Source organism: Trichomycterus rosablanca, chromosome 11 (assembly GCF_030014385.1).
Source record: "Trichomycterus rosablanca isolate fTriRos1 chromosome 11, fTriRos1.hap1, whole genome shotgun sequence".
NCBI lineage: Eukaryota > Metazoa > Chordata > Actinopteri > Siluriformes > Trichomycteridae > Trichomycterus > Trichomycterus rosablanca.
This window is the reverse complement of record NC_085998.1, coordinates 31,981,070-32,125,248: the sequence shown is the minus strand read 5'-3', so window position 1 is coordinate 32,125,248 and position 144,179 is coordinate 31,981,070. Positions and strand designations below refer to the sequence as shown.

Genomic DNA, 144,179 nt, shown 5'->3' with positions numbered 1-144,179 from the left:
GTTCATACAGGGTGGGAAGAGTAATTAGGGAGGAGTAATTGCATTGATCAGGGTGTGGCTCTCCGTACACAAAGCTGATCCACATATGAACTCACCTTGTGCAGGTGAAAAGATGCAGTCGGCTAATGCACACGTGTTGGAGGGGGTGTGTGTCAGTCTCGCTCTCCTCACGAAGTGGAGATCAGAAGCATAATGCAATCGGGTAATTGGATATGACTAGATTGGAAGAAAAATTGGGAAAAATGCACAGGGCTGGTATAGGGCTGCAAATGGCCTGTGGGCTGTAGTTTGGACATTCCTGCTATACGGTAAGGAATAGTAGACATCAAAAAATCAAAAAGAGAGAAAATAAAAGTAAAGAAAAGACTGTAAAAGAAAGGAGGAGCATTAGAGGTCAACTCAACCAGCTACTCGATTCCCCGGCACAATGCAACCAAAAAATTGAAAGGAGAGAAACAGAAGCAGTAGAAGCTAGCTCAAGACATTGCCATGGCAACCATAAAGAACTTGAATAAGATGATGTTGGGCCAATTTATTATTAATAAAAAAAAAATTAAAAAAAAAACCTCAGCTAAAACCGTTTACCCCTGAGAACTCCACTCAAGTAGGTAATAATTCAGAAAGAATCATAAACAATATGCATGTAAATCGTTTCGATTTTCCACTGATGATGCTCTTTATGCTTCCCCAATATGATTTCTATTTATGGTTCTCGATGCTAAAAGGGTATTCGTCTCGCTCTCATGACCGTTAGCGTGACCTTTAAAGCTCACCTCTGTTACCTGCTGTTCTTCTCCGGTAATTATTCTCCCTAATTACAGCATGTCTGCCACCAAGCTCGCTCCTCCTGCGCTCTCTCGCTCGGCGGTGTGGGGACGACAGAGAAAGCCAGACAGTCTCAGATAGAAAGTGAGACAGGCTAGGACAAATTAGGGTGGAGTGAAAAACAATGCTGCTTTGTTGACATTTAAAAGCAACCTGCACCCAAAGGTAAAAAAAAGCAACCCCCCCCCCGTCGCCTGCATCTAAAACAGTACTTCTAAATCACAAAATAATCTAAGATCGATTAAACACAGCTTTCTGCTCCTTATTTAAAGGGTGGAAAGGAAAAAGTGCTAAACCAAACAGCAAGGGGTTTCACTGAGTGCTGTCACTAAGCAACAATACCCAAATTGAACATATAGAGGCAAAGACATCATCTAAACACTAAGGGTCTGTCCAAAACCCTAGTGAGCTCTCTACACAGACAGCATTTTACATCATCTTAAGTGCGCTCTGGAGAAGAAGGCTGTCCCAATTCTTATATACCTTAAAATGCTGCCTAATGAGGTGCCTTATGTCGAAGCGATAATCTGACTGAATGACGAGGGAGCATCCGATGCTGTATTAGCGGTGAAGGCAATCCCAGCATTCTGTGTACCACAACTTTTCTCACAAACAATTATAAATATGGTGGACTATGTTATAAATAACATTATGTATGGACTGCTCATTTTATGTATGGAACACAGCATTGTATGTATGGAACACAGTCTTTTATGTATGGAACACAGTATTTTATGTATAGAACACAACATTCTATATATAGAACACAACATTCTATGTATGAAACACAACAACCTATGTATAAAGCACAGCATTTATGTATAGAACACAGCATTCAATGTATAGAACACAGCATTCTATGTATACAACACAGCATTGTATGTATACAACACAGCATTCTATGTATACAACACAGCATTTTATGTATACAACACAGCATTCTATGCATAGAACACAACATTAAATGTATAGAACACAGCATTCTATGTATAGAACACAGCATTATAGGTATAGAACACAGCACTTTACACAGCTGGAACACAGCTAAATTTCATACATAAACAAACTCTCAACATCTTTCCCCAAACTCCTCTATGTTCTCCGCTTTAAGATATTACAGCCAAACACCCAGAGGGTTATTGTAAACATAAAAAAAAAACACTGTTAGGTTAAAATAGCATAAACATATACATCTAATGATTCTCAATAATGTGAATCTCACAATCCCACTGCTAAACAGCCTGCATAACCATTCAAGTTAAAATCCTTTTCAAATTTTAATCAACTCATTCATAATTAATGCAAATTTTGATCTCACACATGGTTCTGCAGAAGTGCTGCGGGATTCTGAACTTTACCTTAGTGTTTTATACTTTAACAAACGAGGGGACAGAAACACAACATGAAGAACCAGCTGGAGATCTGTTCTCTATGATTTATCCAAACAAGCCCATTAGATTTTATATTCATATTTTATATTCAAATTGAAAATATTTGAAACTCAACGCTCTTGTCGAGAAATTTGTACACTTAAACTCAACGTTTCCCTTAAACTCAATGTGTTCAGTTTCTTTAAAAAAAAAATTGAAATAAAAAATAACCAGCCGTTTTGTTCAGCTCTCGACTTGAGCGGTGTGGTAAAACGCCATAAAAGTGTTAATATAAGACGAATCTGCATTTGTGTGGAATATCCGTCAAATCCACTCTGAAAGCTCCACATGTATCTGTGTTTAGCTGGATTTTTCTCCTGTTTCACTTTTAAACTTGTGTTACAGCTAGGGGTTCTAAAAAAATGGTAAGAATCAGCTTTTTTTCGAGAGTCTAATCGTTAAAATGCAGTGCAAAAAGCTAATGTGCCATTTTTCATGTGAATGTGCCTTTACTGAATGGAATACGGCATTTCAAAATCAAGAATCTCCACGATTAAGAAGCATAAGGAAACAATTAAAAAATAAAGGTAAAGTGCAGGTTTTATTGTATTTTTTATTGATTATTAACTGTTTTTTAATTGTATTTCATTGTCCATAAAAAATAACCACTTAACCACCAAAATTAGTAATGTAATCTGTGAAACTGGGTGATATTATTTTCACTGAGCTGGTTTACAATTATAGATTTAATTCAGGCCTACAGTTCAGTGACGGTATATTCTGTAATAAGAATCATCATCCGTGCACATGAAGTTTTAATCACATTAGCAATGTAGATTAATTTGTGGGTTTGCTCTGTTTTGATTTCAAGTGTTTATCACATGGCATTCATTAGCCTTTTTGAATATTTTCTTCCTTGTTAGTCAGGCTTGAGGAAACTGAAATGAAACTGGAATGAGAAGCACAAATACACTGATCAGCCATAACATTAAAACCACCTCCTTGTTTCTACACTCACTGTCCATTTTATCAGCTCCACTTACCATATAGGAGCACTTTGTAGTTCTACAATTACTGACTGTAGTCCATCTGTTTCTCTTGTGGTGGTGGTGTGTTAGTGTGTGTTGTGCTGGTATGAGTGGATAAGACACAGCAGTGGACATGGAATTAAAAAACTCCAGCAGCGCTGCTGTGTCTGATCCACTCACAGCACAACACACACTAACACACCACCACCATGTCAGTGTTGCTGACTTCTACCCCGACCGAGGAGAGCCGTGACTAACACACGCCCCCTCCGACTCTAGAGCCGACTGCATCTTTTCACCTGCACAAGATGAGTTCATATGGGGCTCAGTCTCACACATGGAGAGTCACACACTAATCTCCATTATCCCCAGACTCTGTGCAGCCGCCATCGATCAGCCAGCAGAGGTCTTAACTGCAACATACCCTACGAACGAGCCAATCACTGTTCGTGTAGATGCCCAGCCTGCCGAAAGCAGAGCAGAGATTTAAACTCACAAGACCAATTTAGTGTAAAACAAAGTTGGAAACAAAAGTACAAGCTTAATGATTTACACAGTGAGAACTTGGCAAGGCAGAAATTGAACAGATCTCGCTTATGCATATGCAAATTTATAAAAATCATGCAATAAGTAGGAAAACTATGCAAAAAACTGGGTAGAGATATCGAGAGTCTGGCTCATTACATTTTCCATTAATTTACTAGTGTTGGAGTAATTTTGAGGCAGCTGGTTTTGTGCTTAACTTCATCCACTTACCAAAACCAGGTGTTAACCACAGCTGTGTTGTTAAAGCAGTTGGCAAGTCCTGGTTTTCATGTTAAATAGATGTAATTTTTTTTCCTTTTAGATGGTTCTTCCACAATTTCTGTACAGAATTGATAATAACAATAATAGAATCTTACTTATAAGCAGCTTTCAGAGTTCCCAAGGACAGTACAGATGCACTACAACTATTAAATACAGTACAACTAGAATAGTTGTAGTAAAAGAATAGTAATAAAAGACGTAATAAAAGATAGATGCAGAATTCTGTACAAACACATATATAAGAGGACATATAGAAAAAAAGCAGCTTTAGCAAAAGGATTATTTATGTCAGACACAAAATTAGCACAGGCAGACACAAAACTGCTGTACCAGGCTGCACACGTTTGCCTACTCACAGTACATCTAGTTCTTGGTGTTTTTGAGACACTGTTTTGCAGACCTTCATTAATGAGAGTTAAATTTCAAGTCTTTTTGCTGTCAGCAGTACTAGTCTTGGCTTTTTGACTCTGATTAATGCATGTGAAGTATGGAGATTGAACTGTTTTATTTTTTATCTTCATTCTATTTTGACCCTAGCCGTGGAATTTAATTATGAATTTAAAACAGAATTTACTCTATAATAAACCTTACAGTAAGTATACATTTGCAAACTGCATCTTCATGTTGCATACATATATCTGGATAAAATATAGGATATTCCACTAGCACACCAGCGCTGGGATTCTGAACTCTCTGAGTTCTACCGGTCGGCTGGGTGCCCCCTAGCAGGCACAATTGGAAGTGCCTGCAGCAGATAAAATTAGCCACTAAAGTCTGCTGGGTAGGAAACGACCGGATTAATAAGTGGGTGGGGGGTAGTAGCCTGAGGCGCCTGTACAGAAGTGGAGGAACGCGGAGATTCACCGAATTAGGGGCGAATAAAAAGGGGTCGCGGACTCTGCACGCGTCAGAGGGAGCGTGTGTCAGGCGACTATACCCTCCTCGGATGTAATCAGGGTCTTGAGCAGGGGAAGACTATTTTGCTAAGCTAAATTGGGAGAAAAAGAAAAAAGAGAAAATGCATAAATAAAATAGACAAAAAATACAAATCCAATTTCCAATTCTCTTTACCCTTTATTTAACTACCAAACGAAACAGAGAAATGTCTGTTAATGTTTTAGTTGACCAACCTGATTATATTTTCTAAATATAACCAGATTTGGAATTTGATGCCTAAAACAAACTCAAAAAAGTTGACAAAGTGGCAAAATATGAGTAAAAGGTTTGAAGAATCACAGTTTTTTCAATTTTACAGAATTTCCTTTTCTGGAAATAGGGTTTGTATATTAACCAATTGATACATTTACATCATGTAGCAGAAAGTGACTTACAACTACATTATATGATGCAAGCAATTCAATGTTAAGGATCTCAATCAGAGGTTTAGGGGCCCAATTGTGGTCACTTACCAATGGTGGGGCTTGAACCAAGGACCTTAACTCTAACCACTGAGCTACCACTCCCCTTTATAAACATTGCTAGCCTATATGGAAAAAGCAGTCATACCTTTGCAATATACAAAACATCTTACCTTATCAGGTTTACAGAAAATGTTCTGCACTTTTAATTTTACATTCAAAACGAATGTATTCTACACTGAACTGAATCTAATCCAAGACTGTGAGGACTGTTCAGCATTTATTACCAACACACACTGTATTTATACATCAGGTAAATGACTATTTCTCTCTGAAATGTCTCTGCTGCTCTTACTTTCTATCTGTTCTGTATTTTACCAAATATCAGCCAGTATTCATGAGCTGTTTGATGATTCCTCTCAGCTGAGACATTTCACTACAGAGTTGGATATTGTGGAAATTCACATTTGGTTAGTGCTCACCGGTGCATAATGGGAAAATGGGAGCAACAAAATGAAATGAAGGGATAGCAGGTACTTGTGAAAATCTGGTTTAGACCTCAAAGGGGTGCTGTATATGGATGATTTGCAGATCTATCTACTGAAATTATGTGTAATATTCGGTTTAATATTGCCTATGATGGAACAGTATTACAATGTGAGACACAAGGTAGCCTAGTTGTTATTAGTTTACTCGGTTGTTCAACTTTAAAAGCCACATTTTCCAGGTAAAGCTGCAGAGGATCCAGGGCATTTTCTAGGAACACCACACACAGGGCAGCGAACTATAATTATGGGGTCATTATAGCATCAGAAAAACAAGGACCAAGCCAGAAGCCCTCTAGTCTCAAGAGTAGCACAGCATTGTGACAAGTCCTATGTAATGATTTTAATGCTGTTACTATAAGAATGCGTTCATATATTAAATACATATTAGTTCTGTGAGCTACGAAATGTAGTGTGAGGCTAATTTTAGCAATGTTATATGTTCTGTTTATCTAGCTAATATGCTAATAATAATGGAGCTGGAGAACACAAACGTCCTCTAGTTGCTTTACAAGTTAGAGCTCCCCCTAGTGGTCAACGGTAATCCACAGTGAAATAAAAAAATAAATGCTGCATTTACTGGATATACTGTAAGTATTCATTTTCAAACTTCAGATTGTTATATTGTGGTATGAACATCCCCAAAATAAAGTAATTTAAGGGTGAAATTGTATAAATAACAGAATTTATATGTATCAAGAAGTAAGATTGGTACCGTCTTATAACTGCTTCCACATGCTGAGAAAAATCAATTCACTTACAATAAGATTCCTGTAAAAAAGCTAATTTTACCCAAACAGGAAAGCAGACCAACATAATTACATATTTTACAAGCATCACATCAGCTACAAACAGCAACTCCTCACCGAGCACAGAGCAACTTTTGACATTTTTAATCCTGGGATGAGAGTATGAATATCAGCTGTACTATCGATCAGCCGGGTGTCCAAACACAGGCTCAATTAGCTGTGTCTGTGACAGAGGGAAAAGGTCGAGAACTCAGGGCCACAGTACATTTGCGGCATCTGCTGGAGAGCTTAGCGTGTCTCTCCAAACACGATGAAGCTCACTTTCAGATTATGTTGTGGGCAGGTGAAAAGAAGTGGTCGGCGACAGCACACGTCAATCCTAGTGGTAGTGTCAACCCTGTTTGGCCGGCACTGAGTGTCATACAGCGTCCAACAGGAGGAAAATAAAGACTATATTGGCAGCATATAGGGGAAAATTTGTCTGATAACATAAGCAGTGATTGTGATATGCACAAGGTGGTTTTACAATAACAGCTCCTCTGGCTGTGATTACTTAGGATATTAGGGGTAAATCAATGATCAGGATCAGTGAGAGTTCAGTGTTAATCGTTGTGTTCATATAGAGGGAGATGATGGTTCAGCTGGCACAGCTGCTCCACAGTATTTACTGGCAGTTTAATTCTTTCAGGCAGTCAACCTGGTATTTCCATGTCAATGCACATTTATAGTAGATTAAAATAAGACAGCTAATTACCATCAGTGCAAATAGGGTTTTTGTGTGTTGGGATTCTGGGTCTGTGTGTGTAATTGTCTGATGTATTATGCTTTTTAAACCAGAGGCTGCTCACTTATTTAAAAAAGAAGAAGGAAAAGAAGATTTAACAAAGCTGAGGTTAACAGTCAGTACAGGTTATGCTTTTTTAAATAGAAAACCTGATCTATTATTAATGTGAGCTTGAATTTTATAAATGCACTAACCTTGCAAACATACCTCCTCTCTTTACATTATAATGAATAGGATTCACTTTCAGACTTTTCATTTCTACATGTTTAATGTATTTACATTTACACTCTTGGCATTTAGCAGACGCTTTTATCCAAAGCGACTTACATTACTGGCACAGTATATTGCATTTGAGGGTTAAGAGCCTTGCTCAGGGGCCCAACAGTGGCAACCGGGCAGTGGTGGGACTTGAACCAGCAACCTTTCGATTACTAAGCGAGAACTTTAACCACTAGGCTACAACTGCCTATTCAGAAAGTCAACTGGAATATATTCTACATTTACAAATCTGACAACCAAATTTCATCTGCCCTTCGATGGACTGGCATCCTGTTTAAGGTGTTACTGTGTGCCTGCCTTGTACCCATTGAGAGCTGGGATTAGCTCCAGCACCCCCTGCAACCCTGATTAGGATAAGTGGCTTAGAAAGTGAATGAGTGAGAGAGAACTAGACATATTTTAATGATAATAATAATAATAATAATAACATTGAACTTAAAGAGCAAGTTTATTCTGACTGATCATAACCAGCTGATTAATAACAGTGCTGTTGTTCTGTTTCAGGCTGTTCTGTACTGTTGTGATTTATTTATTGCTGACCACAATGGAAGTCCACAATGGAAGTGGACTAACGGCACCAGCATGGATTAGGCAGTGCTACATATCGGCATCAACAATATACAATCAATGGCATCAGTTTAAGCGTGGTGTTGAGGGTTTACACAGCACATCTGAAAACTTGAACTTAAACTTGATATTTGAATTTTTATTACAAATGGCATTATAATAGAGTGACCTCTATGTAATTGTTTCAGAGTGACCTCTATGTAATTGTTTCAGCTATAACAACAGCCAGTTGTATGTCTGTGAGAAATTTGTGCCCATTTAGTCAAAAGAACATTTGACTGGGCACTGATGCTGGTCAAGAAAGTCTCAATTGATGTTCCAGATCATTTCAAAGCTGTTCGTTGAGGCTGAGACCAGGGCTCTGTGTAAACCACTGGAGTCTCACTAAACCAGGCTTTTTCTAGGCGGGGGGAATAAAGCAATAGGCCACGAGAAACCGTGCGTTACTGTGCACGACGTGAAGCGGAGTAAAACTTCTTTCCCGTGCTAAAATCATAGCAGTAACGCACGGTCTCGAGTGGCTTATTGCTTTTATAAAACGGCGGTCAACATAAAATACAATAAATACAACAATGTTTAATTCATAAATGTATTTATTGTGTATAAGCTTACAATAAAGCATTCTTCCGCGACGCAAGGTAGTTCGATTAACAGTGTTGCTAGGCAACATGTGGGCGAACATAACATTAACTTTTTCTTTTCAGTGGCGTATTAATATGGAATGATGTGAGGTGGTCATATGTGTGCGTTTATCAGGGATTTTACAACGGCTTCGAACGCGGCTCAGCCAATCAGATTTTAGGACCGGAACTATCCGTTTTATAACAGTCATTTTGGAACAGTAACGAACATTCCATAAATGTCACTTAACAACCATGGATGACCTAAAGTAACTGAGGTATATATACCGCCCTGCTATTCGCTATTCTTTTTGTAGGTCACTTGATGTCATCCTGTGGTTGTTGAGTGACATTCAATTAGGCTGTCATTCCGATCAGCAGAGAGTCATTTTCTCTGCCCTTTGCCAGTCTGTAACCTTTTCACCACTGTCTGCTGTTTAACCTAATTCTTACTAATCGCTGTCTTTAAAAGGATGGAAACTACCTGACCTTCACCTCTGCCAATAAAGCCAAAATGAACCCTTATTTATATATATTTAGATATATTTATTTATATTTATATATTACTATTATTATTTATATTTGTATATCTTCTTATTTTCATTACTTAAAACATTTCCACTCTTTTGGCAAGGTTAATAGTTTCTTTTGAGGTACTACCAGTACTGTTTTTGCCATTGCTATGGTCCTTTTGCAAGAGAATAGTGATATCCATCATTTTCCTTGATTCATTTAATCTTTACCTCATTAAATAGAATTAGGTCTGCCTGTTTTATATTGCACAAAAGATCTTATTTATAAAGTCAACAAAACATGGAATTTGATCAAAGTTTTGTACTTTAAGATGTATTCAAGATTTACCTACAAGTAATGTGGAACTAATGTGGACCTTTTTTTGCCAGATATAACATATACTGAATAAGGTAATGTTTATGGAATTAATCTAACAGTGACACATAAACTTTGATTCAGATGTGGATGGCAGTGATGAATTCAGACTAAATGTCCTAAGATTTAAAAGAACTAAGAATGGGAGATTTCCATTGAAATGATCCACAGTTCTGGTTCAGTAGGTAATTTAGTCATGACTACATTTTGGCTATACCTTACTTGTAATTTGGTTATTCAATCTGTTTTTGCAGTTTTTATATAACCAGGTCATTCATGTTTTATACAGGGATTTTATTTAGTCTGCCTGTGAGCCACTGTTTGCAAGTAATGCCAACTCTACCCCCATAAACAATAACTACCCAACCTGAGATTATGCCTACAGAAAGACTACAAACATTTCTGCTGACGTTAAAAAGTAAATCAAGTTTGCATGGGTAATATTGTATAACATCTAAGCTGGGAACAGTTAGTGCTTCTGCCATTATGGATCAACTGTGTCTCAACTTGAACCACGACCTGGTTGGAATGAGACATGTTTACAGAATCTTACTATCTTCACTTACAAATTATTTTCACACTGTGTGTTACCAAGCCTTTGAACACGCACTGGTCAAAATGTAATTGGCTCTGTGATTGTGAATAAGGGAAAAAATATACACAATGAGTACACAATTAAACACAATTATTTAAGGAATGTAATTAAAGTGTATGCATAGGACTAAAAATGTGTTGACTATTCATCTGATAGTTGTGATATAGACATTTCTCCAATAGGCATTTAGTCAACCTACATTTTCCTGCTCACAAATAAAAACATGGCAGCACTTTCTAAATCAGTGTCTTCTAGTTTCTTGTTTGCAGGGGGAAAGACAATCTGTTGACAATGTATCGACTAAAGCCAAGACTACCCAGTGAACCTTTTCCACTGCTACTATTGACCAGAGGGAAACAACACAAACTGGAAGAGTGAATGATCTGTGAGTGTCAAACTGTGCAATATTTATTTACTTATATATTATTATTAGGATTTTAACGTCATGTTTTACACTTTGGTTACATTCATGACACAAATTGTAGGTGCTCGCTACACAAGATTCATCAGTTCACAAGTTCAATGTCAAACTCACTCACTTCACTCACTTTCTTAACCGCTTATCCAATTATGGTCTTGGAGGGTGGAGGGGGGGGGGGGTGCTGGAGCCTATCCCAGCTTTTCAATGGGCGCAAGGCACACAGTAACACCCTGGACGGGGCGCCAGTCCATCGCAGGGCACACACACACACACATTCACATATAGGGCAATTCAGTGTCTGCAATTCAGGGGATCGAACCCAGGACCTTCTTGCTATGAGGCGACAGTGCTACCCACCGAGCCAATGTCAAACACAGTCATGGACAATTTTGCATCTCCAATTCACCTTACTTGCATGTGTTTGGACTGTGGGAGGAAACCCGGAGCTCCCAGAAGAAACCAACACAGACACGGGGAGAACATGCAAACTCTGCATAGAAAGGATCCGGACCGCCCCACCTGGGAATCGAACCCAGGACCCTTTTGCTGTGAGTTGACAATGCCGCCCCAAACTGTGTAATAAAACTTATATCAGTTTATGTGATAACTACTTTTAAAAAATACAAAATCTTGATGTGATGTGATGTGATGTGCAGGAGCTTTTTTGTATATAGTAGAAATACACCACATCACATTTTAATGTACTTGACAAAACACAGGCAACAAAATACAAGATTGAATGAATATAATGTCAACCAGAAGTAAAATATTTAAAGCATTAAAGAACAGTACATTTTTCCAAAACAAAGTCTTAGATATGCAGATGATCTAAAATATGTATACAAGGTGTAAAATTAAGAAATGTATTATGAACATGAGCTGTAAACTCAATTGTTCACCATAATGCTTTGATTGAATGAATGTGAGGATGTGTTTATTGATGTCAGTGTAAATTACAGGTGTAAGAGGGTCTAACTACAGTTCTTTGAAAAATAAAATACGCATTTTAAAGCACTGTTAAGTGTAAAATATTAAAGATAATAAAGTGCAATAAAAGCAACAGCAGTGGTTCTTACCGGTCCAACCGATCTCAGGAGGAATCCAGACTGCTCTGTGGAATTTCTCCACTCCTGCTACATTGTCTCTGTATTTCATCAGATCCACAGCATCGTATCAACGTGTTTCAGTTAAACCTCAATCAATCCCGCAGAGACATTTTCACCGCTTCTTACCTCCCTAAACACAGACGCCCGGAACATGTGCAGTGGTTATTCGAGGCTAAATGCGGTCGAACAGCATGTGGTTACAGAGATGACAATGCGATCGTGGAAGGAAGGGTGAGCTGCTCTTCTGAGCTGCTCCTGCTTCTGACTGAGACAATACTGAGAAACGCTACAGCACCCACTATCAGTCAGCTTCTGTTAGTGAACGCTGCACTAATTTATTCAACCAAATCCACACATATTCGCCAGAGACGTGCATGTCGTGAATATTAGGATTTAAATCCTTTCTGGAAGTTTCTTTACTGGAACTAACTGATTGTAACACACACTTTTTGGTCAAAAAGTTGATTGTGTGTGTGTGTGTGTGTGTGTTTTGCTGTAAACTGCAGCGTCAAAATTCTACATACAGCAATGTACAGTATTAATTTTGTGTTGTAAAAAGTTCCACAGTGTTGTATAATTTTGTGACATGGCCTTTTAATTCACTGTTAGTGATTATGATTGACTAAAGCTGGTGATTTGTCTGTACCCATATTACTAGTCTGACTGCCACCAGAATTAGAATCCACATGCATTAGAATAGAAATAAGAAGCTCTGGAAGTGCTTGACCTTTTCCATGCCCTTGTAATTCACACAAGAGCTGTTTTTCCTAAATACAAGGGCTGTTCATCTAAGAGCAAGAGCGTTATGTTTCCTTACGTCTCGCCGACACCACAGCATGAAGTGCAGAAAACATTTTTTTAATTTATTTTAATTATAACAACACTGTCAACTGTCAAGCATGGTGGGGGTAGTATTATGCTCTAGGGTAGTTTTGCTACAAGTCAAACTAATGAGATGCAAAATGTAATGTAATTAAGAGTTAAGTAAAAAGTAAGATCATTATAAACATCTTTAGCACAACCTCAAACCATCAACTAGGAGGGTAAATCTTTGCAACAGTTCTTTTTCAGCAGGATATGAAGTCTTAAACCCTACTGAGAATATCTGAACTGAACCTGAGTTTGACTGTAAAACTCTTCCTTCTTTCCTTTCTTTTAGAAATTTAAGCTACTGCACATTATTATTTACATTTGGTTTATTGATGATTAGGGTGGAACAGTGGCTAAGTGAGTAGCACTGTCACCTCACAGCAAGAAGGTCCTGGGTGTGTGTGTGTGTGTGTGTGTGTTAGTGTGTGTGTGTGTGTGTGTGTGTGTGTGTGTGTTACTGTGTGCCTTGCGCCGATTGAAAAGCTGGGATAGGCTACACCACCACCCCCTCCGCGACCCTGATTGGATAAGCAGTTCAGAAAGTGAGTGAGTGATGATTAAGTAACTTGATTGAAGAACTAGGGTGGCAATTACAATACTTTTCATACAGGGCTGGTTGGAATTGTATCATGTTTTATTTAATAAATAAAAGAATCATCAAAAATGCAGTTTTACTTATTTATTCAGGTTATGTTTGTATATATTTTGTTTAAAGATCTGAAAGAACTATTAAGTGTGACAAAATGCTAAATAGAAATAATCATAAAGGGGCAAAAACATTTTCATGTATTGGTACTAACATAATGGCATTAGAGTTTAAATTAAATAATACAGTCTTTGCCTATTGTAATAACAGTTTATAATACAAAATAACAGATGTAAAGTCATAAAGGTCAGTATAATCCACAGCATTGTACAAACCCATTCCTGAAAAAGTTGATACATTTTGTAAAATCCAATAAAAACAAGAATCTGTGATTGGTTATTTCTCTTGAATCTTTATTTCAATGACAAAAGTGACAAAGAAAAGATTTACATGACCGTTTTAATTGTATTTTGTAAATATGAACAGTTTTAGAATTTGATATCTGCAACACTGAAAAAGCAGGCATCAAATTTAATAAACTGTTTAGCTTTTCAAAATGCAATTGAGTTGGTTAGTCAAAAAGTCTTGGTTAGCCAAAATACTTGTTTTATTGTATTTTACCACAAATGGAGTTTGTAAACATAAACATTGTGTTCTCTGGCATGGTCACCATAAACTTGCTCCCCTGTATATTTAGAGACCTCATAGCATTTTAAATTGCTAGAGAATAAACCATGGCAGAAATAAATTTTTTAAAAATCCTTTTTGATAGAACAAACTAATCCTGCTATGAATTTAAGGTAATAAATATGAAGGTTCCTGAATCTACAGAGGTCTTGGTTAAAATAAATAAGCTCGAAAATCCAATGACAGAAGGAAATCAATATTTACTGGGATTATGGTTTATGCTTGGACGGTTGATGTACTGCCTGCAAATATTTCCACTGCACTGTGGTAGATGTGAGTGTTGACTTAGATTTAACACCCACTTGTTATAATGTGAAATAGGTCTCAATGTTTAAGTGTGTGGTCAGCAAGCTTATTGATTTCTCTTTTTGTAGTAGAAGTAGTAAATTTAGTGCAGGATGCATTTGAACTTTGAATGCTTTATCAAAAAACAATAAAAAAATGCTGGGCCAAATAACAGAAAAAGAAAATTTTGACAGCTAAAAAAACATAGCAGGTAGTGTGTGTGCTGTAACTAAGTACTACATGTAGTGTGTGTGCTGTAACTATGTACTGCATGTAGTGTGTGTGCTGTAACTAAGTACTACATGTAGTGTGTGTGCTGTAACTAAGTACTACATGTAGTGTGTGTGCTGTAACTAAGTACTACATGTAGTGTGTGTGCTGTAACTATGTACTACATGTAGTGTGTGTGCTGTAACTATGTACTGCATGTAGTGTGTGTGCTGTAACTATGTATTACATGTAGTGTGTGTGCTGTAACTATGTACTGCATGTAGTGTGTGTGCTGTAACTATGTACTGCATGTAGTGTGTGTGCTGTCACTATGTACTGCATGTAGTGTGTGTGCTGTCACTATGTACTGCATGTAGTGTGTGTGCTGTAACTATGTATTACATGTAGTGTGTGTGCTGTAACTATGTACTGCATGTAGTGTGTGTGCTGTAACTATGTATTACATGTAGTGTGTGTGCTGTAACTATGTATTACATGTAGTGTGTGTGCTGTAACTAAGTACTACATGTAGTGTGTGTGCTGTAACTAAGTACTACATGTAGTGTGTGTGCTGTAACTATGTACTGCATGTAGTGTGTGTGCTGTAACTATGTACTGCATGTAGTGTGTGTGCTGTAACTATGTACTGCATGTAGTGTGTGTGCTGTAACTATGTACTGCATGTAGTGTGTGTGCTGTAACTATGTATTACATGTAGTGTGTGTGCTGTAACTATGTACTACATGTAGTGTGTGTGCTGTAACTATGTATTGCATGTAGTGTGTGTGCTGTAACTATGTACTGCATGTAGTGTGTGTGCTGTAACTAAGTACTACATGTAGTGTGTGTGCTGTAACTAAGTACTACATGTAGTGTGTGTGCTGTAACTATGTACTGCATGTAGTGTGTGTGCTGTAACTATGTATTACATGTAGTGTGTGTGCTGTAACTATGTACTGCATGTAGTGTGTGTGCTGTAACTATGTACTGCATGTAGTGTGTGTGCTGTCACTATGTACTGCATGTAGTGTGTGTGCTGTCACTATGTACTGCATGTAGTGTGTGTGCTGTAACTATGTATTACATGTAGTGTGTGTGCTGTAACTATGTACTGCATGTAGTGTGTGTGCTGTAACTATGTATTACATGTAGTGTGTGTGCTGTAACTATGTATTACATGTAGTGTGTGTGCTGTAACTATGTACTACATGTAGTGTGTGTGCTGTAACTATGTACTGCATGTAGTGTGTGTGCTGTAACTATGTATTACATGTAGTGTGTGTGCTGTAACTAAGTACTACATGTAGTGTGTGTGCTGTAACTATGTATTACATGTAGTGTGTGTGCTTTAACTATGTATTACATGTAGTGTGTGTGCTGTAACTATGTACTACATGTAGTGTGTGTGCTGTAACTATGTACTGCATGTAGTGTGTGTGCTGTAACTATGTATTACATGTAGTGTGTGTGCTGTAACTATGTACTGCATGTAGTGTGTGTGCTGTAACTATGTATTACATGTAGTGTGTGTGCTGTAACTATGTATTACATGTAGTGTGTGTGCTGTAACTATGTACTACATGTAGTGTGTGTGCTGTAACTTTGTATTACATGTAGTGTGTGTGCTGAAACTATGTATTACATGTAGTGTGTGTGCTGTAACTATGTATTACATGTAGTGTGTGTGCTGTAACTATGTACTACATGTAGTGTGGGTGCCATAACTATGTATTACATGTAGTGTGTGTGCTTTAACTATGTACTACATGTAGTGTGTGTGCCGTAACTTTGTATTACATGTAGTGTGTGTGCTAAAACTATGTATTACATGTAGTGTATGTGCTGTAACTTTGTTTTACATGTAGTTTGTGTGCTGTAACTTTGTATTACATATAGTGTGAGTGCCGTAACTACATAGTACATGTAGTGTGGGTGCCGTAACTGTGTATTACATGTAGTGGGTGCCGTAACTACATATTACATGTAGTGTGAGTGCCGTAACTACATAGTACATGTAGTGTGGGGGCCGTAGCTGTGTATTACATGTAGTGGGTGCCGTAACTACGTATTACATGTAGTGTAGGTGCCGTAACTATATTACATGTAGTGTGTGCTGTAACTTTGAATTACATATAGTGTGGGTGCCGTGACTGTATTACATGTAGTGTGTGTGCCATAACTACATAGTACATGTAGGGTTGGTATTGTAATTACGTATTACATGTAGTGTGTGTGCCATAACTACTTATTACATGTAGTAGGAATGCCATAAGTGATTATGTAAATAAATTAATGTGTGGAGTGCTCTGCAACAGACTAGTGCCCTGTCCAGGGTGTACTCCTGCCTTGCACCCAGTGTTTTCAGATGGTGCTGGACCCACCATGACCCTGATGAGGATGAAAATGTATTTATAATTAATATATAAGAATAAATGCTATTTGTTGTACAATGCTGTTTGTGAGTACAGCTGTATTATTATGTGTTTATTAACTTTTGCTGAGGTGGTGCTTTTGTTGCTGATAATGTGGTCATATGCTTTCAGTTATAATGCAAATGTAATGGATTCATTAGTCTAACTCTCTAAAGTCTACCATATGCTGTAATTAGTGTAATTAGTTCTGGTTTTGCCCAATTACGCTTATGGCATTGTATAATAAGAGCATGTGTATCATTGTTAAATTTTCTCACTGTGTCAGCATTAAAAAATATAACTCATCAGTATTTCAAATGTATTTACATATTTTTAATGTTAGAAGTAGCAACATGTTCCTGCACAGATGCCAAGCAACTTGCCATCTTCCAGATTTAAAACAAGGTTACAGATGTTGTACAAAAATTCTACAAACTGTACTTTATACATACTAAACACAATTACCCTATGAACCCTATTGTTATATTATGCAGTACTGAGATCATTTTCGTGCTGTTTTGCACCACAGCCTAATGTGCCTGAATTTAGCAGCTCTGACCTGCCTCCAAACATAAGGGCCGAATTACAAACTTGTGTCCTTTGGAGTGAAAGTCAATAAAGTGGAAGGCAAAGTGAATGAGAGTCACTGCATTCATTGATCGAGACACTACACCCCAGAGACATGAACTCTCAGTATTTATTTTCTAATGCTTTCAGTCAGAGGCTGTTTTCGTGCTTAGGTGTATATGTGCTTTTTGTGTATGTGATAAGAAGAGGATGTAGTTTTGGACATGGACTCGGAGTGATGAGGCTTGTCGTGGAAAAATAAGGTCAGATAATTAAAAAAAAATTGTGGGTTCTTACAGCACTTGAAGAACAAAGAACAAAACTGTGAGCCTCCCAACAACAGTTGTACAACATTGTACAACAGCTTAACGACAGACATGTTGACATGTTGCTTACCTCTGTATTCTAGACTCCCAGCCACACCTCAAGCCACAACATGACTAAGGATTTAATGCACAAGCAGCATAATACTAATATTCAGGTTATATTAAGCATATAATCTAATTTTTCCATAACAGGATGAACTAGCAAAGGTGGTAGAAGGATGTGCACACCTGACGCATCAGCTAACAGGATTCTCAACAGGAGCCAAATCTGATACCGCTGCTGCCATTCAGGTGTCATCTCTAGTACTGGCACTTTCACTGTCATCATCTATCACTTAACAGCATCATTTCACAATATCACACCAGCAATAAAAAAAATAGCCTGATGCTTTGCAGTATTGCTTGTATGGATATGGTAGGATCGTGTGTAAGATGCTGGAGAATGCACATCCAAAAGAAATCAATGAATTGAAACCCCTGCATGATTCAAATGTAATAGATCTACTTCAGCTTTATTTATTGAAATGCAAAATGTGCTCCTGACGACAGCATGGGATAGCTGTGTAATCAATCATTAAACAAAATTAATTTTGCTGTAAATGTCAGAAATCATTCAAATCAAAATCTGGGTTGAAATAGGAATACAGTGGTACCTTGAAACTCAACGTCAGCTGGTTCTGGGAGTGGCACTGAGTTTAAAAGACTTTGAGTTTTAAGGTATTTTTACCATAAGGATGTATGTGAAACCTGTTAATGTGTTCCATGGTCCCCTGGACTTGCAATATTTTAGGCCAATGTAAAATGATGTTGTTTTTGACACTTATACACTGAAAATAACACAAATATAATATAAAAACACTGAAATACAATTAGAAACAGTTAAAAATCTATATAAAAATACAATAAAACCTGCACTTTACCTTTACTTCTGTATTGTTTCCTTATGCTGCCTTAATTAGTGGAGAGAACTTATGAGCAGTAATAATTAAGAGAGGTTTCATGTTTTTATGTTGTTATTTTTTTTTTTTTTACAATATGTCTCTCGGGAAAGCTAATTCTCACAATTTCTCAGAACCTTGAGCTATAACACAACTTTAAAAGTGAAACAGGAGAAAAATCCAGATAAACGCAGATACATGTGGATGCTTTTAGAGTGAATCTGGTGGTTATTCCACACAAATACAAATTCATCTCATATTTGCAATGTGATTATGTTTTATCTTACCGCTCAAGCCAAGCGCTGAACAAAACGGCAGTCGCACACACGTTGAGTTTAAGGGTACAAATTTCTTGACGAAGGGTGTTGAGTTTCAAAGATTTTGAGTTCAGGGGATGTTGAGTTACATAATATCACTGTATTATTAAGCCCTTAATCATCCCACATAATATGTGACTAATACAATAGTTATTATCTAATAAGGAGAAACATAAACTGTAAGACAAAACACTGGAAAAGCAGTTTGTATTAAGTATTCAGCATTACAGGTTGTTCCAGTGTGTTTTTAAAGTATTATATCAGTGCAAGAAAGTCGTTTATTGCACGACAATTTTATCATATAACTAAACTCCTAAAATGACAAATTCTCAGCCTTTATAATCATGATGATCATGTGTCATCAGCCATAACATTAAAAACCACCTCCTTGTTTCTACACACACTGTCCATTTTATCAGCTTCACTTACCATATAGAAGCACTTTGTAGTTCTACAATTACTGACTGTAGTCCATCTGTTTCTCATACCTTTTTAGCCTGCTTTCACCCTGTTCTTCAATGGTCAGGATTCCCACAGGACCACTACAGAGCAGGTATTATTTAGGTGGTGGATCATTCTCGGCATTGCAGTGACACTGACATGGTGGTGGTGTGTTAGTGTGTGTTGTGCTGGTATGAGTAGATAAGACACAGCAATGCTACTGGAGTTTTTAAACACCTCACTGTCACTGCTGGACTGAGAATAGTCCACCAACCAAAAATATCCAGCCAACAGTGCTCCGTGGGCAGCGTCCTGTGACCACTGATGAAGGTCTAGAAGATGAGCAACTCAAACAGCAGCAATAGATGAGCGATCGTCTCTGACTTTACATCTACAAGGTGGACCAACTAGGTAGGAGTGTCCAACAGAGTGGACAGTGAGTGGACTCAGTATTTAAAAACTCCAGCAGCGCTGCTGTGTCTGATCTACTCATACCAGCACAACACACACTAACACACCACCACTATGTCAGTGTCACTGCAGTGCTGATAATGATCCACCACCTAAATAATACCTGCTCTGTTGTGGTCCTGTGGGGGTCCTGACCATTGAATAACATGGTGAAAGCAGGCTAAAAGGTATGTAGAGAAACAGATGGACAACAGTCAGTAATTGTAGAACTACAAGGTGTTTCTATATGGTAAGTGGAGCTGATAAAATGGACAGTGTGTGTAGAAACCAGGGGGTGGTATTAATGTTATGGCTGATCGGTGTATATACATTTTTGCATTTATATTTTACAACGCATGGCTTAACACTTAGATGGTGCCGCACATAATGCCATTCACACAGGACTGTCATAGCGGAGCAACAGTACAGCGCATTCTGGATTAGTCCGGGTCAAGTTCATTATGTTCTACATCATATCATGAGTGGATGTGAAAGGGCACAGACATCAACTTGTCAAAGCACAATGCAATTACTGAAAGCAGCTGTCCTTAAAAAGGCCAGCTGTGAGTTGTGATTATTTTTAACGTGCAACTGCATAGTGTGGGTGACTGTGGGAGAAGAGTACATTCTGTTTTTAAGTGTAGGGGTGAGGGCTTTTATATGGGTTAGATGTCCAAATCTGCCCTTTACACTACATTTAATTTCTCACTAACTGATTGTTCTTCAGAACAAAATGAGAAAAAAAACACAGTGTGAGATTCCTGCAGAAAATTATCTTAACCTGCGTGGTGATCCATAAAGGTCAGACGGACTCCTGTAGACTGACACAGCGCTCATTAAATCAGGCAGAATCTTAGTGCTGTGCAGCGCTCACATACCCCGCTGTTCAATCACTGCCTACTACACATTTTCCAAATGCTACATTCATTGTATTACCTATGTTTTTCTATACAGTGGTACCTTGTAACTCAACGTCCCCTAAACTCAAAATCTTTAAAACTCAACACCCTTTGTCGAGAAATTTGTACCCTTAAACTCAACGTTTCCCTTAAACTCAACGTGTGTGCGACTGCTGTTTTGTTCAGCACTTGGCTTGAGGGGTGTGGTAAAACGTCATGCGAACATGAGACAAATCTGCATTTGTGTGGAATAACCGTCAAATTCACTCTAAAAGCATCTACGTACATGTATCTGTGTTTAGCTGGATTTCTTCTGTTTCACTTTTAAACTTGTGTTATAGCTCGGAGTGCTGAGAAATTGTAAGAATCAACTTTTCCGAGAGTCTAAAACCTCTCTTAACCTCTCTTATTACTGCTTATAAGTTCTCTCCACTAATTAAGATGCATAAGAAAACAGTAAAGAAGTAAAGGTAAGGAGCAGGTTTTATTGTATTTATATAATTGTATTTATTGTATATATATATATATATATATATATATATATATATATATATATATATATATATATATATATATATATATATAATTTTTTTTTATAATAATAATAATATATATAATTATTTTTATAAAATTTTCTCCCCTAATCTAGTCATGTCCAATTACCCTGAATGCGTCCTCTATACTGATTCGACCCTTCACCGCTGACTGAGGACGCCTCTCAACTGACATACTCCCCCTCCGGCACGTACAGTCAGTACAGACTGCATTTTTTCACCTGCACGAGTCGAGTTCATACATCGACGGGCACTGTGTACAGAGGGCCACACCCCCTTCAGCATTATTCCTCAGTCCTGTGCAGGCACCATCAGTCAGCCATCAGGGGCAGCAGTTGCACCAGTTATGAGGACCTATCATCCGACTTTTTACCCCTAACCCTGAACAACCAATCGTTGTTCATGCAGCCGCCCAACCCAGTCAGAAGGCAGAGCTGAGATTTGATACGATGTATTTGAAACCCCAACTCTGGTGCTCTAGCATACTTTACCGCTGCGTCACCTGAGCGGCTTTTAATTGACTTTTAACTGTTTTTTTATCGCATTTTAGTGTTTTTATATTATATTAGTGTTATTTTTATTGTACAAGTGTCAAAAACTACCCCATTATTTTACATTACTAAAATAACAGGTTTTCCAAACATCCTTATGGGAAAAAATACCTTAAAACTCAACACCTTTTAAACTCAACGCCACTCCCAGAACCAATGGACGTTGGGTTTCAAGGTACCACTGTACATGAAATATAATATCCTATTTTGTGGTATTATTTCTATTCCTTTTATGTATATTATGACCACTTTAGTATTTGTCTTGGGGCGGCACGGTGGCTCGGTGGGTAGCACTGTCGCCTCAAAGCAGTAAGGTCCTGGGTTCAATCCCAGTCCAGGTCCTTTCTGTGTAGAGTTTACATGTTCTCCCCGTGTCTGCATGGGTTTCCTCCGAGAGCTCCGGTTTCCTCCCACAGTCCAAAGACATACAAGTGAGGTGAATTGGAGATATAAAATAATCCAGGACTGTGTTTGACAATAAACTTGTGAACTGATGAATCTTGTGTAACGAGTAACTACCGTTTCTGTCATGAATGTAACCAAAGTGTAAAACATGACGTTAAAATCCTAATAAATAATTAAAATACTTGTCTTATCCTTTAATTTGCTATTGCTACTCCACCTACTAAAGTACAATGACTTATTTTAAACACCACCTACAGTTCTGTCTAAATGTAATGTTTTGTTTCCCATTTTAAGGCTTTTTAGTTTTTTGAGTATTTGTCTATGTATTAATAAAACAAATACCCTTTTATATTTACTGCTTAGCACAGAAGGCAAAAAACACCATAAAACTATGTCTTACTTTCCAAATTAAAGCAAATGAATCGAATGTCTGTGAGTGTTGTGGCCCCTTTTACACTTTATGTGCAGCAGCCCACAGTAATGATGACAGAATGCAGTGGTTCTTAAAGTACTTGAACCAAGAACCACCCCGGATCAAAGCAAAACTGTACCGCCTGTCTGACAGAAAACACAACACCACACACACTTATATACAGTAAGCCTGTGTGTAGTGAGGGATTTGGTTCTAACTCTGTGCAAGTCTTGATCTTACTGACCATCATATAGCCATTTTTTAACAATTGCTAAGACTGGCACTGATGTCTATGCTGTGATTACACCATTAGTTGTTGTATGACCAGCTATCTTTCTTATTCTCGATCCATCCAAGTTGTTATTATTTTTCCTGCTAAATGTACCCTTTAGCCATGAATAAAGGCAAAAATTTTAGCACATGCAGTGGTACTTATACCATAAATTGTGTAGCCTGAGGCATTCAGTCATTGGCATATAGGTAATGTGGCACTGAAATATTCCGGAGCTTTAATAAATGGACCACTTTAGTTATGATACAAAGCAGACACCAACCATTAACTTAAAGAACTGGTTGCACCCATTTCCCAGTGTTAAAATCAACCAGGGACAGTGGTAGCCTAGTGGGTAGAGCTTTGGACTATCAACTGAAAGGGTGAGAGTTCGAATCCCAGCTCTGCTATGCAGCCACTTTTGGGCCCTTAACCCTCTCTGCTCCAGAGGGCGTCGTACCCTGTGCTCTGACCCCAGCTTCCAAACAAGCTGGGATATGCGAAGAAAGAATTTCATTGTACTGTACACTTGTATATGTACGTTCTAAAAGAGTAAATGTTTGTTTAGCTTTTATCCATCAACTTTGGATAAATAGACTGCAACATGTAATTCTGTGTGTAAAGACTCCTTTAGATGTTGTCTGATTAATGGCACTTGCACAGAGACGGGGGATAATGTGTGGTCAGGGTTTGTCTTTCCGGACACAAAGCTGATCCGCATATGAACTCACCTCGTGCAGGTGAAAAGATGCAGTCGATATTGCACACATGTCAGAGGGGGCGTGTGTTAGTCACAGCAAGTGGAGGTTAACATCAGTAAAGAGGAAGCAGAATGCAATTGGGAAATTGGATATGACTAGATTGGAAGGAAAATTGGGGTAAAAATGCAAAAAAAAAATTTATTCTTTAGATGCAAATTAAACTTTATAGCTTTTGTTGTAATCTGTGTTTTGGATGAATATTAAGGCCAGTCACTAGAGGCAGCAGCATTAAAACCAGCTCCTCCAGAGTGTCTTTTTGTCTGCTTGCATGCTGATAAGGCAGATGGCAGAAAGTTCGGCTGATTCCTTGTCCGGTGAGCACTGGAATCACCAATGAGGAGGAGGAGAAGTGCTTGAAACAAAGGTAGACAGGTACTGACTCAAGCGACTTCAGAACACCTGACAGTTAGTGGGGTATCAAAACAAAAATCCTGCTGGTGGGGAGGATCCAAGGCCCCAGGATGGCACAGCATGTGTCTTCTTTACCGAAGACTGTTGACGGAAATGCTTGTAATGTACAGAGCAGAAGTGAACAGAACAAACACTTGTGTTGTATTGTTATTGCTAACTCTCTGCTATCTGTTTGCACTGGTTTGGTGCACTATATTCAACAACTCTTTTCTGCCTTATCAATAATCATCATAAAAGCCGCTCAGGTGGCGCAGATGTAAAGCTCTGCCTCACCGGTTCGAGGCTGGGCGGCTGTATGAGCAACGATTGGCCGGTTGCTCAGTTGGGGGGTGGGACAAAGAACCGGATGGGGGTCTCTCTCCATCAGAATGCGATTACGACCTCTGCCGGCTGATTAGAGGCGCGTGCACAAGAGATGAGGAAGAGTGCCCTTAGGGTGTGTCTCTCCGCATGCAATGCTAGGTGGCGCCAAACTCATCAATGTGTGGGTGGCGAAAATGCATCCGGCTGCTGCTCATGTTTCGGAGGGGATATGGGTTAGCTTCAATCTCCTCGGTCAGGGCAGTGTTCGGCATAGACAGAGAGGAAGCACGATGCAAATTGAACAATTGGATGCGCTAAAGAGGGAGAAAAAGGGTAAAAAAATTAAATAAAAATAAAAAATAAAAAATAAATAATCATCATAAATAAGCAACCCGGGGTCACATGGGACATGGGCACATATCTGTGGCAAAGTGCCACAAAAGCCAGACGTCATTCAAAAGTGCTGTAATTCATTAATTGTTTTACCACCTCTTTATCCTATTCAGTGTCACGGTGGGTACTATTCACTTAGCGAAAGGTAGGAAACACCCTGGACAGGTTGCCAGTCCATCACAGGGCAAGCACACACACAGATATACACACATTCATAGCACCCGGAAAAAACCCCACAACAACAAGGGAGGGGGGGCATGCAAACTCCACACAGAAAGGACCTGGACCGCTCCATCTGGGATCTAAACCCAGATGGCAGTGTAGCCTAGCGGTTAAGGTACTCTACTAGTAAATAAAAGGTTGCTGGTTCAAACCCCAACACTGCCAGGTTGCCACTCTTGGACCATTGAGCAAGGCCCTTAACCCTCATTTGATTGGACTGTACACTGATCAGCCATAACATTAAAACCACCTCCTTGTTTTTACACTCACGGTCCATTTTATCAGCTCCACTTACCATAGAAGCACCTTGTAGTTCTACAATTACTGACTGTAGTCCATCTGTTTCTCTGCATTCAATGGACAGGACCCCCACAAGACCACCACAGAGCAGGTATTATTTAGGTGGTGGATCATTCTCAGCACAGCAGTGACACTGACATGGTGGTGGTGTGTCAGTGTGTGTAGTGCTGGTATGACTGGATCAGACACAGCAGCGCTGATGGAGTTTTTAAACACCGTGTCCACTTACTGTCCACTCTATTAGACGCTCCTACCTAGTTGGTCCACCTTGTAGATGTAAAGTCAGAGACGATCGCTCATCTATTGCTGCTGTTTGAGTTGGTCATTGTCTAGACCTTCATCAGTGTTTACTGTACGTCACTTTGGATAAAAGCATCTGCTAAATGCCAAAAATGTAAATGTAGACCCAGGACCTTCTTGATGTGAGGTGACAGTGCCGCTGTGCTCCCTCAATAGTGCTTTGTGTTACAATTATTGAATTGTGACTCTATTATTATTGTTTTTTTTTTTTTTTGTTTTTTTTTTAAATGACTTTATGCAGGTCGGCATAATGTAAAAGGGCAGCACTGCCATGTGTTAGGTTCTGCAGGAACCAATAATCTCAAACACTACCCTGACAGTTTGATTACCCTCACCTCACACACAAGGCACACATTCAACCTTTCAGTTTGAGGCTTTTATTGTCTCACAAACAGAAAAGAAAAAAGAACATTGTTTTCCTGTATAGCAGTATTTGTTTTATGCCCTGCTACAGAAAGTGTCACTGTGCTTTTTTGACTGTTTTATTAGAGATTTATTGTTAAATAACTCGGACTCTTTTCCAAAACTTTTTCCAGTCCTGTTCCTCCTGTTGAGATTTACTTCTAGTTTCACATATAATTAAATGTTTATAGCTATATTAATAATGCTAGCTGCACAAGAGTTGGGAAATGAAATGCAGAGGTGGTGCAGTATAGATAGCGGTTGCAGTGGTTAATGTACTGAATTAGTGATCAGAAGGTCACTACTTTAAGCCTCATTACCATCAAGTTACCACTGCTAAGCCCTTGAGCAAGGCCTTTAACCCTGAATTACTTGCATTGTTCAGTTCTATTTGCAAGTCACCTTGGTTAAAAGTTCCTGCTAAATCCAGAGCTGACATTTCAAACTTGTCGGTTCGAAACTCAGCTCTGCCATCCGGCTAGGCTGGGCGGCTACACGAACAACGATTGGCTGTTGTTCATACAGGGTGGGAGCCGGACCTGGGACCTTATAACTGATGCAATCACTACCTCTGCTGGCTTATTGATGGCGCATGTACAGAGTCAAGGAATAATGCGTTGATCAGGGTGTGGCTCTCCGTACACAAAACTAATCCTTATATGAAAAGATGCAGTTGGCTACTAAACATGTGTCGGAGGGGGCGTGTGTCAGGAGTGGAGATCAGCATTGGTAGAGAGGACGCGTAATGCAATCGGGTAATTGGATACGACTAGATTGGGAGGAAAATTGGGGGGAAAAGTGCTATAAATGTAGCATCTCCCAAGAAATAAAAAGGTAGATTGTCTAATCCAGGGTTTTCCAAACTGTTTTTTAAGCGACCCACATTTTTTTCCATGATTTTTACCACGACCCAGGCGACAAACAATGTATCAAAATGAAACACAAAACTGAATATACTTAATTAATAAAAATGGTGGCAATCTGGTCCCACTGTGGTTTACAAGATGCAATGTAAAGCCTACACAAGGCCTGTTAAAATTTGTATATTTCATTATTATAATTTTTCTCCGTGACCCATTTTTTCAAACCCTGGTCTAATCAAATTTTTTTTATGTAACTGGCACCCTGCGTGTATTCTTGCCTTGCACCCAACGTTTCCAAATAGCTCCTTACCCAGAACAATCCTGATCTGACCCTGCTTGTGCTGTAGATTGCCCTTAACCTGTTAAGAATAAAAATAGATAATTATCTTGAATTTATTATAAATTATAATTTGCTCTGGACATGTGGGCCAATAACTAAAGTGCCGTCACCCTCTGCTACAAATTTATTCAGGGAATTTACATTTCAGGATTATTTTGTCCCGAGGACACAATTGTGACCCTGCAATTAATAAAACGATTTTAAAGGGCACAGAGGCAGATCTCCTGATAGAGTCATCCACTTTAATTCAGCTAGCAGAGAAAAAAAATCTGCAGCACGATGATTTAGTGTCTGGCTTCAGTGAAAAGGTTATAGCTCACTGTGTCAGTGAAGCTGACCTCCTGCAAATACCCCACAGGTTCAGCTCTGGATTCACCCTATGAACCATTTGTAAGAATGATAATGTCAGTATTTTTTCCAACAGAAAACTGAGACTGAAACAGCCCCAGAAAGAGTAAAATAGATAGGATATTTTACAGCTATATTTTTAGCTTTAAACTAAGCTAAAATTTCATGCAACTTACAAGTCTCTAATTTTTTTTGCCACACTTCTTCCATATTCAAACAGTGAACTGCAGTTTTACTAATGAAGTAATAAAATTTGAACATAATATAAAACCAAGAAGTCTGAACGTATGCGTTCTGTTTAACAGTTTTGAAATTCATCAAAATCTGTTTAGTGACATAAATTATTCAGCTATCTTATAAGCTACAGTATGTCTAATTTGTAACATTATTTTACTACAATACGCTGGGTACCTACACAAACAATGATTGGCTCGTTCATAGAGTGGGTGCCAGAGAGGATTCCCTATAACTACAGCATTTGCGACCTCTGCTGGCTGATCGATGGCGCCTGCACAGAGACGGGGGATAATGGAGATCAGTGCATGACTCTTCATATGCAAGACTGAGCCCCATATGAACAAAGCCTTGTGCAGGTGAACACATGCCGTCAGCTATTGCACACGTGTCGGAGGGGGCGTGGAGTTAGGAGGGGAGGTCGGCATCAGTTAAGAGTTCTTACCCCCCCCCCCCCCAACAAAACTTTGGGGGGAGATTTTTTGCTTTTAACCATAACAACTACAATATTTGCTGTTTAAAATCTCAATGTTTAATATCTGAAATTAAGAGAATCAAAAACTACCATTTCTAAGATTTAAAAATAATAATAGTCCCAAAGAACACAGACTAGGTGAGCAATTTGACAAGGCATTTTCCTCTAATTTGCCAGTGGCCCAGAGTGATTTATTTCCTTTTTGCTGATAAGTAAGGAGGACTACACGTTTTGCCCCTTTTTAAAATTCACTAGAGAATTAAAAAGCTAATTGAATCTTTAAGCAGCTGCAGTTGGACAGATTTTCCCTCTGAGCTTTGATGAACTTATCCATTAAACTGGTGTATCCATCACAGTACTCTGTAACCCATAATAACCACTCCATATACAGTATATAATACTCACAGCCAATTATTATCGAGTCTCCTTTGGCAATAATTATACATTTTTATTAGAATTTATTGCTCAAACAAACATAAAATAATTAAGCTTTTTGATCAGCTGTCGAGTCGGTATCTTCTACAGGCGAACACACAATAGAACCCCCTTCCACAAACACACATAAAATACAATATATTTAATATGGATTGTATGTAGTTGATAGCAATAAAATGCATAACACAGTTGTTTCAAACAGGGATATTTATTATTATTTACTTGTGTGTAGTTGTTAACATTTCATTATTCATGTTCTCTGCATATACTGTACACACCACCCTGACCATTTATCTTTACCTCATTTCACACTCAAACCTGAAATATTTCCTGGCTTTTCATCATTCACCCAAACAGGCTTAAGATGGGAATTTATTGGGCTGCACATTTAAACACATAAAAAAGCCATTATACACGTTGTGATGTATAGCAATTCCCACAGTCCCCACGGTTATCTAGAGAGAATGTACAGTCTGTAATGTAACAGTTTTTTTCTGTAATGTTATACACATACTCTGTCTAATCAAAATTACCTTACAACGAGTGTGTTAGGTATGCCATTCCAATGCTGTGGGCATTATAAATTGGGGTGATTGAGATTTTAAACACCTCACTGTCACTGCTGGACTGAAAATAGTCCACCAACCAAAAATATCCAGCCAACAGCACCCCGTGGGCAGCGTCCTGTGACCACTGATGAAGGTCTAGAGGATGACCAACTCAAACAGCAGCAATAGATGAGCGATCGTCTCTGACTTTACATCTACGATCGTCTCTGACTTACATCTTTACATCTACTTTACATCTCTGGTATTTAAAAACTCCAGCAGGGCTGCTGTGTCTGATCCACTCATACCAGCAAAACACACACTAACACACCACCACCATGTCAGTGTCACTGCAGTGCTGAGAATGATCCACCACCCAAATAATACCTACTCTGTAGTGGTCCAGTGGAGGTCCTGACCATTGAAGAACAGGGTGAAAGCAGGCTAAAAAGGTATGTAGAGAAACAGATGGACTACAGTCAGTAATTGTAGAACTACATAGTGCTTCTATATTGTAAGTGGAGCTGATGAAAAGGACTGTGAGTGTAGAAACAAGGAGATGGTTTTAATGTCATGGCTGATCGGTGTATATTCATCATATGATTAAAATAATATGTATAACACATTATTAGCAAACCATAATATGGTCCCATATTTTCTAGAAATTGGGTTTGTAAATACCTGACTATCTGAAAGGAGTTTGTTGTGTCATCAGCGACAATTTGGCCAGACGGCCAACTCTAGGGAGATTCAGGATTGAGCCAAGCTTCTTCTGTTTCCAAATAATTGAGTCCACTGTGGTCCTGGGAACACTCAAAGCCTCAGATATTGTGTTATACCCTTGCTGTGATGTATGCCTTACCTCAGTTTGGTCTACAGAGATCAACAGACAGGTAGACTTGGATTTCATGGCTTGTTTTTATCATTACAATACAGTTTAATTTGTGGGCTATTACTATGTCCAATTACTTCAACTTGCAACAGATGGATTTAAATTATTAGGGCAGTGATAGCTTAGCAGCTTGAGCAAGACCCTTAACCCTCAGTTACTTGGTTTAATCAAATGTATGTATTATCTTGATGTTTACCATCTATCCATTATTCTCTTTTTCTCAGGTGTTATCTAGTCAACCCTGTTACCCATCAATCTATTTTTGCTTTATTTCATCTATCATCAGGTCTACTAAGCTTTTTCTTTATGAATGATACCACTAAGTGCTTCTTTGTGTATTAAAAAAATGTGAATAAATGCAAAATACAGAAAAAAATTATCATTTTACTATCTAGAGGTAAAAGTTTTATTCACCTATAGCATAGTGATATTGTTGTTTCCATTTTATAATGGCTACACATTGTATTACTGTGTTGCTGGAGAGCTTAGATGTAATGACTATTTTATGAGCTGCAATTACCTTTTTGTAGTGTTTTTGTATGTCTTGCTCAGATCTGTTTCTCGTTTTACAATCTTAAGGTTCATTATGATTATTGGGAGGTGGGATGCAGAAGAACAGAGCTGCTGGCGGTGAGGTTTATCAATGAGGAGAGGACAGAGCAATAAACATTTAGCTTCAAGATTTCTTCAGCTAATACTGTGTGTTCACTGCTCTGTTTACACACCGTGCCTGCCATTTCAACCCCAAATCGATTGTGTAGTGTTCCACGTGTGCCTTCTTTCAGGATTTATTACATTGTAGAGGGTTTTTTTTTTTCAGAAAAACACAAAACGACTGGGCTTCTGTTTATCCCCTTAAACTTTTGCTGGGGAGAAAACAGAAAAACTGAAACATTTTACTCTGCATAATATAGTAAAATGTTTTGACCTTTCTTATAATAAACTCAATGATTGTTAATCCTTAAGGGTTTTTTTTATCTCTGTTTGGTATGGTTGTAACCACAGTTACTAAATAACTTAACCTTATCTATTTTGCTAATTTTCAATGTATTCTATTCAGTAAACTAATGTCTTATGGTAATACAAAATGACAAATCTTTATGCTTTAAAACAGCTCATTGCTCATAAGTTTCATAAGCAATTTAAAACCAGGCTATCATTTAAATGTGCAGTGTTCATTTATTGTTTTTTTATTTATTCTTGCCAGTGGTACAGTTATACAAGTGTTCCAGTACTGTTGGCAAAACTATATTAATTAAATAAAGATGCAGCCATTGTAATTATTAATTAGAATTTTTATTGACATGTGTTACAATTTGGTTACATTGATGACAGGACAGGTAGTTACTCGTTACACAAGATTCATCAGTTTACACAAGGTTATATTGAACACAGTCATGGACAATTTTGTATCTCCAAATCACACAGACATGGGGAGAACATGCAAACTCCACACAGAAAGGACCTGGACTGCTCCACCTGGGAATCGAACCCAGGACCTTCTTGCTGTGAGGCGACAGTGCTACTACCCACCAAGCTGCCCCAAGATGCAACTATTGCAATCATTTTAATTAGATGTACTTACAAATTTGTATGTATATTATAAATGATAGAATATAAATAATGTATAATATAAATGTGCTTATAATTTCAGAACTTCTCCAATGCTGTACACAAATATACTTGGTATTGGAGGCAAACAAGGCTGTAAACTTACACATTCTTTTATACATAACTGCACATTTGTTGAAGTAATTTTGATGTTTATAACATTTGTGACTTTGCAGGTGCCACTATGAGAAGTTAGGGCAGTTTTTACACCACAGTTTGGCTTGGATGCAAAATTAAATTCCTTTTCATTTGTTTTGTACAAGTAAAAATTTAAAAAGCACAGAACATGTTTACATGTATCTCGAAAAAGGTCCAAAAAACAAAACCAAAAACAAACATAAAAACGAAACCTTTACTCTCCTGCTAATACCAGCTTAGCTGTCATTAAATATCTGGTGGACTTGGTTTCACCAGGGAAGTCACACAGGAAAAACTGCTCTACACACTTTGCTTTCAGTACACTAAGAAAAACTGGGTCAAGAATCTACACAGGCTGCAGAAATGTTACAAATTCATTCACAGATGGAAAAAAATAAAACATTAAAAAGGAAGCAACGGGAAGCAAACACGTCTAAATAACTCCATGAAGTAAAATTTGAGATCCTGTGATGTTGCAAGAGCAACACTGAATGGATATTAACTTTATATTTATCAAAAGGTTCTGCAGGGAGACACATTTCTTCATATGTAAAAGAAAATGATTAAATACATTATAAATAAAATGTGAATGCTTTTCACTCTTCTCAGATCTTCTTGTACAAAGTCAAATTTCATTAGACACATTAAGTCGTCTGGCTGACTGAAAATGTCTATAAGACGTGTTTTAAGCAATTTTAATCTTTAACCTTCACGAAATTCAGCAAAACTGAACTTGATTTAATCAAATGCACTATTTTAAAACACTCAAATAATCAGTTATACATACTAAGGTGTTCGTTAGTAACTATTTGACTATTGTGACTATTGACACAGTAACATAAAAAATTATAATGAAAATAATATAATACATGCTGTGGGAGAGAAATGTTATTTTACACTAGACATATTACTGATACTTAGAACATGTATATATATCCAAGAATACTGCTACAATAGAATGTTACTGGACATGTATGTGATGTATGTGACAAGAAGTGTCAATTGCATTGTATGAACTCCAAAACCCAGTTCTAGCTGGTTTAGACCAGTTCCCATGTTCTAGCTTAGAAATCTCTGTTAACAGTGGAAACTTCCACTGTCCTACAAGGTCACTGATGGGAGTATAAAGGGTGGTTATTTTCTTTTCTTCTTATCACATTCATCAAGTTTCTATGTGAGACTTTGTCAGTGTGAACCTTCTCTGCAGACAAGAATAAAACGCTTTTCTACTCATAATATAGTCTCTGAGGTATGGTTTTATGTTTTTAGGGTTTTCTTCACCACAATACATAAGTTAACAGGTCCTGGAACAATCACAGAGGCTTTTCTGTTGCATTGTTTAGAAAAAATCTTTATTTTTTGAGAAAAAAGTGCTGCTAAGTACTAAAGAGCCTGCTGCTACTGGTAACCAAGACCCAAGCTAAACATGTAAATGACACAGTTAGCTGTGTCTGAGAGAGGTAAGGCTGGATAAGGATCAACCTGCATTCTGCTGCAACAGCAACTCCTACTGTCTGGTATGATGCTTTGTTCTTGCAGAGGCTCTTTGTAGGAATCTGTCTCTGGTGTAAAGATGCGGCTGGTGGCTTCATACATGCAAGTATGAAGTATTCTGACCCACCGTCCTTTGGATAGATCACATTACAAAAGAGCTCTCTTAGTAGCTGGTCTGCATATCCTCACCTCCAACTGAGAAATGCTGCAGAAATGAATACAACTGCTACTTTTCTTATGTATCAGCTCATCTGTACATTCCATAGTTAATGTGGGTATGTATTTACTTAAAATTTTTAGATCAATGAAACTGCATTTGCTTAGTTTTAGCAAAGCTATAACATTTAACAGAATTTTTTAGCATTAGCATTTATTTATTTATCCATTTTTAATGAAAGCTTAGAACTCTGAGAGTGTTCGGGATCATTACAATTTATTAAATGTAGCTCGAAAATCAAATCAAAGTTTTCAAATGAAAGCTCTTTTTAAGAAACCCCAAACCCTAACAAAAAGAGACAGAAAGTGATTAATAAAGCTGGTTAGAGAAAGTAATTCACCACTATTTGATCTTATGTGCTTTACATTATTTCCCTGGGGTGAGCTGGTACACGCTGGTACACAGATCTGCACAAATCAATTAATCCTGCAGGCTGTGCTGTCTTTATATCACCTCTAAATAGATACGTCTTTCTACAAACCTTAATTATTTTACGGTGTCTTTACTGACTACTTCATCCTAAATGTTGTTATTATTGGCAGATTTTTCGTTCTTTGCTTCATTATGATTATTGCCATGATGAGGATAAAGTGGTCAACAAAGATACCTTTCCAGCATTGATTGCCCTTGTGTTGTGAGTTTGATGTAAATGAGATATAGAGGCACAGAACCATTACCTCAACTCAGTTAAACACTTTTAGGATGAATTGAAATGCTGAATGAATGATTACAAGCCAGGTCTTCTTGTTTAACATTATAAAATAAGCTCATAACTTCTCTTCTGACTGATTCTGCAGAAATTCCTACAAAAAAATGAACATTTTGTGGAAAATCTCTCATGATCTTTGCAGACAAAATAACATGATAAAAGCTAATTAAAGATTCTAAATAAATCATGCATCAAGTTCTTTGTGGAACCTAAAAGGCTATATCTAATTTGTAGTTAATATAAGAAGCAATAACAATAACCTCAGGAAGTGACTAACATCATTTACTATTAATGATTTAATCATATTTTCTGCCCTCCAACAGCAAACCAAACTGTATCATGGATACTCAAGTGTGTGTGTGTAAGAGAGATGGGTGTGGCAGCAGAATTATCAATTATGCATAAATGTAGAAACATAAGCACATAACCATTAGTGACAAATCAATAAGGCACAGAGGTCTGTTACACCAGTCCACCACCGCTGAGATCCTGTTTTAATCCTAGTAGCTCCTCTGACCAGTCAGGTGTCTACAAAAACATAATATGCTATGTCGGGCAGAGGGGCAGGCAGAAACGAATGGGCGATGGATTGGCGCCATGTCCATTGTCCTCCTACTTCGTGCCTAGTATTTACTAGGTTAACCAGGCCTGTCGTGACCCTGATCAGAATAGAGTGGTTGATAAATATGAATAAAAAAATACATATCAATAAAAAACATTAGAAGCTTAGAAGCCTGCAACAAAGCAACTTGCTTTTTGACTAAATGGCCAGATATTCCCACAGACAATTCCAACATCTTGTGAAGGACCTTTCAAGAACAATAAAGGCTGTTCCATGTGGTGGTTTGTATTTATTGTACAGTACAATAACCTTAGGAAGTGACTAACATCACTTACTGTTAATGATTTCATTATGTTTTTTCCTGAATTAGGCCTCCCTACAGAAAACCTCATGCATTTTAGTGTCAATAGAATTATTCATTATGCATAAATGTGGGAATGTAAGCACAAAACCATTAGTGACAATCAATACAAACCATTACTAGGAATTTTCACCACAGGCTTTCAGTATTTACTTTTATGTTGGTATCTGTGGAGCTTGTGGTGCTGCTGCTGCATGATGAGATAACACAGAACTGTGGACTGAAAATACAAAAGTACAACCCCAAATCAGAAAAAGTTGGGACAGCATGAAAAATACAAATAATAAAAAAGATTTTCTTACATTTACTTTGACTTTTATTTCATTGCAGACAGGATGAACCTGAGAAATTTCATATTTTATCTGCTCAACCTTATTTCATTTATTAATAAACATCCATTCCTGCATTTCAGGCCTGCAACACATTCCCCAAAAAAGTTGGGACAGTAAAGCATTTACCACTTTGTAATGTTGCCATTCCTTTTCACCACACTTAAAAGACGTTTTGGCACCGAGGAGACCAAGTGATTTAGTGTTTCAGCTTTTATTTAGTCCCATTCTTCCTGCAAACACGTCTTAAGATGTGCAACAGTACGGGGTCGTCGTTGTTGCATTTTTCATTTCAAAATTCTCCACACATTCTCTATTGGGGACAGGTCAGGACTGCAGGCAGGCCAGTCCAGTACCCGTACCGTCTTCTTCCATAGCCGTGCCTTTGTAATGTGTGCAGCATGTGGTTTTGCATTGTCTTGTTGAAAAATGCATGGACGTCCCTGGAAAAGAGGATGTCTTGAAGGCAGCACATGTTGCTCTAAGATCTCAGTGTAGAAAGATCTTTTCTGCATTAATGCTGCCATCACAGAAGTGTTAATGACCTTTGCCAAGGGCACTGACACAGCCCCATACCATGATAGACCCTGGCTTTTGGACTTGTTGCTGATAACGGTCTGGATGGTCCTTTTCGTCTTGGGTCCGGAGCACACGGCGTCCATTTTTTTCCAAAAAAGATGCAGGAATGGAGGTTTATTAACAAATAAAATAAAGTTGAGCAGACAAAACATGAAATATCTTGGGTTCAAACTGTCTGCAATCAAATTAAAGTCAAAGTAAATGTAAGGAAAACTGCGTTTTTATTTTATTTGCATTTTCCATACTGTCCCAACTTTTTCTGATTTGGGGTTGGACAACCAAGAAAAAAATTATTGTCGTTTTATAATATTCAGTTTTGTTTACATGATTTTGTGCTTAAGTCTTCAAGACTATTCCAAAAGAATTCATTTAAAAGAATCCAGTGGCTGTGTGGAATAAATAGGAAGGAACCAAAGTGATAAGCACCTGGTACTTTAGTCTTGTCACTAAACACACACACATATGAGTATTGCTAAAAAATAAAAATAAGACATAAAAGTAAATTCTCCGAGAAATGAACTCCACGATGGCCTGGCAGGTAGCAGAAACACAGTTGGATGGAAAATGTAGTTTTCTTTGAACTACACTTCAAAGCATTTCTTGCACCTCATCAAATGTTACTTGCTACACCTGGGGACACAATTTAAAAGTGTAACTGAGAATCAGCTCTAGGCTCTGAGTCCTTTGACTTGCTGACTTCATGATGCATTCTCTGGTGCTTGCTCTCGATTTTAAGCTTTTGTTTTTTCTGGTACCATAGCTGCCACAGGCATTGTTCAGGCTTAAGTTTTGGTTTGTGGGTTACATGGCAGCTTTCTGGTTGTTTTGCCACAATTTTCTGAATTTCTGTGTCTGGTTCCTGTGGTGAGCATTTGGGTTGTGTTGGCGGGTGGAGTTGCACCCGAGTGTTTTTTGTTTTTGTTACCTTTCTTGGCTACCCAAGTAAAGCCGCCTGTCGGTTCTATTCTCGAGTCCTGCTTCGTGCTGTAGCTTGTTGTTTAGTTTTGCTTATCATACTGTATCATACTCAGGTGTGTAAGATGTGTGTGGCAAAATTATTAAATATGCATAAATGTAGAAACATAAGCATATAATCATTAGTGACAAATCAATAAGGTGCTGACGTCTGTTACACCAGTCCATCACCGCTGATATCCAGTTTGAATCCTAGTAGCACCTTGGGCCAGTCAGGTGTCCACACAGACGGAACTGATGGGCGGTGAGTCGGTACCATGTCCAGGGTCCTACTACCTTGTGTCCAGTATTTACTGGGTTAACCGGGCATGTAGTCCATCTGTTTCTCTACATGCTTTGTTAGCCTCCTTTCATGCTGCTCTTCAATGGTCAGGATTCTCCCAGGACCACTACAGAGTAGGTATTATTTGGGTGGTGGATCATTCTCACTGCTGGACTGAGAATAGTCCACCAACCAAAATTATCCAGCCAACAGCGCCCTGTGGGCAGCGTCCTGTGACCACTGATGAAGATCTCAAAGATCTTCTCAAACAGCAGCAATAGATGAGCGATCGTCTCTGACTTTACATCTACAAGGTGAACCAACTAAGTAGGCGTGTCAATAGAGTGGACAGTGAGTGGACATGGTATTTAAAAACTCCCGCAGCGCTGCTGTGTCCGATCCACTCATACCAGCACAACACACACTAGCACACCACCACCATGTCAGTTTCACTGCAGTGCTGAGAATGACCCACCACCTAAATAATACCTACTCTGTAGTGGTCCTGTGGGGGTCCTGTCCATTGAAGAACAGGGTGAAAGCAGGGTAAAAAAAAGGATGTAGAGAAACAGATGGACTACAGTCAGTAATTGTAGAACTACAAAGTACTTCTATATGGTAAATGGAGCTGATAAAATGGACAGTGAGTGTAGAAACAAGGAGGTGGTTTTAATGTTATGGCTGATGAGTGTGTATATATAGAATCATGTCAGCAAGGTTTTGTAAGATGTAAACCCCTTTTTTACAAGCAGGCAGTTAAGCTTAGACAACATAAACTGTACAGAATTGTTTTGTGTATTATGTTTATGATGACATAATACATGGTCAACACAAAAATGAATAAAATTTTAATAACAATACCTTCACAAAAACTTCCATCAGACACAAACAGATGTACGCTTTAATAATTATTTGTTGATGTACAGCATCACGAATACACACTTGATTTAAAATCCACATTCATGCGTTAGCTTGTGGTATAAAGACCACTAAAAGCTTTTCTCCAGTTAATCTACTGTGTAAGTTGCCCCTCTACTAAAGTAATGGAATATAAATTAAATGCTTGTTTATGTAAACATCAGCGGGGCTGTTATTATTCACAATATGCTAAATTACATGAGCATTTAATGCACTAAAATACTTGCACAAAATATTTTGCAACTGCAAATACTTTAATGTAACTATAATGGATTTTACTGACATGTTGTCCTAATGAGTAATAAGATCAGCTGTAAAGACAATGTAAGGTGAATGATGCATTATTTAATCACTGCTGTAATGTTGCACAGATCTTGTCTTTGCAAATTGCATATTACACAGGAAGCGGCTCATTGAATGAGGTAGGGCCTCAATTATAACATTCCAGTGATATACAGTAAACCTACAGATCAATCTTGGGTCAGGAATCTTTCTGTATCTAGAGTCCTTGGGCAGCACTCATCACGAATGATGTCTGGTACTAAAAACAAGTCTGTTGTACAAGATCATTTCTGTATGTGGTCTATTTTAGTGCAGTCACCATCTGATAAATTGCAGCTTATTATTGCTGGAGGGTAAGAGTAGTAGTAGGTCCAGATTTATCTCATTGTACTGTATAATTATGAACAGTACTGAGATTGCATAAATCTTCCCCTGGCATAAATCTGTATAAATCTTTCATGAATAAATTATTGGTTTTTAATTGTGAGCTTCTCTTTGCACTACATTAATTATTTAAGCATTATTTCATGAATAGAAAGAAGCTATTTTATTAGATTCAAACTTTAACTCTTAATGCATAAACAACAATTTAAAGCAGACATTACAGTTTTAGCTGAACAGTTAAGTAAAATAAAGTATATTAACAGATCTGAACATTCATTCAGACTTTTGTATCCCTAATTAACCTGACTAAAAACATGTCTATGGACTGTGAGAAGAAACCGAAGCACCAGAATCGAACCCAGGACCTTCTTTCTATAAAGCGACAGTGCCTTAGTAATTTATTCTCCATAGGTCTGAAAAATATTTTTCCCTTCAATAAATACTGCTTGGTAAAATACTCCAACAGAATTTAATGAGGCTTTCGCTGATTTGGAAAGCAATCAGCACTTAATTTATGAGCTCTATTTGGTTCACTGACATTTATGCTTGTAGCAGTATAAAATAACTTTCTGTCTGCAATCACTCTGGAATTAAAGTCTTATAGGATTTCCTAAAAATAAACATTAGTAAATTGTAGGATTTAATTAAGATTCATTACCTCAGAAAACCCCCAATATTATATGTGAACATAAAAGAGGATTACCTGCTGTTAGAGATAACTGACTTTTATATGTCAGACAATTCAAATAAAAAAAAGAGATTATAAAAGATTATAATAATTAGATTATTTTCTGGTAATTAATTGAATGTGTTGCATGTAGTTTCAGAGAACTGAAAAGCAGAACAGTATTTAGCAGGAACCATATATTTTATCCATACTATTTCATGCAATGAAGCAACAATGAACTTCTGGGTTCTACTTGTTTCATGGGCTAAAAGTATTTAAAAATTGGTTTTGAGTGATTCAAAGTGGGTCTGGTACTAAGGGATACAATGTTATTTTATCTACTCATAATGTGGCAATCAACATTTAAACAAATATAAATACAAGCAAATAAATCCTTCTAATGAGCCTATTCAATATACGTACGTTGAAATGTGAGTAAAAATTAAGCCTCTTTGTCTGCCTATCAGAATTTTGCTGCCTCTGCTGTTGCGGGAAACAATGTTTATGACTGATGGTCCAGCTATAAATTTACAGAGGGCCAAACAATAGTGATTTAAGGAGAGTCCCACTGACAGGTGAAGTGAATAACACTGATTATCTCTTCATCACGGCACCTGTTAGTGGGTGGGCTATATTAGGCAGGAAGTAAAAAATGTTATCTTCAGAGTTGATATTTTAGAAGCAGGAAAAATGGGCGCGCGTAAGGATTTGAGCGAGTTTTACAAGGGCCAAATTGTGATGGCTAGACGACTGGGTAAGAACATCTCCAAAACTGCAGCTCTTTAGGGTGTTCCCGGTCTGCAGTGGTCAGTATCTATCAAAAGTGGTCCAAGGAAGGAACAGCTGTAAACCGGCGACAGGGTCATGGATGCATGTGGGGAGAGAAGGCTGGCCCGTGTGGTCTGATCCAACAGACGAGGAACTGTATCGCAAATTGCTGAAGAGGTAAGTGCTGGTTCTTATAGTGCATTACATCATCGGTGTGTATATAACAAATAAAGGCATTATTCTTCTAAATGATTGATTAATCAATTAATGAATAAATTAATTATTGTATATTTGTCTCCTGTACTCTGAATCAGCCAAAAGTGCAAAGCCTATACTGTATATTTCTTCTGAAGTAAATTCCACATTTTCCTTTAAATGTCCCTACATGACCCCAACTTTAAAATATTTCTAGGCTTGCTTGAATTAATTCTGCATCAGTAAATATTGCAGGAAATCACATGACAAATTTGCCTGACAGAAAATGTAATAAATAGAAACTGTTCTGACCACATGTAATGAATCTTTAGCAGGTGTAAAAGGCAGCTCGGTGCCTCTGATTTGATGCTATTTTAATAACTGGGTACGCTTTACAACAACGCTGGCTGGAAAACATAAATGTTCATTTGTTTTATGATACAGAGAGAAAATACTACATTATTTGTGAAATGACTTACATACAGTTATAATGTAGTGAATTATTTGCTTCTAACTCTGTAGGAACTGTTAGGGAAAAACCCTTTCCTGTTTAGGCATGACAAATTCCCATTCTCAAACAGGGTATGTGAGGTTTGATGTTGCAGAACTTAACTCCTGTATACCACACATTCTAATCTGAGTCATTATTATATTTGGGATTTACAAGCAGCTGTACAAAAACTGCAGTCTCAGGTGAAAAGGGATTGTGATAGATTGGCTCTAGTGTTGATTTCCTCTGATCATGCTGTTCATTTATTTATAGGAAGAGTAAACCAGGGCCGCTGCCTATAATCGTCCTCTACCCTTGAACAAAACAGACGGTAGGAGGAGCACATTAAAGATTCATAGAGAGCACTGTGTCAAGTTTACATCAACTTCATCTTTTTCCACAGAGAAGCCGGCTGCAGCGATCACGTCAAAATAAACACGCCACGCTCTTCTAATAAAGCATGCTACACTCGTAAGTTACTCCTTATACTCTTTAAAATCCTATCTTTCATATTGTATAATACTCTTTTATTTACAATACTTTGTATATTTACAATAACATCCCAGGTGACACTCACTGGATTTAACCTGAACAAAATGCTTAGAATATCACATGTGAATATTAAGTGTGATGTACTTTAAAGGAGTTTAAAAAATAAAATATGTTTAAATAAAACATACAATTCTACATATTTAAATTTAATTTGTCAGTAACAGAGTATAATGCTCATCCTAATCATATATAATCAGATAGACAGGCAGACAGACAGACGGAGCTAGATAGATAGACAGACAGACAGACAGACAGACAGACAGACAGACAGACAGACAGACAGACAGACAGACAGACAGACAGACAGACTGCTTGATTGATTGACAGACAGGCAGGCAGACAGACAGACAGACAGACAGATTTGACGGACAGACGAACAGACGGACAGACAGACGGACAGACAGACAGACAGACAGACAGACAGACAGACAGACAGACAGACAGACAGATAGATTGATTGCTTGATTGACAGACAAGCAGGCAGACAGACAGACAGAAAGATTTGATAGATAGATAGATAGATAGATAGATAGATAGATAGACAGACAGACAGACAGACAGACAGACAGACAGACAGACAGACAGACAGACAGACAGACAGACAGACAGACAGACAGACAGACCACTTCATTAATCCCAGAGGGAAAGTCAGGTATGTCAAGGGATGTTAAAGTAAAAAGTATTAAGGTAAGTAAGCATTACTGTACAATACTATACAGGTAAATAAATTTAACAGGAAAAATAAATAGAAGTGTCTAGTGTTTTAGCCAAATCATTTTTTTTAATGGCTGGGCACTGATGTTGGTCAAGAAAGTCTTAATAGATGTTCCAATCTTGGGGTATCAACCCGAAGATTGCCGATTCAAATCCAGGCTCTACTATGCAGCCACTGTTGGGTCCACCCACTGAGCAAGGCCCTTAACCCTGTCTGCTCCAGGGGCGCGGTACGATGGCTGACCCTGCGCTCTGACCCCAGCTTCCAAACAATCTGGGATATGGGAAGAAAGAATTTCATTGTACTGTACACCTGTATATGTATATATGACAAAAAAAGGATATCTATATCTATCAGTTCATTCCAAAGCTGTTCAGTAGGGCTGAGGTCAGGACTCTGTGCAAACCATGGCAGTTCCTTTAAACCAAGCTTTTCTTCATGTCTTTATAAACTGTACTTTGTGCACATGGTCACAGTCATACTGGAACAGGAAAGGACCTTCCCTAAACTGTAGCTGCAAAGTTGAAAGAATATAATTACAATTGTTACCAATTGTTGTGACTGTAAAACATGAATAGAATAATTAAAGGGTGTCCCAATACTTTTGTCCATATAGTGTAGATTAATTAAAACACATATGTGGATCTTATATGTGGCCAAATTTTGACTTTAAGGGTTTGTTTAAAATGATATTTAATTAAAACAAAAAGTATTTTACCAATCTTTTACCAATGCTGCTTATAATTCTGAAGCATAATCTAGCTGTGAAATGTTTATATGTACACACTGACTAAATTAATGTGATACATGCTGTGAGAGCACTCTCAGTTTAGAAGTGTTTTAGTTTTCAAATCAGCCATAATAATTAATAAAATGTTAAGACATGCCTATTAGCTGCAGGATATTTAGCCAGGCTCACTGATATCAGTTTAATTCAATTAAACTATGTAAGTTAGAGGGGCGGCACGGTGGCTCGGTGGGTAGCACTGTCGCCTCACAGTAAGAAGGTCCTGAAGAAGGTTTCCTCCCACAGTCCAAAAACATGAAGTTAGGTTAATTGGAGACACTGAATTGCCCTATAGGTGAATGGGTGTGTGTATGTGTGTTACGCGGTTAAGAAAGTGAGTGAGTATATAAGTTAGAGGATAATCAAGATAAAATTCACATTAACAATCCAATCCTGCCATAAAAGCATCAATGTGAACACCACACACTGTATAATCCTGTTTTTATTACACAGATCCGACAGTGAATCCAGATGTGTGAAGATCCGCTACGACTTTGTGGCACGAAATCCCAATGAGCTGAGTGTCCAAAAGGGGGAAGTGCTGCAGGTAATTTACCCACCGAGCCACTGTGCTGCTCATTATGTCCTTTTATCAGAATTATTTAGATGAATCTGAACAGTGCTGCATTGTAAGTAAACGTGGCCATGTTTTGGTCTCCAGGTGCTGGACAGTGAGAAGCTGTGGTGGTTGTTAAGGAATCGCAGCTCTCAGAAGGGCTACGTTCCCTGCAACGTGCTGGAGGAGTTTAAAGCAGGGGAGACACAGTACAACCGCACCTCCTTCTTCAACAACCAGGTGAAGCCTGCCATTTCTCAGCTTTCTGCTTCATTATTATTACATGCGCTTCTGCTTCATTATTAATGCTCTGCACACACAATCACGAGCGCTGCACTCTCACAATCCTTTACTCTGCAGACGGTGAATCCTTACAACGCTGCCTCTCCACCTGCTTCAGTAAATCACACTGAGAGCGTGAACATAAACAAATTCTCTCAGGACAAAGACAGTAAGTAGCTTCTCCAGTTATTGTTGTGTAGGTGCGGATGGAAGATAAAGATGAGTAAAATCAGACCAGAAAATGTAATGATATGATGGCAAAGAAATTGTACAGTAAGTCCTCTCTGTGGTTTTCAAGAGCCTAGAGTGGGGTCCCATTACATTTAATTGAGAAGAGTAAAAACAATCATGTGATGGGATGGGAAGATCAATAGTCTATTGATCTATTTGTCTTCCGCTGCTGGGAATCCCCAATTGTTTTTGAGGAGGGATTGTTGCTGCTCACGCTTTTTTTCACCCATGCATTTTGCACAGGCGCTTCTGTCTGCTAATCAGGGTCCTTGCACAGCGTTTGAAGACCCCACCCACATAGTCCGGCCATCCCGCCCCCTAGCAGAAACAGTAGCCAGTAAATGTCTTCTGCAGGCACATCCAATTATGCCTGCTAGATGGCGCCCAGTCGACCGGTGGCAATGCCTAGTTTCAAACCGTGGGCACTCTTTCTATTATTTTAGTTCAAGTGTCCATTGTTAGTGCTTGATGCTTCTTACCATTACAAGAGAGATTGTCACTGCTTGTATGCTTAATACTAGACATTGTGGGTTTTAAATAGCACAATATCAACACAAAAGGTAACACAACCACTTGCTGATAGAGCCTGCACATGACAAAGACAATAACAACAATCTGCTCACTACCACTAAAGCCCCAGAGATGCAAACTAACCCACCGCACTAACCCACTGCCATGCAATTTGAAATTGATCATATTCTCACAGACTCTTTTTTTTTTTTTTTTTTTTTTTTACTTTTTTTTACTTTTTTTGTCTTAGACCGAACCCAGCAGAAGGAGGTGAACAATGAGCTCTTAAAGAGAATCGCAGACAGTAAAGTCCAACCTCCTACTCGCAACTTCCGGGTAGAGCACTCCATGAGAACAATGCCTATCACCTTTGAATCACAGCCGTTTGAGGTTCATGCCTGGCTCCTGGCCAAGAGCTTCTCCAGACCGTATGTGCCACTTTCTGTTCTGCATTTTCTGTTAATAAATTGACATAGTTGTCTTTTGTTGCTGTGATAGCCGTCTATCTGCCAGAGGCTGTTCTGTTTGTGTCTGTATGAATTTGTCTTATTAATATTTAATGACTTGGTCAACAAAGCATAGTTAAATAAATAAAACACTGAATAAATTATAAATAAATTGATTTAATTAAGCTTTTCTCATTAACTGTACTGAGCCTTAATGACACAACAGTAAAATATTTCTAACAGAGGACAGTTGTATTTCTTACAAGTTTTGTGTCATTTTTTTAAATTAATTTTCCATTAATTTTTGCTCTAATTGTCCAATTGTATTACTGCTGCACTCCACTCCTGACTGAGAGGGGCAGTGAGCAACACACACCCTCTCCGACATGCAACACATGTGCTGTAGACCAGCGGTCCCCAAACTTTTTTGCACCATGGACCAGTTTCATGTAAGATATAATTTCACGGCCCGGGCAGAGGCGGGAGTATTTAACCATACTGCTCACAAATTATTGAAAATGAGCTTTTTTTCACTGCAACAAGACTCTGCTCCCACCTAGAGGTGTTATAAGACAATAACACCCGAATAACACCAGAAATATAAGCAGTAAAAACTGCTTTTCTGTCGATCTCTAATTATTTATTCTTTCTGTGCGGCCCGGTAATAAATGACCCACAGACCGGTACCGGTCCGCAGCCCGGTGGTTGGGGACCACTGCTGTAGACAACTGCTTCTTTTCACCTGAGGGAGCATTATGTAGACATATTCACATGGAGATCTGCATTGTGCACTCTGAGTCATGCACCGTTCAGCCAGCAGAGGTTGTGAGGAATCCCTCCTGCCCTCGGGGCGAGCCAATCATTGTCCATATACTGTATGTGCCCAGCCAGACAGTAGCAGAACGGATATTCAAACTCTTGTTTGGTGGGCTAGTGTGTTTTACCCATGTGTCATTCTTTGTGGTAGGAATAGTTGGTTTTCTGACACAACACTTGTCATGTCCAGTTCCTGGTGTTTTTAATTCATTTATTTATTTTATTTATTATTTAATGTTCTACATGTTATAGGTCAGCTAATTTACATGCATTTAGTAGCCATATATTATATACAACACTAGAACTATATACAACTAGATACAACACAAAATAAGATGAGATTATAGGAAATATATATTAGGAGTATTTATATGGTGATATGAGAATAATTTACTGCAATATATTTAAATAGATGACTGAAGTAGCTTATATAAACTGTGTTAATATAAATAGTGTGCTAAATTGGTTTGTAAACTTACTACACTGTAACACACTACACTTCCAAACCACCCACTTCCCTGGTTTTGCGTCCAGCCGAGTGACAACAGCACTCCCACTCACCTTATAGCTAGCACCTGTCATCCGGTGCTTCAAAAGTACCTCCGTCCCACAATTCCTCACACAGCATCATACTTTCTTCAGTCTTCGCACTTCCATGTCATTTCTAGTTTCTTGGTACATGTCTTAATTTGTGTTTAGATCTGTGTTTAGATTCTTAGAGCTTTCTTTAGTTTGGAAGTGGGAAGTGGGAAGTGGGTGGTTGGGAACTGTAGTTTGTTACAGACAGGACTTTCATGGCTTTGATGGTCCTTCATTTTCTTCGGCATTAATATCTATCTATCTGTCTGTCTGTCTGTCTGTCTGTCTGTTTACCTACCTATCTATGTCTGTCTGTCTACCTGTCTTTCTGTCTATCTGTCTGTCTATCTAACTATCTAGCTATCTAAATATATGTTTGTCTATCTGTCTATCTGTCTAGCTATCTGTCTATCTGTCTGTCTATATATCTGTGTCTATCTATCTATCTATCTATCTATCTATCTATCTATCTATCTATCTATCTATCTATCCGTCTGTCTGTCTATCTACCTGTTTGTCTGTCTATCTGTCTGTCTGTCTGTCTATCTGTCTGTCTATCTGTCTGTCTATCTATCTAAATCAGGAAAATATAATTTTGAACATGCATTTTACGAAGGATTTTTAAAAAAGTTTCGGCACTTTTATATTTTGGTTGGAAACAGTGAGGGTGGGAGGAGTAGTAATTGGTCGTGACTGAGAGAGAGATTATAGTCCGGATTTAGCTCCATCTGATTTCCACCTTTTTGGACGCTCAAAGAAGCTTTAAGGGGAAGAAGATTTTCATGTGATGAAAGCAGCGGTGCATCAGTGGCTACACGCTCAACCAAAAACATTTTGAATGTAGAAAAGTGATGTCATTTGTTTTTGAAATTCTTAATAAATAGAGTTAAAAAAAAGTGTGGAAACTTTTTGAAGAACCCTCGTAGTAAGCCTGGGCTTAGTCTGTTGATTTCAACGGACACAATCCATTTCGGTTTTATTATTTCTTCATTGTGGCCTTAAAAAAACAAAAACCAGGCCATAAATGTGTATAAATCAAAAACCTCACTACCCATGTTTCTCTTCTGCTGGAGCAGGGTGGTGGAGTGTCTGGGCATCTTGACCGGAGCTCAGCTCTTCTCTCTGAGTAAGGAGGAACTGAGAGCAGTGTGTGGTGATGAGGGCTCTCGAGTTTACAGCCAGATCAGTGTACAGAAAGCTCAACTAGAGGTCAGTTACCCAGAACCCCACACAAATACATCAGCTCCATTGTTATGTCTACGTTACCATGAGCAAACCTCACAACCTTTACAAACTAACAGAAGTCAGATGAGGGCAGATTTGCTCTGCAAACTTTTCCTCTATATTTTCTTTTTTGCAGAGGAGCCGCTGTTACTCAGAGCTGGAGGAAATCATGAAGAGACGCCAGCAGGAGGTGGACGCTTTTATTTGGGATTGATTGCGCTCAAACTGCCTGTCGAGAACCGGTTCTCTCCTGTTTATGCTGTTTAACTTACATAAAACTACCACAATGTTTCCATAGATGGCAGGATGAGCAGCAGTGATGTCACTGCTATGTCTTATCAACTTCACAGCAATGAATTAATTTCTATATATAATAGTATATAGTATATTATAATTTATTTTTTATGTATATTTAGGAATGTGCTGTCACTGAGTATTGTGCTGCACCATTGCTGGCCTGAACATTTAGTTGATTTAATAATGAATAATTTACTGATCCAATATTACATCAGTGAATCAATAAATATTACTATTGGTATGTTATGTTGTATGTATGTCATGTTGATTAGAAGACATAACTCATCCCAGTGTTGGTTTTTTTTTGTGCAAAAATAAGAGAAATGTTCATTTTCTTAGCCCAGTCACTGTTACTACAATTATATTGTAATTCAATCTGTATTATATTTTTGATAATGGTATACTATTGGAAAAATATGAATCACTGTGTATTTTTTTTTCTGTTAACTTAACACATTCTAAAGTTGTTACAAAAACGTCAATTTATGAGGCAATTTAAGACAAAAATGTTTTATATATTCTAAAAAATATCTTAAGTAATTGACACAATAACAATTATATATTAAAAGAGCACCCTTGCAAAAGCTGATTAAAAATTCAGTTCTGCGCCCAGGTGGCGCAGCGGGATATTTCGCTAGCACACCAGCGCAGAGATTCTGAAACTCCTCGGTTCGAACTTGGCGTTGCCACCGGTCGGCTGGACAGGATCTGGCGGGCATAATTGGCAGTGCCTGCAGCAGATACTAATCGGCCACTGTATCTGCAGGATGGGGGCCGGACTTTGTATGGGTGGGTGGGTCTATATACGCTGTGTAAGGACCCTGATTGGCGGAAGAGACGCCTGTGCAGAATGCAGGGGCAAGAGAAGGAGGGCTGTGCACGTGTAGAGAAGAGGCGTGTACAGCGACGTGCTTTCCTCGAATGCAATCAGGTATTCCTCAGCAGTGGAAGGCAAATTGAGTGTGCTAAATCGGGAGGAAAGTGTGGAGAAAATGCATTAAAAAAAATTCTGTTCTGTCAGAGAGCTTTACTAGACACAGAAAAAGAACAGTGACTTCATCTTTTACGTACAGTTTGTTAAATAGTTTGAGATGCAGTGAATTTACACTTGACAGGAAGACATGTAATATAGAAAATAATAGCATACTAAAGTAAGAAGGGCTTACTAGGGCTCCGAAATACTGAATCTTAACTAATGTTACAGGTTACAGTCATAAAATTAATTTCTGTTACAGGGCTGACAGTATTATAATTACTGGAAAAAATGCTTCTCCAAAATTCTTAAAAAATCTTTAAAGCCCTGCCTTTTGGTTGCTTTGTTTGGATTATCACCTGGAGACGTTTTACTCTCTGTCCCACAATCATGTTGCAGCATTTACTACACTCTTAGCGAGGCGTCTAATCTTGCTTCGATGGAAACATGCCATCCCACCCACATATAACCATTGGTTAAGGGACACTGCACAATTTCTTTATCTAGAATGTGGTGTACAATTAGGACCAACACAGGAAGTTTCTCCCATATTTGGGTTCTGGGAGTTAACATTACTTCCCTTGACATCGCAGACATTCCTTTAACTAGTTACAGTACTACAATGAGAGTGTTGTAGTGGACTTGTATAAGCAATGTATAAGCAATTAAATTGTATTTAATAATTACTAATTTCTTTTTATGTATTTATTTTTTTAAAGGAAGGGGTGTCCAAGGTAGGTCCAGTTGGGAGGGCGGAGATGGGTTTTTGCTGTGTGCAACCTGTATTAATATGTAAATGCACATTTTTGTTGATCTTTGCATTGTTGTTCTACTCTTGTCCTGTCACATGTAATGCAAAACCTCAATAAAATGAATGCTCAAAAAAAAAAAACAGAAAGGCTGATGCACATTGTTCAGCTTAAAAGTTTAAATACAAAAGGAAATTTACATCATGTAAATAAAAGCAATACAATATAATATAAAGGTTTCTCAGATGCACAAGTACAAAACTATACAAATCTGTTATGCAGTTATACAGCAGACTCAACATATCAACACAGCAGCACCCAGCCCTGTTTTTTTTACATTACAGTTTATGAAAGGAAGAACACAAACCACATCTGGTTCTTTTGCACTCAATAAAAATATCATCAATTCTCTATTATTGTGTTCTGGAGGCTCCACAGCTGTCTGGCTGCAGGACAATTATATTGCTGATAATAAATTTACGTCTGCAGTGTTTGTTATGATAGATAACGCTGGGCGCTGTCCAGATTGTGTAGGCTTAAATCACATTACTGTCTGTAATAAATCAATAGCAAGTCCAGGTACATCACAGCTCAATGTGCCACGATGGTGCCGAGCAACACGTTAATTCGTGTTCCAGCTTTAATTTATTCATTTACATATGCACACAGACAGGTTACAGATCTTTTTGACACTGTTATAAATATTTTACAGCCACAACAGATACAATAAAGAGTGATAGATTGGCAGCATGCGAGTTCAGTGTGCAAACTTTTCTTCTTAATAATAGAAAATAAAGTAATTTTTGCCACACATATTTCCAACCAGCACAGAAAATCAGATGGATCTTCCAACGAGAAACACTGGCAATAGAATGAATCATGCTAAAGACCTTTGGGACTTGGTGCTGCATGACAAATTAAACCGCAAATCTGATTTACTGTCCTACAGTGTGAGTATAAAAAGTCAATTGTTAGCCAAGTGACACAATAATACATACAAATATGTTGTGGATCTAAAAAAGTCTGTCAGATCTACAACTGCCTGTAATGATAAATCACCCCAAAGAGGAAAATTGTCAAGAAGGTCTGAAGGCATTTATGAAAAAAGGTTAACCATTGTGGGAGATGTCAAAATGGTGAAAAGCTTTTGCCTTCTTGGATCTATTATTAAAGGCAAAAGATCCAACAGTCAGGAAATATGACACTGATTGGCACTTCACAGAACAAGAATACAGAAAGATATTTAGATATAAAAATGTGTCTCAGTATTGTCTAGACTATTGTCTTTTCTGTGATTTTAATAGATTAAAGCTGGTCAGTAATAACGTTGGCCAGAAGGAATACTGATGCTTTTGAAGACTTTTGAGAGTATCTTGGATGGCAAAGAAGCCGAACAAACGGATCCTTGAACAAATCAAACCTAACCCCTCACCGGAACACGGGAAACACTGATGTTTACAATATGAGTGGAATCTATGAGAAGAATCGATTTATTGGAAAAAACATCGATGCTTGGCAGAGTTGAAGGTAAAAGGTAACATTTACATTTTAAGAATCAATCTCTCCAGATGAGATCACAGAGGGACTGACAGGGTGATAGTCAGAGCTGTGGAAGGAATGGAATAATCCAATGGACCATCAATACTGGAGCAAGTGCACCACCTTTCTAAAGGTTATCAGCCTCAGTCTCAGTCTCACTGTGGCTTATACAGCTGAACCTGCTCTGCTGAGAGTGCAGGCACATGCTGTACATCTACAACAAAAATAGTTTAAGCTGTCTACTCACAATCCAGTCTTTGAGGTATTTTATTAAGTTTTTTTTTGCCACATATTACAGTAATGATATTTTACATACATAATTGTTCAAATCTGTGAAATTTCTAACTAAGGCTTATTTTATACACCTCAAATTATATAACTAGGGCCCCCACTAAATTCACGGAAAATGTGCTTAATTTGACTGACCTAGTGTTTCAAAACTCACAGATTTCACTGATTTTTAAAGAAAAGTGCTACATTTCACTACAGTTATTAAATAACACCCATATTGAATGATAGAATAAATGGAAGCTACAATACACAGCCAACCTTAACCGTTGAATGTAAACCTAGAACATTCAGCAAAGGACACTCTCAAAGACGAAAATTCCTGCCCGTGTTTTCACACACCCCACTCTGCGTCCACAGAATTGGTTGGGAGTTTCCCAATCTCAGTTACCTGAGTTGTGTTTTTAGCTGCTTTAGACTTTGACATCTTGGACATTTTACTAACTGATTGCTAACTGAATTGCCGTTAGATTGCTAGGACACCTCATAGTGCAAATTAACCAGTAAACTAGAGGCACTTGAACCCTACCCGAATGAAAAATGAATTAAAACACAAACACGATGCTCTGGGTGCGCAGCGTGATGAGTCGCTAGCACACCAGCGCCGAGATACTGAACTCCTCCCAGGTTCGAGTCTCGGCTCTGCTACCGGTCGGCTGGGCGCCCTCTAGCAGGCATAATTGATAATGCCTGCAGCAGACTGCTAGGGTGGGAAATGACCTGATTAAACAGAGGGGTGGGGCTGTGTAAGGATCCTGGTTGGCCAGGGTGCCTGCACAGCGGTGGAGGACTCGGAGGTCAGGGGGGTGGCTCTCAAATCCACTGAAGTGTGGGTGTATAAGAAGGGATCAGTAGTCCGCCCTGTGATGGACTGGCACCCTCTCCAGGGTGTTTCTTTGTGCCTTGTGCCAGTTGAGAGCTGGGATAGGCTCCAGCACCCCCTCACAACCCAAATTAGGATAAGCGGCTTAGAAAGCGAGTGACTGTTTCTGCCATTCATTTAAACTAGTGAATATAATGTGGATGGTTGTTGTTTTATACAAAGTAAATTCAAAAAGTACAAGCACTAACCCCTTTTTATCATTACTTATAACACAAATAACAATAATAATAATAATAATAATAATAATATGACATCATAAGGCCATGGTAGAAATGACAAATTCTAAAACATTATCCTTGCAACACTGTCTTTTAAATGTTTAAATAAGAACCCATGTACAACATCACTCTCAAATCACCCTGATTATTCACATCTGTATGCCCAAGCATCTGTATACATGTCAAAAATACAATACTAAATAACACATGTTTATGTGTCTCTTCTTTTTTTATGTCTAACCCTCCTCCCCAGGAGAAAATCCTGAATGCACCAGGCACTCTCAAAGTGAGTGTAATTCAGTCATGGTGAAGCTTAGCAGACTCAGCAGGAGGATAAGGATCTGTGTGATAAGTCCAAAACAAGGTCAACAATAGAGGCAAGGGTCAGTTCCCAAAAGACAATAACATCCAGACAACCAATTCTGAAACAATATCAAAAAGCAACAGTGAGAGAAACAGTTCAGGTCAAGCAATATATACAACCCAAGAAAACAAAACTCAGAACATGAGGTTTCCAAGATTTTGCCACAGAAGTGTATTAATCAAGAAGCAGCCTAATGCCAGGCCATACTGACCTCAGGGGGGCTGGACGGGTATTGCAAAACAAGTTTTTTTAAACCTCTTGAGACCCTGCATTCACATTAGGGGGCTATACACCGATTAGGCATAACATTATGACCACCTTCCTAATATTGTGTTGGTTCCCCTTTTGCTGCCCTGCAACTGATGCACTGTGTATTCTGACACCTTTCTATCAGAACCAGCATGAACTTCTTCAACAATTTCAGCTACAGTAGCTCGTCTGTTGGATCGGACCACACGAGCCAGCCTTCGCTTCCCACGTGCATCAATAAGCTCTGGCCACCCATGACCCTGTCGCTGGTTTACCACTGTTCCTTCCTCGGACCACTTTTGATAGATACTGACCACTGCAGACCGGGAACACCCCACAAGAGCCGCAGTTTTGGAGATGCTCTGACCCAGTCATCTAGCCATCACAATTTGGCCCTTGTCAAACTCGCTCAAATCCTTACGCTCGCCCATTTCTGCTTCTAACACATCAACTTTGAGGCTAAAATGTTCACTTGCTGCCTAATATATCCCACCTACTAACAGGTGCCGTGATGAAGAGATAATCAGTGTTATTCACTTCACCTGTTAATGGTCATAATGCTATGCCTGGTCGGTGTATAATTTGGCTTTGTTATGCACTGTACCTCGTTCAGCTTAACTTAGACCTGTTGTTCCCATTTGTAGACACTATTATCCAGTGGTTGCAAAAGTACTAGACCGTAAAATCAATATGAAGAATGCATATAAAAAAAAGCTCGGGTCTTAAGAGGATAAGACACCCCCTTGACGCACAGCCCCCAACACACATGACACTACTGAGCCTGGGCAGTTATCGCTCATTGTTTAAGGTTGCCAAATCAAACCCCACTATTGCCAAGGGCCCCTCAATTGCCCTTTTCTAACCTCTACCCAGTCACAATTGTAAGTCGCTTTGGATAAAAGTGTCTGCTAAATGCTGTAGATGTAAATCACGGAGCAGGATGACAACCTCAAGTACATAAAAACATCTGTACTACTGTGTTTCAAACTGCCTCTAAAAGCAGCATTAGCACAAGAAATGTTGTCTGTAGCTTTATGAATTGGGGTTCTAAAGAGTAATCAGGCAGTCAGATGAATAGACTAGGCTATGGGGCAAGTCGTAGCCTAGTGGTTAAGGTACTGGACTAGTAATCAAAAGGTCACTGGTTTAAGCCTAACCACTGCCAGGTTGCTGCTGTTGGGCCATTGAGCAAAGCCCTTAACCCTCGATTGCTCAGAATGTATACTGTAACTGTAATGTAAGTCGCTTTGGATAAAGGTGTATGCTAAATGCACGAGGGTGAACCAACTCCAATGTTATGCTCTTGATCCTGGAACGATGTGTTCATGTGGCCACATACTTTTGGTCATGTGGTGTATGACGAATATAAATAAACAGAAGGAGACAGTGTCTTTTTTGCTGCTCATCCCTGCTAAAAGACTAGTTTTGTTGTCAAGGAGACAGACTACACGGGCGTATTTGCAAGCACACATTCAAGCAGATTGAAAAGCCTCTCACTACAATATTATGTGTACAGTTGTGCTTTTAATAATCATATTCATCATTGTTACTGCAAGAATAACACAGTTGCTCTTATTAAAAGTGTCACTGGTAGATATTTCAGGCATTTGACAGACTAACTCGTACAAATTCGAAAGTAACCTTGGAAGAACTGCTGAAGAATGATGACGCATGTTATTGACAAACCAAGTGTGTCTCACTTTTTTCTTCTGTGACTGCATGAGTCACAAGTGTGTGAAAGATGCATATTATTTTCATCTTCCTCAGCTTTTTGTAAGTATAGATGTCCCTGATGTTAGGGCTAAATAAGTAAATAACCATGTCAGAGTAATGGCAGAAAGAAAACACCCCAAACACTTCATCAACCCCGAATTAGAGTGATCCAGCAGCTTACATCATAACATAACATCATACACTTGAACACATACATTCATTCATTTTCTTATCCGCTTTTCCAAATAGGGTCGCGGGGGGTTGCTGGAGCCTATTCCAGCTTTTCAATGGGCGCAAGGCACACAGTAACACCCTGGAAGGGGTTGCCAGTCCATCGCAGGGCAGACACACATACACACACACAAACCCATTTACTTATAGGGCAATTCAGTGTCTCCAATTAACCTGACTGCATGTTTTTGGACTGTGGGAGGAAACCGGAGCTACCGGAGGAAACCCACGCAGAGACGGGGAGAACATGCAAACTCCACACAGAAAGGACCCGGACCGCCCCGCCTGGGGATTGAACCCAGGACGTTTTTGCTGTGAGGCGACAGTGCTACCCACTAAGCCACCGTGCCACCCTGAACACGTACAAGTAAGGTAAATAAAATGACATAAAATACAATATAATAAGTCTAATGGTCTTCTTAAGTCTATGGGTGTCCTTGGCTGTGATACTTCTGCTCCAGCACACAACGGTGCAAAAGGTGGCACTCAACACCACAGACTCATAGAGAGTTCTCAGCAGCTTGCCTTTCACACCAAAGAACCTCAGCCTCCTCAGAATGAGAGTTGACTCTGTCCATGTTCACCTCCCATCAGATCTTGTCACTCAGGTGGACACCCAGGTACTTGTAGGTGTCACCTTGGATTGTGACTGGAGCTGGAGATTTCTTCCTCCAGAAATCCACCAGTCTGCAAAGTTGTTCACCAGGCCCCTGTAGCCTGTCTGTAGTCATTCCATTCCTTGGGGTTCTTGGTCTTTGGCACCAGAACAGTCGCAGGACCCTCTGCAGTCGCAGGCTAAGGTTGTACATGCACTACAGGACACCACACAGCTGACCTGCACAGCCTTCAGTACTTTAGCACTGATACCATATGTGCCCACCACATTTTCTGCACAGTCTCTCTAGTGTCCTTCTCACCTCATCAGCTGTGATACAGAGGTCTGGATGAGGAAGGGACATGTGAGACGCCCCCCCGCCCCCCATCCCAACTCCCTGTTTGTGAGCTGTGGATGACACAAAGAAAGTGTGTGTTGGAGAGATTACCTTGAAGATGTGTTTGTGAATGGAAGACTATTAAACCTATTTAAAAAGAGGTTTAGCTCATCAGGTTGCTAAAGGCTGGGCAGTTTGTATCCTGACACCAGTCTCACGCCATTCCACACCTCTGATACCAGCACCGTTCTTGCCTCAGGTATCAGCTGCTGATAAACAAGGAGCATTATCTTACTACGCAGCATTCTCACTTACAATACTACAATAAGTTGTCGTTTCTAAAGAGGTACCAGTTTTATTGGTGTGATCTCTTACAATAGCGACTCCCTTGCGCTACTGATTATTTTGCAATGCAGGTAGCAGCTCTGCAGGGGGACCTGCGAATACTTGTGTTTCTGACAGATAAGTGCATTTTCCTTTCATCAAGGTCTGAGCAGGGAGGACAATATATTTATTTTTCACATCTACAAAGAATCATTGGAGGCGAGATATGAAAGCGAGCAGTGTGCATTCAGGGCCGCCGGGAATGAACTCATCCCTTAGATGATGCTGCTACTAAATCTTCACCAGGTTTTGTTAGGCTGGTTACATTCTAAGGAGAAAGGGATCATTTTGTCCTGGAAGATCTGCAAAATTTAAGGAGATTCATACTTATCCTGCAAACACTGCAGCTGGAGCAATTATATAAAATAATATTTAATATTTATTTAATACAGTAGGACTTTGGATTAGTTTTTTTGAGGGGGTGAAGGGGCAGGGCTGTTATTTGGAGTAAAGCAGAGTTGAGGAGATTGCTACCCCAAATTCTTAGTTTTATGCCCTAACCAAAACAAATTTTACTTAGTTGAGGGACAACCAGTGACCATCAACTGCAGCTCTTTTATTTGATAGACAGCAGATCCCTCCCATTACCAACTCCACATAAACACGAACACAAAAAAACACGCAGTAAGACGCATCATAACAAACCATCTATTTACATAAATGCTCCACACACCATTTCAACCATTAAACTCGTTTTAATCCTTATTAATGTTTCAGCCGTGGGAGCGCGGTATCCCAGTGTGCCCGGTTGTTGACGTAAGCAGGGGTGAACGTCCCTGGCCTTTCTATGTTAGCAAGCCGGCTGCTCACCACAATAATATGATATAATATAATACAATAATAATAATTGTTTCTAATAATGTAATAAAGCAAGTATAGCTTTTTCAAAATGACAAAATCTGAGCTGGTTTTACCAACCACAGGACTGGCAGTGACAGTTCTGCTCATATTAGCAATTTTGCCAGATGGGAATACAGCTGGCACAATACTCCAAACTCTTGAACATTTCACCCCTGCAACCCTAATCTTTGTCTGATTAGGAATCTGAGCAAATTGTTGTGGATCCAAGTGTTCTGTGTTCGAAACAGCTGTTTAAATAAATCTTCAATAATGACACAATAAGCATTTGCCTCCGCTATAGTACATCTGTGCTGTACCAACTGTACCAACTGTCCATCATTCATCAAGTCTGCACGATTCCCTACTCATTAAAGCACATGTGCCACCAGCCACTGCTGCTACAGAGTTATTATAAAAAGATGATGAATCAAAAGAAAACTGCCATTTATTGTCTAGTCATTAAACTGTGAAATTAATGTCAGATTTTTATAAAATAAAACAGTAAAAACTCACCAAGTTGCCAACAGATTGAGAAAAAAAATTAATATGTTGCAATTTTAAAGCTTACTAACAAGATGCTGTTAAGGTGCGGACTGGTAATTAAGCAAAAAATAATTATTTATGATTTTACACATGCTTACATATGCCTTTAACATCTGTAAGAAAATATGCTTAACTAAAGAAGACAAGAAGAAATAATGCATTTTTTTTGCACCATTTTATGCCAAGCATAGTATAAAAAATGCATCACATTACGTTATATGTACGTTGGTTGTTTGATTGCAATTAAAATAGAGATTAAATTTACAGACATGCAATTTACTAAACAACTGCACTGCTTTAAATGAGACAAGATTTCAGTAATTAGACTAATTTAGTGTGTTCACAACATATGCACGTGTGTTCGTCTTTACTTCTTTACTTCATACTGCATCTTATAACCAGAAATTGGGTGGCACAGTGGCTTGGTGGCTAGCACTGTTGCCTCACAGCAAGAAGGTCCTGGGTTTGGTATACAGGTCCAGTTCCTTTCTGTGTGGAGTTTGCATGTTCTCCCCATGTCTGCAAGGGTTTCCTCCAGTTGCCTCCCACAGTCCAAAAACATGCAAGTGAGGTGAATTGGAGATACTAAATTGTCCATGACTGTGTTCGATATAACCTTGTGAACTGATGAATCTTGTGTAATGAGTAACTACTGTTCCTGTCATGAATGTAACCAAAGTGTAAAACATGACGTTAAAATCCTAATAAATATATAAATAATATAAGGCTTATAGAAAATTGTAATTTATCTTTAAATCTATCTTTATTTTGTGTCTTATAGCCACTATTGCTTTGTTCTTACACATTTTGTCCAAAATGACAAAAGCAACAAATCTAAACATTAATTAAAAACAAACAATAAACTAATAGGATTTTTAGAACACTATAACTACAGCTATCATCCATTGGATATATTTCTACCAGCTTCACCTAATTTGAGCCAGAAGGACTCAGGATTCAGGTAACACAACCAGGCCGATTATTTATTATTACATCTGTTTTATATCAAATACAGCTCTGACATCTTTCAGCTGGGTGTTTACTTTCCTTCTACAAACACACACACACACACACACACACACACGCACACACACACACAAGGAAACGTCTCAATGAGGTAAATAGGCAGGTTAATTAATTCCCTACATGTGTAACCCACAATAAACCCTCTAGTTCATCCCCCAATATCCTCCCTCCCATTACAACCTTGGGCTAAACTACACCTCACCTGTAACATACTCACACCACAGTTCAGGGATCCATCTGGCCTGCGACTGATTCCCCCCTGATGGGAGAGGATATCTGCCACCACTACTTGTGCCCAGGCATGTGAACTACATTGAATTTGAAGGGCTGTAAAGCTGTGCTGGGAGGCACAGCATTAAGACACTAGCCCAACAGTTTGAATCTGAGCTCTGCTACCGGCTGACCAGGCACCTACATGTGGTAGGTGATAGGGACATTGGTAGCCTAGTGAGTAGAGCTTTGGTCAATTGAAAGGTTCAGAGTTTGAATCCCAGCTCTGCCATGCAGCCATTGTTAGGCCCTTGAGCAAGGCCCTTAGCCCTCTCGGCTCCAGGGGCGCTGTACAATGGCTGACCCTGCACTCTGACCCCAGCTTCCAAACAAGCTGGGATATGGGAAGAAAGAATTTCATTGTACTGTACACGTGTATATGTGTATAAGATACATAAAGCCATTCTATTCCATTCTATTCTATTCTATGTAGATGTGATTGGCTAATGTCTGTGCTTGGGGAGTTCCACAAATAGTTGCTTTAACTTTCACAAAGGCCTGTTGAGACTGCTCTGGTGGTGGCTATTTAGTGAGGTCAAGGATGTATTCCTGCTGTGCACCCAGTGTTACCAGGCAAGCTTCAACCCCCCCATAATCAAGACAAAGTGGTTACAGAAAATATAATAATAAGAGAATAATAAGCGAGACTGTACAAGGCTTAACTTAGTCATAAAACCCAAAGAGACAGTAAAATCATTGATTTTTGTCAAAACTGTCAGTTCATTATTCTAACAGACACTTGCAATCAATGTTTCATTTTGTTGGTTTGGGATTTTGTTTCTTTCAAAGCTGTTTAGTATGATAATCCCTCAATATACTGCACGTCTCTGAGACAAGGATGGACCAGATTAAATGGAGAAAACCTTTTTGTCATGTATAGTAAATAAAGAAAAGTCACCAAACAACCAGCAAACTGGGAGACACAAACAACTCCACAAATCAAATTAGACAAGAGGAACATCAACAACCTTTTTCAGAGCAAAACTAGAACAAGCTGTAAAACCCATGAGAGCAAAGAATATGCGGCTTTCAAAGTACACTTCAGTCTGATTCCTCTCCTTTATCATTTCCCAGAATTCTTTAAGGACGATGAGTCAGGGAGTGACTATTTATTTTCTTTTTCTCGTGTGGTTTAAAAAATGTGGGGAAACTAACTATGCTTATGGGGGATTTGTGACCCTAATCTCTGGTAACACTGGTTATCTTAAAGTAATATTTATTCATTGTCTGATTTACCATCACTTTTATCAAATTTAGAGTGGTGGTGGGTACAGTCCACCAGGCGAAAGGTGGGAAACACAATGGACAGGTCGCCAGTCCATCACAGGGAAAACACACTCACACTTACACACTTACTGTATACCTAGGGACAATTTAGTAACTCCAATTTAATCTGACTGTATGTCTTTGGACTGTGGGAGGAAACCAAAGCACCCGAAGGAAATCTCCATATGGACATGGGAAGAACATGCAATGTCCAAACAGAAAGGACCCCGACTACTCCAACTGGGAATCAAACCCAGGAACTTCTTGTTGTGAGGGGACAGTGCTACCCTCTGAGCCACCGCACCACCGTGCCACTTTTTTGTAAATATAAGCAAATTTTGAATTGATGCCTGCAACAAACTTTTAAAAAATGTAAAAAGGGCAAAATACAAGTGAAAATGTATACTTATATGTAACCAATTCACCTGTTTATTGTGGAATATTTCAAAAAGGTGTATCATAACTGGGTAAGAAGTGACGGTCAATCACACTGGAGTAATCCAGACCATCTAAATACCAGTGTGAATGTCAGAATGACTTGAAAATTGCCGTGCACCAATGGTGGCTATCTAATCTGACAGAGCTTGAGCTATTGGGCAAATGATCAGGATCCAGATGCCATAGACTTGCAAATGTAATGGTAGGCAAATGTTTGAGCATGAATATTTAGTATATATTTAAAAAAGTGCTGCACTTTGGGTAATGAGCAAACACAATGCAGGTTTTTAAACAGAACTAATACTTGAATCTGACTTGTAATCTGACAGCTTCATCTAACATTCTTCCTTGCTTTTTTTGCACCCCATAATCAACACATACCACCCTTCCTCTGCCTCTCTGCAGCTCTTTAAAACACTATTAATGTCTGATGGGGTCCCTCATTAGCTGTGCTCCCAAACATGCTCTGTTCATTATCAGCTCCATTTGCCGTTGGCTCTCACAGCTGTGGCAAGGTGAGTGTTATCAGTATACTTCAATTTTACCTCACACTAACACAATTAACAGTTCAAAATCAATCTGACTTACTGTGTGTCTCTTTTTACCCCTAAAAATGGCTCTGCAAGCAACAGCCAAGTGATTTTGGACACCACATTAGAAATTATTTGGACAATAAATGCAGTTGAGTGCTATCTATTTAAATGAAACAATAAATGATATAAAATAATACATGAATTGTTCTCTGAACAAATAACTGCAGCAAGATGATACAGTAAACAGAATTTCACTATCTCATAACATCTCAACTCAAAACAGAGTTGAAACGTCGACAGGTTTGAAGATCATGATCAGTGGCTCAACTACAGAAGTGGCTGAGATGCCATTGGCCACATTTAACATTTAATTTGCCACCTTGGGTCTCAGCCTAATTTGTATTTTTTATAACTAAATGCTTTTAATGCTTCCATTTATCAATATGAATGAAACTAATTAAATGCATGTAATTAATCAATGACTGTAATGTGTTGATTTAGCCAAACTTTAAATGACAACAGGGGTTAAATAGAATAGGTGAAGCACACTAGCCCACCAGTGCTGACATCTTGAGCTTGTGAGTTCAAATTTCGGCTCTGCTAACGTCCAGCCGAGTGCTTACATGGACAGTGATTGGCTGGTCTGAGGGAAGGAAGGTTGTATCCCTACATAAGGGTCAGATCCCTATATAAACCCACCTAATGCAGGTGAACAGAAGTGGTCGGCTACTGAACATGTGTCGGAGGTCTGCAGCAGTAGTTACAAACCAGGTAATTAGAAATATTGAGGAAAATGCTTTTAATAGTGAGTTTTACGTTTTTCACCATGCCGTTCCCATTTTGGTGGGTGATACAAGAAATAGTAACAGTTCCAGTTGGTTTGGAGACAATAGGAAAGCACTAATGTTGGAATGTATGTTTGTCACATTGTTATCATTCAGAAAAATTCTTACTTCATGTAAATATTGGTGTGAAAAAAGTATTTACCCCCATTTCAATGTATTTTATATTTTGGCATTCATCAGCAAATCTTTAAACTAAAATTTGTATATACAGTGTATCACAAAAGTGAGTACACCCCTCACATTTCTGCAGATATTTAAGTATATCTTTTCATGGGACAACACTGACAAAATGACACTTTGACACAATGAAAAGTAGTCTGTGTGCAGCTTATATAACAGTGTAAATTTATTCTTCCCTCAAAATAACTCAATATACAGCCATTAATGTCTAAACCACTGGCAACAAAAGTGAGTACACCCCTTAGTGAAAGTTCCTGAAGTGTCAATATTTTGTGTGGCCACCATTATTTCCCAGAACTGCCTTAACTCTCCTGGGCATGGAGTTTACCAGAGCTTCACAGGTTGCCACTGGAATGCTTTTCCACTCCTCCATGACGACATCACGGAGCTGGCGGATATTCGAGACTTTGCGCTCCTCCACCTTCCGCTTGAGGATGCCCCAAAGATGTTCTATTGGGTTTAGGTCTGGAGACATGCTTGGCCAGTCCATCACCTTTACCCTCAGCCTCTTCAATAAAGCAGTGGTCGTCTTAGAGGTGTGTTTGGGGTCATTATCATGCTGGAACACTGCCCTGCGACCCAGTTTCCGGAGGGAGGGGATCATGCTCTGCTCAGTATTTCACAGTACATATTGGAGTTCATGTGTCCCTCAATGAAATGTAACTCCCCAACACCTGCTGCACTCATGCAGCCCCAGACCATGGCATTCCCACCACCATGCTTGACTGTAGGCATGACACACTTACCTTTGTACTCCTCACCTGATTGCCGCCACACATGCTTGAGACCATCTGAACCAAACAAATTAATCTTGGTCTCATCAGACCATAGGACATGGTTCCAGTTATCCATGTCCTTTGTTGACATGTCTTCAGCAAACTGTTTGCGGGCTTTCTTGTGTAGAGACTTCAGAAGAGGCTTCCTTCTGGGGTGACAGCCATGCAGACCAATTTGATGTAGTGTGCGGCGTATGGTCTGAGCACTGACAGGCTGACCCCCCACCTTTTCAATCTTTGCAGCAATGCTGACAGCACTTCTGCGCCTATCTTTCAAAAACAGCAGTTGGATGTGACGCTGAGCACGTGCACTCAGCTTCTTTGGATGACCAACGCGAGGTCTGTTCTGAGTGGACCCTGCTCTTTTAAAACGCTGGATGATCTTGGCCACTGTGCTGCAGCTCAGTTTCAGGGTGTTGGCAATCTTCTTGTAGCCTTGGCCATCTTCATGTAGCGCAACAATTCGTCTTTTAAGATCCTCAGAGAGTTCTTTGCCATGAGGTGCCATGTTGGAACTTTCAGTGACCAGTATGAGAGAGTGTGAGAGCTGTACTACTAAATTGAACACACCTGCTCCCTATGCACACCTGAGACCTAGTAACACTAACAAATCACATGACATTTTGGAGGGAAAATGACAAGCAGTGCTCAATTTGGACATTTAGGGGTGTAGTCTCTTAGGGGTGTACTCACTTTTGTTGCCGGTGGTTTAGACATTAATGGCTGTATATTGAGTTATTTTGAGGGAAGAATAAATTTACACTGTTATATAAGCTGCACACAGACTACTTTTCATTGTGTCAAAGTGTCATTTTGTCAGTGTTGTCCCATGAAAAGATATACTTAAATATCTGCAGAAATGTGAGGGGTGTACTCACTTTTGTGATACACTGTAGCAAAGATAACCTGGGTTCACAAAATACAGTATTTCATTTGCATCATTTTATTATTAACTTACCAAAATGTATCTAACATCAACTTGCTTTGTCTGAAAATGTGATTTACCCTTTAGTGAAGTAATAAATTATTAAGGGAGTTTTTCCCTGCCACTGTCACCATTGGCTTGCACAACAAGGTTTTTTGGTCTGTCGGATCTGGATTCTATAAGGTTGCTTTTAAACAATGTCTATTGTAAAAAGCACTATACTAATAAATTTGACTTGACCTGACTTGAAACAGATAGAACAGTGCAATGGATGGACGAATACCTGTATTTCTTTGAATCTGTAAACTTGCTCCCACAACCTTTTCACTGAAGGTGTCATTAACAGAAAATAATGTGTGTAATATTATATGGAAAGAATCTCTGGAGTTTCATGCCAGACTAATAACGCGGTTGCTGTACTCTTTGGACCTTGTGTAGAGTTTGCTGATGATTTTTCACACTTTAGCTTATGAGGTGATTTATTAAAGTCAACCGTGGCCTCCATGGATACTAATGGATCATTTAGCAGCACTATAGAGACCTCTACTGACTTTACTGAAATATATTTAACTCTGTGCCTGTTCTACACAACAGACCCATGGGCTTGGCATTTTAGTTAGATCAGAGCTTTCATGTGTTTGATCTGCCAGTGAGGAAAAGAGTAGATGAGATGTTGTTCAGTCGCTCGAAGTCATTAATTGACCTTCCCTGTGAACCTTGTTTCCAGAGAAAATAGCAGCATTTAACACAGAGTGGATTACAAAATACTACAATAACGAGTGTACTAAGTTCTTCAATTATTTCTTACATCTCAAAGTACCATGAATAGAGCTGTATTTTGAACGTGCCTCCCTCTCTGTCAGCTCGAGTGAACGCAGTCGAAAATTACGAAAATTACTGGGTAGCAGAATTGTTACTATTTGCACGGATAAGCATTGTACTGGAAGCTCTGATTTAGAGGAGTACAGAGCAATCTCTGATTTACAAACGTAATGGGTGTAATTGTGGATACCATGAGATTGTTGGATATCCCATTCCAAAGTTAAGAGCATTGATATGAAGCTGCCTCCAGTCTTTTGGGAAGGCAGTTCACACGATTTTATAGTATAGCTATGGCTAATAATCAGTCATTCAATTAATTTCAAAAGGTGCTCTGTGCAAGCCACTGGAGTTCCTCCTTTATGGATTTCACTTTTGAGGCATGCTGGAACTTGAAAAGCTGTCCCCCAAAGTATTGCTACAAAGGTGTAAGCATTTGTTTTTATTATGTATATTATTTTATACACCCATTAGCGATGGGTGTGACTTAAAGACAGTTAATGTTGGGACGGGTGTCCACATACTTTTGATCATATAATAATAAATAATAAGTTCTATTTATATAGCGCCTTTCACAATCAAGGTCGCTTTACATTTACATTTTCAGCATTTAGCAGATGCCTTCAAAGCGACTTACATTACAGTATACAGTCTGAGCAACTGAGGGTTAAGGGCCTTGCTCAAGGGCCCAACAGCAGCAACCTGGCAGTGGTGGGGCTTGAACCAGCGACCCTCTGATCACTGGTCCAGTACCTTAACCACTAGGCTACAGCTGGCTTTACACACGGATAATCTGCTAGCACACCAGCGCTGAGATTCTGAGCTCCTGGGTTCAAATCTCGGCTCTGCTACCGGTCGGCTGGGTGCCCTCTAGCTGGCATAATTGGCTAATGCCTGCAGCAGACAAAATCGGCTTCCAGTCTACTGGGTGGGAAAAACAGACTAAGGAGCAGGGTTATCAATGCTGTGTAAGGACCTTGGTTGTCCAGGGCGCCTGTCCAGTAAGTGGAGAAGCGCAGAGATCAGGTGTGGTTCTCCGGATGTGAAGCAGACCTCACACGCAAATCCAGTGAGGTACAGGAGAATAAGAAGAGATTGGTGGACTGCGCACTCATCAGTGTGTTGGTTGAATATGCACCCTCCTTGGACACCGTCAGGGGGTAAAATGCATAAAAAGATCATCAAAAAAGAAAAGGAAAGTCTTCAGTGGACTAATTATTTTAATTGCTGACAATTTGAATTGTTTGTGCTGTTTTATAAACCAAATTCACCTTTCCTGTGATCAAATGTTACAAAGACCTATGATCTTTCAGGTGCTGCCTCCTTGGCTGCCACATTGCCACTGATATGATCTTTAATCAAGTGCTGACCACCGCACCCTCACCCAGAGTGGTATAAAAGAGGCATTAATGGGAAAGAAGCTATACTTTTTATCATCACCCGGTCCTAGATGCGGAGCAGAATGCTGATGAACTTGAGCATGAAGTTTGAGCAGAAATTTTGTTTATCAGTTAAAATGTAGTGGCATTATAGCAACATAGGACGTTTCTCATCACAGTACTGGCACAGCCATGCTTATAACAAGGTAGCATGATGAGGCTAATAAAACTTTACTGATCCGATCAGAGCAGATAAAGTACATGCATCCTACTGAATTGGTTGAGACCATGTTGGAGGTTTGGAAAGTTTAGATTTTGGTCCACAATAGACATCATCAAAAACAAAAAAACCTCAAAAAATTGAAAGAAGAAGCCGCTCAGGTGGCACAGCGGTAAAATACGCTAGCACACCAAAGCTGGGATTTCGAATACATCGTATGGAATCTCAGCTCTGCCATCCGGCTGGGCTGGGCGGCTATATGAACAGAGGTTGTCTGTTGTTCATCCAAGGATGGACCAACAGCCGGATAAGGACCTCATAACTGGTGCAATTATGACCTCTGCTGGCTGATTGATGGCGTCTGCACAGAGTAGAGAAATAATGCTGATCAAGGTGTGGCTCTCCATGCACAAGGCTGATTGCATATGAACTCACCTCGCGCAGGTGAAAAGATGAAGTCGACTACTGCTTACGTGTCAGAGGGGGCATGTGTCAGTTCACTCTTCTCAGTTGAGCGGGGGTCAGCACCAGTAGAGAGGAAGCATAACGCAATTGGGTAAAGATTGGACGAGCTAAAATCGGGAGAAAAAGGGAGAAAATGCATTTAAAAACAGAGAAGTCAAGCAGTCGGATTAACAAATGCAAAAATCATCTTTTCTATAGGATTCTCTCCAAACAGTCCTGTTATACATACCATGGTGTAATTATTATATTGTAAGTGATGGTTCATGTACTGAATAAGATCTGTTAAGCCGTCAGAGCAGACGATTGCTGTTGAGCTGACAAATCTTCATATTGTCTGATAATTAAACAGCTCATTTCTGACAGCTGTGAGCATTATTTCCTCCAGAGGATACAGAAATACTCAGCAGATAAGTGATGATGTCTTCATTCTGGGCAATTTATATAAGACCATGTAATACACTGGTCTTAATTATCAGACTTTTGTTAAAAAAGTTTAGATTTTGGTCCACAAATGTATCATGCATCATCTTTTCTATAGGATCCACTCCAGACAATCATGTAAAACATACCATGGTGTAATTATTATATAGTAAGTGATGGTTCATGTACTGAATAAGATTTATTAAGCTGTCAGAGCAGACGATTGCTGTTGACAAATCTTCATATTGTCTGATAATTAAACAGCTCATTTCTGACAGCTGTGAGCATTATTTCCTCCTGAGGATACATAAATGATGTACGATGTCTTCATTCTTGGTCATTTGTAAGAAACATGTAATACACTGGTCTTTAATATCATATGTGTGTGTTTAATGGTGGATTTAAGGGTGGATATTGATCTACAAATCTCTTAATCTAAAACAAACAGACCTTTGGAGATTGGAAGCCGAACAGTCTGATCAACACAGTAGTACACAATGGTTCCTGTACTGAATAAGATTTGTTTGAAAGTAAGACTTTCAGAAACATGAGAATCTCAGGCTCAGTGTGTAACAGTACTTAAGACATTTGGTAAAACTGGAGGTGATAATGAGATATTTTTTAAGAACATGAGCTGTTGGTGAATATTTACCCACACCAATACAAACTGTTCTACCAACCGAAAATCAAGCTTGTTATTTGTTAAATGATCTGTTACACTGGGTGATGTTAGTTTATAATGTGTATAATGTGACTTTGAGAACATGCAACATTAGGTGCACTAATTAAGATCTTCATATTGTACAAACCCTATTTGCAGAAAAGTTGGGACATTTGGGAAAATGCCATAAAAAATAAGACTCTGTGATTTGTTAATTGTCCTAAACCTTTATTTAACTGACATCAGTACAAAGAAAAGATTTCTGATGTTTTAACTGACTAGTTAATTATATGTTAAGAATATGTAGATGTTGTAGCTTAGCAGTTAAGTTACTGAACTAGTAATCAGAAAGTTGCTGGTTCAAGCCCCACCACTGCCAGGTTGCGGCTGTTGGGCCCTTGAGCAAAGTCTTTAATACTCAACTGCTTAGATTGTATGTATTTACATTTTCAGCATTTAGCAGACGCTTTAATTCAAATCGACTTACAGTACTGTGGTAAGATACTGTTTAAGCAATTGAGGGTTAAACCTGGCAGTGGAAGAAACGCGCTGCAACCAGGGCTGGATTCTGAGAAGCGTCGTATCGAATCCAGCCTTGCTTTACCGGTTCGAAGCTGAGTGGCTATATGAGCAACGATTGGCCGGTTGCTCATGCGGGGGGTGGGACAAAGAATCGGATGTGGGTCTCTCTCTGTCAGAATGCGATTGCGTTCTCTGCCGGCTGATTGGAGGCGCTTACACAGAGATGGGAGAGGGTGCCCTTAGGGTGTGTCTCTCCGCATGCAACGCTAGGTGGCGCCAAACTCGTCAATGTGTGGGTGGCAAAGATGCATCTGGCTGCTGCTCGTGTTTCGGAGGGGATACGGGTTAGCTTCAATCACCTCCGTCAGGGCAGGGTTCGGCATAGACAGAGAGGAAGCACGATGCTAATTGAACAATTGGATGCGCTAAAAAGGGGAGAAAAAGGGGTAAAAATTTTAAAAAATAAAAATTAAAAAAATTAAAAAAAACCTGGCAGTGGTGGGGCTTGAACCAGTGACCTTTTGATTACTAGTCCAGTACCCTAACCACTAGACTCAGTCAGTACTGTAAGTCGCTTTGGATAAAGGCGTCTGCTAAATGCCAAGAATGTAAATGTTAAGAATATAAACAAATTTAGAATTTGATGCCTGAAATTCATTTTTAAAAAGTTGGGACAGTCATGTTTACCACTGTTACATCAACTTTTCTATTAATTGCACTTTTTTAATAATTTGGGAATGTTGCAGTTTTGCAGCTGCAAATTTTGCCTTTTTTTGCTCCATACAAGATTTCAGCTGCTCAACAGACTGTGGCCATTGCTGTCAGATTCTCCTCACATTTTCAATATGAGACAGATCTGGACTTCAGACAGGCCAATCAATCACACACTACAAAGTCACACTGTTGTAACACGTGCAGAATGAGGCCAGGCTTCCCAGTAAAAGTCTCCTTGAGTGGTACCTTCACTCAGGTGCAAGTCAACCATGTAGTAATCACTGATGCACTACTCGTACCATGACAGGTAGTGGTTTTTGCACCTTTCACTGAACAGTTTGGATGGTCCATTTCATCTTTGACACAGAGAACTTGAAGCCTGTTTTTGATTAAAAAAAACCAAGCTAAAACTAGGACTCATATCTGAGATGAGCTTGTGTCCAGAGAATTTGGGGGTGTTTCCCCCAATTAATGTGCGACTTTCTCTCTCTCGCTGAAAAGAGTTTCAGGTTGCATTTCTTGATCCAGGAGTGGACTGTAATAAGTGACAACGGTTTTCTTCTGAGCCCATGTGTTCCTCATGGAATGCTGTCAGAGAACTTGAAGGTCAAGCACATTTTACAGTGGTTTCCGGACTTACATGTACTGAGATTGAATTCCCTAAATCTTTTCACAATATTATGTACAATAGACGGTGAAAGAGCTATTTTTGCAGCCCTGCTTTGGGAAATGTTCTTTGATGAGATACATTTTATAGATTACTACAAGCCACAGTTTTATCTGATCCCTGATTGCGTTCGAGGAGGGTATATTGCTGTTCACGTGCAGCGCAGTCTTAGCAGACCCCTTTTTGTACGCCCGTGCTTTAGTGGATTCGCACATGAGGCTCATCCACTTTCTGCACAGATGCCTTGGTCTGCTATCCCCACCCACTTCGTCCAGTCATTTCCCCACCCAGCAGACACAGTGGCCAATTTATGTCTGCTGCAGGCACTGTCAATTGTGCTAGATGGCACCCAGCCAACCGGTAGCAGAGCCTGGATTCAAACCAGGGTGTTTAGAATCTCGGCGCTGGTGTGCTAGCGGAATATCCCGCCTCGCCACCTGGTTTTAATATTTTATATGAAAACACTGCTAGGCGCTCATGAGTCTTAAAACTTTAAACAGAAAGGATTTTGTGTCCCAAACTGCCACGAAACAAAAATCAATGTGTAACCATTGTAATGTTTTACTCCTGAAGACTGTGTGCTAAGAATTAAATCAGCCACTCATTACAGAAAACACTTAGTCTGGCATTTTGGACTCTATAAAGTCAGATAAAATCCATGTGTATTGACACACAAACATGTCAGCGAACGCATTAACAAGCAGCAATCGTCCATAAACACAAATATATGCACAAACACACACACACACACACACACACACACACAGATGAAAACGTACACTTCAGTGTCTATTAAATGCACTGATGGGTTTGAGCAACACAGCACACCTTTGCATCTTGCATCTCAGATGAGCTTGAGCCAGGAAAGTCTCCAGAGCTTGAGGATGAAGTTGATTTATGGCTTCTGCTCTACAAAGTAAACTTGATTTAGTAGATGCAGCAATAAACTGTGTTTACTGACCAAAGTTTTCTGAATTTGTGTCTGAGTCTGTGTGATTGTTAATTACAGAAGCATGTTGGTTTTAATAAAGGGAAATCTGTATTCATTTTTTGTCACGATTTTTTGGGGATTATTAGTATACAGTATGCAAACCACATACACATCTTCAGTCTGCTTTAGGTACCTGGATGACATACTAATCAGCAGCATTCTAATTTGCAGCATGCTTTGAGAGCATAAACAGAAGATGTTTTGGGAAAAAAAAACACTATTCTTATAGCTGCCAGGGTCAAATTAATTCTGGTGACATTATAATGTTACATAACAATAATAATAATAATAATAATAGTAATACAGACCCACTGTGATTAGTGTAAATTAGTTAATTAATTTTAAGAAAAGTTTGTGTAAACCAAGATTTACAGGAATAGTTGGAACCTTTTTTTAAATTGAAATAAACCTGTGGTGTGTTGATTCTCTTTAACATTTTTTAACTGACAAAAGACTGATCTGATCCAGGGTACAATCATGAACGTGATTGGCTAATGTCTAAAGAAGGGGGGTGGCTGAAACAGCCTAGCTGTTGGGAGGTGCCCTTATCAGTGCAATCTCAATGCCAGTCCCAAGCCCAGATAGAAATAGGTGGGTTGGGGTGCCCAGGTGGCGCAGTGGGATATTTCTCTAGCACACCAGCGCCGAGATTCTAAACTCCTCGGTTTGAAACTCAGTGTTGCCACCGGTGGGCTGGGCACCATCTAACGGGCATAATTGGCAGTGCCTGCAGCAAACACGGTTTTGCTAGGGCAGTATAACAGGACTATGTGGGTGGGGTCTTGAAACTCTGTGTAAGAACCCTGATTAGCAGTTAGAGAGGCGCCTGTGCAGAGTGCATAGGTGATAAAGGGTTCCGCAAAGGGCTGTGAGTGGGTCGGAGGAGGCGTGAGCAGCAATATACCCACCTCGACTGCAATCAGGGATCCCCCAGCAGTGGATTGGGAGAAAATGCGTAAATAAAATAGAAGAAAAAAGAAATAGGTGGGTTGCGTCAGGAAGGGCATCAGGAGTAAAAACTGCGCCGAGTTTGGTATGTGGGCCACATACTGTATTGTATGTAATAAAATTACATTTGAGACCAGTGGCGGCTCCTGCCAAATCTCTCAGGGGGGGCAATTGTTGCGATGATGGCCAAGGTGACCCGTTCAATGGGTAAATTAAAGCTTAAATAATTAACATCTTAAGTCATCTGTCAGTTTGCCCTCACAAACAACTTTGAACATGGAGAGAGACCAGCTTTACCATTAATCATAAAATTAAGTAAAGCCTTCACGCTAACAATTTAATTCAGTCATCATCAGCATTTTATTGTAGGTGCTAGCTGCTCCAATTAGGGTTGTTAACTTTCAGAACTGGAAATAAGGAACACCCTGGGCTGACGGGCTGACGGACGGCATAGGGTGAGGGGTGAGATGGTGGGTGTTTACCTGAGCGGGAGCGCGGGGGGGGGGGGGTTGGGTTAGGCGGTTAGGGGTTAGGGTTGCGTGAACTTTATTGGGTTTTTTGTCTTCGGCAGTATGAATGTAAAGGCTCACTTACATTTCAATACACTTGAATGCTAAATTTGTCATTCAGTTGTCTACTTATCACCATTTAGTACTGGTATTTTGGTAGTACTTAATACCTTGAAGCACGCAACAGTTCATTTGGAATAAACTGGAGTTCAAACTTGTTTCAGAATTACTTAAAATGCCGATTGATGTGCTGTTTCCCTGCTGTTCACTTCCTAAAGGGCACAGATGTGAGAATGAGGGTTTGATTAGAAAGCTCCTCATTCTCGTTTCATGTACAGATGGTTGACGAAGATAAATGAGTGGACAAACATAATAATGCAGATGCTAACAGACAGATGAACCGCATAATACAATTAAGCAATTAGCATCTCCCCTCATGCTCTGTGTCATGTTTAAAATGCTGAGGCTGCTGAGCTGATCTTAATTTTGAATCAAGATGGCAAGAGGAACACTTCTAAGTGATGGTTAAGTGTCAGAATCATGGGCAATGAAGAACAGAGGAAAATGATGGTCAAATGAATCATCTTTCCTTATATTCTCAACAAGTGAGCAAATGCATGGGTGACGTACATTAAGATAATGATAAAGGCCCTTACAGGGCTCAAGGGGTCATTCTCCAATAATAATTACAGAGTCATTTTGCATCAAAGAGTCATATATTCATATATTCATTCACCAGCCACTTTATTAGGAACACCAGTGCTCCTGCTCATTTGTGTAATTAGCTCCTGTTTCCTCCCGCAGTCCAAAGACATGCAAGTGAGGTGAACTGGAGTTCCTGCAGCAAGAACCATCCCCACATCATCACTGACCTCCCTCAATGCTTGACCATGGGGATAGTAAATTTCTGGTCATATGACTTGATTTTCAATCACCAGACAAACCACTAATCCATATGGCCAAACAGTTCCAGTTGTGATTCATCCCTCCATATATCTGTGTCCCAGAACTCTGCAGGCCTGTTCCAGTAAATGGCATATGACAGCTTACTTTGAGGTTGCTAAGCAACATGTAAAAGACTAATGAGGAAAAAGATCTGGTCTGTAAGTGTACGTGTGTACATGTGAATGTATGGCAAGTCTTTTGGTTAGTAGTTTTGGTAGCACGGGCATCTTCTTTAAGAGTTTATGTAATCTTTTCTGGTATTGAGCATAAAACGTTTACATTTACTACATTTAGCAGACATTTAGTGATTTAATAGATTTTATAATTTGTAGATACTTAAATATAAAGGTTCAGAAGATTATTTTAAGTCCTTCTCAATAAGTCATCTCATTACAATAGCAAAAATACATTGTTTACAAAACTGGATTTTATTATTTTGACAATAGCCTGTTAACTGCTAAAAACCCAGAATCTTTCATCAGCTACACGTAAAAGGCCAGAATGTGGTCAGACTGGCTCTAAGCAGCTTAGCTTAGATATGAAATAATTTTTCTTGGCAGTAGGTCTCAAAAGAACCTTGGACTGCTTTTCTTCTGTAAAACGGTTGTGGATCTCCAGGTGGTAATTTAATGCTTTAGTTCCTGTTGTCGTCTCCGCTTCAGCTATTACTGCAGCCGGTCACTGGAGGCAGCAGCGTTTAAAGCAGCCCCTCCAGAGGGTCTTTTTTGCTCGCTTGCATGCAGATGAGGCAGATGGCAGGAGGCTCTGTTGAGGCTTTAGCAGGTGAGCACTGGAATTTACAATAAGGTGAAGTAGTGCTGAAAACAGATGGAGACAGGTACTACATCTACTCAACTCAGCAGACCTGACAGCTAACATGGGAACAAAAACCAAAACCCTGCTGGTGGGAAGGATCTGAGACCCCACATGAAACACCATGAGCTTTTTCTCTTTGGAATCAGTGCAAAAATAATAAAGCAGAATTAGACAAGCTATATCGGAAACTGGGTTCTACCAGAGACAAAACTGCTGACCTCTCTTGTACCATCCTGATCATTAGTTGGAGAGCTTGTTATGAAATATTTTAAGTTGTATTTTTAGCCCCATGAATCTTTAAATCTGCAGATTATTAAACTAACTTTATTACTGAGAACTTCAAGAAGCTACTTTACTTTTACAATGACTGCTACTTGAATGAGTCTTTCCAGCCAACCCATTTTATGAACTTTTTGAATACGCTATATGATCAAATGTATGTGGACATCTAAATACGAGCTTACAATAACATACCATTCTTTTTTTATGCATTTTCTCCCCCATTTTCCTCCCGATTTTCTAGCACTCAATTTGTCTTCCGCTGCTGAGGGATACCAGATTGCATCCAAGGAGAGCACGTCGCTGTACACGCCTCCTCCGACACGTGTACAGCCCTCCACCTCTCGCCCATGCATTCTGCACTGGCGTCTGTTCCGCCAATCAGGGTCCTTACACAGCGTATGAAGATCCACCCATCCACACATAGTACGGCCCCCACCCTGCAAATACGGTGGCCAATTAGTATCTGCTACAGGCACTGCCAATTGTGCTCGCCAGATGGCGCCCAGCCAATCGGTGGTAATAATAACATACCATTCTAAAACCAAATAGATTCAGCATTAGAATCAGAATTAGGTTTATTGTGATGTAAGTTTTCATATGCAAGGAATTTGACTTGGTGTGCTGGTTCATGACATAGAAACATAGATAAACAGGATGTTTTCTAATAAAGAAAAATATAAAATAACATTAAATAATTTTTTTATTTAAGAGTTTTGTGAAGGCTTTTCACAAGATTTTGGAGCATGCAACAAGCTAGATTTGTAGGAATTTGTGCACATTGAGTCAAATCAAGCATTTGTGTGGTCAAACACTGATGTTGGATGAGAAGGTCTGGCTTGCAATAATTCTTTTTATCCAAACAGTGTATAATAATAGTAAAGTCAGTGGTCTGAGAAGGTCCCTGAACTAAACTTATTAAGCCATGTCTTTATGGGCCGCTCTGTGTACACAGCAGCACACTTATAGTAAAAAAGGGGGGCCTTCCTTAAACTGGAGGTGTTAAGTTCGATTTGTCTTAACTTTTCTCAACTCTACACAATACACGATTAAGAACACTCAGGGAGAACTTTATAAAGTACATTTATTGTTGTTATTATTATTATTATTGTTATTATTATTTGTCACTCCCTGTATCCCTACCTCCACAGCAAGTGGACCCATTACAGTTCTGTCTTAATAAATCAATTGCTGTTGTACGGTGTCTTGCAGAATAAGATGAATCTTTACTATCTGAGTAATGAATTCAAAGAAGATTTGTTGAAGGTCAAGAGCATTTTTTGCTTTAACATTTAATATTCATATATTTGATCCCAAACCCAGTGGAGATTAAGTGTACTTATGATGATTGGAATTAAAATAAACTTTTAAAACTCTTGAAATACTGAGTTTAGAGCTAAGGATTTTTGCCTAACATGATATTAAGAATGTATCATCCTGAAAGCACCAGTATAGATCACAAGCTCACTTATGCTGGCACAAGCTCATCTCAAAGTTCAACATTTAATTCATCTACATGTTTTGATCTTATTATTTCTCAATCTAATATCTATTTTGCCTATGATATTTATAATACTAACAAATCTAAAAGCTTTAAGTCACTGTTTTGGCAAGTGTGGTATGCAGAACTTTGAGTCAAGTGCCATATAAAGTAAAGGAGGTTTTAAAATATCACAATGGATTTGCTAAATAAACTTTTACAATGTATAAATCCCGACTGTAATATTCAGTAATAAATATGTTTCTGTATGTATGTAGACCTAAGGGAAAAGATCCAATTCGCTTATTGATTATCTTTGTTGCTTTCAGAACTTTGAGTCATCATTACTCACCACTTCATCAGTAGCTCTCTGTAAATGTTTTAGCTTTGCCTGAAGCAAGTGCCATATAAAGTAAAGACAGTTTCAAAATACCACAATGATTTTGCTGAATAAACTTCTACAATTTATAAATCCCCCAGTGTAAGATTCAGTAATAAATATGTTCCTGTATGTACCAGCTTGGAGACCTGAGGGAAAGATCTGATGAAGACATTTTGTTCCACTTTGGCCCAAAGTGATTTTTTTGTTCATCTAAACATTTTTCAAGTTGATTTTTGGATCAAAAGATAATTGAATCCTCAAGCAAAAGCTGCTGGACAGATTGTTCCTGTGAGCCTTAAGGAACACATCCATAAAACTGGTGTGTTAGTCATGGCACTCAGTAACTCCCTGTACTTTTCCACACAGACTCTTCCACACAGCACATCCAGATATAAAGCTTACAGCCACCAAACAACTGCTTACTATGGTAATTTGGTAACTAACCTAATAACCTAATTTTAAAAAACAAGCTAAGAAAAAATACGTAGAACAAAAAATTAACAACATAGTAACAATTGTTCTGGGACCTGGGTTCGATTTTCTCTTCCATATAGTCTGTGGGGAGCTTGGCATTTCATAAAGGGTATTTCAGAAATAAATTCAGGTGTATCATGTGACTTTTCCTGAGTAGATTGCTGGATGCTTAACCAAAGTAGAAAAATGAATGTGACTAAAAAGCCACAAAAGAAAAAACAATGAAACAATAAAGGTGGCCAAAAAACACAAACAAACAAAAGTATAAACTAAAGGCACAAAACAAGATAGTCTATAGGACCGAAATAAAAAAGGTTCTCTGGCAAAAAGAATGAAGGGTTGGAAACCCAGAACAAGCCACGGACGGCAATGCACCAATTGGCACAGACCATGACCAACATGTAACCAAACCAAGGGTCAACTCCTAAAAGGGCCATCACCCCTTGAGGCACCTTGCCCGTCCAGGGTTCAAGCCATGCCATGATTAAATACACATCCCTTCATCTGGAGCAAATTAACCCTCAACAAGGTAGAAGTGACTGCCAAACGGGAACATCAATCATCTGTGCCTCCACACCCTCTCTTCCAGACATGGAATGGTGGATGGGCATGATTCTGTCCATCTCCACAGCAGGTGGACCTGTTACAGTATTAAGGTGCTGTGTAAAGAATAAAAATGTACAACAAGAACTCTTCAACACAGAAAGAAACTTTATTAATACATACAAGCAGTTTTGGTAACATAAGTTGACAGGATTTTCAGTTACGATGATAAACATCTAATTCTCTTCACAAATGTCCATGTGCACTATATTCAACCCACATATTTGGGTGTACTTGATAAAACATTATTTTGCCTTAATAACTGCTAATAAGTGATTTTAAGAAGTGCTAACAAGCTTTTGACACCTTTCTTGCTGATACTCTGCCCATTTTTCTTGTGTGAAAGCTGCTTTCTTTAAATTCCACCAAGGATTGTCAGGATATTTCAGGACTGATTCTTTAAACAAGATTTGATTGATTAGGAAGTGGGCTGAGCCACCTCCATGCTTGACCACTGGGATAGAAATATAGAAATATATACCCAGTATGCCTAATCATGTTCACAACCAAGAGAATTATTTACCCTTTTAAAGCTGATTGGTTGTGTTATGATGTAATGGTCATGTTAAAGGCCCTTAATTTTAACTGACAATCAGGTGAACCATAATCGTATAGTCCTCCTATGTACTGTATAGTCAAGGTACACAAGTTATAGGGATCCAATTTATTCTTTGATGGCCTACACTGCCACCAAATGGTCAAAAAGTAACTACATAAACTAAATGGAATATGGACCAACTAAAAGTAGGGCTTTAAATAAACTACGTCCAAAGTCCTTTTTGTCAGCAACAATATTTTCTGTATGCATCTTAAATCTAGACTTTTCTGAAAGCATAAGTCCATTGTAAACAATACTGGCTCGTTATATAAGAAATAACACTGTTTGGTGTAAAACTTTAGATTTGTGTGTGTGTGTGTGTGTGTGTGTGTGTCTGAAATCTTCAAATACTATATGAAATGTAAAAATCATAAGCTGATATTCAGACTTGTGTGTTGTGTAATGTATATGGTATTGTAGTGTATATTGTGTTGTACTGTATTGTATTGTGTATACTGCATTGTATTGAATATTGTGTTGTTGTATATTCTATTGTGTATACTGTATTTTTTTGTATATTGTGTTGTTGTAAATAGTATTGAATATTGTGTTGTTGATTGTATTGTGTATATTGTATTGTATATTGTAGTGTATTGTATTGTGTATACTGTATTGTATCGTTAATTGTGTTGTAGTGTAGTGTACTGTGTATATTGTGTTGTAGTGTATTGTGTATACTGTATTGTTAATTGTGTTGTAGTGTAGTGTATTGCGTGTACTGTATTGTATTGTATATTGTGTTGTACAGTAGTATAGTGTATTGTGTATATTATAATGTATAGTGTATTGTGTTGTAGTGGATTGTATTGTGTTTACTGTATTGTATAGTATATTGTATTATAGTGTATTGTGTATACTGTATTATCTGTATGTTGTATTGTAGTGTATTGTGTTGTATATTGCATTTTAGTGTATTGTATTATGTACACTGTATTGTATAGTATATTGTGTTGTAATGTAGTGTATAGTATAATGTATTGTATATTGTAGTGTATGGTATAGTATATTGTATTGTAATGTCTTGTGTATACTGTATTGTATATTGTAGTGTAGTGTATTGTATAGTATATTGTATTGTATATTGTAGTGTATGGTATAGTATATTGTATTGTAATGTATTGTGTATACTGCATTGAATGTATATTGTATATTGTATTGTAGAGTATTGTGTATACCGTATTGTATAGTATATTTTAGTGTAGTGTATTGTATAGTATATTGTATTGTAGAGTGTTGTGTATACCGTATTGTATAGTATATTGCATTGTAGTGTATTGTATTGTAGAGTATTGTGTATACTGTATTGTATAGTATATTGTATTGTAGTGTATTGTATAATATAATGTATTGTATATTGTAGTGTAGTGTATTGTATAGTATATTGTAATGTATATTGTAGTGTAGTGTATTGTATAGTATTTTGTATTGTAGTGTATTGTAGAGTATTGTATAATATATTGTAATGTATATTGTAGTGTAGTATAATGTATAGTATATTGTATTGTATATTGTAGTGTAGTGTATTGTGTATAATGTAGTGTATTGTATATTGTAGTGTAGTATATTGTATAGTATATTGTATTGTAATGTATTGTGTATACTGTATTGTATATTGTGTTGTATATTTTTTTGTAGAGTATTGTGTATACCGTATTGTATAGTATATTGTACTGTATATTATAGTGTAGTGTATTGTATAGTATTTTGTATTGTATATTGTAGTGTAGTATATTGTATGGTATATTGTATTGTAATGTATTGTGTATACTGTATTGTATATTGTGTTGTATATTTTATTGTAGAGTATTGTGTATACCGTATTGTATAGTATATTGTACTGTATATTGTAGTGTAGTGTATTGTATAGTATTTTGTATTGTATATTGTAGTGTAGTATATTGTATAGTATATTGTATTGTAATGTATTGTGTATACTGTATTGTATATTGTGTTGTATATTTTATTGTAGAGTGTTGTGTATACTGTATTGTATAGTATATTGTATTGTATATTGTATAGTATATTGTATAGTATTTTGTATTGTATATTGTAGTGTAGTATATTGTATAGTATATTGTATTGTAATGTATTGTGTATACTGTATTGTATATTGTGTTGTATATTTTATTGTAGAGTATTGTGTATACCGTATTGTATAGTATACTGTACTGTATATTGTAGTGTAGTGTATTGTGTAGTATTTTGTATTGTAGTGTATTGTGTTAGTGTAGCGCCAGCAGATACAGATGCGGGTGCAGTCACGTGACTGGCACTGCTGTTTGGCTGATATTGGGTTGTGTATTAGAATCTGTGTGCTGCTGTTGTCCGTTACTGCTGTTTACCTCAGTAAACCCTCTTTAACACGTTTAATCTTCTCACGGTTTCTCTTTTTAGTGTAACATAAATCTTCAGAGCTGAAGTTGCCTTGGTAAAGGTAAGACCGGTATTTTCGCACTTTATGTAAAGCCTTTAAAATGGCTGCTAACCTGTCTTTAGAGATAGAGCTGGATTTATCTACTGGCTGTATCCCCAAACCTTTAACTACAGCATTAAGTAGCGTTCTAAATTATTACTGCATCGGCTGTATTTGTGTTGTGTTTTATCACAAACGTTGTTGCTATAAGTGCAGTCTGAGACACTGCAGCATTCTGACCAGCATTAGCTGAGCAGTTAAATATTGGTAGCTCGAGCTAACCGCATAAAATGGCGTCGCGTTTTAACTGTACGTGTTTTGCTGTATTTAGCAAATAAGTCATATTTTCAACTATATTCATCTTATTTAATGCTAAAGAAATGTGTTAACTTATTGTTAAGGTACAATTAACGAGATAGGTATGTAAAATAGTCGGTTAAATGCTAACAGGTTAGCTCTAGCTAGCCTTGTTGCAGATGTCCAGAATGTGATGCAGCTGCATAGTTTGTGTGTAAATTGTAGATACACAATGTAATAGTGTTGTTTGTCAGAAAATAAATGATGGGAATTAATGTCGTTAGTAAAACTACTGTAATAATTATGTAATTACACCACAAAATTGATCATATTGGTTTTAACCAGGTACGCACAGAACGTCACTGTATTCCGCACGGCACGTAGCCACACTGTTCCGTACAGTTCTCATGTTACGTGACGTTTTGTATTAATTCCAGTAAATCTCTGTATCCTGCTGTTATAGAACAAATATGAGGCACAATGTATTTGTGATTCACGGATGGAAAAGTACCAGAATAATTTGTATTTTATAAGAACAAGAATATTATGTTCATTTATATTAAACACTTACCTACGTGCTATGTACGGAGCACTGTGGCCTTAATATTATATTACCTGTATTAGATTTTGAAGAACAGTGAATTAAAATCTAGTTATCCCTGTGTCTAATTTAATTATCTTTTGTTATCTGTATATGTTGTGTACTTGAGTTTTATTGGATTTAGTAATGAAAATGTATTAAATGACTTTATGCTGGTGATCAGTTGATTAATGCCACATATACAGGGGTTGGACAATGAAACTGAAACACCTGTCATTTCAGTGTGGTAGGTTTCATGGCTAAATTGGACCAGTCTGGTGGCCAATCTTCATTAATTGCACATTGCACCAGTAAGAGCAGAGTGTGAAGGTTCAATTAGCAGGGTAAGAGCACAGTTTTGCTCAAAATATTGCAATGCACACAACATTATGGGTGACATACCAGAGTTCAAAAGAGGACAAATTGTTGGTGCACGTCTTGCTGGCGCATCTGTGACCAAGACAGCAAGTCTTTGTGATGTATCAAGAGCCACGGTATCCAGGGTAATGTCAGCATACCACCAAGAAGGACAAACCACATCCAACAGGATTAACTGTGGACGCAAGAGGAAGCTGTCTGAAAGGGATGTTCGGGTGCTAACCCGGATTGTATCCAAAAAACATAAAACCACGGCTGCCCAAATCACGGCAGAATTAAATGTGCACCTCAACTCTCCTGTTTCCACCAGAACTGTCCGTCGGGAGCTCCACAGGGTCAATATACACGGCCGGGCTGCTATAGCCAAACCTTTGGTCACTCGTGCCAATGCCAAACGTCGGTTTCAATGGTGCAAGGAGCGCAAATCTTGGGCTGTGGACAATGTGAAACATGTATTGTTCTCTGATGAGTCCACCTTTTACTGTTTTCCCCACATCCGGGAGAGTTACGGTGTGGAGAAGCCCCAAAGAAGCGTACCACCCAGACTGTTGCATGCCCAGAGTGAAGCATGGGGGTGGATCAGTGATGGTTTGGGCTGCCATATCATGGCATTCCCTTGGCCCAATACTTGTGCTAGATGGGCGTGTCACTGCCAAGGACTACCGAACCATTCTGGAGGACCATGTGCATCCAATGGTTCAAACATTGTATCCTGAAGGCGGTGCCGTGTATCAGGATGACAATGCACCAATACACACAGCAAGACTGGTGAAAGATTGGTTTGATGAACATGAAAGTGAAGTTGAACATCTCCCATGGCCTGCACAGTCACCAGATCTAAATATTATTGAGCCACTTTGGGGTGTTTTGGAGAAGCGAGTCAGGAAACGTTTTCCTCCACCAGCATCACGTAGTGACCTGGCCACTATCCTGCAAGAATAATGGCTTAAAATCCCTCTGACCACTGTGCAGGACTTGTATATGTCATTTCCAAGACGAATTGACGCTGTATTGGCCGCAAAAGAAGGCCCTACACCATACTAATAAATTATTGTGGTCTAAAACCAGGTGTTTCAGTTTTATTGTCCAACCCCTGTACATCCTGATAGCAACGCAGATTTAGCAGGGATGTGGTGTCTCCTTCTAACATCACATTTTGCCTCTCTGCAACAAAATGTTACTGCATTACATTGGTGGAAACTGGACCCGTTAAGACCCTGATCAGGATCATTTCATTTCATTTTCATGTGGCGATAAAAATGAAAAAAAGAATTAACTATTAATCAGTGTTGTTGTATATTTGTCTCTGGCAATCCTCTAATATTGTTTTTTGTTGTTGTTGTTCTTCTCTTACACAGTTCGTTTTTTCCCACCCCACCCTTTGATTTATTATTCTTTCAAAAATTCTTCGTTGTCAAGCCGCCAAAGTGGAGAGTGTGATTGCAGAAGGGGGTTCTTCTCGTTTCAGGTGTGTGATCTCCTAAATCAGTCTGTTAATCATTTAATTGTTATTGTTTGCTTCTTATTTCACAAATAATTGCAAGCTGACTTAAGCTTTAATTATTGTAGTGATTATTGATTGTTTTTTAATACTTAATACATAATATTGTGGCTAACAAACAAAAAGAGTAAAGTAAAATAAAAGCAGTAGTAGAAATAACAAAGACAAACATGGTAACTAATGTAAGACAGAAAAAACATCCGCAGCCTACAATGGAGAAAGGGGATAGACGAGTGATAGTGCAGAAATGAAAATTGAGTGTCCCAATATGGCAAGCTGCAGCAGAGCGCCTGCGACAACCAAGATCTTGGAAAAAAGAGTAAAGAAAGACCATGTCAGCTAAGTTCTAAAGTGCAGAAGGTCAAGTAGATTTTTGCCTCTTTCATTTAATAAAGAATTCTATTACGTTATACCATGTACTTTCAGGGCTTGTATGATGAATTTCAAGAATGATAAAAACTTTAGCTTCTTCTCATTTGTTGTTTCACATTTGTGTCCACCACCTGTCTGCGTTTGAATAATTTGAGTGGCTTGGCAGCATTAGGCCTGTACTGAATAGTAAGTGAAATATGGATGCTTATACAATTACACGGTGATGACTAAGACAAAGACACTATGGTACAAATGATTCAACGGTTCAAATTGGATTTGAGTAGTGCAGTGCCATGGAGTTTGTGTGCAACTGTAAAGCTAAATGCAAGAATTCAATCTAAAGTGACTGCTTTGGTTAATAATTGTCACAGCTCTTTATTTATGTTTCTCATATTCCAGTGCTTCTTCAGGTGGAGGAGAAGGTAGGGGTGCACCTCAGCACTATCCCAAAACTGTCGGCAGCAGGTGAGAATATGTCATTGTTTTCTAAAATGTATTAATTTAAAATAAATAGTAAATAAAAAGCCAATTTGATCTAACTCAGATAAAAGTTCAAATCTAGTCAGTATCGTCTTCAGTAGGAAAATATGCATTTCAAAAAAAAAAAAAAAAAAGCATAAGCTTTAATAGGGGTGTTGATGTAGGCTGGTTTACTGAATGTTATTAGCATGTTAGTAATTTTTTGTTTGATGTGATTTTTCTATATATATGGTCAGAAAGAAAATAAAAATATTTCATTATTACAGTGAAATAGGTATATTGTTAACTATGCCTTAGATTTCCCTCCCTTGTATCCATACATTTTATTTAAAAAATACTGGGTACTAGTTGTCCTTGGCAACACAAGTAGTTATAAAAATCCATCATGTTTACAGGACTGGCATGACTTTTTTTTTTTAAGTTGAACCAATGATTAGTGTTTCCTAAACCTCTTCTGCATGCGTACTTTGAATGCGTTCTTTATTAAAAGGTGATGTGTGATAACTATTGAGGACTGTAGCTTATCAAATAGATTACTGCTGCTATCTTAATTCAGTGTATCTCATTCTCTTTCTTGCTTAGTGAGTACCTGGGGAACACCCCAGGGCCTAGCGTTCAGAAATGGGTTCCTTCAAGAAGCACTAGACGAGATGTCAACTCCTCTGATGAGAAAGAGCACCAGGATGCAATATTTAGGAAAGTAAGAGGGTAAGTGAACATAAACTATTGGATTTATTATTGCTTCCAAATTATTACAACTTAAAATTGTGTTACAATTATAGGTATACAAAATGCACCTTAAAAGCATTATACCAAACCAATAGAACGTTTTGAGTCTCTTGATTTATTTTTGCTTTTGTCTATTTTCCCTGATAGGATACTTAATAAACTGACCCCTGAAAAGTTTGACAAGCTATGCCTTGAGCTCCTCAACGTGGGCGTAGATTCAAAGCTCGTCCTGAAAGGAATCATCTTGCTGGTACGTTAATGTGTAAATTCTAGTAATTTAGTGGAAAACGGTAGAAAATTATTCAAAATTTTAAAACTATGCTTTTTCGAGTCTAGTGAAAGTGAGTTATAAAAGAAAGTGGCTGATTAAAAAACATTTAGATTGCTTATTGCATGCTTGGTGTAAAGGTCTGTCAAATACTGTTTAGGACTGTATCAGTTTCACTTGTCTCGTTTCCACCCTTTGTAGATCGTAGACAAAGCCCTAGAAGAGCCAAAATACAGCTCACTGTATGCTCAGCTATGTCTGCGTTTGGCAGAGGATGCACCAAACTTTGACGGTCCATGGCCTGAGATTCAAGCAACACAAAAGCAAAGTACAGTAAGTCAGCAAAACAGCAAGCAGTTTTATTTCAAATAAAAGAGTTTATTTTGAGCTGCTGAAATTGAATCTTGAATTGAATTTTCTTTTGTTGTGCTTTATAGACTTTTAGAAGACTTCTGATTTCCAAACTCCAAGATGAATTTGAAAACCGCACCAAAAATGTTGATAGTAAGTACTGACAGTGGTTTGCTTGTTTTATAATTTATTTTACATTTGGACTAGACTTAGGGATTTAGAATTTACTCATTCCATAATTTCCTCTTGTAGTCTACGACAAAAAAGACAGCCCTCTTACATCTGAGGAAGAGGAGCAACGTACCATCGCCAAACTTAAAATGCTTGGCAACATTAAATTTATTGGGGAACTGGGTAAACTTGATCTCATCCATGAATCTATCCTTCATAAGTGCATCAAAACAGTGAGTACATTGTTACATTTGTCTCTCTCTGTTGTTGCTTTTTGTGGGGGTTGTTTTGCATTTATACGTTTGTTTTGTTTTTTTAGCTTTTGGAAAAAAAGAAGAGGATCCAGCTTAAGGATATGGGGGAGGATCTGGAGTGCCTCTGTCAGATAATGAGAACTGTGGGTCCTAGACTTGATCATGAAAAAGCCAAGGTAAATGGCCTGGATCATAAACGTTTATTTTTGTCAGTTAAAGCCCCCATAATCAGGTCAAAAAAAGTTAATAATAATTTAATATTTTAATGTCTAATAAATCAAATAAAATGGTCTAGGGCCATCTTTGCACTTAGTGTAATAGGAGACTGGCTGATCGACTACATTAGCTTGCATTTTTATCACGTAGTGTAATTTAACTAGTTTAACACTGCACCACCCAAGCTCCTGTGTCATATTGTAAAGCTTGTAAATTGTAAATGTATTAGTTGAAGCTTTTAAAATATATAGTAACAATACAGTAAACAATGATAATGATCATTTTTAAAGACTTTAATATTTAAAAGAACAGCCAATATTGGTTAAATTCTCTTACTTTTGTTTATATTAATCATTCCATATAAACCAAGAATTTCATTAGTTTAACATAATGTTTCCCTAATTTCCCTCCACTTCACAGTCTTTGATGGCTCAGTATTTTGGCCGTATGCGATCCTTAATGAACAACAAGGACTTGCCAGCCAGGATTCGTTTCCTACTCCAAGACACAGTGGAGCTGCGAGAGAACAATTGGGTTCCTCGCAAAGCTTTCATCGACAACGGACCAAAGACAATTAACCAGATTCATCAGGATGCAGTGAAGGTACATGAATTATCTAGTGGTTTGCTGTTGCAAGCAACTTTTTAACCTTCAAATTTTAATAGATTTTTCTCCATTTCCTATTTTTGTTAGGGCTTGGGTGTCTTCATTCCACCCATGAACCAGGAAATGAGAATGGACTTCTTTCTGGAAGGGCCCTTTATGCCACCCAGAATGAAATTGGATCGAGAAACTCTTGGAGGATTGGCGGACATGTTTGGGCAGATGCCAGGTAAACTCAGCATTAGAAATGATTCTAGTGCAGGGGTGTCAAACTCATTTTCACCGAGGGCCACATCAGCATTATGGTGGCCCTCAAAGGGCCGATTGTAACGTATCCTGCTGTGATTGCAGTCACATTGCTGTTTTTCTTGGAGGCTGAATTCTGCATTTATATTGTCCTCCATTACCACAGCCTCAGCCTCATAACACAAGAGACGCACCGGTTTTTCTTCCTGAAGCACAAACTTGTTTTCACTTTCATTAAATTTCCTCCTCATGCTTAATTTTCTTAATTATCTTCTTGTACATTTTAGGATCATGTGTAAATATGTGTAACATCATCTACTGGCGGGCTGTGTCACTTTGCAGGTCACAAAATCAGCCTGCATTTTGAAAGATGCAGTTTATTTAGGATTTTACAGTGTATTTTTAAGACAATCATTCTGCCCTCACTAATAGTTTATCCCCCTTTCCCAGCTAGACAGACAGACAGCTCCCTTCAGAATACAGTCGGTTTATTTGCTTCCCAGCTGTGTGATACACTGTGTGCATCAAAATGAAGTAAAAATACAAACAGTAAAAACAATAAAGAACCTAATACAGTAAAAGCACACAGCTGTAGTCAAGTGTTACATCTGGTACAATATGAGATTTAACCAAACGTAAAATAACGAGTTAAAATTGTGTGTAAAGATACTAATTGCTATAGTAACGGTAACAACAGTATTTAATTACGGTAAATTTGTAACTAAAACGCTGTGATATACTCACTAAACATTTACTAACAACTGAGAATATAAACGCCACTACTTACAGACAATGCTTGGGTAATATATTGCAATATAATTATTTGTATTTATTTATTATTGTTTACATTACTAACTACGCTACCCCGCGTTCTTTTGCCGTAAAAGTCACATGGCTTCTTAGCGAAGGTTAAAGTTAGTTGCCATGACTACGATGTCACGTTGTCTCTTAAAGGCGCAGGAGCGCATTAAATTATAAGCGCGTCTCTGTAACGACTCGAACCATCACAACAATCAATACAGTCGTTTAAGCTCTCGCGGGCCGGATCAAATGACGCGGCGGGCCGGATCTGGCCCGCGGGCCTTGAGTTTGACAACCCTGTTCTAGTGTGTCTGATTGTTTTGGTTTACTTTTTGTTTAGGTATTTTGACTAGTTTTTCACCATGTACTTTTTTTCTTAATTCATTTGAATAGGCTGTGGAATAGGCACTGGACCAGGAGTAATCCAGGACAGGTTTTCTCCCACTCTGGGACGTCATCGTACAAACCCACTTTTTAATGGCAACGTGGCTACTGCAGCTCTTTCTCAGTTTGATATGGCTATTAGGCCTTTCATGAAACCTAACCAGGTAGGTCTCATAATTATGTTACAGATCAATTGAAAGCAGCAGCTTAGAAAATAAAACACCTAATTCTGCATTACTGCACTAAACTGGACATTTTTAACTATAATGACATTGTTGATGTTATTGATGTTAATAAAGTATCTCATTCTAGGCATTGACCTAAACATGTTTTATTACTGAACATTTGTTTTACAAAAAGAACTTTGAACTTGAAAGGCTTAGGTAAGAAAAGGTTGAGAAACCATTATTGTAGACGATTAATGCAAATAAAGTACGTCTGTTCTAAACCCTTAGGTACAGAATCAGCATTTTCACAACCAAAACCTGATCCATGCCCTCCAGCAGCAAGTTCAATCCAATGACATGCAATCACGCTTCAAGAAGGGGCAGCTTAATGCAGATGAGGTAAACTGCAGGGGGGAAAAAACACAAACGTTGATTTATTTTTTTATGATTTTCTGCACCCGGTGATTATAAAAAGACGCGTTATTCTGAGGGTTTTACCAGATGCCAGTTTTCAGTCTTTTCTCCTCTTTACAATTTCTTCCTATTTATCTTTCTTTACCTCTTTTCTTCTCTGACGCTGACAGCTGGTCCTTTGATTGCGATTATGAGATATGAGGGTGCAAACTTATTTATTTATTTATTTATTTATTTACATATTTATAATTATGTATGGCCTCTTGTCACCCATTTATAAATCAGAGCTGACCCATTTCATGTGTCTGACATACAGATCAGTTTGAGACCAGCTCAGTCATTCATGCTGATTAAAAACCAAGTGTCAAAGCTTCAGCCTCAGATTCCCATCATGATTCCACCCAGTGCTCAGCTTCCACGTACTCAGACACCCCCACTTGGACAGGTAATGCATTTCATACATATTGACAAGCATAATGTTAAAGAATTCTATAGATTTTTAAAATGTTACAATTTTTACTTTCCTGTTTTTCTGTGTAAAGCCTCCACAGCTGGGTCTAAAAACAAATCCTCCACTGATTCAGGAGAAACCTCAAAAGATTAGTAAGAAACCTGCACCTACTAAAGAGGAGCTGCTCAAAATGACAGTAAGTACCATTCTGCCTAAGGAGGTTTGGGTTTTCTTAATTCAAATTAAAGGTTACAATAAACACTGCTGTGTATTTTTAGAAAACCATAATAGAGGAATACCTGAACAGTACGAACTTGGAGGATTCAGTCACTGGTGTTCGAGAGATGAAGGCTCCTAAACACTTCCTGCCAGAAATGTTAAGGACGATTATCCTGTGCTCTCTGGATCGCTCTGATGAGGATAAGGAGCAGGTCAGCACACTGATTCACACCCTGCGCACAGAGGGAATCGTCAGTGGAGAGAATTTCATGCAGGTACATGAATATAAATGTAAATTAGAATGCATAAGTTGGTGAAGGCAAATGGTCTTTAGGTGCAATTCATACCCACTGTTATGGAACAATACATAAAACTTGATGTTGACTTTAGCCACAAGTAGTTCACTTGTCAGTTATTGAACAATTCATTTTTATTCACCTCTTGTGTTTGTATTTTCCTTTTACTTCAATTCTCAGCCAGAACTGAACTTGTGGATTCAAAGTAGAAGATATATAAAATGTGGAAACAAATTATAGGCACATAGTCATATTAGGTGTTATAATCAAGCACTACATTTATAAAACGTGATTTTAACAACAGAAAAAAATCAGAAACAAACATTCTGTGCTGTAATTATTAAGCTCGCTACTAGATAAAGCGACATGACATATTAAAAGCATATAGCTATGGTTATTATTAATAACTCAGACAAGTTCATACACCAAGTAAACATTCACTCACCAATCACTTTACAAGAATCACCTGTCCTGGAAGTACATCCAAGTAAACTAAGATTAGCAACATTTAATGGGTTTTCCTAGACAGCCAGTATTAAATATTGATTCATTATAGCAATCATTTTGTCTTTTTAACTCCCACAGGCTCTGCTTAGTGTGCTTGATCAGTGTCCTAAGATTGAGGTGGACATGCCTTTGGTGAAGTCTTATTTGGCACAGTTTGCAGCACGGGCTGTCATTGCGGAAATAGTCAGCATTGCAGAGTTGGCCCACCCTCTGGAAAATGGCAACCACTTCCCCCTTTTTTTGCTTTGCCTACAACAAGTGTCCAAGTTAAAGGACCGTGAGTGGCTCACTGAACACTTCCAGCAGAGCAAGGTCAACATGCAAAAGATGCTGCCAGGTATGTATGCTGTTAAATGTTTACAGAACCACAAAGTCTAAAAAAGGCACATATACCCATAGTTAATTAGGTTTGATGTGCATCTTAATTAGAGAAAAGCAGTAGATGGAAAATAATGTGATGCTTTAAGTAGGGCTGTGTATTGCCACTAATTTCCTGGATCGATTCGATTCGATTTCCGATTCGATTTGATTCAATTCATTTCGATTCAACACTATTCAACATTAACAGGTTTTGTTTAAATATGTAAAGATGTTCAGAGAATGAATGTGATAATTGTACAAAGTACATAATATTTTCATTATTAAAAATATTTGTGTATTTTGTTTACATAAATAATTAATCCAAAACAGAAAACAGTAACATTCATTTTTTATTATTATTTTATATGTGTCTGACACACTACAACAGTGTAAATGTAATGTAAACATACACCTGGCTGTTGAACAGCTTATGCCAAGATCACACTACACGACTTTCTGATTTGCCTGGTCGCTGTACAGTTCACACTGCACGACTCACAGGCAATGGGGAGAAAAATAAAGGAATCTGAGTGGATTTGGCAACACGAGCAGCATGGATTGTTCTGTAGTGAGTTGGAGGTTAATAAATATTTTGTTTTGTAGAGAACGATCAGGTCAGAAATACTGTAAAACTCGTGTGCTGATGTGTTCTGATAGAAACTATATTACACCCCTGCCCCACCTGTTTACAACCTCTCCCCTGTGTTTCCCCTCGCTGTTTCACACATTGATTGAGAGCCGAGTTTTGATCGCAGAGCGAACACCGAGTTCCTCCCGAACCGTAAATCTACTGTAGCGCTGACCCGTCGCCGAGCGAAAATCAGGGCAAAAATCGTGTAGTGTGAACCAGGCATAACTTGAGCTTCTGCCATGCTAAACTGATGTGCAGGTCAGATCTCGTTGCGCAAAAAAACAGTGGCTGGTCACGCGAAATTAAAGGGGTAACAGATTTCCGTGTACACCGTAAAAAGGGGCGTATTTAAAAGATCGATCTCGCGTTTATATGAATCGATATCGGATCATTCAAATCATTCAAAATCGATTTTATAAACTCACCCCTAAAAGCCAGCATAAGTCATGTTTGTATGTTGTGACCTAACATCTTGAAAATTGTTCTGACAACAGCCATCACTATAAGAGGTGCATGAGTAACGAACTGAAGCGTTTAGTTTTTACGTTGTTATTTTTGGGCTGCTGTGTTCAGCATGTCCTGTCCCACTTGGTGTAAAAGAGTGTTTGATTTTCTGTACATGACGCATGCACCACATTGCGACCAGTCAGATAATTTAGTAGTTGTATTCTCACTGTGTTTTTGTCTTCTTCTTTTTTTAAAACTGTACCAGCACCACTGTGGGAAGGCATTGAGCTAAACTACACAGCTGTGTTCACTTCAGCTACAGTTGCACAACAAATACAAATAGAAGCACTTATATTGGCAAGCTTAGACTGTGCTGCACTTTATTTACTTTGTAAAATGCAATACAAAAAGATAAAACTGACTTGACCTTGATTCTGTTTTTTATAGAAATTGACCAGAATAAAGACCGTATGTTGGAGATTCTGGAGGGTAAGGGTCTGAGCTTTCTCTTCCCCCTCATGAAGCTCGAGAAAGAGCTCCTGAAGCAGATCAAAGCAGACCCAGCCCCCCAGAGCATTTACAAGTGGATCAAGGACAACATCTCACCAAAACTCCAAACAGACAAGGGCTTCATCAACATTCTAATGACCAGGTACAGAATGAAAACCATTCTAACAAGAATGAAATTCAGGTCACTACACTATCTAGCCACTTTGTATCATGGTGGTCACACTTTTGTATAGACAACTCGAAAGCATTCAAACTTAGTCCAAGGTATCACTGTCTAGCTGTGTGTTCTGTAAACCATCAGTGCTGTAATCTCTCTCTCCACTTCTGTGTGTTGCAGTTTCCTGCAGTATATCTCAGCCGAGCTCTGTCTGTCTGAGGGCGATGAGCATCTGTCTGCCCCTACTAAAGAACAGCTGGAACAGGAAAAGCAGCTGCTGCTGTCCTTCAAGCCAGTCATGCAGAAGTTTCTCCACGACCATGCTGACTTGCAAGTCAGTGCCCTGTATGCTCTACAGGTTCACTGCAATACATATGCCTTCCCCAAAGGTACATTACATACACCGTAGTACAGGGGTGTCCAAACCGAACTTTTCTAGGAAATTAAATGAAAGTTGGCCTGCAGGTTTAAAAAAAGTAATTCCTTGTTTAAATACTGTTTTTGTTATCACATAAACTCAGTCTACAACACTTCCCATCTCCTGTCCCCAAACATTAAAACATTTATGACCTATATTAATGTTCCTAAACTACTGGATAGACATGACCCTGATCAGAATAGTTTGGACACCCCGGTTGTAGTACATTTATTTAGAAATATTTACCCATAGCCTTTGTTATCCTTCCAATTTTTCCCCATGCAGGCATGTTGCTGCGTTATTTTGTAAACTTTTATGACATGGAGATCGTTGAAGAAGATGCTTTTCTCGCCTGGAAAGAAGATATTACCCAAGAGTTTCCTGGAAAAGGAAAAGCTTTATTCCAGGTAATTGTTACTGTATACTGTACATTTCACACAATAAGGGCATTTTCACACTGGTTTTAAAAAAAGATTTCCCTAATGTACTTTGGTCCAATCTGAAGTGACTATCCATACAAAACGGCACCTAAAAGTTGGTCCACTAACAGCAGCAATTTGTAGTCTTATTCCAGAGTGTAGTGAACTTGTAGTGAACTTTAAAAAGGCCATTTCAAAGCATTAATCTTTGAGGGGAACAATTGATTTATGCTTTCAACTTCAGACTCCCATGGTACTTTTTGTGTTCTTACTCTGAATGAAAAAATTCTATTATTAGCCACAATAGGTTTACTTATAAATGCATTTCATCTACTGCATAATGCATTGGTTATATCATTACCTTCAGCTTTGAAAATTATAGAAGTAGTCTTAGTCTTCATATATCCTTGTACCCTTTGGTGGGATTGATCATTTCAGAATGGACCACAGCCTTTATTTAGACTCGGCCTTAAATAACATGTTCACCCCTCTTTCCTTCCCTTCCCTCCAGCCTCTCTCCCGCCAAGCTAAAGAGCATGTTTAATAAAATTGGAAACAGTGATTGATATGTTAGCCATCTAACTGAAACACTAGGTGAAGAAGAGTGTGTTTGCCTTTTGAAATTATTATTATTATTATTAAATGTCCACGAAGTTTGGTTGTAAAATTGTCATACTGAAAAGACAGTGGTAGTCTTAGCCACTAGCAGAAAAAGTTGCTCAAACCCTAGATTTATTTAAGAATTAAGTAATATATACATATTTTGTATTTGCCTTTCATTCCAACAAAATGCATTCTCATTTTCTTGAGCGTATTTTGTACAGTTTAGTGTCACAGTTCAACATGTAGCATTAAAATATCTTGTATCTCACACACCTAGGTGAATCAGTGGCTGACCTGGTTGGAAACGGCTGAAGAAGAGGAGTCAGAGGAGGAGAATGACTGAGGGAGAATTCAACTGTCTTCTAGAGCTGTTTGGATATTTCATTGTAACACATGCTTAGTTACTTCCACTAAACATTATACTGTTTAAGTGTCCATTAAGCATCTACAAGACTATAAATTATCATCAAAATGATTTGTCTTTGCTAGCACAGCAAAACTAGTTATGTTTGGTTTAATTAGATACATTTTGGCTTCTTGGTAATAATCTACATGAGTCTTAGATTTGACAGAATAAATGTCGTTGTGATTTGGGTGTAAAGAAATGGTGAAGTACAAATTGTTTTTCAAATGTACTTTTTTAGCCAAGTGTAGCTAACAAGTAATCGCAAGTCTTTTAGTCAAAATAATTTCCACGAATACATTTCCAGATGCTTAACACATTAGAACCTACTAATGTTGTTATTTAGTAAAGGGGTTCATGATTTTATTATGATTAGAAATACTCACTCAAATCATTCTAAACTTTTAAAAGGAATAGTATTTTAATAACCGAATAGCAAAATAATCTGAAGTATCAAGAATTAACAATGAGAAACATGGATTTAAGGTTTTACGGTTGTGGATTGTGCACAGCTGTTAAAATGCACAATTTTTAACATGATGTACTGTAATCAATGTACTGTTTTTTGTCAGAATCATAAAAATATACTATTTAATTCTATTCTATATTGACCCAATTTTTAGTTATCTAACATTTGCCTAACAAATAACTTTGACTTAACATGACCTAAATAAAATTCTTTCTTAACATGAATTAGCTTTTAAATACATAATTTAAAGTATTTTATTACTTTTTTTATACACACAAAGTATACTTAATGGGTTCTCAGTGCATTTTTCATTCAGGCTACAGTTAATCTTTTGCAAATCTAGTTTAATATATAGACTTAAGCTTATAACATTTTAACTTTTGGGATTTGACTCAGTTAAGTACATTTAAATAGCTTATTAACACAAGCAAATAACTAAATAGCTATGAATTCTTTAAAATAAACAACAAATATTAATACACAAGTAGATTTATTTCTCATTTATATAAATATGCAATATGTAATACCAGAACACCTTTAAATTTAAGGTGAGGCTTGTAAAACTATGTTAGTCTAAATGAGTAGCCAGATAGTGAGCTTGCTTTCTAAGGCTTTTGCATTCTGATATATTCTGTCTTTTAATCCTGCACAGAACATTGACTAACTGTTCTAAAAAGAAACATAGTTGTGGATAAAGGATGCTGCTGTATGGCTCCGTTTATTTATTAGTGAAATTTTACATCACAATATCTGATGCTTATTGTAAGAACTGAACGTGGTTAGAAGTAAAGTGTGAGAGCATGTATTTTGACTAAAGGACATCAGATTACTTGTTGGCTACATTAGTTTTGTAGGAATTAAGCAAATGTTTGACATTAATCATTTTGGTTTGTTCCCTACATGGGTGGTAAATAGAGAATTCTGTGTGTTGCTTAACTGTTTTTTTTAAATCAAGGCTTTTTAATCTTATTTGCAGTAGGCTTATTTTAACTAAGCAGGGGTTACAGCTGTTTAACCTGCATTGTAAGGACCCAGATTCACTGATTGAACATGTGGAATCCTGTAGCTCCTGCAATATTGATAAAAATTGACACAATGCTTTAATCTTGGTTTCAACAAATGCTTTTTTATTAATGTAGATGGTTAAATGTTTATATACATTAGCGACACATTAATAAGCAAGCATTAATCAGACAACTGCAATCATTGGTTCTGTCCAGCATTTACCTAGCATTTGTTCTTCTGCTTTCTGAATTGACATGGCTTTTAAAAGCACTAAAGCTAACATTATCTATAGAAATAAACTGATAACAGAGAATATCGCACACAACACGTGTTGTCAAGACTTGGCGCTTTAGTGCTTTGCAGAAACCTTGCATAGAATTACCTTAGTTTTAGTATTGCAGATGTAATTGTTTAAACAAAAATCCAACATGAGTATTGCAAGTATTTTAATACACAGTTGAACTATATGAAATAATTAAATTTATATTAAAAGAATACATATTCTGTTAAATACTCTAAAGTAAAAAGGCTTTTGCCCTTGTCATTAGGCAGTGCTCAGCAGCCTAACTGACAAGAGTTGTACTTTTTTTTCTGAGTTGCATGGATGTTTCTTTACTGATGCCCATGTATAAGAATAAATAACTCAATCACTGGACAGTTTGTTTAGTGTTTTGTGCTAAACAATTATTGTTATACTTTCAATAAACAAAATTAGTCACCATTAAGTTTCTTTCTGCTTTTTGAGACACATATATGATGTTTATCTATTGTCTTTACATATCTTTGCATTTTCCTTCCAAGTTTGATAGCTCTTGGTTGATAGTTTTTGGTTGTGCAGGATGTGAACTGGTGTAATTTAAAGTCTTTGAGTTAAGTGTAGTGATGGTTTATTCTTCATCCGTGGGAATCCAGAAATATTCAACCACTTTTCGACTCCTTCTCAGGGGGCTAAAATCAGAGGGCTCCCCTCCCATCGGTAACAGTTCACTGAATTGAGGGGGTGCCAGGTCTTTTGCTGTTCTAGGGGCTGCAACCCTGCGCACAGTTCTGAAAGGAAAGAGTTACATATTTATTAACCAGGTCAAAAGTGTTCAGTAAACCATCTAAGGATTAAAAACCTATACTGTAAAATATTAAAATACAACATTTTATTATAAACCCTAATTTTCAATTATTTATTTAACTGCCAGAATATCACAGACCAAAAGTAATGAAATGGGGGGTACACGTGTCATATCATCTGTATTTGAAAAAATTGACTTTGCTGCTTGGCATTTTAAAATGTGACTCAGAAAATTATTTACATGCAATGACTGTCTGCTTAATGTTAGCTGAAATAGTAACTTAATAGATTAATAATGATAATAACAATAAACTCAAACAATATTACATTTGCTTTGTATCTACATAATAGAACTTTACCAATACTCAGCTTGGACTTACCAAGCTTAAACCCGGCACAACATCATAAATGTAAAATAAAGAACAGAATTAATTAAATTACAACTTTTTTTATGAAATGCATTAAATTAAAGTCTTAGACTGATTAAATTCTAAAAGTGTTGGCATAAGTATTTGGTAAATGGAAAATGGCTACCTGCTTCAGCTGCAATGTTTGCTAATCGAAAGTACCACTAATTCCCATTAGGATGTTGTACTGAGTTTGTTCTCGTATTCCAACCAATAAAGCATGGATGAAGTTCAACACACAACACATAATGTAATTTCTCTAGGGCTAACTTATATTGATAAGTGTTTGGTTATTCGGTAAAATCAATTGTGTCATTGATTGACATATGTAGCGCAGTACCTTCCTGAGCTCCTTTCTGAGTCCTCAGTCCCTGTTTCAGCTGCTGAAATATACACAGGATCTCCCTCCTATAAAGTAAATAAGTAAAAAAGGCTCAGTCATATGTAGCTGTGTCATTAAATTTGTTGCCTTTAAACATTTTTGCCAAGGAGAAAACAGTACCGTGAAATTTCTTGGAGTTCCGTCGTGGTTTTTCAGGATTTTAATCCTCTGGTTACTTTCAGTCATACACAAGAAATAACTCTTGATGTTTGCTTGACACTAAAATAAATAAAAAGATAATTAGAAGTGCATAACAAATGGATACTAAAATATTGCCTTAACTGTCTACATTAAAATAATTTTCATTTTCATAATTTTATTAGAGATTATAAGTTTTTGAATACTTTGCTATGCACATACAGAAATAGGGGCAATTTAATGGAAATGATAGTGTAAATTATAGGTTATACAGTACTAACGCATCTTACGCACTTTGCGCACCTTACGCAAATTCACGAACCTGACCTAGCACGTAAGTCAATTTCGTGAATCGGAGCATGCGTAGTGAGGCTCTCAATCCATATGTTTGTGTTTTAATGAAAAAGTGCTCTTCTCTTACTTTGTGCTTATAAATGTTAACAGAATAGCTTCTGTTTTTTATTTTAAATAAACAAGCACACATATATTCGGTCACTATTACAAAACGTACATGTTTATTCACCCAGCAAACACAACTGCGAGGTACGAGTTAGCCGTGATGGTGACGTTGTGAGAAAGTAAAGCACCAGAAACCAGAAACCTGACCGCTTTAAACATCTGAATTTATCTACAACCCTACTGAGAGCAGCTACTTACAAAAATGTATGTATTACAATATTAATATGATGAAGAGTTATTAATACACAGTGCTTATAGAAACAATCACTGAAATTAGCTTAGCAGCTAACACTAGCGACTAAGCTAACAAGTAGCGGTGCTGTTGAGCTTGGATATTGACTCTACAGCTGTAATGTCTTTCGTATAGTTAATACGAAATATCAAATATCAACACCAACGTTGGTAGTGGAATCGTATCGATACTTCAGTTTGACTTTTTCTCCGCTACATTCAGCACGTTTCTCTGGTTCCATAAGAAAGTAGAGATCACGTGTGTACAGACAGCAGCAGCTCCTCTCACATCATGCCTTTAACCCTCCCTGTCCCAGCAAACACTAACCACAGTAGAAAATTGCTCTGAAATGATTAAAGCATAATTACAGATGTGCTGAAAATTCATAAAAGTGCTCAATTTTGCTTTGTAAGTTAATATACTCAGACATGTTTTGTTTTAAGCTAATACATAAAAGATGGCCTAAGTTTGAACAATTAAAGAGTGTATGTATGTAGTTTGTGGGAAAAACAAATGTGCCAGAAGTATTTTTACCCCTTTTAAGCATTGTAATCATTGAGAGAGCAAGATAATATTCCATTTAGTTTTGATATTAAAGGGTTGCAACATGATAATTTCTACAAATTGAATACAGCTATTTTGGCCCTATTGTTTCTGTGTTTCAGAGACCAGACAGCAACATGAATTTGACACAAAGACAGATTTCAGATTTTAACAGTATTATTATCTGTTAAGTGAAAGTTTAAAAGAATCTTGCAATGCTCTTTCAAAATGTTAAACTCTGCTTTTGCACACTTATTAAATCTAAAGCTTAACTGTTTAACCAAAATACATTCGTCCATGGCCTAAGGTACAAACACAATTCTAATGAAATTGAAGTTAAAAAGAAAGTAGTTGTTTGTAAACTGTCTTTTACAGGTATTTAATACAAAAACAGGGCAAATTCATAATTTGATGCTTACAACACATTCAAACAGTTTAGACTGGGCAAATTAAGAGCAGGAACACTGGGGGTTGCAGACATCATGTTACAAAAAGTATATTTGCAAAACCAATTATGTTCATTATTGGGAATAAAAATCATGTTTAAGTGATGAGGATTGATCACATTTGGGATTTTTGTTGTTGTAGGGAAGTGACTCACTCGGACAGGATAAATCATACATTTAAAAAACGTTTTTTTCCCAAATTCAGTTTAAATTAGACAAGCATGATCTGAAACCTGGAACAAGTTACCTCAGCAAAGATCCACATGATGGCGCAGAAACACCACAAACATTCTGACAGAAAAACGCTTTATTTGGTCAAATTTCCGTTTATTATCAAAACTATTATCATAAATAATGAGTACAAATTATTATTTTCATATATGGAATATTTAAATATAAATAAGCAACATTATAATACGCATTAAATGAATGATGTGAATCATGAGTCGGTTCAGTGATTCAGTAGGTTATTACTAGTTGCTCAGATCTTTCTCAGTAGGGTGTGTTTAGTGCCGGTGACGTCACCTGTGCGCCACTGTTGATGAACAGTGAAAGAAGCAGCAAAAACACGTTTATTACTTATTTTTATTCTTTTGTATCAGTGAAAGCCGGAGAAGCAGACGTGAAAATAGAAGAAATCATACCGAGACAAACTCAGCAAGGATGCCAGGGGCGGTTATGTGGATAAATGATCATCTGTTAGCAGCATTGATAAGCTAAGCTGGTTGTGCTTGTAGCGGTAAATGTTTGTATTGTTCATGTTGCTTATTTTGCACAAAGAGTTTTAGTTTTTTGTCTGTGTCTACTTACAAGTACAAATAAAGTACATATATTGAAATTTTACATAACTACTTGATTACTGTCTGATTTGCGCACACTTTAAAAACAATGGTTCTTTAGTCAAAACGATGGTTCATTTGCATGCTTAAAGGCTTCTCTGCATTATAATATTTGGCCTCATTATCATCAGAAAAACAAATAATGAAAACCACATGTAATGTTAGTCCATGGTTTTGTTTTGTGTCCTTGATGCCACTTTTAAAGCTAGCAGAAGCATATATCAATCTCCCTGCTGAACTTTCTCTTGGATCTTACTAATATTTTTTAGTTTTTGTTTTATTTCTGACAGGAGATTTTAGGTTTTTGAATACTTTGCTTTGCACATACAGAAATAGGTGCAAATTTATGAAAATTATAGTGTAAATTATAAGTACGTAAAGTACGAACGCACTTTGCGCACCCTACGCAAATTCACGTCAGGTTCGTAAATCGGAGCATGCGCAGTGAGGCTCTCATGCCGTTCGTTTGTTTTAATGAATAAGTGATCTTTTCTTTTGACTTTGTGCTTATAAATGTTAACCGAATAGCAGTAATGTCTTTCGTATAGTTAGTGTACTGCACACAGTGTACAAATCTTTATAGTGTATGAGTTATTTGGGTTTAAGTCAGTGTCTCAGCTGTGAACTAGTTGGCTAGGCTACGTATTGACACCACACAGGTATTCTAACCACCGTGGCACTGTAAGCAATCGTAGGATAAACTGGGTGTAACACGTACATCATTACTGTGTACAGACAGGAGAAACAATCTGCTCAATAACAGGAAGGAATAACTGGGTGTTTTCTGCTACTAGTTTTGCCCTTTATATCCACATGAATTACAATTAATGGGGTCCCAGTTTAATGCGTGATCTATAATGCACCCTAAAACTAAAAAAAATAATGTCCATAATGCACAAAGCAAAATGGACAAGCTTATTCTAATTTAGTAATAAGTCAGGTAATATTTTAGTATCAATGTATTTAATTTCCAGTTTTCATTATTTATCTCTAAACAGTGGATTGCTGCTATTAAACAAATAAACTGTATTATCATTTCTGTACTGATGTTTATGAAAATGCATCACCAATCAAACCAGCTTTATAGCATATAAAATAGAATTAACAAACATACTAACATAATAATAATAAATATAAAGTATAATTCACTAAGGGGGGTACTCACTTTTGTTGCCGATGGTTTAGACATTAATGGCTGTATATTGAGTTATTTTGAGGGAAGAATAAATGTACACTGTTATATAAGCTGCACACAGACTACTTTTCATTGTGTCAGTGTCATTTTGTCAGTGTTGTCCCATGAAAAGATATACTTAAATATCTGCAGAAATGTGAGAGGTGTACTCACTTTTGTGATACACTGTATATATAAAGCTCATGCTATGATGTTTAGATGGGAGGGAGGAAATCTTAGAATGTAAGAGCTTAATAAACCAGTTATGTTCATGTTTAGTCTAAAAAAAAGCATTTGCTGACTTACTGCTTTGTTCTGCCTTTGGGATTTAAGGTCCTCTTGAGCTCTGAAGATATCTGCCAGGTCCTGATGTTTCTCCCTCCATTTAAGACACTCGCTAATGCGCTCCTCCTTCTCTTTTTTATCCAGTCTGGCCTCCTGTTCAGCCTGCTGCAGATCTTTCTTGACTCTCTCGGTCAGTTCCTCAGCAGCTACAGCCCGACGCCGCCAGCCTGCCTCCCTACAGTCATGAACCTGCAGCTGTTAGTGCACATCCACAATCACATCTGCAACTAAGTATAGACTCATATAGTCACAAAACTTCTCACTTGTCTTTGATCGCTGCATTCTCATCAGTCAGTTGTTTCAGTTTGTGCCGGAGTGTATTTCTGTCCTCCTCCAAATCCTTGTTCTCCTTCAGTAGAAACTGTTTCTCGCCAGACACCCTTTCCAGTTTCAGCTTGGTCTCAAAGTAACTTTTCTCAGTCTGTGCCAGCAGGAGCTGCACATTTGTGTGCTGTAGATATATTTGAAAGCAGTGGGAAAAAATCACAGAATCATGTATGACGATCTTTAATATGAGTATATTCATTATGGTTTATGTAGATTTGTGTATTTATTCATGATCAAAATCCCAATCTGAAAACCCAGATGTACCTCTTTACTCAGATTCTGCAGTTCCTCACTGAGTCGTGCTTTCCCAGCTAGTGCCACATCTTTCTCTTCCCTGCTCTCTAGTGCCCGAGCTTCTGCCAGTGCCCGGTTCTTTTCTGCCTCACCTCGAGACACATCCGCCTCCTCTGCTGCCTTGGAGCACAAAACTGCTCTCTGCTGACTCAGGTGCAGCTTCTGCTTCAGCTGTTAACACAGGAGGAATAGAAGACCTAATACATCAGTGTATCTACAGCACAGGATATTTTTTCTATAAAAATGGTAAATAAGTGGGTTTTACCTCTTTCACCTGGGTCTGTAGTTCCTGGTTGAGGTTTCTAAGATTCCTCATGGTGAGCTCACTCTCAGTTCTCATCATGATCCTCTCCATGTAAATCTCACTGGATAGATGCTTGTTTTCCTTTTTTAGCTCTTCACATTCCTAATGATCAGAATCACTTTATTTTGCCAGGTATGTTATGTATACAAGTAATTGGTTTTGGTGATAGTACACATAATACCCATGTAACATGTTTCAGACCAAAAACCCTGTTGATCAAGCCAAGGGCGACAGTGGTAATGAAAAACAATCTTAAAATTAAGGGAAGAAACCCTGAGAGGAACCACACTCAACAGGGACCCCCATCCTCCTTGGGTGGCCTGGATAATAATTTAAATTAATAGGATTATGATGGGTCTGGTGACACCTAAAAATACTTTTTTGTTTGTTTGTTTTAAAGGCAGAAATTTACCCTTAACTTGGTACCAATTTGAACAACACACAGCAGACTGGGAACTCCTCATGGCCAGTGACTGTGCATCCACATTACCTGCCACCATGCTATTTCTATTTGTGTTATATAGTCCCATATTTATATAGTCCAAGTTTAAAAAATAAATACATAAATAGCAAAAGGTTTTTCTTTCTTTAATCAATAGGTGTCAAAATTATTGTCTGTGAAGGCTTGGGTGGCACAGCAAATACTCTAGCCCACCACCACAACTGCCTCAGTACACACACATAGACTCAAACATATTGCATTTTTATTTATTTATTTTTCAGATTCAGCTCTCACCTTCCTCTTGCGCACTAGCTCGCCTTGTAGATGGTTTATCTGAAGAAAGGAGCCGTTGACGCCGAGGGCGCTCACCGGCCTCACTGCTCTCACGGGCCTCCGAGGGGGGTGAGACGGTTTGGACACCCCCTTTATTTCCTCCATGCTCTCTTTACCGAAGCGGCTGCTCATGATGTTGCTGCTGACAGAGTAGGACTTGTACATGCCATTGTCTAAAGCAGGCCTTGACAGAGACAGGTTCTGGAGGTCCCCGTGAGAGGTAGCCCTCAAGGTCATACTGCTGCGTAGTAAAGTTCAGGATATAGATATGGTCATAGAACTGGTCGAATGGGTTCCTGAGTTCATGGATGCCCTATCTGTGTAGAGACTGGCTTGTGATGATACACTCAGGTAGTTCAAATTAATTATTTATACAGGCAACTCGATGCCTTCTCACTCAGTGGTAACTCTATGCTTGCCAAAAGAGGCTAAAACTAAGCTTATTCCTTCCCCTAATAATTACATCGTTATCCCATTCAACCTACTGCAACTTGTTTCACTCATACAAACATGATATTGTTTTCTGATATAAAAAGAGGTAACAAGAATATATATGAATATATTTTATTGTGCTGTTACATACAGTTTACATACTTGTAAGACTCATGCACACTATATGGACAAAAGTATTGGGACAGACCTTTTAATTACTGAATTCATGTTTTTTTTTAGCCACAACAATTGCTTACAGCAGTAATAAATCAATTACTTAATAGAAATTATATGCTCCCAACTATGCAGCAACATTTAGGAAAGGCCATTTCCTGTTCCAGCATGACTGTTCCCCTGTCCACAAACTCCAAACAGCTCACCTAAAATCCTTAACACCTTGATTAGATGCTTTCGATATCTATCTCTGATAGGATCTTTGACCAGATTTAGTACACAAATTGTTTGACTTTCCACATTGTGTACAGTCCACATTTTGTCAATAAACTCTGGACAGGGTAGCAGTGAGAGAGAGAAAACAATTAATGATTTAAATGATCGTTAAATAATTATGCATTGTTATTATGCATCTAAAACTACATAATAATTTGAATGCCTTGTGTAATAACAATAACAACATGGATTTTTGCACCTAAAATTGTAGGATTAAAAAACATTGGGAATATTTTTGAGTTAAAAAACGTGTGGTTCTCTGAATTGTAGATCCATCATAAGCTGCCTAGATTCACTTTTTTACACAATCCTGTTACCAACTCAAACCCAATTTAACATTTTCCTCTTTCTCCTGTTTAACATTCTCACATTCTTTTCCTCTCCTGTCTAACATTCACACAGCACCTTTTTTATAGACTTAATAGACTTTTTTATAGACTTGCATAATGACCACACTACGCTCCTGCTGGCAGCATTGTTATTACAGTCTGTCTAAACACATCTGATACTTTACAAGCATCATATATTATTCAGGAAGCCCAAGTAGAAGAATATCCGCTGGTCCTGCTTTGCTTTTTCTAGGCTTGGCTTCTACCTGATAATGCTGCAGTGAAGCAATGTTGGATATTTATTATTTTATTCCACCATGTAATAGTAAAAAATATAGGTGGGTGAAATAAAGAAATAAAGTGCAGGGGTTTTCTGAATGGTTACAGATATAAATATTATATTTCTATAAAAAGAAAGAAAAAAACATATTACAGATACTGATTACTCTTATAAACCTGTTGGCAATGAGTGTTCAAGTTTTAACATATTGAACTGTGGGTTTGATTCTGTTTTAAGGAGTAAAAATCAAGACAATAATCATAATGTTTTCTGTTGTTATTTTAGATCATTTACTGTATATTCATAAATGCAGCTATTTGACATTATTATTATAAATATTATTAGGGGCGGCATGGTGGCGCAATGAGCAATGAGCCGTCACCTCACAACAAGGACGTCCTGGGTTCGATTCACCGTCCAGGCGGCCATGGTTCTTTCTATGTGAACTTGATCAGCATTAGTGCATCCTGAGGAAAGAAGGGTAAAAGGAATATGGGGAAAGATCAGGATGAGATCATTGTCAATCTATACTACTAAATCTTAATCAAGCTAAATGAATGACCACATAGTAACGCTCCTGAGTGATTGTTTGGATATACACTGTATACACTGGGTGTATACAAGAAAAAGAACAGTTACAGAAATCATAGAGCTGCCAAGACTGCCATGACAAACTTGACAACTGAGTATAAGTTTTAACTGTTTATGCATGTTCACTCTTAGTACAAAAAAACAACAAATAGTGGTCACAACAGGACATTCCAGCACAGTGCCAAAACCAAAAACCACATTTTTTGCTTTTTGACCTTTGCTGTGAGTGGACATGTCCTCATGCCCGTATCTTAAAGGTCTCATAACAGAACATCCTCAGTGACCTGATTTCCATTTCCCTGTCAACTGCTATGCTAGTACATTTTCAGCAAACCCGAAAAACTTCAGTTTTTCACAGATGCAATCATGTGTAGCGTGTGTACGGCTTTGTTTCTTCTTTTCTCTAAAGTGGTTTGCACAGTCAGTCTAGATCTCAGCCAGATACAAGGTAAGATTATGAGCAAAATATTATCTACTTTTGGTTGGTCTTTAATAGCCACAAAAAGTAATATATGGTTTTCTGTTTGGATTTGTATACAGTTTATCCAGCAAATAGTGAAGTATTTTTAGTCATGTCGAAGCAGTACAGCTTTAATGCCACCCAAGCTGTAGAAGTTTGCTCAAACCTAAGTGTTAGAATAGCTACACGTGATCAAGTGGAATCTGCATACAATAACGGCTTACAGACATGCAGGTATGGCTCAAAACAGTGATTCATTATTTAATAATTAAATACATTTAATCATACTTAATTCAGTCATTCTACAGAGAGGTATATTTAAATATTGCAATTATTGTATGTATGCAAACTGATATGTCTCACAATATAATGCTACTAATAAACAAAATGCATACTGTAAATTACATTATAAATCATGTAATGTTCATTTATATTGGATTAATACTGCATATGTGCAGTAATTGATTATATTTATGTATTGCAGATATGGTTGGATTGAGGAGCAAGTTGCTGTTATTCCACGAATTGAGAAAAATGATAAGTGTGGACAAAGTAAAACTGGGGTCCTTGTTTGGAGAGCCCCTCCTGCCAAGTTATTTGATGTGTTTTGCTACAATTCAACAGGTTTATTATTAGTATTGTTATTATTGTTATTATTGTTATTATTATTATTATTATTAAATGGAGTAGTATAGTGGTAGTAATGATTGTAGTAGCATTAGTAACAATAGCCATAACTGATGTAATAAAAGTAGTTTGATATCATTTATTATTATTTTACATTATTATTAGAAGAAAAAATCACCCTACATTATCCATCATTAATTATTCTATTATTCCTCTGTAATCTGTTCATTTTTGTAAGTGTCATACACTGATCAGCCATAACATTAAAACCACCTCCTTGTTTCTACACTCACTGCTGGAGTTTTTAAATACCGTGTCCACTCACTGTCCACTTTATTAGACACTCCTACCTAGTTGGTCTACCTTGTAGATGTAAAGTCAGAGATGATCGCTCATCTATTGCTGCTGTTTGAGTTGGTCATCTTTGAGATTTTCATCAGTGGTCACAGGACGCTGCCTATGGGGCGCTGTTGGATGGATATTTTTGGTTGGTGGACTATTCTCAGTCCAGCAGTGACAATGAGGTGTTTAAAAACTTCATTAGCGCTGCTGTGTCTTATCCACTCATACCAGCACAACACACACTAACACACCACCACCATGTCAGTGTCACTGCAGTGCTAAGAATGATCCACCACCCAAATAATACCTGCTCTGTAGTGGTCCTGGGAGAGTCCTGACCATTGAAGAACAGCATGAAAGGAGGCTAACAAGGCATGTAGAGAAACAGATGGACTACAGGTTGTAGAAACAAGAAGGTGGTTTTAATATTATGGCTGTGTAGACTTTTCCTGAAATAATTAAAGTTTTATAAATATATATATATATATATATATATATATACGTTTTTTAAATTTAAAGTCAGTTTAAATTGTGTCTTTATGTATCCTGCAGCTCAAAGTGAAGCATCGACAACCACCACTCCGAGTACAACAGCACCTAATGAGACGCCTCATGCTAAAACAACCTCCCTATTGCTCATTATGTCAACTCTGTTCAACAAAAATATCCTCACTTCCTCCCCATCTGCACAATCGTCCAGTTTCAGCACCTCTACCAAATCTAAATTGTTTCCTTCCACTATCAGCTCTGTAAACACCAGAAGCCCTCGATCCTCCCCACCCTCTACTGCCCAGTTCAGCATCCAGTACCAGCTCTTCACTTCCTCGCTGATACCTTTGAAGCCATCTATAGTTTCCACGTCTTCTGTATCGCATTCGTCTTCTATGACTTCTATAACATCTACGTCTTTCTCTTCTACTTCTCTGTCCTTACATCTATTTACACACTCCAGCTTTCTGACTGTTTCAACCAACCAGACAGATCACACACAATCCCCACAATCCTTAGATACAAGAAGATTTTACTTTGGAGGTGCTTATAATTGTATAACTTTATAACATCATACATTTTAAATATGTATTAAAATGTATTTATTAGTGTGGAATTATTAACACTAATCATTTTTCCAAACTATTTTATTTTCAGAGGTTGCACTAGCATGTATCATCATCGCTGCCATGCTCTTCTTAATGGCAGGGCTGGGAGCAGTCTGGTATTTCAAGATGTAAGTGTTAAAGATTTCTAACTTGTAATTTTAATAATTGAAGAGAAACTGTTATATTTGTCAAGAATTTTGAAAATACTATATAGTGCCAGAGTTGCTAGCTTGTTCCTAGCTTATTTTATAATGCATTAATTACCCGTAAATACATGAATACACTGAAAGCAGCTCAAGAGTCCAACTGAAGAAGGGGTGAAAACAAAAAAACTAAATGGAGTTTTAGCTAAATGTATGTGGACACCTCTCCTTATGACTGACTTGAGGTGTTTGAGTAACACACTTTGCTAGGTGCATACAATTAATTAACTAGGGTCTCCCATCAACAAACATACACATAGGAAGACAAAACTATGAGGAATATTAACTATTTTCTTAGAAGTGTCAAAAAGCTTTAGTGATGCTGTACAAAATAAAATACAGTCAAAGTGGGACAGTGGTTTTCTCTTAAGGTTGTGGGTTTGAATCCTGGCTCTACCATACAGCCACTGTTGGGCCCTTAAGCAAAGTCTTCAACCTTTTTGGCTTCAATGGGGCTGGCCCTGTGCTCTGACCCTGGCTTACAAAACAAGCTTGGTTATGCTGAAGAAACCTTTCATTGTACTGAACACGTGTATATGTATATATGAAACATATAGGTATTCTAGATGTCCTAGATTATTATTATTACTTCCATTAGTGCGTCCATCATGGCATTTATAAGCAGGAGTGTTAATGTCACAGATGCTCTAAATGTTCCACATAATGCAATGTTGTTTTTAATCTAAACGTCTTGGACATGGAATTTACACTTATTTACACGAATATTTCACTGCATATCTTTTTCTATTAAAGTAATTTTATAAATGTCCTCAAGCACCCTGTAATAAAAGGCAAAGACCAGAACAACATTCCACTTTCCGATGTTTACTGACTTTTCTCTATTTCAGTAAACGATCACACCATCTTCCGTCATGGGTTCGAATCCGAACCAAGGACATGTTCGAGACTGAGATGTACACAGAGCAAGAACACTACAGCAAGCAGAATAAAAACAAGAGCTGTGCAGATGACATAACTCTCATGATGGAAGAATACTCAGAACCATGCTAATATCACTGTCCTGCTATAAGGAATGAGTCTTCTGCTAGTGGTTTCACAAAGACCTGTTAGAGGAAAATAAAAGCTCGGTTGAGACTGAGGACACCAGATTGGAGGCTGCTTTCTTTTACTATGTATAAGTGGATGACTAATGAATGCACATTTACCTATAACATGTTTAAGTGTTATTTTCCCTCTACTTTTTTATTGTAACATTTAACTGTAACAGCTTGTGTGCTGATAAAGACATTCAGGAGAAAATCTTGTTTGCTTTTTTCTGATATGCATAGTATTCTGAATACACTACAAAATACACATACCTGCCTTTCTGTCAAGTTCACGTATCTTGTGTGTTCATTTACTTGCCATATTATAAGCAACACTTCCAATATAAATGGACTTTCTAAGTATACACGTACTGATTGTAGCTTATCTGTTTATCCATAGATTTTGTCACTTCCCTGTACCAAATCTATGAATGGAAAAGGAACCTATATCAGAGCTTCTCAAACATTTTGAAACCAATGAACCCTTTATGTGCAAAAAAGAAAGGAATATATACATTGTCATGCTTTTTTCTTGATGGTCAAACTCATATTAGCAGATTTAATGTACTTCGCATTGTTTTTTTGTTTTTTTATTAAAATTTGGCATGCAATGAGCTTGTGTGGTGTAAGGGTAGGTGTCACGTTGCTGGTAACAGATGTGCCAGCATTTCAGGGGGTTCGAATCCCAGGTTGGGCTCACAAACACAGAAAGTGAATAATGTTATGTGTTCCAAGCCATTGTGGTGTACAATATTGTTTATGATCCCAGTTAAGACAACTAGGATCCACATTCACCCTGTCTGCAATGTTAGATTTATGTCTATGTTTGCTAAACTGGCCATTTAGAACTGATTCTGGCATGGTGGACCATTCTCAGCAGTGCACTCACACTAAAATGGTAATGATCTGGTAGTGTGGACTGTACTGGTCAGGAATATACAGTATGTGGAATGAAACATGAGTAGCAAAATAAGCTCTGCCCACACACAAACGCACATAATGCACATCCACGTGTACATTTTAACAGGTTCTTTACAGCTTTGCCAAACACGTGATTGATTTATACTAAACAAACCTGTAAAGTTTTACAGTAATAAATATTTTACACTGTTTACAGAACTGCACTTGCCCGTTTCACACTACGTCATCATTGAGCGTCAGTGTTTGGTACGTTAGCTAATGCTAGTGGCTAGCTACGTGTTTACACAGAAGTGTTTTTATCTGCAGTATTTATTTGGATAAAACACATGTTAACAGGTTAGTAATTATTAATTTTATTCTTCATGTTGTCTTTAGGGAATGCAGTCGATATAGTGTGTATATTGTTCTTACCGTGCGGCTTAGCGTTCCATTTGTTGTTGTTTTATGCAGTTGGTTATTATATGAACCTGTTCTACTGACGTAACTGATATGGTCAAATACATTAACATAATAGTTTAAATCTGCTGTTCTGTGATTTTAATATTTATGTACTTTATATTCGTATTGTTGTTAGATGTTATATTACGAGACCCCACCTTGGGTATAAAAATAATCTTGTGTTTTTTTTCATCGTGTGTGTATGAATTATATCCAGTCTAATTAAAATTAAAAATAAATAAATGCCAGTTTGGCACACCAAAAGAAGAAGCCTAGTTCTACTTAATTTAATAAACAATACAACTATTTAATAAATGAAATTAATTATCTTTATGAGACACTATTATCTCTATGTGATGTACGGATCACTGTGACATTACTGTCCTTTATGAAAACTTAAATCCATAAATTAATAAGTTGATTTTGTGAAGAGTTCTATAATGTTTGACTTTGTGACATGAAGTCCAAATTTCTTCTTAGGGATTATGTTCAACTAGCTGGTGATTTCTATGTGGCCATATAAATAGGACTAGTTTGATTGCACTTATTACAGAGGATCTGTTACATGACACAGTGGTCTCAATGCTGAGGGCAAGAAGGAAACTGCTGGAACTTGTAACACTACAAGAAAGAAACTTCTTGTCCTGCTTTTTTGTCCATGTGATTAACAACAAACCTAGTACTAAGTTTTGAGGTACCAATTTTGTAGCAGGAATTAAAATACTTTTTTTTAAGTCAGCCTGCTCATTTGACTGCCACTGTAAAAGTCAAGAAAGCTTAATACGTGTATGTAAGTATTAAACAGCAGCAGGAGGTTCAGTAAATTTCTTTAACTGGTTTTAGTTGTAAGAACAGCACTTTTTGTCTACAATGGATGCACACTTAACCAGGATGCACTCGTTTTAGTTCAGAGTTTTATTCCTTTTAGCTAAAAAGAAGACTGCATGTAAATTGCATCATATTTGTGATGTAGTAATGACTTGACTGCTTCATGAGCTACTTGGCAAAGTTTAAATAGCTTGGCCTTTTTATTGACATTTTATTGAGCCAAATAATATTAATTGGGGGTCCTGTGGGAGCCCTGTTTCATTTGTAGATGGCATACAGGTGGCAAAGTGTACAGTGCAACAGATGGTCTACGGTCACTAATGGTATCCATATGTACTTATAAGAAAGGTTAATCTAATGGTGTAAGTGTATGATGTAATATAAAATAATATTGAATCATAAGAGTGAAATATTGTAAACTTAAAGATAAGTAAATCATTTATTGTAAATATTTATATGTAGTTTATTGTCTGGCAAAATCTCGTAAATGTAATGTGACTTGCATAGTTTTGCAATGTGAACACACTGTTTGCACTATTTGGACTGATTGTGTGAAGATTAAGACTTTTGAGATCCAGTTAAAGTAAAACTCCGCTTTTAAGTAAGCAGCAAAAATACAAATTGTAAATGTAGTTTTTAGGAATATGACGATACGTTATTGGTATCATTTAACTTTATTCTATTTTTTTAATTTTTTCAACTCTAATCTTTACCCTACTTTGCTTTAATTGTTCATCCGGGGTGTATTTGTCTTCTTACAGAGCTTTGAGAACTGAATGTGGTCTCGTGTTTTTGCTGGGTCCTCTTTGTGCAGCTGAGATGGGCCAGCAGATCTCTGGCCAGGCTGTGATCAACAAGCTGCCTGAGAAGGTACTCAAGCATGCTGGATTAGTCCGGGAGAGTGGCTTCCTTACCTATGAGGAGTTCCTGGGCCGTGTAGCAGAGCTTAATGAGGTGTAAGCAGCCATTTTCTGAGCAAATATCACAACTTTTTTTTATTTCAATACAATCGAATCAAACTAAATACATCAAACTGTATTGATACAAGTCTGGACAATATTTTACTGTATTAAATGTACAGTGGATTTAGAAAGTTGAATTGAATTGAATATTGAAATTGTTGAAATTGAATTGCTATTTTTAACAATCCCTTGATAACACATGACAAAGTAAAAACACTTAAAGATGATTACAGTAAGCAAGATGCACCTGAATACAGATTATAGTGCTACAGCTATAGTGCTGATTACTTTGTGAATATGAGACTTCAGTTTTTGATTTTTAACACATTTTCAAAAAAAATCTTAATGATTAAAAATGGAAATTACATCCAATTAAAATTAAAACCACAACACAGGAAAGTGTGCACCAAATCAATACTTTCTAAATCCACTGTATCTTTTTTTTAATTGCTCTGCTCTAACATGCAGATCATATGTTCTTGGAAGGAGTGATTTGCACCTAATCAGAATCATAAATCTTGATTAATTGTTAAATAAATATCTCATTTCTTATTAGTACTGCTAAGCTGGCAGCAGGGCAGCAGAAGCACCTCCTTTTTGAGGTTCAGCCTGGATCTGATGCAACTGCGTTTTGGAAAGTTGCTGTGAGGATAGTGTGCACCAAGGTGATGAACCATTTCATAAATGTTCCCAAAATGTGTTTGTAAAATGTGTATTTTTACTATTTTTGTCCGGTAATTACACATATTCTACTAATTTGTACTGAGAGTGCAGGTGCTAGACTGTCCAGACTTTCTCCAATTGAATATGTGTAGTGCATTGTGAGATTTAATGTATGGCAAGCAAACAGCGAACTGTTGAGCAGTTGAGCTGAAGTGTTCTACAGATGTGGCTGAAAATATTGGTAGAATGCTGGAACAGTGGAATAGAACTAAGGAAACATGGGTGAAACTACCAGCAGAGAGAAAGTGTAAGGGGTGGGTCACGCCTTGCTAATCTGCTCTTAAAAGGTGCTTCCATTGTGAGGCTTAAAACGTTTCAACACTGGAGTGACTTTCCAGAAAGCTGTACAAGTCTGGATTTGCATGGCAGCCGAAGGCCGGACTGGATTAAGCGGTCTAGTATTACAGCTTCAGAGAAAAGCAGGTGTGCCAACAAAAAAGCTGGCAAGTATGGGAGGGAGAAACCATGATATAAAGAGAAATATTTCCACTTAAAGCGAATTAACGCTTACAAGGCACAGGTGATTGTCAATCAAGAGAAACTGACATCAATTAACTGTGCCTTTTTCAACATCAGCCACACGCACATAACAGCTGCATTTATTTCTAGTACTCTTTTACTCTGTTACTCTTTTTTTTTTGCTGAGTTTCTACATTTAACATTACTATAAAAGAAAATTTGTATTTGCCACTCAGACTAATTTTCTCCTAAATGCAGATTAATAAAGAGGATGGCATGCTGGAGGCCTCACGCATCATGAACCTTTACCAGTTTATCCAGCTTTACAAAGACATTACCAGCCAGGCAGCTGAAGTGCTGGCAGCAGAGGGCACTGCTGAGTGCTCATCCGGACAACTTTCTTCTGCAGATTCCTGCCAAGCCAGCATCTGGATGGGCAGGTTAAAATCCCCAAAATAATATAGTTATGGTCAGCGTTATTGGCACCCTTGATATCTCTCAAATACCTTTAGAAATGAGGGAATATGTACAGAGTTTATGTCATTAGGATATTTTAATATCATGTCCAAATACCTTCAAAAAAGTTTACCAGTCAGCATATACACCGATCAGCCATAACATTAAAACCACCTCCTTGTTTGTACACACACTGTCCATTTTATCAGCTCCACTTACCACATAGAAGCACTTTGTAGTTCTACAATTACTGACTGTAGTCCATCTGTTTCTATGCATGCTTTGTTAGTCCCCTTTCATGCTGTTCTTCAATGGTCAGTACTCTCCCAGGACCACTACAGAGTAGGTATTTTTTGGGTGGTGGATCATTCTCAGCACTGCAGAGACACTGACATGGTGGCGGTGTGTTAGTGTGTGTTGTGCTGGTATGAGTGGATAAGACACAGCAATGATGATGGAGTTTTTAAACACCTGCTGGACTGAGAATAGTCCACCAACCAAAAATATCCAGCCAACAGTGCCCCGTTGGCAGAGAAATAGATGGACTACAGTCAGTAAATGTAGAACTACAAAGTGCTCCTATATGGTAAGTGGAGCTGATAAAATGGACATTGAGTGTAGAAACAAGGAGGTGGTTTTAATGTTATGGCTGATCAGTGTATAATGTATGTAAAAGTTTGACTTCAGCTGTAGGTAATGTTGTTACAGGGTGAAGCAGCTGACTGATGAAGAAGAGTGCTGTATCTGTATGGACGGGAAAGCTGACCTTATTCTACCGTGTGCTCACAGCTTCTGCCAGAAATGTATTGATAAATGGTAGGTGTCTAACGTCAGGTAGTTATTGTCTATCGGACTCGCCTTCATATTGTGACGTGTTTTGCCGTTTCTTAATTATAGGAGCGGTCAGAGCCGAAACTGTCCAATCTGCCGTATTCAGGTGACTGCAGCCAATGAGTCATGGGTAATATCAGATGCACCTACAGAGGATGACATGGCCAGCTACATTCTTAACCTGGCTGATGAAGCTGGCCACCCTCACAGACCTTAAACTGAAACATCATGCACTAATTTTTCCCTGATTAGATTTTTTTTAGTCTGACTGTAAAATTCCATTTTAATATGTGAAAATTGATGGCATTGTTTTAGTCTCGTTTTCTTTTGCCTACATGAGTTCTCACACTGTTTAAACCTTTTTCATTACATGCTACTTGTTTGTTTAATGTAATTGCACTCTGGGCTGGTTTACTAGTCATGGTTTAAGCTCAGTATAGACTAAATAAAAATAATACTGTATATTTTAGTCTAGAATTGGGACTAGGATTTGTCCTGAATGCTATTACTCTTACAGTAATGAGTGGGACTGCACTGACTGACTTGACCAGTTCACACTTATTGAGAGAGATAAAAAGTGTGCTACAATGCATAGCGAAAAATAAGTGGACACTTGTACTGAATAATGGGTTTGCAGTTCCAGCCACAGTACTAACAGGTGAATAAAGTTTAGCATACAAAATTTGCCATACAAAAAAAGCTCAGTGAATTTCAAAGTATGGCTGGGGTGGTTTGGTGGGTAGCACCGTCACCTCACAGCAAAAGGTCCTGGGTTTGATTTTTAGGTGGTGCAGTCCAGTCTAGTATGACTAACATACAATGCCACATTTCTTACAACTCGGTACGTCAGAACTGTTCTGGTCAAATGTAATGCACCTGTTGTGACCATGACCAGGATTAAGCTTATTAAGTAACGACACAATACTCTTTATTAACTTTATACTGGCTAATCCGGCACTGGATGACTGACACAATTACTCATTTACACCTACAGCTCAAATTCACTAAATATTTGGCACGGCTGGTATTCTGCGTGCCGCACATCAGCAAAGGTCCTCGCCACATTCTCTGTTCACTGCCTGTAAGAGGTTTGGCATGTTCTCTGAAGGTGTGCATGGGTTTTCTCTGGGTACTCAGCATGTGTCCTTTCTCCCAAACATGCAGAAAGTGGATTGGCTGCTCTAGATTTACACTTTGAAGTGTAACTGAGTAATGTATTGTGTTGCCCAGTGAAGGATTGGTGTCCAGAGTGTACATTTGTGTTGTGTCCATTATTTACATGTGACCCTATACCTACTGTGACCCTGACCAGTTTTCATTAGTAAGAATATTCTGAACACACAAACAATATTCTGAACATTTCGGGAAGGAGGGTGTGGGTGTGTGTGTGTGTGTGTGTGTGTGATTTACCTGACATTTAAAGATAACTTATTTAAAAATAAGAAGAAAGTATATAGATATACAAGATGTATATTTTTCTTGACACCTTATTATAATTCAAGTTTATTAATCCTGAACTGTTTAAATGTGTAAGCGTTTGCGAGTTCTGTGTTCTGTCAATAATCTGCTCTTTTAGAATATCGATGTTGAGCTAAATAAATAAAGGTTTCACTTTTATACCTTATGAAATGTTGTTCTGATTCATTTGCACTGCAGTGTTTATCGATTAGGGGCGGCACCGTGGCTCGGTGGGTAGCATTGTTGCCTCACAGCAAGAAGGTCCTAGGTTCGATCCCCAGACGGGGCATTCCGGGTCCTTTGTTTGCATGTTCTCCCTGTGTCTGCATGGGTTTCCTCCGGGAGCTCCGGTTTCCTCCCACAGTCCAAAAGCATGCAGTCAGGTTAATTGCGCTATAGGTGAATGTGTGTGTGTGTCTATGTGTGTCTGCCCTGCGATGGACTGGCGCCCCGTCCAGGGTGTTACTGTGCCTTGCGCCCATTGAAAAGCTGGGATAGGCTCCAGCACCCCTAATTGGATAAGCGGTTAAGAAAGTGAGTGAGTGTTTATCTGTTAGAATATTGAATGGAATATCTTAGATGTAGGGTGACTAGGTGGTGCAACAGGTAATGTTGGTGAACAAGGTTTGATCCTTGCCAAGGTTTGTCCAATGGGTCCAAAGGAAACTTCTCACTAATTTCTTGTTTCTCTGCTTTCCTACTACAGTAACATACTAGTAAAGCTCAACAGAGCAGATATATACAGTACCTGTCATAAGCCAAAAAGATAGTTCAATAATGGTATACATTCATTTAAAAGCCAATATTCTGGCTTATTTTAATGAAAAGTAGTTTGTGTAGTGCGGCTAATAGCGGCTGTAGAGCAGCTTTAGAGTCACAAGCTTAACTTAGTTGGCTAGGTAGCAAATTTACTAGTAAATTTGAAAAGCTAAACAGCCAAGTTTTGTCTAGTTCAAACTAGCAGTCACATTAATTGTCCTACAAAAACATTTTTAACAGATTTACAATTAATTTATAAATAAATATATACAATTATTTATATTAGTAATTTATCAATAAGCAGTTTACACAGAGCAACGTGAACATGTGCCAGTCTGCATTAGCAGTGTCTACTAATATAAGACTAGAAGAAGATTAACACACCTACAAGTGCCAACACTGCTGCACCTAACACCCATACCAGAGAAACACCACCTCATCATTATCGGTTTGGTTATAAATGATCTTCTTCTTGCCTCTGACAACGGTCTTGTCTCTATTCTCCTCCTACTTGATCTCTCATCAGCATTCGACACAATTAATCATAACATTCTCTTGGCACGCCTGTCTGAGATTGGTCTCATGGACACGGCTCTCTCCTGGTTTAAATCATATCTCACCGGCAGGTGTCAATTTGTTCGCATTGGTCACCACTCATCTGCTACCGTTCCGGTTCCACAAGGTGTTCCTCAAGGATCGGTCCTTGGACCCCTCCTCTTCACCATCTACATGCTCCCTCTTGGCCCCCTTGTACGCCAGTTTGGTCTGAGCTTTCATTGCTATGCTGACGATACTCAACTATATATTAGCTTCAAACCCTCTGACCCTGTGCCTCCCCCCTCGCTTACCAGTTGCATACAAAAGTTACATTCCTGGCTTCATAATAATTACTTAATGCTTAATGCTCTGAAAACTGAGTTTCTTTTTATTGGTCCGAAATCTGCTGTCTCTACTCTCTCTGATGTGACTTTTAATATTGGCTCCACTGCCATCTGTCCCTCAAATTGTGCTCGTAATCTTGGTGTCCTTTTCGATTCTCACCTTTCCTTTGACTCCCACTTAGCATCGGTCTCCAAATCTGCCTATTTTCACTTGCGCAATATCTCTCGCCTTCGTCCTTTGCTTTCACAAGACTCTGCTGAGACTCTGGTCCATGCTCTAGTCACCTCCCGGCTTGACTACTGCAATTCAATTTTATATGGGCTTCCTGCCAAAACCCTCCGCCCTCTCCAACGTATCCAAAATACTGCTGCTCGGATCCTTACATTTTCCCAAAAATATGACCATATTACACCTGTACTGGCTAAGCTGCACTGGTTACCTATCTCTTTGAGAATTAAATATAAATTACTTATACTTACATTTAAAGCGCTACATGGCCTGGCCCCGGTATATTTAGCTGACTTACTAACGTATCACTCTTCCTGTCGCAGTCTTAGGTCCTCTGACTCTGACTTATTGGCTGTACCCAGGTTCAAGCGGGCTTCTATGGGTGGCCGTTCATTCACCTGTGCTGCCCCTCGCCTCTGGAATTCCCTTCCTCTGGCTCTCCGCTCTGCGTCTTCCCTCACTATTTTCAAATCTTTGCTTAAAACACTTCTCTTTACTGAGCATTTTTCATAGTTTTTGTATTGTATTGTAAAAGTATTGTATTGTATTGTATTGTAAAATGTTGTAAAGCGTCCTTGAGCATCGAGAAAGGCGCTATATAAGTTTAACTTATTATTGTTATTATTATGTTTCACTGCAGTGCTGAGAATGGTCTACTACCCAAACATCAACTAGTCAGTTGGGGTTCTATAGAGGTCTTTTTGATTGATAAATGGGATACAAGAGTAGGGCAGAGTGTACAGAGCAACAGATTGTCTACGGTTTGGAAATTTAGTTAATCTTTATCATAGGTGTAACTCAAAATAATGAACGAATACATGCAGCAGATTGGTGAGTACACCGATTAGGCATAACATTATGACCACCTTCCTAATATTGTGTTGGTCCCCCTTTTGCTGCCAAAACAGCCCAGCAACTGCGATGCACTGTGTATTCTGACACCTTTCTATCAGAACCAGCATGAACTTCTTCAGCAATTTGAGCTACAGTAGCTTGTCTGTTGGATCGGACCACACGGGCCAGCCTTCTCTCCCCACGTGCATCAGTGAGCCTTGGCCGCCCATGACCCTGTCGCCGGTTTACCACTGTTCCTTGCTTAGACCACTTTGATAGCTACTGACCACTGCAGACCGGGAACACCCCACAAGAGCTGCAGTTTTGGAGATGCTCTGACCCAGTCGTCTAGCCATCACAATTTCGCCCTTGTCAAACTCGCTCAAATCCTTACGCTTGCATATTTTTGACAGGGGCCGTGATGAAGAGATAATCAGTGTTATTCACTTCACCTGTCAGTGGTCATGATGTTATGCCTAGTCGGTGTATATTTCGACTACACCCATCAATCTGAGCAACAGTCAATATTATGGAAGTTGTATTTTGAATGGCATTAATCGGACTAGTCTATTAAGACTGAGGTCTGTATGTTGACATATTATAATTCAGATTGAGCTCTTACCAGATTATCAGGTTACATGAGAACGTGTCTCTACATGTTTTCTTATTTACGAGATCTGTACAGTTTCATTCTACCTCACAAGTACTTTCATTAGGTGAACTGGCTGCTCTAAATTGCCTCTACATGTGTGTTGTCCTTTGGGATACCCTGTAGAAAGGGCATACTGTATTTCTACTTTGTGCCTAGTGTTTTTTTTTTTTTTTACCAAAGTTTGTAACCAAAACCAAAGCTGCTGAAAAAGTGGACGGTCACTGTTTAGCTTTATTTTCCCTTGTGAGTGACAGAGTGAGTTCATTTAGAATACCCTGCGATGACCTGTGCCCTGACCTGTTCCTGGATAGGCTCTGGACCCAATGCACCTTGCTCAGGATAAAGCAGTTAGTGGAAATAAATTTAATTCTAAGGAATGTATGACGGTTCTTTAAAAGGTCTCTGCACTTTTTTTATACTATTTATTAAGAATTTCAAAAACAAATTACATTACTTTTCTACACAGTCACCTTCCTTTGTGATGCATTTTTCCCAGCGTCGTACCATTTGAAAGCCATCAGCAAAAATGTTTTTGGTTACGCGCATAGTCACCGATGCACCACTGCTTTCACATCATCATCACATGAAAATCTTCTTCCCCCTAAAGCTTCTTTAAAAACGTCATGTTTTACACTTTGGTTACATTCATGACAAAAACTGTAATTACTCAGTACACAAGGTTCTTCAGTTTCCAAGTTTAATATCAAACACGGTCATGGACAATTTAGTATCTCCAGTTTACCTCACTTGCATGTTTTTGTACTGTGGGAGGAAACCGGAGCACCCGGAGGAAACCCACGCAGACACGGGGAGAACATGCAAACTCCACACAGAAAGGACTCGGACCGGCACACCTGGGGATCAAACCCAGGACATTCTTGCTGTGAGGCGACAGTGCTACCCACCGAGCCACCGTGTCGCCCACATGACCAATTAGTACTCCTCCCACCCTCACCGTTTCCAACCAAAATATAAAAGTGCGGAAACTTTTTGAAGATCCTGCATATAATAACAATACAAACACTTTTTAGATGAGTAAAAAAACCTTTATTTTAGAAAAGCCCACATCTTATGTTTATAGTTTTTTTTATCTTTATAGACCAGTGAAAATTTTCAAGTGCATAATTCTGTATGTGTACTACATTTACACCTTGCTATGTGCACCATTCTTGTCCAGTGTTAAAAAAAACAAGTGTTCAAAACAAACAAGACATTGTTCCAAGTAATACAAGAAGTTTTACCCACCCAAAGGCAGTTTAACGAGTTTCACAAAGTAGAAAAGTTCAATTTTTTCCAGTATTCCATGCAAAGCATACAGGTAAACAAGTATTTCCTAATACAGCTAAATGTAAATCATTTTTACAAAACAAAAGCCCAAATAACCACCTTGTTTTATTTAAACCATGCATATACTGTATTTGTTTTATCTAAATAAATCTGACCTAGAATGATACTCAGTATTGCACTCTGGTGACGAGTGCAAGGTTCAGTACAGTACGATTCCTACAGTGTATCTCTTTCATGCAGGATTTAATCCTTTGATGCACAAGCTAAGCAAACCCCTTCTAATGCACAACATGGGTCAAAAATGACCCATATTCATCCATTCAAGAATATTTTCATATGCACATTTGTCAGTTATTCATGTATTTGCTGTCTTAGCTAATAAAAGCTATCTATACTAGAATATGTAAACAGCTAGCAAGCAAATAGTATTGGACATATTCAAGATTCAAGAGCCTAATCTTTGGTTGTCTTTCAAAAGATCAGTAAATATGTTTTTGACTACAAACACTTACAAATGTCATTTTTGACCCATGTTGTGCATTAGAAGGGTAGTGATACAAAAATGATTTTTATTAAAAAAGCAAAAAATATAAAACTGAAATAAGGATTTGTGATGATCAAAAACAAGTTAATTGAGGAATTCATGGAAGCTTGAATGACGAAATTAATTTATTGCAAAGATATAGAAAATATAAACTCAGTTGGGTCACTTTTGACCCAGGTTGTGCATCAAAGGGTTAAAGTCCCACTTTCCTATTGCTTTCCACTGTGCAGCTTTGGATTTTTTTGGAGTAATATGAACCAGAACTCTGATCACGAGGTATTCACACAGACTTTACAGCATCCACCAGGAAGCAGAGCTCGTTACACATGGTCTCGTGTCTGTAGGCCATACGGATCTGTGCTACGTTGGTGCGGCGGATGTCGTTTCCCTCTGGCCCATCCTGTAGGTAGTTCTCACCTAAGAAGTGTTTCTTCTCCTGTTAAGATGAATTGAAATTAAGATCTTGATTGTGTCATTCAAATTTGTTATCTCAAGTAACAAGAACATTGCAAAAATACACGGTTTCTTACGTAACATATATTTAAGCGGGGGTAGGCTCTCTATTTTACAGACAGCAGGGCATGTTTTGGCATGAACAGAATAAACAACCGCCTCAGCCAGACTGTGCCGTCACCTAACTGGTAATTCTGTCATCTCGGCTACAAACTTGGCTTGGTTTTAATTCTCTAGAAGGTTGCTTTTAAAAATAAAATAGTGTTCCATATAATCAAGAACATTTGGAATGCAAGTTCTTTTAATTAAAATGTACTTGATTGTGTGTTTTAAATGATTTGCATTCATTATCTGCACAACACAACACATTATCAGTATTATTATTCTTGTTGTTCCAAATATGCATCCGACTATAAAATTTTGTTATTATTTTGTCTATTTTTTATGGTTTAACTATATTTTTAATGTTTTTATATCAGCATTTATATATAATAAACATGTGTTTTTTGTACTAGACACTGGAACATTTTCAAGATTTAACATTTCAAGTAAGAATCATAAATGTCTTGTGTACTAAACACTATAAAACTAAGAATTTGGACACCTCTGGTAAAATTTCCCATTTTGATGATTTGTTTTAAAGAAAAATACACTGTCTACAGCAGTGGTCCCCAACCACTGGGCCGCGGACCAGGTCATTTATTACCAGGCCGCACAGAAAGAATGAATAATTAGAGATCGCTAGAAAAGCAGTTTTCACTGCTTCTATTTCGGGTGTTATTGTCTGCTATCACCCCTAGGTGGGAGCAGCGTCGTTGCAGTGAAAAAAAGCTCATTTTACATCATTTGTGAGCAATATTATTAAATCCTCCCTCCCCCACCGGTCCGTAAAATTATATCTTATATGAAACCGGTCCGTGGTGCAAAAAAGATTGGGGACCGCTTGTCTACAGGGAATACTCTAATTTTTGGCCATTAAAATGTACTTCTATGTGCTGTGTTTAATATATTAAAAATATTAAATGAGCCACAACACAACAAATATTTAATCCAATATTTTAAGTAAATTAGTAAATAAACAGTAACTTGACTAATATATGCAAATTTTTCCTTTTAAACGATACTTCTGTTTAACATTCACTTAGAAACTTAACAAAACAGGGGTGTCCACCCAACAGGGTGAACAGAACTGAACAAATTACTATAATTACTATTGTATAATTATTATAATTACTTATACAAGGGCAGATTGTAGTCAAAGTTAAAGTACTGGACTAGTTAGCAGAAGGTTGCTAGTGCAACCACTGCCAGGTTGCCACTGTTGGGTCCTTGAGCAAGGCCATTAACCCTCAATTGCTTGGACTGTATACTGTAAGTCGCTTTAGATAAAAGTGTCTGCTAATTGCCAAAAAAAGTAAATTTGGTAACAGTATTATTAACAATGATGTTTCTGCAGACTGTTTGAAAACTGCGGTGTTTATTGGGTTTATGTTATAACCGTCATTATTAAAGGTTTCTGTTGGTCCTATGAACACTCCAGGACATACCTCTTTTCAGTGTGTTTTTATAAATCACATTGGAAGCAGTTAAAGGCATGGACATGCCGCTTTAGCTTTACCTGATGTGAAAGACCGCTCTGTATAACACTGTTTCTGGCTATCTCACACACATCGCATGTACTGAGCTTCCACAGCTGGGCTGCGATAGCGTACTCCTCCATCAGTGCCTCCTGCAGAACAAAGCAGCAGCTACCAGCATGAAACGTCTTCCCTCCATAAGGGCAAAGTTAATTTAAATGGTATACTGGAATGTAAGTGGTACGTACTTTGGTGTAGTGGAACTGCATGGGATCATCAGTGGAAAGTGAGACACACAGGCCCTTATGGAGGAACTCTCTCAGCGGGTTCTTGGAATATTCCAGGAAGAGGCTGTTGTTGCTTAGAGGAGACATGGCAATAGGCACCTGAGCCAGGTAGTACAGGTACTGCAGCACGGGACTCTGGGTGGATCAAAATAGTGAAAAAGACCAGTAATTAGAATTTCACACACATTTGAAAGATCAAATTTCTAATAGTTGGCTGATTTTTGGGTTTGGACTTTTTGGCAAATGTTAAAAATGACCTCTGACAACCCAATCGTTACTACAGACTGAGGACTTTGTCTTTATTTATCGCAGTAATGTTATTACAGCCAACTGTTTGGAATGTGTTATGGTGGCATGGTTGCGCAACTGGTAAAGCAGGTGCCTCGTGCACTGGCAGAAATTGAAACAAGCCATCATGTTTTATTTAAAACCAGTGTGTCCCAATTATGCCAGAACTATGAAACATGAAGTGGTGTATGTGCATTCAAAAATGTGCTTTGTGTAGTTAATGGGTACAGAACTGCTCGACCCTACCTACTTATTCATTAAATCAGGTGTGTTTACCAGGTAAGTCACAAAACTGCTGGACTCTGGTCCTTTAAGACGAATGACGGATGTATATTCAGTTAACAGGTGTAAAAGTGTTCCTACTAGGGTACCCAGTGAGTCTACAGTAAAGACCAGTAAAAAATAAAGAACGACCTGGCTGCTTTGGCAATCCAAACCTTATGGAACAGACAGCAAGTTGAGCTTGGTTGATGGACTGACCTTTTTCAAGTTGAGGCCGTGTGAGATGTTATCTGCAGCGAGAAAGGCTGACACCAAGTGGGTGATGGAGCCTGCTTCCCCACAGTGAGGACGGAACTGAAATGTGCTAAGGCCACGCTCCCTTAAAAATAATATTATAAGCATTAGAAGACAGAGAAGTCCATGACCAGAATGATTAGCAGTTTGTATAGGTCTAATATTTAAGCATTCAGATGAATAACATTTACATTTTTTCCCCACTTTAGTCATATCCAATGACCCCATCATGATTCGCCAACACGTGTGCAGTACCGGTCACATCTTTTCCATGCACAAAGCGGGTTCATAAGGGTACCGTTTAGTGCACCAACCACCCCGTCTTATTGTGCAGCCCCATCGAGCAGCCAGTGGAGGTCGTTATTGCAGCAGTTATGAGGAAACCCAGTTTGACCGTTGTCCCGCCCCTTACAGACACACACCCAATGGTGCGTTTGTGTAAACGCCCACCCAGCTGAAAGCAGGGCTGAGATTCACACTCAAGAGCTTGAGATCTCAGCACTGGTTGGCTAATGTATTTCACCACTGCACCACCCAAGCAACTTCTTAAAACCATACATTGTTTCTTTTTATTATTTTACTATTTTTTTCTAAATTCCAGGGCCAAATTGCATTTTCCCTCAATTTTCCCTTAATTTAGTCATATCTAATTACTCCATCATAATTCGCTTCTACTGCTGCAGACCTTCTACTCTTGACCAAGGAGGGTAGCAACCGTCAAAACATGTTATTAAACACCACTTTTTTGAATAGCATAAAGCACCTTTTGTGGCAGCTGAACATGCTTTAAGGAGAGCACTAACTGCCCAATATATGAGCTAAAATATATGACTCCCATTGGTTCATATAATAGCCAGATTACTAGGACAACATTATGGTTATGTAATTGGTAATCCAGTAATCCTGACTTCAACATCATTGCAAACTTACTTGCGCAGGTTGTTGAGCACCATTATGTTAGAATACATGTGGAAAATGTAGTAGCTGTACGGTGGGTTTTCCTCCATGGTCCACTCTTCAGGTTTTGGGCTCTTATATGAGAACATGTGGTCACTGTGTTTGGACTCGTCATCCACACTGTCAAAGCCAGTCACCTGTAAACATTGTTCAGATGATCTTTGACTGTATTTCAATAGAACTCACAATTTGCATCTTAGCCTAGTTCCTGAAATGTAAGTCAGTGATAATCCTGGTCATTTTTGGGATTCTTTTACTGATACACAATGATCTAATCATACAAGCTGTCACCCATCTGTGTGAAATGTTGTGAAGTGTTTGGGTTTGGCTAATACCTGACAGCTGCACCGGATTATAACATGAACAGCATTATAATCAAGTCAAAAAATCTATTTTGTCTGAATAATATAAAGATATTTGAAAAACGTACATATTTCAGGAAAATGTGCAGCTCCTTGTGCTTCTGAGGGTTAACAGTGGCCTCAAACAGAGGGAGGAAGATGTTCTCCAGCATCTTGCCAAAGCTTGGAACTATCTTCTTGGACCTAAAAATGTCACTAAGTGGAAAAAAACAAAACAAATGGACATTATTTAATATTTATTTGGTCATGTGTTTGTTTCTCTGCTCTGGTCGTATTCTGTATGACGTCTGCTTAAACATATGATTGTGTGATGTCCAGGGTGCATTTCTGCCTTGTTTCCAAAATTTCCAGGTGACTCTGGACATACTGAAACCCTGACCAGTTCAGTACATAATAAATAAAAAAAATAATGAATACATTTAGAGCACTATTTGTATTTCTATTGTTTGCCAGGCAAACCATGTATTTATCGTGGTTAATTTTTAGGAACCAATTCATCCTGGTCAGGGTTGCAGTGGGTCTGCCCACTGTAAACACTGAGTGCATATCTAAAGACAATTCATACACTTTATTTTGAGCTGTAATTATTTATACTTTATCCGTTAAATAGTTAAAATAAACAGTAGCTCACTACTTGAAAAAACTCATGCAATTATGGTAAACATGCCAAACTCCATACAACATGAGCATGGAGCATGAAGCCGTGTCTAAATGGTATGGCCCCACCCTCATTTAGAATTTAGATTAGTTATATGTTGTTGAATTGCTGCATCACCTTGTAGTTATTCATTTTTGCTATTTTATTAATTATCAATTATATCAACAATTTAATTATAAAATTAATTATATTAATTATATCTTTTCTATAAATGTGGTGCTATAAGGAAGGTATTGTACGTGCAGTTATTACATTTTTTAAGAAACATAATGGAGCAAAAATAGTTAATAGGTTATAGATGTTTGTAACCAGTAGTAGCTGTTGCACTTACTAGATTCTAGGCACTTGTATCATCCATCTTAAATTGGGGGAGTATAACTTTTGCTGAATGAACCATTTTGCAAGACTGGTCCACTCGTCAGGAGAACGGCCATAAATGGACAGACGGGGTTCTGCATACTGGTACTTACTCGTCTCCAGATCATGAGCCACTTCCTATCATATTGGAGAACAAACAACTTGTAATTAATAAACATTAGATTTGATTGAGATTTTATTCAGTTGCGCCAATAGCTACTGTGATTTAAGGTAATTCTTTGTTTTACCTTGATAAGACGTGCAAAGTATTCTCCATTAATGCAGTTATCAGTTTTTAGGTAGATCTCACGAAGTTCACTTGCACCCACTGGGTTGTACTTGGAGTTGAACTTGTCAAATCGATGAAATGTTTGTCTACCCTAAGATCAAAAACCTAAAATGAAATCTTGCTCCATGTCATTTCTACAGTGTGTAGGTCAGGTAGACATGTTGGTGTATATAGTACATACAGCGTGCACATCCAGTGAGTCCACTGTAAGGTCATAAGGGTCCATTTTGAGGTTCTCGAACACCTGCTTAAGGGTCATCTTCTTGCCGCGATTGTCCATCACCATCCGTTCTGCTTCTGTCTTATATGTTTCCTGTATAAACTGCAGTAGGTGTTTCTGATTCATGCAGGCTGCTGCATGAATGTGAGTGTCTACCTGGAAATAATGAAAATCACATTGGATGACGTTTTAAAGTGGGTAACATGAGTATGTTTAATGTGTGGAATGAGATGGAGCCCCACACCTGCAAGATTATAAGACTTCAATAAAATATGACATAGATATGGCACTTAGCAGATGCTTTCATCCAGTGTAACCTACTATTGTGACCATGTACAAACCAAGCAACTGAGGGTTAACGGGTTTGCTCAGATTATGCCATCCCAAACAGCCAGAGGAGAGGGAAGGCAAACCAACGCCCATAGTGAGGGTGTTTGCACATTTGATGGTAAACAAAACAGCGAGCTAAAACAAACAATAGCTAGTCGTCTATGAAAAATGCTCCGCTGGGTTCATGTACTGTCTGGCTTCTATTGAAACAGGGTGGGTGGTACATCAGTAGAGAGGCAAATGGAGCTCTGCACTTCTGACAATATGATGAAACAATCTCAGTAGTGGCATGGCAGATGGGCATGATGCTGTAACCCGTACCCTCGGCTGAGTTATACACACAGTAATAAACATTTAACCAGATTCTCTTTTACCAAAGCTAAATCAGTCCATGAGAATGTCTCAAGTAATTTATTCAGGTGTGTTAAATTAAAGTATGATACTATGCAGTACATTTGCTTTTCAGGAATGGAGCCTGACAGTCCAGTTTTATTTCATAAGTCAGATTGGAGTTTTTGACACGCCTTCATTTTTAAATGTTTTAGAGACATGATGAACACTGATGCTGTACCTGGAGCGTTCTATTCATTCCTGAATCGCACTGCATGCCACAGATATGTGCTAACTAGGTCCTCATAAATAAGGGTTAAAAGACTTGAGAACCACCTTAACCTAGTTGTTACTGTTTATAGGAATCACATTAAAGCATGTATTTTCCCAGTACTCCATCTTTTAAATGTATTATATATACAACCATGAATACAGAAGTGAGCTTGTGAATAATTACTTTAAATAGGTTTATTAGTTATAATGTTGTATACCTTCCTGACATTGTAGAAGTCTCTGTGTGGAACCATCTTCAGTTCTTTCAGCTCTGCCATCTCGTTTAACATCTCATGCAGGTAGAACTTAGACATCAGGAAGTTTAATCGTCTGTGACAGTAAGTCTTTCTAATAATGGGCAAAGAAATGTGTATTACAGTAAAAACCCATTAAATCATATATAGACTCTAAAATAAAACAGGTTTTTGTACAGATGCAAGAAAAAAAGTGTAAAATACAGGTATATAAAACCTAAAGATGGCACCAATTCATCACATGGCCATCACTTAGTAGCATAGTTTAGGAGGTGGGATAAATTCCAATATAAAAATGACCTAAAGGTTTGACTCCCCGGTTCATATCTCAGCTCTGCTACCGGTCGGCTGGGCGCCACCTAGCAGGCACAATTGGCGATGCCTGCAGCAGACAAAATTGGTCATCAAGTCTGCTGGGTAAAAAAAGACCGGACCAATAAAATGGGTGGGGTCTTCAAACGCTGTGTAAGAACCCTGGTTAGCAGCCCGAGGCGACTGTGCAGAAGTGGAGGAGCCTCAGGTGCAAATCCACCGAGGCACAGGCGAATAAAAAAGGTACCCTCCTCGGACACAGTCAGGATCCCCAGCAGCGGAATTGGCTACGCTAAATTTGTGAGAAAAATATAGAAAATGCATAAATAAATAGAAAGAAATGACCTTGACATAGGGGGAACATCCCAAATTTATTACAGACAGTGAAGATCTTTGAGATAATTTGGAATCTCGAATGCATGCCAAAACCTTTCAAAAAGAATAACGCCTGGTTATGGTTTTAGAATAGGATGTCCAACAAGCTCATAGTCAGGTGTCTACATATTTTTGATCATATAGTGTATTAGTACAATAATTTTCTGAGACAATAACTCAGAAAGACTCACGTTGGTCCATCAGCAATCATGGCAAGAACATGAGCCATGTCAATAGTGAAGGTCTCCATGTCAGGGTACGGCAAACAGTGTGGCTTGTTCTGACTCAGGTCCTCTGCAGTCTCATACACATATACGATGCCATCTTTCATCTTCAGGGAGTAGTTTAGGTTCTGAGGGATGTCTTCCATGCTATACGGGTCTTCACCCTCAGCGGGACAGGGGGTGCTATCTGTAATTGGCATAATAAATCATATGAACTTCTGGATCAACCAAATATCACACATATACAAAATGTGTAAACCTTTTAAAACATGTTTCATAAGAATTGCACATACCTTGTAGAACGTCCTCCTCTTCACTCCATATCTTATTACTGGCACTGCTTAGAAACTTGGCAGTGGTTCTAGGGAAGCGGTGATATGCAAAGCGACAGTATTTCTCTCTGATAAGTAATGCCTTCAACAGACTTTTGGCTGCCAGCTCATAATCCTCCACTGTGATCTGGAACAATAAAGATCACAATAATTATAAGCATTGCTTCTTTACTGAACGCACCACATGGTCTTGGAAATACTTCGCCAGTAAACACAGTTTGCTGATGCAAGTTAAAACCCGGCAGAGCGGAAGCCATATATCAACAACATCCAGGAATGCCAGTGACATCTCTAAGCTCAAGCATATCTAGGATGGACTGACTTTTCTGTAAATGCAACATTAATGCTGAGGGGCACATAGGGCATTTTTATAGCAACATATGCTGCCATGTAGACAAGGTTAAGCTACATTCTGCACATGTTACAACAGCTTAATAGTAAAAAAGTGCAGGTGCTACACTGGCCTCGTGCTATCTAAACATGTCTTCTGCAGCAAACATGTGAGGCACTATGAAGCACATTACAGGACAACAGAGACCCCAGACTATTGAGCAAGTATTACATCAGGCATGATGACATGCCAAAAATGACATGCCATAACATATTCACAATTTAATTACAGATATTTATATTTAAAGTAATTGTTTCAAATTCCCTAATGTAATTCTTCTGCCACTTGCACCACCCCTATTCTGACCGAGGAGATTCACATTATACTTGTGACACTATCGTAAGCATGCCCCTGTCCCAAAGCAATGCCACTGTGTTGCAGCCATTAAATTTTGAATGAGTATGTATAAAAAAAATAAAAAATTAAACAAGTTAATTCATAAAAGCAATAAATATATTGTCTGTATTGCACTGTATTCAGTTAAATACATGCCAAAAAGAATTAGCAATCAAATGCCATTTGTTTTTATTTACATGTTTTTCCAGTGCCCGAACTATTTTGGAATTGAGGAGTCTAAATGACAGATACAAACTCAGCTGCACAGGTGAGTTGTATTATGTGATTACTAACTATATTTACAACTGTATTTACTGTAATTTACAACCACAACACAAAACACATTACTAAAAGAGCACATGAGCCAGGCTCAGCAAAACTGTTTGTGTGAGTATCAACAAAAAACAGAAGTCCATAACCTTGGGTAATAATCAGACCCTGGACATTTAAGCAACGGAAAAAAGTAATGTGTTGTGAAAACTTGTGCAGCCATCCTATTAAAATAATTAAATTCACTAATTAAATATTACATAAAAATGATCGCTGCTCCTACCCCTGCACAGTAGTCTCCACTGATGGTGACTCTCTGATACTCTGGGATGCTGGGTTGAGTAGGGGGTCCAGGTTCATCAGTGGAGTCAGCGGTAATCAGAGGGGCGATCACAGACATAGCCCACTCATTTGCACCAGGGATCTGAAGGGAAATCGACTGGGTGCGAATCAGCCTTAGATTATTCTTCCTAGACATACCATCAAAATAAACAACAGTGATCAGTTAACACACAGTCTTACACACTGAGCACATTTCCCTGTATACATTTAAGTGCACTGACCTTTTAACACTCTCTAGTGAATTTTCCTCGGCTATCTCTTTACGTAATTCCATTTCCTTCGCCTGATGAAGGCCAATAGGGCAGTCCTCAGGCACTGTGAACATGGCCAGGGCATCCTTGGTGTTTTCCTCGTTTATGGCTGAAGCGTACACCCTCTCTGCCAGCCGCTTCACCTGCTCGTCCACCTCAGACACAGAGATCTTTTGAAATTGCCGTGGCATGTCTAAGGTAAATCCAGATAAAGAGTAAAAAGAGACTTTGAATTAATCATGCTTTTCAATCTACTTACATATTAGAAGGTAAGGTTAAACACTTTGACCCAAAACTAAATAACATACTATAAACTGTTAAAAAGGGATTATAAATGCATATTATTCAGCTGAAATATTTTGTATGTGAAACTACTAAAAAGAGGAATAACATTTCCTTCCTAAATGCTGAAAATGATGAAATCAATAAGACTGTAAACATGTCAAATTTCTGGAAACAAAGCTCAAGTTTCAGTTTGTCTTGACAGTAAATTGGTCGGGTTACTCTAAACATTGCCAACAGCCATTAGCAGTGACACACACACCCCCGAGCCCACGCTTGATAATGGCCTGTGGATTCTTAAGTGTTAGCCTCGGAAATGCATGTGGTTGCCTGCAAAAGTGTACATCACCCTTACTGAGTTTAATGACCATTGGGAAATGTACAGTATAGACGGTTTTTGCAAATAAGCAAGTACTTGGACGTTGGGTACTGAGTTCTGTTAGAGGTAAACGCCACCCTATTAGGACAAAAATTATCCTTACTACAGACTTGCAGACTAACTGTAGTGAGAAACCTACAGTTTGCTTGTCGTTTTCTTTGTCGTCCAAGTCTTGCACAAAATCATATGATCTTTCACAAGTTCACACTAAATGGTTAAAAATGTGACAAACCCAAAAAATGTGGCTTTAAAATGCAGACGCATGATTAGTCACACATTCAGGCTCACAAGTTCTTGCTGTTAATGCATGTGCACTATTCCACATGCTATGTTTATCTACGATCCTGTTTAGTACTTATGACTAGTTTAAAATCCCTTGCACTTGATGTCCCTTAGACACATTATAATAGGTCAATATTTATTTAAATATTTAACTGTTTAAATATTTTCCATGGCAAATTTACCAAGCCCTTTCTAATTCCACATAAATTTTATGCTTTACAGCTATTGTTTGTTTACCACCAGTTAAAAATAGGCTAAACATGTTAGCCAAACCTGTTTCTTCACATCTACCACAAAATGTTTGATAAATTCGGTAACCCAGAAAGAAAGAAAAAAAAAAAAAACACTCAGGGCTGATGCAACATAAAGTTTCTACAGCTATATTAAATGTTAGCTCATTTTATTAGTTAGCTAGCTAAATTTAGTTGAATCTAATCTAGTTAAATTGCTGAAAATTAATCAAAGACAAAAAGTTAATAAAATGTGTGATTTGTCAAAGTTGTCATTTAAAAATAAACATACATTTTGTTAATCTGGCTAAACTTAAACTGCACTCTAAAGATAAATAGTTACTTGGCCTAAAATTTCATTTTTTTTATTATTGTTCTCAATTTACCACCTACATAGATGTGATTTATAGCTTTATAAAGACCAAGCAGCTGAATCACTTTAGAAACTGGTTCTATAAAAAGCACACAAGCTCATGCTAAAATTCCTCTCACTCGACTAGCACTCTGTTGATATGTAACTGGACCCACTGTCGATGCTCTCTCCAACCTCTAAGGGTAAAGTCTGTGAGAACGACATGTCCAGACTGTTCCCATCTAGGAATTCTGCATTCCTGGAAGGACTTTTGCATTACTTAGTCTTTCTGACAGTATTTTGACTGTAAAAGCACTTGTATTTAAAGAGAAATGCGAATATGACCATCCACTGAATGACAATGACTGTGAGAAAGACAATTAAGGACCATGGCCATCACCAATTACTATTACCACCGCCACTCTAACACTTAATGCAGACTGTGTTCAGAATGGAATTTTTGGCTGCTGGCTGAGTTCCCAGGAAAAAAAATCAAGGAACCAGTGGGGAAAAAAGCTGAGCACAGTCCACAAACACCACAAAGCACACAGAGCCAACTGTGAGGTCTCCAAAAGATGTGTCATATTAACACTTGAAGTGATTAAGTGCTAGATTAAATTAACCAAAGCTGTCAGTCATCTGTGCCTCCATGCACCGGCAGGCCATACCGGCATAGCAGGTGGGCATAAATTCAGACCTGCACCCACATCTGATCTATATAGCAGGTAGCCCTGTTATAGTTGGTCCTGTTACATTTGCTCTAATTCTAAATTGCAAATTTTTGTTTCAAATTAAGTTTGATATCTGGAATTTAACCACAGCAGCCTTTCTGCATCCTAGAAATTTTATATTACAAGCTTTCACTGTGGCCTAAATCTATATAGATTGTTGACATCTAACATCCCCAATGTTTTTAAATTGAAAAAAAGCCAATGTAAATTTATTTTAAAATAATCTCAAAAAATTATCTTAAAATCTGAAAAATAAAGTAAATTAATTTATGTTAAACATACGTTTGATATAAAACTTTATATATATATTTTAATTATGAAATGGAAGGTATAACATCTAACAGAATTATAAAATATGTCAAGAAGATATGGCAAATATATTTAATTAAAAATAAGAATGAAAGGAAGAAAGGGACAATTTAACTGTTACAACTAAGAGAGTTCATAAAGAAAACACAAATATAGCAGATAATAAGATAAAACATCCATAATATATTAGAATATGCAAAGTGGTGTAATTTCAATGTCCTAGTGTTTACAACTAAACCACTTATTGTAACTGTAAACTACATAACACCAAGGAAGCCCAACACTTAAGGCTTTGTTGTTATGTACTCAGCTGTACAGTAGATTCATTGTTAGTAAGTAATAATTAGATGGTTGTACTGTTCTTACAAAATTATGTTTAAAATGACACGACTCTCTGCTTTACCGTAGTCGTTTCTGTACTAGAGTTCAAAAACTGACAGAGTCAGCTCCAGCTTTTCTATGTCTTGAGTATCCTTCTGACTCTTTATATAAAGAGGTTGATACTGACAGCGTCATGTTATGTGAGGACACCAAACCTCTCCCTATGTCACAATTGGCAGTCAGCTGGGTGTGTGAGTACTGGAGATGAAGGAACCAAAATGCTGGCAGCTTCTAGAGCTGAGGTGGATACAGAAGATTAATTGACAACTCTTGTGTACTTGTGTAAATAGTTTGCAATTAGACTTGTGTGAAAAACAGGTTCATTAAGTCTTGGAAGACAATGCTCTACAATTATAACATTCAGTCCAAAAATAACAACCTAACAAAGATGTAAAGATGAGTAAACAAAGGTAATTTTATTAAAACCATGGTTTTTTTTTGTCTATGAGTTTGTCAATTTCCTCTAATTCCTATAAAATGCACAATTGGAATAAGACAAAAATTTTCTTATTGAATCAATGGCTATAAAAATATCCACACCCAAAATTGGCAAAGTTGAAAAGCCAAAAACAACCAGAGCAATAATGAACTGCCTGGAATGGATGCAAGTGTTAAAGATTTGAAATATCAGTAACATTTGTGGATCATTAAGCCTCAAATGTACAAAAAGACACTTATTAATACCAACAAACTACTTAGAAGGTGTGTTATATGACGTCCTTTTCTTTCATCTAACAACAAACATAAGCACAGTTTACTAGTTGCTAATCAAAGTAAATTCTATTGTTAAAAGAGACACGGTAGGGCTGAATGGCAACAAACACATAACACAAATAATACTGTTACGTATTTTTCATCCAAAGGACTTGGGAACATGTATTCTGTATCTGACAAAGGCAGTTTCTAATAACACAAAATTGTAGCACAAATACACAGAAAGTCACCAGAGCTAAGCATGGTCAAAGTCAGTTCCAGTGAAGTCCGTTAATATATCTAACTGAAACTGATTTTACTATGCAAACCTTGGGTCAAATCTATAGTACAGTCGAATCACATGCTTTTGCACCCAAGCAACTAGTGCCTAACCTACACAAACAAAGCCCTGCAGACAGACCTACAAAGTTTAGCAGACAGATTGTCACATAGATTGTTAATACATTGACCAGTACCAAATATAAAATTTGTTTACATGTCTAACATACATAATCTACCACATTTAAACACTTCTGGTTTGTCTATACAATTAGTTTACCCAAGCTAGTATATCAATCAGAATGAAAACAAAACAGAACTGATACACTTGATTACTCATATTGCCAAATCTTTGTTGGTCAGAAGCTTAGTTTAGCTCTTAGCTAATCTAAAATGTAACCCAGATACAACGCAATGAGTTGTACGCTTAAAATAGATGACCTTGACAAACCTTTCCAGCTCTCACTCCAAAGCCTGTTTTTATTCAGCAAAGTGTTGCACTTGGAAAAGTCTATTGCATTCATAGGCAAATCTCTAAAATGAAATTCTCAGCGATCAACGTCTAGAATTAACACAGCTTTCTAAAGCAGGTCACACTATTTATATTCAGGTAAACCTTTGCCCATCATAAAGAAAAGCTTTTACCTGAAAGCTTGAGCTGCAGTAGTTTACGAGAGGAGTGAGGATTAGAGTTTTATTTTCTACTTAACTGGTTCTGTTGCTCGTTCCAATATTTTTAAGGAAACTATGTAAAGAAATCAAACTTCGTCTAAGCCCACAGCTATGGCTGTGTACCTGTGTCCACTCCATAAAACCCGTGCCAACATCTCCCTCCCCTTTGTTTTTCTTTATCCTGCCCTTTGTGTTTCAAACCTATTCACACCCAGCTTTTCCTTAATCCATTTTCAACCTTATCACTAAATAAAAGTAAATACCTTTAGGCATATCATACATTTCTATTTACCGTTACATGATGATGTAGAATTATGTACTGATTTAAGGATTATTGTGCTTTGTGTTATTTATAAAGTATTATTAAGTCAAACACTCACAAATACCCTGCACACATTGTTATTGATTTATTTGAGTTTTAAGAAAAAAAAAACAGTTCTGGTTGCTGCATTTATAGTTGTATTTCTATTTCTATGTATTTTGCCCCTTATGTTCCTTAGTGTAGCACTTCAGTATAATTTACAAACTTTACAGGAAGTATTTAAAAATGTTCAATGTTTCTCATGCTAGCATGGCAAATTAAACTGCATTCATTAGAATAACTCAATTACTAAAAATCTAAAATGATTATTAAAGGAATTGCACTTTAGAGTTAAATTAAAAATACCTTATTCTGTACATTTGTTCATCAGCTTTTCCAAAAAGCACATGGTGAGTCCATTCATACATTTTATTAGTTTATTTATTTCTTATTTTTCTATTATTATTTATGCATTTTCTCCCATTTTCTCCTAATTTAGAATAGTCAATTTGTCTTCCGCTGCTGGGGGATCCCTGACTGCAGTCGAGGTGTGTATATTGCTGCTCACTTTCTTAGAAGTGGCCAGCCTACCATACCAAGAACACATCAATGACTTAATAATGAGATTACAAAAGAACCCAGACAAACATTAAAAAAAAACTCACTGACCTAAGTTATATGATTCCACAATTGGGTGTGGAAAATAGATCTGCAAGGCACAAACGACTGCTGGCATAATGCTAACACTGCATTCCACTAATAGAAAATTATACCAACAGTCAAACATGGTGGTGGTAGTCTAATGATCTGGGGCTGCTTTGCAATTCGCAAAAATTGGGTTTATTTTGGGCTTGAATTTCAACAATGCTACTGGCCGGCTGGGCGTAATAGCGTTAAAAAGTGTAAACTTTTCCTCATTACATAAAAATTGGTTTAAAAGATCATTGTTATGCAGCTCAAAACATCCAGGCATGACTGAATGTGTAAAGACTTTTGGCCGGGTAACACCTGATTAGAACGAACCAGTTTTGCATGTTTATAGACTAGGTCACTGTACTGACAGCAACTTGAACCTGAGCTAGGCATTACTGTGCAGGAGGAGCCCTACTGCAGGCTGAGAACACCAAACATGACTCAATTTTAAAGCCACAGATTTAAAATGATTGACTCATGCAAAGCCTTTTTAAAATTGTACGCTGTATTTTGAAAAAGTAGTGCATACACAAACCCAATTTTAAAAATGAAAAATGGGCAGCAAAAAAACTGACAACAGTAATTTGTATAGTGTATGTGTCATGAATTCAACAAAAAACTGCATAGAGTCAAAATATTTAATGGTTTAACTAATTACACTTGTTGATTTTTGTATACAGTATATGCAAATTCCAAAAAGGTTGTGACAGGACATGTTTACCAATGTTTTCTTGCAACTTCTGTTCTGTAATCAGTTGGAAACTAAGTTTTTTAGCATAAGTATGTTACATATTTGTTACGGATGCATTTTCGTTTTAAATGCAGTGCCATCTGACCAATCAAAAGTCTCCAGCAAAAGTCTCTCAAGATTGACCTTGTCCGAATTTACTGAATCAACAATAAAGTTGATAAAGTAAAACCTTAAATACTGTATCTCTTGAGCTGTTTACAATTAAATGCCTGTACTGTACCACAGCTTCTTTCTGTACTCCTCTAGGATGAGAAAGAGGGCAGGGAGGATCATGGCTGACTCTTCACACCCTGGTCACTCCCTTAAAGCCTTAAAGACTCAGACCAACCGCCACCTCTACTGCTTCTTTCCCCAGGCCATCACCATACTAAACAAGGACTATTCCCTCATCCCTCCGCTTTAACAGAATGCACATGGATCTTATCATACATGCTGCACATCTCACATGCCTCCCACATTTTCTCTTATGCAGTCGATGCACATATGCACCTTATTTACTTGTAATAATCTCCATTGCACAAATATTTTTACTTGAGGTTTGTCAGTGTACTGTACTGTACATCTTCATTGCACACTTTGCCTAATGCTGTACTGTCTATGTCACTGTTGTATTGTTTATTCTATGTTTATTTGTAGTGTTCCTTTTTCTATTATTTAATTAGATGTATACAGTGTATCACAAAAGTGAGTACACCCCTCACATTTCTGCAAATATTTTATTATATCTTTTCATGGGACAACACTATAGAACTAAAACTTGGATATAACTTAGAGTAGTCAGTGTACAACTTGTATAGCAGTGTAGATTTACTGTCTTCTGAAAATAACTCAACACACAGCCATTAATGTCTAAATGGCTGGCAACATAAGTGAGTACACCCCACAGTGAACATGTCCAAATTGTGCCCAAAGTGTCAATATTTTGTGTGACCACCATTATTATCCAGCACTGCCTTAACCCTCCTGGGCATGGAATTCACCAGAGCTGCACAGGTTGCTACTGGAATCCTCTTCCACTCCTCCATGATGACATCACGGAGCTGGTGGATGTTAGACACCTTGAACTCCTCCACCTTCCACTTGAGGATGCGCCACAGGTGCTCAATTGGGTTTAGTCCATCACCTTTACCTTCAGCTTCCTCAGCAAGGCAGTTGTCATCTTGGAGGTTGTGTTTGGGGTCGTTATCCTGTTGGAAAACTGCCATGAGGCCCAGTTTTCGAAGGGAGGGGATCATGCTCTGTTTCAGAATGTCACAGTACATGTTGGAATTCATGTTTCTTTCAATGAACTGCAGCTCCCCAGTGGCAGCAACACTCATGCAGCCCAAGACCATGATGCTACCACCACCATGCTTGACTGTAGGCAAGATACAGTTGTCTTGGTACTTCTCACCAGGGCGCCGCCACACATGCTGGACACCATCTGAGCCAAACAAGTTTATCTTGGTCTCGTCAGACCACAGGGCATTCCAGTAATCCATGTTCTTGGACTGCTTGTCTTCAGCAAACTGTTTGCGGGCTTTCTTGTGCGTCAGCTTCCTTCTGGGATGACGACCATGCAGACCGAGTTGATGCAGTGTGCGGCGTATGGTCTGAGCACTGACAGGCTGACCTCCCACGTCTTCAACCTCTGCAGCAATGCTGGCAGCACTCATGTGTCTATTTTTTAAAGCCAACCTCTGGATATGACGCCGAACACGTGGACTCAACTTCTTTGGTCGACCCTGGCGAAGCCTGTTCCGAGTGGAACCTGTCCTGGAAAACCGCTGTATGACCTTGGCCACCATGCTGTAGCTCAGTTTCAGGGTGTTAGCAATCTTCTTATAGCCCAGGCCATCTTTGTGGAGAGCAACAATTCTATTTCTCACATCCTCAGAGAGTTCTTTGCCATGAGGTGCCATGTTGAATATCCAGTGGCCAGTATGAGAGAATTGTACCCAAAACACCAAATTTAACAGCCCTGCTCCCCATTTACACCTGGGACCTTGACACATGACACCAGGGAGGGACAACGACACATTTGGGCACAATTTGGACATGTTTACTGTGGGGTGTACTCACTTATGTTGCCAGCTATTTAGACATTAATGGCTGTGTGTTGAGTTATTTTCAGAAGACAGTAAATCTACACTGCTATACAAGCTGTACACTGACTACTCTAAGTTATATCCAAGTTTCATGTCTATAGTGTTGTCCCATGAAAAGATATAATGAAATATTTGCAGAAATGTGAGGGGTGTACTCACTTTTGTGATACACTGTACATGTCGACACCTGCACCAAGATAAATTCCTTACATCTGGTACTTGGCGAATAATAAAGATTCTGATTTTGTACAGTTGTACAGTTTACACTTACCTGCCTTCTGTTTTTATTTGCAGTTTACTTACTGTCCCAAGTGTATTTACTAAACAAATTTTCTTGTACAAATAATGCCCTGCAAATGACCTGTTTAAGTATTAGATGCATTAGAAGATGCCTTTAACCAAAAGACGTCAAAAATATTTCAATTACATGTCCTGTACTTTACTTTTGTTGAAATTATATAGTATTAGACTTGTATGGAAGGTGTATCATTTTGTTTACATCCAGCAAAATCAAATCCAAGCTTTTGAAAAACTATTAACAAAGCATTGCACCACAACCAAAATATGTATAGCGTATTTGGACGCAAAAAATAAGTGCCCTCATTTGTTTATAATTCAGTTGCTTTACTAGCTTAAATAGCTCATGGTACTGTCAGATGTCTGTCTATTCCAGTAATTGATCTGCAACCACTGTTCCTTTTTGCTGATGGTCAGTATTTCACTTTTAAGTGTGTTCTTACCATAAATTATTTTCAAGTTTTGTGATAAAAACACCAGCAAAACGCTGTTAACCAACAATTACACACTTTCTTACAATTTTATATTGGTTGTTTATTTTGTGCACCTCAAAACATGCACTAAACACTTGTTGTGTTGTGATTTTAAAATAGCACATTTAGCTTATCTCAGTCAGCATTTCACACAAGAGTTTAGCATAGCAGCATATGTAACCAGTTGAGCTTGCAAGATAGTGTTACAGATGCTCAAGTTCCACTGTAGGTTAGTGTATGTGTGTTTCTGTGGGTGTGTGTTTGTTTATCTGCTCCTGGCACATTTTGTGAAGAGCCCATGACCGTGTACTTACCCTTGCTTAAAGAAGGCATGGTCTGTTGCTTGCTCAGATGGGGCGCCTTTTTCTTCATCTGCGTCTGTGTGTCCATGATCAACCTAACAGATGCTTCACTGGAGGAAATTGAGAGACACAAGCAGGCAGCAAACTTAGTTTACTGTGAAATGTTAATTTTGGAATTTTAAAAAATGTATGATTATCTCTAATGGACTTTAAGTATAAGCAAAGGGTTAATGTAATTGTAATTAGTGCAAAAAGCTAGTGAAAATGTAATGTAACACCAATGGAATTTCAGCTTCTAAAAACAGGAAAAGACGTTTTTGACTGGTGGACATTGTGTCTGGTGCTGTTTTTATTGACACTTAAACCAACTTGTACTGCAGCTGTTTCCTGTTATATGCAGAAGCTAGTGAGGTGCCAGTAAATGTTGTATTTTCTTGAAAGTGTCAAGTATGCATTCAGTTTAAAGTGAATAAAATGAACAAGATTAAACTGGATTAAAATATTAAGTTGTGTGTAACTTTAAATACATTACATACTTTCTAATGTAAGATGAAATTCACATGAATCTATATTAATGAGTTGAACCAGTCATGATTACATGAGGTTAATATTTTAAGCAGTATTGCGGTCGAGGCCACACTAATTTGACTAGTACATTTGGTTAGGGTTAAGGATACTGCCAAAATTGATGTTCTACTATATTTCTAAACAATGGATAACTGTGTAAGGCAAATATTGCAGCGAAGGCTACTGTTCTACAAAAAAACAGCTTCTTTGTGGCTATTTATCCTAGAAAGGCTTTATTAAAGTAGTGTTGATGCATGCACTGTAGCCCCTACTACATACCTACCTACAAACAGAATACAGGTATATCACAACCCCCCAATCACAGAGGCTCCCTAAAATCAATAAACATCACAAAACATGGGTCGTAGCAACTATTTATATATCGACCATAATTCATCAATCAAGAGTCTGGTTGGCATGATTTATACATACAAAAGTTTCCAATAACCTGATTGTCATCAGATTCTGTATATATTTTTTACAAATATATTTACTTGAAGGTGGACATATAGGACCAACACAACACAGATAATCCACATAAAAACAGCACCCAAATTACCATAAAGCACCATTACATCTTCTGTACATGTTCTGCATGGCTTGTATGCAGAAAGTCAACTTTGTTATTGTAAGGACATTAGTATTAAATTTGTATTAGCAAGCATTACAACTCAAAGGTTTAGTATCAAAAACAAACCAAAAGTTGAAAAAATGGGATTGAGACCTTTTGGCAGGCTTTACTACTGTTAAATAAGATGCTAAGAATGATGCAAAAGATGATGCAAATAAAGATCAGTCTATTCAAAGATACTAGTTTTAATAAGGGTAGATGTAAAATGTTTGGTAGCCAAGTTACTTAGAAATAAAAAGCACATTTTAATATTATTGTTTGTACTGTAGTTTGATTAAATGGTTTAAGATGACCTGCTCATAGGCAATTTAAACACTGTGTTACCATAGTTATGTTGATGTGATGTAAAGTACAGTGGTACCTTGTAACTCAACGTCGCCTAAACCTAAAATCTTTAAAACTCAATGCCCTTTATCAAGAAATGTGTACCCTTAAACTCAACGTGTTCAGCTCGTTTTCAAAATGTATTTATTTCATTTCAAATTAACAATGAATTGCCACTTTGTTCAGCGCTCGGCTTGAGCGGTGCGGTAAAATGTCATCAAAGTGTGAATATGAGATGAATCTGTATTTGCATGGAATAACCGTCAAATTCACTCTGAAAGTGTCCACATGTATCTGTGTTTAGATGGATTTCACTTTCAAACTTGTGTTATAGCTTTGGGTTCTGAGAAATTGTGAGAATCAGCTTTTTTGAGAGTGTAAAACAACTTCTCTTAATTATTACTGCTCATAAGTTTTCTCCACTAATGAAATTCCTCGCTCGTTGTTTTAGTACAATAAGTCACATTAAGCATTGTGGACCACCACACGCCATAGGAAATAACGGCACAGCCAGCGCAAAACCTATTTTGCCGCTTCTCATGTGAATGTGCCTTTACTGAACTCGCTTAGGAATATGGTATTCTCCACGATTAAGAAACGTAAGGAAACAATAAAGAAGTAAAGATAAAATGTGGGTTTTATTGAATTTTTTATTGATTTTTAACTGTTTTCAATTGTATTTCAGTGTTTTATATTCTATGTGTGTTATTTTCAGTGTATAAGTGTCAAAACAACCCTATTATTTTACAATAGCCTAAAATATTTGCAGTTCCATGGGACCATGGAACACATTAACAAATTTCCCAAACATCCATATGGGAAAAAATACCTTGAAACTCAATGCCTTTAAAACTCAACGCCACTCAGTGTATGAACTGCATGATGCAGGTTGTGACATCTAGCGATATTTGGTGGAAACATTGTGTACTGTTTGTACAATTAGTTGAGTTATTCGACTACAACCTGTTAAACAGTATGTATGTTACACAGCTGATCAGCCTTCAGTAAACAATGAGAAAAACAATAATAAATTACATGCACAGTTAAACGGAAGTTGAATAAATAACAAAGTGAAAGCAGTTTATCTAGTGCTGCCTCGTACTCACCGTTTTAAACGTACAAATGCTTTCCAGTTCGGTATGTGTCTCTGACAAAGTGTTATTCTTTTGAAATAAAAATAGCTGACAGCATTTAAGTCACACCTTTAACGACAGAGACTCTTGCATTAACCCTGTCAGTGCAGAAGCTGCATGCAGACACAATGTAAACATGGCTGTGGGAGTGACTTTCAAGTCTTCCTCTTGTTCACTTCCTTACACCGCGGTGGATAAATTGTAGCCTGTATTTCCTAACTAACCCTTAAACTTTACTAAACTAACTCGTTATTAACCAGGTTGACAAATTGCTTTCATGAATTCTACCAAAAAACGCCCAAAAACCCACCAACCCAGCTAACAGGGAACGTTCCCA

The 144,179-nt window shown here is 38.0% G+C and overlaps 5 protein-coding genes and 1 non-coding gene across 8 annotated transcripts; 4 read left to right on the top strand and 2 right to left on the bottom strand.

Annotated features, from left to right (window-relative positions):
- Positions 1-80,610: 80,610 nt before the first annotated feature.
- Positions 80,611-96,583, top strand: eif4g2b (eukaryotic translation initiation factor 4, gamma 2b). 2 transcript variants are annotated; one of them, XM_063004183.1, is made up of 22 exons: positions 80,611-80,776; positions 83,369-83,478; positions 83,718-83,854; positions 84,283-84,348; positions 84,946-85,071; positions 85,240-85,342; positions 85,562-85,693; positions 85,798-85,864; positions 85,964-86,115; positions 86,202-86,312; positions 86,773-86,955; positions 87,046-87,184; positions 88,396-88,550; positions 88,842-88,952; positions 89,284-89,412; positions 89,510-89,614; positions 89,697-89,912; positions 90,519-90,777; positions 92,326-92,530; positions 92,726-92,934; positions 93,249-93,370; positions 94,263-96,583. In XM_063004183.1, the coding sequence occupies exons 3-22, from the start codon at positions 83,844-83,846 to the stop codon at positions 94,326-94,328; spliced, it is 2,667 nt and encodes an 888-aa protein (XP_062860253.1). In that variant the 5' UTR covers positions 80,611-80,776; positions 83,369-83,478; positions 83,718-83,843; the 3' UTR covers positions 94,329-96,583. The 2 variants fall into 2 exon arrangements, with proteins under 2 accessions (XP_062860253.1, XP_062860254.1); XM_063004184.1 differs by lacking the exon at positions 80,611-80,776 and adding an exon at positions 81,345-81,397.
- On the top strand, positions 89,008-89,174 carry LOC134323728 (small nucleolar RNA SNORD97). The gene has a single exon (XR_010014108.1). It is a non-coding gene; the product is annotated as a small nucleolar RNA SNORD97 (small nucleolar RNA).
- LOC134322831 (uncharacterized) lies at positions 96,583-98,383 on the bottom strand. Its single transcript, XM_063004185.1, has 4 exons — positions 98,364-98,383; positions 97,835-97,933; positions 97,673-97,740; positions 96,583-96,909 (listed from the first exon to the last, which is right to left on the bottom strand). The coding sequence occupies exons 2-4, from the start codon at positions 97,898-97,900 to the stop codon at positions 96,750-96,752; spliced, it is 294 nt and encodes a 97-aa protein (XP_062860255.1). The 5' UTR covers positions 97,901-97,933; positions 98,364-98,383; the 3' UTR covers positions 96,583-96,749.
- A 7,656-nt stretch (positions 98,384-106,039) lies between these two features.
- lyve1b (lymphatic vessel endothelial hyaluronic receptor 1b) lies at positions 106,040-109,661 on the top strand. Its single transcript, XM_063004739.1, has 6 exons — positions 106,040-106,120; positions 106,213-106,366; positions 106,617-106,756; positions 107,654-108,133; positions 108,248-108,326; positions 109,250-109,661. Exons 2-6 carry the CDS (start codon positions 106,245-106,247, stop codon positions 109,410-109,412), a joined length of 984 nt encoding a protein of 327 aa, XP_062860809.1. The 5' UTR covers positions 106,040-106,120; positions 106,213-106,244; the 3' UTR covers positions 109,413-109,661.
- A 962-nt stretch (positions 109,662-110,623) lies between these two features.
- Positions 110,624-116,666, top strand: rnf141 (ring finger protein 141). 2 transcript variants are annotated; one of them, XM_063004736.1, is made up of 6 exons: positions 110,624-110,704; positions 112,396-112,590; positions 113,153-113,261; positions 114,037-114,218; positions 114,943-115,050; positions 115,132-116,666. In XM_063004736.1, the coding sequence occupies exons 2-6, from the start codon at positions 112,454-112,456 to the stop codon at positions 115,280-115,282; spliced, it is 687 nt and encodes a 228-aa protein (XP_062860806.1). In that variant the 5' UTR covers positions 110,624-110,704; positions 112,396-112,453; the 3' UTR covers positions 115,283-116,666. The 2 variants fall into 2 exon arrangements, with proteins under 2 accessions (XP_062860806.1, XP_062860807.1); XM_063004737.1 differs by lacking the exon at positions 110,624-110,704 and having other exon boundaries at positions 112,510-112,588.
- A 4,263-nt stretch (positions 116,667-120,929) lies between these two features.
- Positions 120,930-143,899, bottom strand: ampd3b (adenosine monophosphate deaminase 3b). The gene is made up of 16 exons (XM_063004735.1): positions 143,816-143,899; positions 141,200-141,297; positions 131,664-131,886; positions 131,384-131,570; positions 130,065-130,230; positions 129,739-129,958; positions 128,825-128,954; positions 127,635-127,829; positions 127,413-127,544; positions 127,139-127,302; positions 126,218-126,344; positions 125,761-125,924; positions 124,795-124,915; positions 123,988-124,161; positions 123,781-123,891; positions 120,930-122,145 (listed from the first exon to the last, which is right to left on the bottom strand). The coding sequence occupies exons 2-16, from the start codon at positions 141,273-141,275 to the stop codon at positions 121,990-121,992; spliced, it is 2,346 nt and encodes a 781-aa protein (XP_062860805.1). The 5' UTR covers positions 141,276-141,297; positions 143,816-143,899; the 3' UTR covers positions 120,930-121,989.
- Between the last annotated feature and the right edge of the window lie 280 nt (positions 143,900-144,179).

What these genes read in the sequence shown, in the direction of transcription:
- LOC134322831 (XM_063004185.1), bottom strand. Translation starts at nt 97,900, where the DNA reads ATGACTGAAAGTAACCAGAGGATTAAAATCCTGAAAAACCACGACGGA. An exon ending in GAACTCCAAGAAATTTCACG is followed by an intron (nt 97,741 to 97,834) that starts GTACTGTTTTCT and finishes TTTACTTTATAG; the next exon opens with GAGGGAGATCCTGTGTATAT. An exon ending in TCAGAAAGGAGCTCAGGAAG is followed by an intron (nt 96,910 to 97,672) that starts GTACTGCGCTAC and finishes CTTTCCTTTCAG; the next exon opens with AACTGTGCGCAGGGTTGCAG.
- rnf141 (XM_063004736.1), top strand. Translation starts at nt 112,454, where the DNA reads ATGGGCCAGCAGATCTCTGGCCAGGCTGTGATCAACAAGCTGCCTGAG. An exon ending in TGAGGATAGTGTGCACCAAG is followed by an intron (nt 113,262 to 114,036) that starts GTGATGAACCAT and finishes TCCTAAATGCAG; the next exon opens with ATTAATAAAGAGGATGGCAT. An exon ending in CAGAAATGTATTGATAAATG is followed by an intron (nt 115,051 to 115,131) that starts GTAGGTGTCTAA and finishes TCTTAATTATAG; the next exon opens with GAGCGGTCAGAGCCGAAACT.
- ampd3b (XM_063004735.1), bottom strand. Translation starts at nt 141,275, where the DNA reads ATGGACACACAGACGCAGATGAAGAAAAAGGCGCCCCATCTGAGCAAG. An exon ending in GTGGAGACTACTGTGCAGGG is followed by an intron (nt 130,231 to 131,383) that starts GTAGGAGCAGCG and finishes TTATTGTTCCAG; the next exon opens with ATCACAGTGGAGGATTATGA. An exon ending in ATGATTGCTGATGGACCAAC is followed by an intron (nt 128,955 to 129,738) that starts GTGAGTCTTTCT and finishes GCCCATTATTAG; the next exon opens with AAAGACTTACTGTCACAGAC.
- lyve1b (XM_063004739.1), top strand. Translation starts at nt 106,245, where the DNA reads ATGTCGAAGCAGTACAGCTTTAATGCCACCCAAGCTGTAGAAGTTTGC. An exon ending in AACGGCTTACAGACATGCAG is followed by an intron (nt 106,367 to 106,616) that starts GTATGGCTCAAA and finishes TATGTATTGCAG; the next exon opens with ATATGGTTGGATTGAGGAGC. An exon ending in AAGAAGATTTTACTTTGGAG is followed by an intron (nt 108,134 to 108,247) that starts GTGCTTATAATT and finishes TTTTATTTTCAG; the next exon opens with AGGTTGCACTAGCATGTATC.
- eif4g2b (XM_063004183.1), top strand. An exon ending in CCGCACCAAAAATGTTGATA is followed by an intron (nt 85,865 to 85,963) that starts GTAAGTACTGAC and finishes TTCCTCTTGTAG; the next exon opens with TCTACGACAAAAAAGACAGC. An exon ending in TTCATCAGGATGCAGTGAAG is followed by an intron (nt 86,956 to 87,045) that starts GTACATGAATTA and finishes TATTTTTGTTAG; the next exon opens with GGCTTGGGTGTCTTCATTCC.